At 40.7% G+C, this 130161-nt stretch overlaps 1 protein-coding gene and 1 pseudogene across 4 annotated transcripts; one reads left to right on the top strand and one right to left on the bottom strand.

Annotated features, from left to right (window-relative positions):
* Window positions 1–24251: 24251 nt before the first annotated feature.
* LOC102435514 lies at window positions 24252–28169 on the bottom strand (annotated as a pseudogene).
* Window positions 28170–32919: 4750 nt separating this feature from the next.
* On the top strand, window positions 32920–121479 carry NRF1 (nuclear respiratory factor 1). 4 transcript variants are annotated; one of them, XM_014455484.2, is made up of 11 exons: window positions 32922–33063; window positions 46481–46712; window positions 54704–54818; window positions 57888–58014; window positions 66591–66731; window positions 82482–82640; window positions 83335–83532; window positions 84091–84192; window positions 90073–90230; window positions 96770–96894; window positions 119503–121479. In XM_014455484.2, the coding sequence occupies exons 2-11, from the start codon at window positions 46490–46492 to the stop codon at window positions 119664–119666; spliced, it is 1512 nt and encodes a 503-aa protein (XP_014310970.1). In that variant the 5' UTR covers window positions 32922–33063; window positions 46481–46489; the 3' UTR covers window positions 119667–121479. The 4 variants fall into 4 exon arrangements, with proteins under 4 accessions (XP_023609295.1, XP_023609296.1, XP_023609297.1 ...); XM_023753527.1 differs by lacking the exon at window positions 66591–66731 and having other exon boundaries at window positions 32920–33063; XM_023753528.1 differs by lacking the exon at window positions 83335–83532 and having other exon boundaries at window positions 32921–33063.
* Window positions 121480–130161: the final 8682 nt, after the last annotated feature.

Raw genomic sequence — 130161 nt, 5'->3', positions numbered from 1 at the left:
GAACAGGAGGTGGGCGGACTGCGCGGGACCGGAGCCGCGGCCCTTGGCTCGCCACCGGGGCCCTTCCCTGGGTCTGGGCGCGGGCGGCGCGGCGGGCTGGGCCGAGTCGGGCGCGGGAGCCGCTGTCTCCGGCGGGGAAGGAGGCGGCTCCCGGGGCGGCCTCCGCTGCTTCCCTCCCGCCGGGGCGGCGTGGGCTGGTGGCCCAGGTAGACGGGGGGACGCCGGAACATGGCGCGCTGCCCACCTTCTTGCAAGTTAGAAGGCGGCTCGGGCGGCGGCGGCGGCGGCGGCGGTTCGAGGAGGAGGGCGCAAAGTCCTTTTGTATGCAGACAGAAGGAGCGACATGATGCTTTCCTCCACGGCTGACATGCTGCCCCGGGAGGAACCGCGGCTCTTCTCTGCCGGGGGTGGTGGTCCCCTGGGTGCGGGTGCGGGACCGGGGAGTGGCGCGGCCGTCGGAAGGAAGCGACCCTTTGCCGCTGGACGGACCGGGGCTCCGGACGGTCGTGTGCATGATGCTGACACCATCTTCCCGGCCTTTCGGGGGCCTCCGGGGTTGGTCCCTGCGTGTCACCTACCCCACCGTGCAGCGGTGTCCATCGCCGCTCTCACCTGTTGTGCCGTCGTGGCTGGCCCCGAAGTTTCTGCCGTGCACCTCTCTGTGCTCATCAGAACTTGGAAGTTGTTTAACAATTCTTAATATTTTTTAGGGCTTCCAGCGGTAACTGTGCTCCAGCCAGTTGGAGGAGCTGTTGCCTGGCCTCCATCACTTTTTTCCAAGCATTAGGGTTGAATATATTACTTGCTTGCTTTTAGAGCGAGTGTCGGTTGTGCTTAAGTATTTCTGTGGTCAGAGCAAAATGCGCATTTTCTTAGTGTGTAGAGACAGTGCGTTGGGGAGCTCTTAGGGTGAAAGGTAGTGTGAGCGAACCTGTCAACTTTGTCCCAGGGCGTCATCTGCGGCCACAGGGATCCTTTTCTCATTTCATCTCTGCCTACTCTTTTAAAAAATTCATTTTCCTTTGTCCGTGAACAGTAAGGGACTCAAGGAAAAGGGAGAGAGGATCTTGAAGATGCTGTGTGTGTGTCTGTGTGTTATTCAGTAGTGACCCGACTCCCTGTGATTGTGTTTGAAAGTTCTTGACGTGTTATCCTATAAGGGAGGGAAAATATGACTAGTTCTGTGTCTACATCTGAGTGTAATTTCCTTATTTTATCGAGTGCAAAAGCAAGCGTACAGTTATCACATGTAATGTAGTATACTTACTCTTAACTTGGGCCCTAAATTGTGGGCAGAATTTTTGTGTCAAGGGACTTATTTTTTTCTTCTGACAGCATCCTTATTTAGAGTCCTGTGATTTCATGGCACCTTCCTCCCACAACCCCTATCAAACTCAGCTTCCATGAGGGAAAATGACTTTTTTGCTAGTAGTCAGTGGTCATATTCTCACTTAGGGAAAAATTTTTTTTTCTTATACCCCAAGCCAGGAGTTTTCACGGAAATAGTTTTCTTACTAGGTTTATGGAAATTTAGCTTCTGGACTTAGGAAAGTAACTATAGGAGTAGAAGGTAATGAAGGCCCTTGTTCAGATATAGAAGGGATTAAAGGAGAAAGGATTTCAGGTTTACCTCCCAATTCATGTATATTTCAATGGAACCCAAAAGTGTACAGTTTTTTAATTTAATGATTTTGCTAGGGAGCTGAAGACCAACTTCCCATGAATTTGCATTGCCTGTAGGTTCAATCACACCATTGGGTTGTCTTCAAAAGTATTTTATCTGAAATAATCACAAGTGGGTGACTGTTTTAAGGGAAATTTAAGCTCTGTGGGGCCTGGGATTAATTTTTTATACCTGTTACTTGGGGAATAATAATGATGAACAGTAATTATTGAAGTTAAATTTTTTTTCACAAATATTTGAAAAGGCGTGCTGATATTTTGGTTTCTGGAAGGTCTTTAGAAGCACACCCTCCAGTCCTCTGGAGAACAGGAAATTATTGCATAGTTCAGTTTCTGTAATATCTTTAGGTGAGCCCTGTTCATCCACTCAGTTCACTGTGGGTTGTTGAGTGAGTGTCAGAAGTGTCTACCTGAAGCATTTCCATGTATTCTGTCTGGGGCTGGAAATGTGATACTTGAATTTAGATGTTTGTGTGTAATTCTGCGTGATGCTTATTAATACATATATAAATAGTATTTGGAAAGTCAGCTTTACAAATATCATCTTTGACTTTGTAAAAAACATTTCAGAAAATGTCCTATACTAAAGGACATTTTCTCTGTTCTTTCATGTTTTCCTTGAGAGCTAAGGCTAGTGTTTTTAGTCTGAGCTTATCCAAATATAATTTTCCATGAATGCTTAGTAAAACAGCAGTGGAAAAGAAACCCACTTGTTAAGCTTATTTTAGAAATATTTTATTTAGACTAAGTCCAATCAGTATTTTTTGCTGCTTTGGAGACATGTTAATTTTTGTGCCTTTATGTATCATAGTTCCTTATTTGCTAGGGGTAGATTATCCACTTTCTTGGTTTTTCAGTTAGTATTTTTATCCATCAGTTTTGTACTAAAATGAACAGGCTGGAAGAGAAATAGTAAAAAGAGGTGAAACAAATCAATTTCAGGTGTTTCCAGAAGATTACAACAACATTCAACTATTTGGAAACTTTTAATCCTGGAGTAACAAAAGCTTTGTCTGGTTATTTTGATGTAATATGGACACAGCTTAGCAAATTAATTTTTGACTGCTCAAGGAAAATAAGTGGCTTATATATACCTTGGAATATATACTTTTTTCTGAAGTGCAGTTCAGAATTAGGCTAATTTATTTTCGATCCCACTCATTGCAGTTTAGTTAGCTACCAAAGCTTCAAAAAAGTTTTATTTTTTCCCTTTTCATCATGTCGCCTGTACACCGACAATGTCCTAAAATGTGAATATTAATGTGAACTAAAGAAAAGTCAGAATTGCAACTTTATAGAGATATTTTAGTATATTTTTAAAAGACAAAAAAAGAAAAAACAATTAGGGGACAGTTCAGACAGACTTAAAATATTTGTGTTCCCTTGAGGCAAATCTGTATTGTATGAATGGCAATCACTTAGAAGATAAACTGGCCAAATCTCCAGAATTCCAGATCTCATAACCTGCCTTAAACTGCTCTTGAACCAGATAATATTTCTTAAGGAAGCCGTGTGTGTGTGTGTGTGTGTGTGTGTGTGGAAAGTTTGAGGGGGAAAGAGTAACTGATACTGGCAAAATAATCTAGTTTTATAGATTGGGATGATCACTGGAATTTAGGAGATACATTGGTTTGAAAAGAAGCTCAAGGAGCTACTTTTGTATGGGTCATCAGTTGGTGATGTAGACTATCCACTATAATGTACTTAGTTTGTAAGCGTAATATTTAGATTAATTCATGCATGCTGATTTCTGTGGTTGCAAATGTGAAAAGTTTGGCTGACAGTTTAAGTGAACGTTTTCTTAACTCTTAAGTAGTGCCTGTTGGATAAATTGCCAAGTGTTTTTCAGAATCATGAAGAATGAGCTTTGTATGCATAAGCGTTAAGACCATTTCAAAAAAGAGCTTGTAATTTACTTTTGGTACAGTCTTTGCATTTCAGAACTTGGAGAGTGTTTTGTTGCTGGTACTGAATGCTAATGTGGTTAGTCTGGCAGCTAAACCTACGAAGAACAAGAGGAAGTGAGGAAATGTCCTTATGAAACATTGCTTACAACTAAGCAGTGGACTAGAAATGAGGAGCGGACTAGGGGACTTAATCCTCATTTTATGTTCAAAAGAGGATGAGGTGTACCCGCCATTGAGAAATAACCTTAAGTGTGTCCTTACTTTGGAGTTTTGCCCTTCATTCACCAGACATTGATTAAAGACATGCAATATTCCAGGCATGTGCTAGGTGCTAGAATAACAAATAAACCATGGACCTTGTCTAGTAGGGGAGAAAGATTGAAGGCCCAACTAACTATAATACAATTTGTTGAGAACTGAAAGAGTGGCGTGGATTATTGAGGGAGGGAGGAATTCCCTCTGGGAAGGGATGGGTGTGATGCAGGGAGAATAAGTGAGGTTAGGGAAGACTTTTCATGTAGGGGATGTTGAAGTATGACCTTGAAGGGTGAGTGGCAGTATTACTGATGGAAAAGAGGCTTGAGGAAGGGCATTGATAGTCTGAGAAATAGCAAGTAGATTTTGCAGTACATAGGGAGTAGTGGAAAATGAAGCTGATGAAGTTGTGACTTGATTGGGAAGAGCATGGGGTGAGTTAAAGATTTTAGTTGGTGAATAGATGATGATGCCTTTATTAAAAAAAGAGAGATTTGTATTCATTAGCATAATGCCAGTGTAAATACATACTGCGAAAGAGTGTAATATCAAGAGTGAGGAAAAGACTAAGGGAAACCTTGTGGAGCACCTACATGTAAGGGTCAAGTAGATGAAGAGCCTTTTGAGGGAAGTTGAAGCGGAATGGGTAAAGATAATTGGTGTGCGTTCAAGAAGCTGAGGCTAGAGATTAAAGGAATTTTATTAGGGAATTTAGCAAAGTGAAATTGAGCAGTCTACTACAGAGCTCATTGGGATGAAAACTGGATGTAGTAATCAAGAGTTAAAAGACATTTTCTGAATGTGTGTGTATGTATATATGTATACATACATACATATGTATGGGGTGGGCAGAAGTAGGTTTATGGTTATATATGGAAAAATATATAATACAAGAATGAATAATAATACAAGAATAAACTTTTGCATACTCATAACTGTAAAACTACTTTTGTCCACTCCTGTATGTATATATGTATTTATTGATTTGCCAAGAATCATGATAAACAATATATCTCTAGAGCATCATTGAATATAGGTGTAGGACCTATAAAATCCAATTTAATAGAGGACCCATGCTTAGAAATAAGTCCAGTCCTCTCGTTTCATGGGAATTAGAGGATAAAATCACTGAGAGAGGACTTAAATTCTAACAATTAGAGTTTATATATTTGAGTACATGGTATAGAATGTTTGAGTTTATAGTCTCTTAAAATACAGATTCCTCTTGAAACGTTTTGAGGTTTTATATTATTATTATTAGTTTAATATATTTTTATTGACTTCAGAGAGGAAGGGAGAGGGAGAGAGAGAGAAACATCGATGATGAGAGAGAATTATTGATTGGCTGCCTCTTGCTCCCCCCCTCCTGGGGATAGAGCCCACAATCCTGGCATGTGCCCTTGACCAGAATTGAACCCAGGACCCTTCAGTCCAAAGGCCGACGTTCTTATCTACTGAGTCAAACCAGCTAGGGCAAGGTTTTATATTATTTCCAGTTATGTGCAGGGGTTTTGACCTGGGTTTTATAGTTCTAGGGTTTATGGATATATTTTGGCCCTATGATCCTGATCTCTTGAAATTGTATGAACAGTTTTTGTGTGTGCCTATGTGATTTTTCTGGTTAGTGGGTCCAGAAAGAGATTCTCAAAGGATTCTTCTTTTTAAAAAAATATATTTCCATTGATTTTAGAGAGGAAGGGAGAGGAGAGAGAGATAGAAATATCCATGATGAGAGAGAATCATTGATTTGCTGACTCCTGCACGCCCCAACTGGGGATCGAGCCCCCAACCCGGGCATGTACCCTGACCAGGAATCAAAACTATGACCTCCTGGTTCATAGGTTGACGCTCAACCACTGAGCCACACTGACCGGGCTCAAAAGATTCTTGAGACACACACACATGTCAAGGGCCTTTTCAGTAATGTTAGTGATTAAGTCAAGTGTTGGTTGTGTTAAATCAAGGGAAAGAAATTTTGAGTGGGTGTCTCAGGTGAGGAACTTTGGGAAGGTATGAAGCAGTTCTAGGAGTTAGGAGTAGCAGCATCAGAAGGGAGGTGGAAGGCCAAAGCAAAGCTTAACCAATTTTAGAATTTGGCCAAGTTTTCTGGACTCTTTTTTGTATGTTTTGTTTTGTTTTATTAATACTCCAGGATTCAACTAGTACATGGCTGTCTATTCATGCACTATATACAATAGACCTTGGGGGGATCAAGTTACCATTGTTTTAAAGAGAAAGTGAGTTTTGAAAGAAAGCTAATAGATTGTGCTCAAAAATTCATTTTAGTTGGGAGTTGCTTATACTTTGGAAATTTTAAAAAATGTACAAATGTTTTAATCTAGTGTTCTGGAGCCAGAAATTTATTCTCTCCTTGCTTAATTTTTCTGACCATGAAATGAAAGACCATGGTCTCTGTTATAGGGTCTTTCTGAAATACGACAATTATGGAGTGCTTTGAGATCTAAGATGATTTAATGTTATAACAAATTGCTCACATTTCTTGTCATTAATAAACTCTAGAAATTTAACCAAATTATTTCATAATGTTCCATTCTAGAACTTGATTTCCAGAATATTCCATTCTGAAATTTTGGATAATTGGTCATTTTTACTTGCTTACTCTGATCTCTGGATCTTTGAAATTAAATTAGACAGTTTTGTCAGCTAAGCCCTATATTCTGGGGCAGTGATTTCCAACTTCTGATTGTCACCCTTACAAGTAAAATTTTGAGCACACATTGTGAATCACGTTTATTTATAAATGATGTTAATATACTGCCGTATTTATACATTTATGTGCATTATAAAATATATGGAAAGTAAATTTTAAAAGGTTGAGATAAAATGAAAAAAGCTACGGTATTTTTAAATGTCTTGTTAACTGAGTTAATGGTGGTTTAGTAACTTATTTATGATTTTGTTTTTGTAAATATATTTGCTCATAACCCATGTGTTTTTTTTCTATAATTAATGCCAATTGGTAATGTTTTATATGATACCCTGTAAAAGTATTGGTAATTCAAGAATGATTTGAATAAATATATTGGGTGATCTTAACATAGAAAATGTGTGTTATGTCACTTGTAATTAGCTTGTGTTTGTGGATTATCTTTACATTCACTAAATCTACAAAGAAGATCCCTAAATAGAACTAGAGTATTCTCTTTTCCTTTATTCACTTTATTTTTCTTTTTCCTTTTTGCTGAATTTATTGGGGTGACACTGGTTAACAAAAGTATACAGGTTTCAGACGCATAATTCCCCAAAACATCATCAGTACACTGTATTGTGTGTTCATCACCCCAAGTCAAGTCTCTGTCCATCACCATTTATCCCCCTAAACTCTCTTCCACCTCCTGGTCCTTTGTCTTTCATTAAATGATTACGAAATAAAATTCTTTGTAATAGCTCTTCCTTATAAAAGTAGCCCACAAGTTAAGACGTAACCGAGGTTTGCTAAGTAAAAACACCCTCATAGAACTAGTATCTGGATGTAAAGCTGGCTTCGGGTACTAAGTCTAAAGAAAAAATAATTCTGCCCTGGCCCATATGGTTCAGTTGATTGGGGGTCGTCCTGTGCACCAAAAGATTGCTGGTTGGATTCTGGTCAAGGGCACATGCCTGGGTTGCTGGCTCGACCCCCAGTAGGGGGTAGTAGGGGGGTGTGCGGAGGCAGCTATTGATGTTAAGCTCTCACATCGATGTTTCTGTTCCTCTGTCTGAAAATCAATAAACTATTCTTTAAAAAAAAAAAGTAGAAATAATTCTATCACCAATTATGTGACAGCTTAAAAAAATTTTTGTCTCCCTTAATTTTTGGCTCTATATTTTGAAAGTTTTCCCCACATTGAAAATGTATTATATATTCTTATTATAGTGAAACATTTTAGAAAGAAAACAAACAACCCCTTCAATATTAAAGGTTATCTTTGGTTTATGTGTCTTGGTGATTTTCATTTCTTTCTTGTACCTTTCATTACTTTTCAAATTATTTTTATGAAAACGCATTAACTTTGTAATCAGAAAAATAAGTATGGATAATAGAATTATGACCCTGAGGATTCACTATCAGATTTTGGGCAGGTAAGTCACTTATCCTCGTTGGGTCTGTTTCTCTATATGAAAAATGAAGAGGACAGAAATAGTATTTAAAGCTGCTTGTAAATAAAAATTCCTTCTAAAATTTTGAGTCTGTTGTTATGACATGTTAACAATAAAGATATTCTTAAAAAGGCATGTATATGTGTTCATTGTAGGAAAACAGAAGAAAATTAAAAATAATCATAATTCTTCCATCCAAATAATTAACAATATTTTAATATCCATCCAAATAATTAACTATTTTAATATGTGTGGATTTGGATATTTCCCTAAGTATACATGTATGCACATGTGTGCATACACATGCAGTATATATGCATACTGTATATGCTAATATATATAGTAATACTATGCATACTGTTTTGAAACAGTAAAGTCTAAGGATATTTGATATATCAATTTTGCTCTGAAACTTTTTTAAAAATATATTTTTGATTTCAGAGAGGAAGGGAGAGGGTGAGAAAGATAGAAACATCAATGATGAGAGAGAATCATTGATTTGGCTGCCTCTTGTATGCCCCACACTGGGGATCAAGCAACCTGGGCATGTGCCTCGACTAGGATTCGAACTGTGATCTTTTTCGTAGGTCTATGCTCAACCACTGAACCACTCCTGCTGGCTGGGCTTTCTCTGAAACTTTCTTAATGGGGCAGTGATAAATCCCTTTGTTTTGTGTTGTTTGGGTTTTTTTTTTTTTTTTTTTTTGTTAATCTTCATCCGAGGATATTTTTCCATTGATTTTTAGGAAGAGTGTAAGAGAGAGGGAAAGAGAAACGTTGATGTGAGAGAAACACATCCATTGGTTGCCTCCTGCATGAGCCCTGACCTGGGCCCTGGGCCAGGGAGCCCGCAACCAAGGTACATGCCCTTGACCGGAATCAAACCAGGGACCCTTTGGTCTGCAGTCCAGTGCTCTATCCACTGAGCCAAACCAGCTAGGGCTAAATCTCTTTGTTTTGATAAAATGTAAAAGATGTTTAAAACAAGTTTCTCTCCAAATACAATATTTGTCCAGGAAATGCTTACTGTCTCTTTCATGCTCTGTGTGGTTTTGCTGAAGTAAGTATAACTTGGAGTAAGGGCGGAAGGGCTTGCCTATGAAAGCTTACTTAGTGAAGAATGAAATCTAAATCCTGGGTTAACCTCAATTTCATTCACATGTTAACTTGCATTTTTTTCCCATTCTGCCCTCATATTTCCTGAGGTAAAATTCCTGTTTGCAGGGTAGTTTCTGAAGTGAACCAATATATTATTGGTTTTTTATTTTACCCTGGGACCTTCTGAGTTATATTCCCAATTGAGAGCAAATTAGATATTGGTAACAGCAACAGTATAATATAGAAGTTAAAAAAATACTTATTTGTAGACCCAGAGACAAGGGACAGGGGAGGGGGGTTAGAGATCAACCAAAGGACTTGTATGCATGCATATTAGTATAACCAATGGACACAGACACTGGGGCAGTGGGGGCTTGCCCTCAGGGGTGGGAGTGGTGGGGGGGAATCGATCAGGGAAAAAGGAGACATATGTAATACTTTATACAAATAAAAAAATCTCTTTGACTATAACAAAAAAAATACTTATTTGTTTTTAGCATTAACTATGGGGAGTTCAAAATATTTTCTATACATATAAGTATATCTGTATATATAAAAGCCTAAGGGACTGTCCGACCGGTAGCTATGATGTGCACTGACCACCAGGGGGCAGGAGCTGCCAAGCTATGGTGACTTGGCAGCTGTGGTTCTAAGGATATTAGATATATCCTTAACATATAACCAGAAAGGAGGGAGCCCAATTCCAGGGTGCCTCACCTGAGAACTGCCCTCTCACAATCCAGGACCCCTTGGGGGATGTTGGAGAGCTAGTTTCGGCCCGATCCCTGAAGGCCAGGCCGAGTACAAATCTAAAATGCTATGTAATCTAATTCATGCTTTCCCCTCAATGAGTATGTGATGTATATAATTCTAATTTTATGTAAAGGATAAGTGAATCCTTCTCAAAGTTAACTTTTTTTTAAAATGTATTTTTATTTATTTCTTAGAGAGGAAGGCAGAGAGATAGTTAGGAACATCAATGAGAGAGAAACATCCATTGACTGCCTCCTACACGCCCCCTACTGGGGATTGATGCCGAAAAGGGGCATGTGCCCCAACAGGGAATCAAACCAGTGACATCTTGGTTCATGAGTAGACAGTCAACCATTGAGCCACACCGGCCAGGATCGAAGTTAACTTCTTTGGAGAGTTTATACAGTGGATTCTCTTTAGAATTGTAACCTAGCTTTCCTGCATTTATTTCTATTTTTAATCTCTCTGGTAGCTGGTTTTTTGTTTGTGTTTTAAGGCAAAATGGAAAGCAACTCTAGGGTAAATAGCCCAGCCGTGGGCAAACTACGGCCTGCGGGCCAGATCCGGCCCATTTGAAATGAATAAAACTAAAAAAAAAAAGACCGTACCCTTTTTTTTTTTAAAATATATTTTATTGATTTTTTACAGAGAGGAAGGGAGAGAGATAGAGAGTTAGAAACATCGATGAGAGAGAAACATCGATCAGCTGCCTCCTGCACATCTCCCACTGGGGATGTGCCCGCAACCCAGGTACATGCCCTTGACCGGAATCGAACCTGAGACCTTTCAGTCCGCAGGCCGACGCTCTATCCATTGAGCCAAACCGGTCTCGGCAAGACCGTACCCTTTTATGTAATGATGTTTACTTTGAATTTATATTAGTTCACACAAACACTCCATCCATGCTTTTGTTCCGGCCCTCCGGTCCAGTTTAAGAACCCATTGTGGCCCTCGAGTCAAAAAGTTTGCCCACCCCTGAAATAGCCCCTTAGTTATGCCAATTAATAGCTAAAGTAATCTGGTTATTTTTTAATCTAAGTATAGTATGAAGTCTGTGGAGGTGTATTGGAAGAAAAAAAATCTGATTTGTTTATTCTCTTCCCTTCTACTTTGAAGATTAGGATCTTTTCTAGGAAAAAAAAAATCATTTATACCTGATAATTAAGATGCTTAAATCAGTATCTTCCAAATATAATGGGAGGTGAAAATTTTGGGAATAAAAAGTCTGAACTTTTTGCATCTTAAACTTTGTCTTCAGTTTTCATGTCTGAAAGATGTGAGAAGAGTAGCTAATTCTAACTTGAGAATTTACCATGATGAGCTGTCTTTATTCTGAAGAAATCCATTTTGTAGCCAAATGAATGGTTTATATCTAATGTTCTTTAAAGAGGTAATCTTGTTTAGTATTAACACTCCGGTGTGGGGTGAATTTCCCGCCAAAATATAAGATGGCTCTGTCTTTTGGTTTTGTTCCATCCACCAAAAGGGTGGATTACAAACAAATATTTGGTAATACGCAGTTACAATCGGCCCGAGTTTACACGTTTCCCGCACTCCACCGCAAATCTATATGAACCGAGTTAAAGACGGCTCCCGCGGAGTACGCGCAATTCACGCGAGCCGACTTAACTCGTTTCCCCCACTCCAAGTGTTAATTTAGGGGTTTTGGTACAGTAGTGATTCCTGTCTTTTAGGTTAGCATGATTTTGAAATTACCTTTTTAAAAGAATACTGATGATTTTATGACAAATTATTTCCCTTAAAGATAAAACATTGTGCAGTTGTTCCATGTAAATGCACTTACTCAGATTTGGCCAACCAATAGAGTTCCAGAATTCTATACACAGAGGCCTAATTGACATTTGTTGGATGCCCAAATGCACTACATCCCAAAATGAAAGTTCCTTCTCAAAGTTGGCCCTGTTGCACTCTTGCTTACCTCAGTGAATGGAACCATCATTTCATCATTTCTCAGAACAAAAACCTTATTTTTTCCATATCAGCAGATCCTGTATAACTTTCAAAGTAAGCTCAAATTGTCTTCTTCATTTCCACCAATATCACCTAAAAAAACCACAAAAAACAATCCTATTATACATAGAATTACTTATTTACTTATTTTTTGTTAATCCTCATCAGAGGATATTTATCCATTGATTTTTAGAGAGAGTAGAAGGGAGGGGGGAGACAGAGAGAGAAATATCGATGTGAGAGATACACATCAATTGGTTGCCTCCTGCACACACCCCGACCAGAGCCAGGGATTGAGCTTGCAACCAAGGTACGTGCCCTTGACCTGAAGCAAACTCTTGACCTTCCAGTCTGCAGGCCAACACTCTATCCAATGAGCCAAACCAGCCAGGGCCACCATTACCACTTTTGTCTGAGTTGGCATTGTTTCCTGGACTGTTGCATAACCTTTGGTCCACCTGCATCCACTCTGAGCACTAGTCCATTCTCAGTGCAGCCAGAATGACTTGATCTTTTCTAAAGACATGGGTGTGATCTCATCTCCAATTGAATTTAGGATGATGACAGAGTTCCTTAATGTGGCCACACCTACCTTTGGGTCTCATTTTGTATCAGCCATGTTCCCCTAACCGTAAGGCCTTTCCTATCGCTGTTCCCTCTGCCTCGAAAGCTTTTCCTCTCTTCTTTTTAGCAAAATCTTACACATTTTTTCAGGTCTCTGCTCAAGCATCATTTCCTCAGGGAAGTTTTATAAGGTCTTCCTCATTTTTGTACTTTTCCAGCACTTACCCAGTGATAGGAAATTTACAACTTACCCCAAGTCTGTTTAGTCTTTAAGACATTTAGATAGTTAGAAAGTTTAATTTCAACTGAAAGTTCGTCCTGAAACTTTTACCTGCTGGTCTGTCTTCTGTTCTCTAGGATTTCTAGAAACAAATATATTTCCTGTTTTCTTATAAAGTCCTCTGAATTGTCTCTATTTTATTCTAAATATTTCTAGGACCTTCAGCCTTCTTGGAAAGGTAATGGGATATACTGGAGAGAGAGAGTTGCGGGGGCTGTACTAGTTTCCTAGGACTCTGTGCTTAAATCCAGGATAGCTTTGCAAACTTGAGCATGTTACTTTCTAAGTCTAAATCTCCTTTATTTTAAGACCAGGATAATAATGCCTATGTCATTGATATGTGAAGATTTAAGGAAAATTCATGTGAAGTACTTGATACACGATAGCTAACTCATTAAATGTTGCCTTCCACCAAACTACCCTGACCCTACTGCACTTTGTCAGGGACCCCGGAGTTGTGTGAACCTAGTATAAGATGTGGGACTGTTCTGGTAAGTACAAACTAGAGTGGGTCCAATTTTTCTGGGTCCAATTTTTCTGTATCCTGGGCACCATGTAGCCCAAGTTTGAATTAGATTTTATGTTTGTAGCCACAGCATAAGATTGGCTCCTTAAACTTAGAATTGGTTAAAATCCCCAAGCCTTTTTCATTGGTTAATTATTAAATCTACATATTGTGCAGTTAGTTGTTTAGATCCAAGTGCACATTGTCACATTTACATTGTGTATTACAAGTGTTACATGATCAAGTCATAGGCTTAGTACATAGGAACTAAATCTGAATTTAATGTCGCTGCATGGTTTAAAAGAATCTTTAAACTTAACCTACTTTATTGCTATTCAGAGAATATTTCTTAAAACAAATGCTTTAGTGAATTTAAAAAGGAAAAGAGTTACAATTGAAGTAGCAACTATATCAGTTATGTTGGAGAAGGATGGATTAGTAGATACTCCTGTAATCAGGTAATTAGGTATTCCTTCAGGTAATCAATGCTGATCACTTGCAGGTTGATGGATAGCTTGCTATTGACGCTTTTTGTCAGATATATGAGATGTGTGTCCATTGCTTATTTAACAAATAAGCATTTAATGATATCCATATTTACTATTAATTTACATTTGAGGTAAAAGACTAGAGAAATGAGTAATGTAGAAATGGTGCTTTAAATATTTATTTTTGATTAATTATTACATGTACATAGTTAAAAGATCAAACAGTATAAAAAGAATACAGTAAGAAGTGTTTCCTCACAGTTTCCTTTTGAGAAATAGCCACCACTACCAGATTCTTCTGTTTCCTTCAAAGTAGGATAAGCAAAAATGTGTCGTGTGTGTGTGTGTGTGTGTGTGTGTGTGTGTGTGTGTGTGTGTGTGTGTGTGTGTCTTTAAAACCACAAATGATTGCTTATGTGCATATGGTTTTCCTTTTTTGAATGACATCTTTGATATCTTTTTTGTTGGTTTTTGTTTTAAAAATATGTTTTTATTTATTTTAGAGAGAGAGAGAGAGCAAGGGGAAGAGAGAGATAGAAACATCAATGACAGCCCTAACCGGTTTGGCTCAGTGGATAGAGCGTCGGCCTGTGGACTGAATGGTCCCAGGTTCGATTCTGGTCAAGGGCATGTACCTGGGTTGCGGGCACATCCCCAGTAGGGGGCGTGCAGGAGGCAGCTGATCAATGTTTCTCATCAATGTTTCTAACTCTCTATCCCTCTCCCTTCCTCTCTGTAAAAAATCAATAAAATATATTTAAAAAAATAATAAAAATAAAGGGCCAGAAGGTTGAGAACCACTGCTCTAAATAGTTTTAAAAAAAAAAAAAAGAAACATCAATGACAGAGAAACATCCATTGGCTGCCTCCTGCACATTCCCCACTGGAGATCGAGCCTACAACCCAGGCATGTGCCCTGACCAGGAATCGAACTGGCGACCTCTTGTTGCATGGAACCATGCTCAGTCCACTGAACCACACTGGCCGGGTGACATCTTTGATATCCTGATCTTTAGCACCAATGTAGGATTTCTAGTCCCCTATTTCCCCCCTCCCTGCCATTGTTCAGAGGCAGGGAACCAAGTTCCATAGCTCTCTATTACTAATTTGATTGTGTGAGACGCATTTCCAAGAGTTGTGTATTATGTAGTCCTTTGTGTGAAAGACTTCTCTTTATAGGTTTATTAAGTTTATCCCAGGGAAATAAAACGAATTTTTATTTCTGGCCATTTATTTAGAAAGTGAGTAAAGAAAAACGCATCAATTCAAATTGGTTTAACACATTATCGTGATATTGCTTGAGCCCTCTTCATGCTTTCTAAATGAATTACTCATTTTGATTATATTGACAGCAAGGCTAAATAAATTATTTCAGTAACCTAGTAGGTGTTATAGTTTAGGAAGAGCTGGAATGTCCAAAAGTAGTAGGACTATGGCATCATCACATTCTAATTTGGGTTATTATTTGTGTGTGTGTTTTTCCCCGCTCTTATTACACTGTAAGCCAGTTAGATCCTTTTATACTCTTAAAAATTATTGAGGACTCCAGAGCGTTTGATTATGTGGGTTATAACTTTCGATATTTGTTGCATTAGAAATTGAAACAGAAATTTTGAAAATGTTTGTTAATTAATTTAAAAAATAATAGTACATCCACTAAGTGTTAAAATAGGTGAAATATTTTTGTTAACAAACTGTATTTTCCAAAACAATTTAATGAGAAGAATAGCACTTTTTACAGTTTTTGCAAATCTCTTTAATATCTGGTTTGATAGAAGACAGCTGGATTCTTATATCTGCTTTTTTAAAAAATGTTTTTATTGATTTTTAGAGAGAGAGAAAGGGAGAGGGATAGAGAGATAGAAACATCGATGAGAGAGAAACATCTTTGATCAGGGCTGCCTCCTGCAAGTCCCCCACTGGGGATCGAGCCCACAACCCAGGCATGTGCCCTCGGCCGGAATCGAACCTGGGGCCCTTCAGTCCGCAGGCTGACGCTCTATCCACTGAGCCAAGCTGGTCAGGGCAATAAAATTAATTTTGTTTGTTAATCCTCACATGACATTTTTTCTATTGCTTTTCAGAGAGAGTGGAAGGGAGGAAAGGAAAGGAGGGGGGGTGAGAGGGGGAGAGAGAGAGAGAGAGAGAAAGAGAGAGAGAGAGAGAGAGAAAGAGAGAGAGTGTGACAGAGACACACTGTTTGCCTCCTGAATATGCCCTGACATGGGCCAGGGAGCTAACCAGCAACCCAGGTACTTGCCATTGACCGGGAATTGACACTCTAACTAATAAGACACACTGACTAGAGCTAAAATTAATAATTTTTACTTTTATATCAACACATTCTTAAATAAAATTGGCTCTTTTTAAAAAATAAAAAAAACAACTGTGAGTATACAAAGGTGAAGAATGTAGTGATTACTACTACAGTGTGGTGCCATTGCCTTATATTGTGCTAAGGTGCCCTACCTTTAACTTACCTTTGCTTTTGCATCATAAATGCAGATATAAGCACTGTGAAAAAAGGCAAATAATGTCTTGGTTACTATGAAAATAGTTTTGACCTCATGGATTTCTGGAAAAAGTGTCAGTGGGGACCTCCAGGGTTCTGTGGTTCACTTTGAGAATGTTGTAAGCTGTTTAAGAGTTAAACTAATTATCCAGATCGATCGTCCCTGCCCTCCCTCCTCCTGCAGTTTCTGGTCCAGGATTTTACACAGAAAAGTTGTTGAAAGGATATTTGTTTAATGAGTGTGATATGATGACATTTAAACAGGACAAAACTTGCTGAGTAGAATAATAGGCAGTCTCACAGCCATCCAGGCAGTCCTGATTACACAGCTTTGCCACAGACAATTGTGGAAGAGAATGAACTAGTGGAGTGTCCAACATACTTGTTAAATGCAAACCATGAAATAAAGAAGTGTAAGGTGATACTGAACTAGGAGTTAACTGGGTTCAGAAATGCACAGGAAAAGGATGCACATGTGTAAGTACCTACAGAGCCAACAACTCCAGCCTTTTTAGGCTTCTTCTATTAATGAGGCCTCTACTTTTCAGGTTCTTAATTTTGTAGCAAAGAGGAGCCTCACTAAGGTGGATCTGATCGAAAAAGCAAACCTCTAATTGAAATTTCAGTAGGTCACTGCTTGTGCTTGATCTAGTAAAGTCTTTTCAAAAAGGGTTACAGAGGTGAATGTTAAAAACAAATCACTTTTTTTATGAAGAATACTGAATAAAATTCCTGTGTCCATATAAGCTGCAGATTCAGGTAGATAGTTTTTTGTTTTTGTAATCCTCACCCAGGGATATTTTTCCATTGATTTTTAGAGAGAGTGGAAGAGAGAGGGAAAGACAGAGAGAGATATCAATGTGAGAGAAACACATTGATTGGTTGCCTCCTGCACACTCCAGACCAGAGCCTGGGGCCGGGGAGGAGCCTGCAACCAAGGTACGTGCCCCTGACTGGAATCGAACCCAGGACCCTTGGGCCCGCAGTCTGATGCTCTATCCACTGAGCCAAACCGTCAAGGGCCAGGTAGTTTTAATTGAGTAAATTTCCCCTTTAAGGAAACCTGCCCTATAGAATACCCTAGTGTGGTTATGGACTATACTTTCCCTTTTGGGGGCAAGGAATTGAGTGATTATTATTATTATTTTATGTTTGTATATCCTTTTTGGTTAATCCTCAATTGGGGATATTTTTCCATTGATTTTTAGGGAGCGTAGAAGAGAGAGGGAAAGGTAATGTGAGAGAAACACATCGATCAATTGGTTGCCTCCTGCAGGAGCTTTGATCGGGACCCAGTCCAGGGAGGAGCCTGCAACCAAGGTACATGCCCTTGACCGGAATTGAACCCGGGACCCTTTGGTCCACAGGCCGATGCTCTATCCAAGGAGCCAAACTGGCTAGGGCAGAATTGGGTGATTAGATGGCAGGATATATTCTCTTTTAGTGTGATGTCTCAATCCATCTAGCTACGTTTTGATAATCTTAGAGTTTGCTAAATAGTACATTCCTTCTTTTGTTTTTAGATAATTAGTTTATGACAGTCTTATTTCTGGTTTAGGGCTAGGATGTAGGAAAGGGCAGTAAAATTGAAGGCAGGAATAGGAAGGAACAGTCCTAGTCTTTCCCTGCCCCGTTCCTCATCTCTCCTTTTTAAAAAGTTGTTACTTCTATCTCCAATAAAAATCGTAAAATATTTAATCTTACATAAAATATTCCCTGTGTATATTTACAAGCAAATAACATGACTGTATGATTACAACTATTGTGACATTCTGGAAAAGGCACAGCTATGGAGATAAAAAAATTAGCCCTAGCTGGTTTGGCTCTGGATGGAGCGTGGGCCCACAGACTGAAGGGTTGTGGGTTGTGGGTTTGATTCCAGTCGAGGGCACCTTGTACCTTGATTGCAGGCTCCTCCCTGGCCCAGGCCCTGGTTGGGGCTTGTATAGGAGGCTACCAATCAATGTGTTTCTGTCACATTGATGTTTCTGTCTTTCCCTCTCTCTCCCACTCTCTCTAAAAATCAATGGAAAGTTATCCTCGGGTGAGGATTAACAAAAAAAGAGTAAACCTTAAGGTAAACTATGAACTTTGGGTGATTATGATGTGTCAATGGAAGTTCATTCATGGTTAAAAAAAAAAATAGTACCACTCTAATGAGTGATAGTTATGATGGGATAGCCTGTGCATGTGTGAGGTCAAGAGGGTATATGGGAAATCTCTGTACCTCCCAACTAACTTTGTTGCAAACCTAAAACTGTTCTAAAAAAAATAGTCTTAATAAATAAAAAAGAAGCCTACAATGAGTATTTCTGTACTGTTTAAACCAGAATACTATGTACTGTTTATATTTTTTAACTCAATGTCACTGCAAAGCACCGATTCCTGAATGGTATGGAACTTTTTTTGGCCATAGGAGCCTCTGAATTCAAGTGTACGTTTTAGTTAGACCTTTATTAGCATACCATGCCACTTGGAGGAGGGAGCAAGAAGAGCATGACAGACGATTTGAGTTAAATGTCACTATAGGCTACTGCTGGCAAACAGGAGCTCCACAAACCATTGTTTAAAGTGAAGAAAGAAAAGTCCTAGGCATTTCTCTCATCAGTGACAGTGTTGGGAAAGCTCCACCAGCACCATTATCTCTTCATTAGATGAAGCTGCCTCCCCCACCCCCCACCTGATCTCTTCAGTCTTTTCTCACCACCATGCATTCTATACATTCAAATATATTCAGCATTATGTAACTATTAACTATAAACTATGTACATATATGGACCATATTTTAAAAATAAATATATATGTAAACTATAAAAATATATGTATTGAAAGACTTTTATTAGGAATAGAAATTACAAATATATGGCCCTAATAATAAAAAGTAGGTAAGAAGTTAGGTATGGGAGGGCAGAATTCTGGTCAACAGATGATTTTTCTGATGGGTGTGAAGGAGTGGGTTGTCAGGAAGCAGTGAGTTCTGCCATCATTAGGTTTCTTCATGCGAAGCATAGACAGCCTCCTAGGGAACTAGAGAAGCGAGTCTTGCATGTGTCTTGACAGACTAGCATGCGGAAAGTAAGGAAGCAAAAATCCTCTAAGATTCTGCACAGGGCAAGCATTCCTTTGCATACCTGAGTAATGTGGTTTTTTTGGGGAAAAGCAGAAGTTCTTCTCTAGGTTTAGACATCTGTTTTTCCAACTCTTCCTTATAATATTTGGTCCTTTTCATAGTGAAATATGGGATTTTTCTACATCTTTAAAAACTAAAGTGCCCAGCACTAAATACAGGTGTGATGAGGCTGATGCAGAATTCCCCTTCAGTTGTCCACATTTTACATATGCTGATTGTCACCTGATGCTTATTTCCGTACTAAGTTTAGTGTGAACCAGCACCCCTGAATCTTTTTTTTTTTTTTAATGATGATACAAGTCTTCATCATCCCATGCTTTTCTGAAATGGTGTGTGTTTTTTTTTTAAGACCAAAGTTCAGAATAGTGTGTTTATGCCAATTAAAATTTACCCTTTGAGATTTTTGCTCATTATTTTAGGCTTTTGAAGCCTTTTTGGAATTTGATTTCACCCTCCAAAGGCGGACTTCGTTATCTCTGGCAGCTCCAGTTATCTATCTACTTGACTATCTTTTCTCTTTTTAGTTTCCAAATTGTCCTGTTGCTGCCTTTTTTCTATTTGCTTTTTTCAGTGGCAGATTCCAGCTTGTGTTACTTTGATGGAGATGTATAGCTGCACTTGAACCTCAGACAATAGAAAAGCATACATTTGCAAACCCACTAGAGAATTGTGGTTTACTTAAATCATATTAAATATCAAGAACCTTTGTGCTTCTTTTTCTTTTTTGGACATTTATTAATTTTGATTATTCAGTCTTCTTTTGGTATTTTGGAGCCAATTCATCTGTGTTTTTAGCTTTTTCTAAGCTTTTCTGTATATACTGGAAAAGACACAACCCAAAGACTATTTCTATAATTCCCAGTAGATAGAATGACCTTAGGGGTAATCTGGAAGGCAGAGGACTTAACAGGTGGCTAATTTTCTTGGACCTCAGTTTCCCAACTGCACAATGGAAGACTTTGATTAACCGGGGGTTTCCTCTTGTCTCTGTGGAGTCCTAAGGAGCCTCAGAGCATCCTGCAGGGGGTGAGGGCGATGGATGGCTATAGCTCTCTGTTCTCCAGCTCCTTCAATAATAGAAGCTACACTTTATCTTAAGTTTTGAGGTTCTACATAGGATTCTGTTTAAAGAAAGGGTTCCCAGAGGACATCATGCAGCTTTGATAGTATATATATATATATGTGTCTCTGAACTTGGAGGCCACCCTCAGGTTTTTCATTTGGTAAAGGGGAAGAGAGCCTTATTATGCTGTTTATCTTTTCTTTCCCAGAATAACCACACACACACACACACACACACACACACACCATTATAAAAGTAATTACCTTATTTTAATCTTTTACATTATCATTTTAAAGGGAGAAAAACATAAAATAGAAGTAAAGTATCTAATTCCATTCTGCAGAGGATAGCATTCTTAAGAGTTTCAGTGTACCTTTTTAGTTAATTTGGTTTGCCCATAATTATATCTACCCCCCCCCCCTTTTTTTTTTTTAATGAGGCCACACTCATTCTAGCAGATTTTGTATCCTGTTTTTTTGTTTTCTTTCGATTTCCAACAGTGTATATTGTGGACATTTTTCTGTGTCACTACACATCACTCTATCTCATCCTTTAATACTTCTGTAGTCTTCCTCTGTAGTAATGGTTTGTAACTATACTGAGTCAGAGTGAATATTTCTGGTTGTGCAACACATGGAATCTTTTTTTAAAGTATAACTAGTTTTATTTACATACTAGAGGCCCAGTGCACAAAAGTCATGCACAGGTAGGGTCCCTAGGGGCTGCTGGCTGCCAGCCGGGGCTTCCTTCCCCTCTCCCCACCCCAGCTGCCTGCCACCACCCCCTGGTCAAATTCCTGGTCCAACTCCCCATCGAGGGGACAATTTGCATATTAGGCTTTTATCATTTTTAGATTGCTTCTGGCATACTCTTTCTTTCAATAGTTTACTTTTAATTCATTCTTTTTAAAGGTTATACTATTGGTTGCTTTCACCAGTTGCTTCCCTTTCCTCTGGTTTGATTACAGATCAAAATCTCAGAGATATTATTCCAGTCAAGCTACAAATGCAGATAACTCTTTTCTTTTGGGCAATAGCTTTAATTTAAGGACCACTTTACTAGTTACAAGTCTGTCCTTAACAAAATCTTGGCAGCCAGAATTATACTTGACACTTTTATTCCAGTATATTACTGTTGGTGAGAAAGGCAATTGACTTGTTTTGACCCAAATGAGCTTAGTTCTAAGAGATTAGAAGGTGAGTGACAGCAGCTTTTGGTGGTTTGACAGCCAGCTGCAGGATGTCTATTGTGGCCAAGACCAATGACTGCTGATAAGTATATATGTTAAGTTACATTTAAAGATTCCTTTCCCCTATTGTTATTTAATATTGTATCAAAGATCACATTGAGAAATGTAGTGAGAAAATATTTTTTTATTCTTATAGGTTAGATTATTGTTATTTTTTGTACAGTGCTCTATACTTTTTCAAATACTTAATTCTAAATGGATGCAACATTTGATAATCATGAGAAAAAATTTTGACAGGAAATATAGTATAAATATTATTTAGGGAGGTTTTGTTCTTTTTTAAAAAATATTTTTTTATTGATTTCAGAGAGGAAGGGAAAGGGAGAGAGAGATAGAAACATCAATGATGAGAGAGAATCATTGATTGGCTGCTTCCTGCACGTCCCCTGCTGGGGATTGAGCCCACAACCTGGGCATGTGTCCTTGACCGGAATCGAACCTGGGACCCTTCAGTCCGCAGGCTCTATCCACTGAGCCAAACCAGCTAGGGCAGGAGGTTTTGTACTTTAGAAAGTTGGGATAGCATATCTTCCCCTCACCTTTAAGTTTAGGGATATCTTGTACAGGTTCAACAAATCTATAATAATAAAAGCGTAATATGCTCATTAGACCGAAGGCCAAACAGAGCAACGACTGTCCAGATGACCTGGATGACCTTCCGGACGAAGCCGGGCGCCATGGCTGCAAGGGCCAAGCCCCTTGTATGAATTTCATGCATTGAGCTTCTAGTTCTAAAATGAAATGTTACTCTTACTAGTAGTTTTAAATGAAGTCATTTTAATTTTGTTTTCAACCACTTTACAAATTTTATTTATTTCAGTCTTGAAACGTACTTTTTTATTTTTCTCTTACTTTCTTTCCTTATCTAGGATTCTAAGATGATTTTTCCTACTTAATCCTATGTCTGTAACTTTGAATATATGTTATCCTAAATTTAACTTGGTATGTAGTTCAAGATACAGTTTATTTTACAGATTGCTCACAAAGTAATTATGGGGATTTTAATTTTTGAGTGGGTACTATTCAGAATTTAAATGTTTGACACTTTTGAAGTGTTTATGGGTAGGGATAATTATTATGCAATTTAGAAAGGAGTTTTTTTTTAATTTGTTATTTATATTACAAAATCTCTGGGTACTACTTATCTTTGTCTTAAAATGTATTTCATGCATTCTTTCTGACTAATTTAGGGAGTTCCAATTTCTCATTTATTCAGCAAATGAATTTGAGTGATTATTGTGAGCCTTAAACAGTTCTAGGTTCTGGGGGTAAAGCATTGAATAAAACAGAAAAATCTTTGCCCTGATGAACTTTATGTGGGGTTGAGAAAACAGATAAACAGAAAAACAAATACTACATAAGGAGGTAATGAGTGTTATGGGAAAATACTGTTAGTTTGAGATTATCTCCATATTGTTCAGAAAATTAATCCTCAAAAATACTAAGGCTGTGCCCTAACCAGTTTGGCTCAGTGGATAGAGTGTTGGCCCTTGGACTGAAGGGTCCCAGGTTCATTTCCGGTCAAGGGCACGTACCTCGATCCTTAGCCCTGGTCTGGCTGGTGTGGGAGGCAACTAGTTGATATTTCTCTCTCTCTGTCTTCCCCCTCCCTTCTACTCTTTCTAAAAATCAATGGAAAAATATCATTGGGTGAGGATTTAAGAACAGAAAATACTAAGGCAGCAAATGGAAACCTGGATTGGATATATAATGGACTTCTGATTATTGATTGATGTGTAATTTAAATATAATAGTATTTATTGTTAATTCCCTTTCATACTCCTTTCAATTTCACAGTTGTGTTAATAATTCTTATTGTGGTTCTATTTATTGTTGCTTAAAATAATACTTTCCATAGTGCTTTACAGTTAAAAAAAACCATTTTCACATCACATTTTTTAAGTGGCCATAACATAATAGTTATGGTTGAATCATATGAAGTTGCTGATATTTGACTATTTTGAACCTACAAAAAGCAATTTCATATTGCTCAGTCTAAATACTATTCTCTACCTACTTTTAAAATTAAAATGTGAACATGTTTTGTAAATTATAAAGCACTGTGCACATTGCCAAGATTTAAATCTTGTTTCTGAAAGCCTCTATTTGTGATTTCCTCATATAGTAAGGCTAATAATAAATAATGCCTCATTGAGCTGTGAGGTTACATGAGATTATACATATAGAAGTGTTTAGAAAAGCACCCAGCACTACCTGTTCGTTTTTACTAGCGTTATCATTCGCAGTTTTGCAGATGACGAAATTGAAGCTTGTAGAAATTTTATGATCCCCTCTCCCAAGATTATGCAACTAGAAAACTAGGCATTTCTGATTCCAAGTCTGGCTTTTTTCTGCTTATACTTCACCTATCTCTTAGGAAAAGATGCAAAGAAAAGAAAAAAAGAAGAAAGACTATTCGTATAGTAATTTACAGAGCTCATTCTTGAATCTCTCTAACATTGTTACTTTAATTGATGTAGTTAACCTTGTTTTCCTACACTGTTTTGACATTAATAAAGAAAAATGTTTGACAGAAATTTGTAAACTGAGATATGATAGGTAATTGTGACTTACTGTACATTATTTCCTTAGAAAAGGTACTAGTGGTACTTTTATAACTGATTTGTTGAGAAATTAATGTACCTAAATAATAAATATTAACCTCAGTATTTCTAAGAATATAAGTACAGGGTTTTTTTTTCACGTGTCAGTACTTTTAAAGTTGTATACATAAAATTATAGTAAAAAGACGACTATAAACAAGATGTAGCCCCTCCATTTCCATGGTCAGCTCACTGCATTACAGTAAACCAAGTTTATATTCCACCATCAAGTGTGGTTCTCCCATTAGTTCACTTTGTGATGGGTCATTAAGAATATTTTCAAATCCAATAGTCTCATCATTACCCCTCAAAATATCCAGTGAAAGGTTTGAGCTTGGAAGAAATGGAAGACGCTGAACCTGTTGCACTGTCTTGAATTCCATTTGCAATTTTAGTGGAGCAAATAGACCCTGGATGTTTCTCAGGGTGGAAAAAGTCATTTTACCTTGGTTGAGCTGGAAATTTTTTTCTGATAATTCAGAGGATGACTGGGCAAAAGTTCATTTTTCACACAAGAAAAACCTTTTCGAAGAAGATCATGACTTTCAAAAGGTCCACTTGCTGATAGCTCAGTAACGGGAATACTGTCCTTTAGCTGAGATCCAAGTCCTCTGGTATTCACCTTTAGCTCACTCTGCAAACAGCCTCTCAAGCCCGGTATAAGTACAGTTTTTAAAAATATATATAGTTTTATTGATTTCAGAGGGAAAAGAGAGGGAGAGAGAGAGAAACATCAATGATGAGAGAGAATCATTGATCAACTGCCTCCAGCACCCCCCCCCCCCACTGGGGGATTGAGCCTGCAACCCCAGGCATGTGCCCTGATCAGGAATCGTGACCTCCTGGTTCATAGGTCAATGCTCAACCACTGAGCCACGCTGGCCAGGCAATGTAAGCAGTTTTTAATTATGTTCTTTAAAAAGAGTAAAAATAAATGTTAAAAGCTATTAAAAATAGTTTTAAAAAGCAGTTTTTAAAAAAATATATATTTTACTGATTTTTTACAGAGAGGAAGGGAGAGGGAGAAGAATACAGAGTTAGAAACATCGATGAGAGAGAAACATCTATTCAGGTGCCTCTTGCACGCCCCCTACTGGGGATGTGCCCGCAACCCAGGTACATGCCCTTGACCAGAATCGAACCTGGGACCCTTCAGTCCACAGGCCGACGCTCTATCTGCTGAACCAAACCGGTTAGGGCTAAAAAGCAGTTTTAAAGCATCTAAAAGCAGTTAAAAAATAACACTTAAGCCACCAATTCACAATCTCCTACTCAACATTTCTACATGGCTATCTATAGGCATCTCAATTGTTCCTCTGACATTCATTCCCATTTCAGTAAATAGCTGTTATGTTCTTCCAATTGCTCAAATCAGAAACATTGGAGTCCTCCGGCTGGCGTGGCTCAGTGGTAGAGAGTCGACTCATGAACCAGGAGGTCACAGTTTGACTCTCTCTTCCTCTCTGACATAAATAAAAATATATTGCAAAAAAACACACAAAACACCTTGGAGTCATTCTTTTTTTTAAAAAAAATATATTTTTATTAATTTCATAGAGGAAGGAAGAGGGAGAGAGAGATAGACACATCAACAATGAGAATCATTGATTGGCTGCCTCCTGGGGATCAAGCCCGCAACCCGGGCATGTGCCCTTGACCAGGACCAAACCTGGGACCCTTTAGTCCGCAGGTTGACGCTCTATCCACTGAGCCAAACCGGCTAGGGCTGGAGTCATTCTTGACTCCTCTCTTTCATTGTACCACCCTGCATCCAAATCATCAGGAAATCCTGGCAGCTCTACCCTCAACACATGCAAAATCTAACTTCTCACCATCTATCTCCACTTATGCTACTCTGGTCCAGGCCATGCTCATCTTTCAGTAATTGATTTTCCTGTTTCCACCCTTTTTCTCCCTTCAGCCTGCCTTTCAAAATGTAAGTCAGAAAATTCTATATTTCTCCCCTGCTCAAAAATATTCAAAGACTTCCCTTCTCATTCAGAGTAAAATCCAAGGATCTTAATGTAGCCTTCAAGGTCCTACAAGCTTGATCCTGACTAACCACTCTGACCTCATCTGCCTTCGCTCCCCTAGCTTAGGGTGCTTCAGGTCCTGGGGACATTTTGCCAATCCTTGGTCACACCAAGCAGGTTCCTGCCTCGGTATCTTTGCATTTGCTGTTCCTGGTGCCTGGATACTCTTCCTTCCCCCAAGTATTTTGTGTGTCTCCCTCACTTCCTGCAGATCTAAGATCAACTTGTCAGAAAGGCATTCCTTGACCAACCTCCCCTTCTCTATTCCCCCTTCCTTCTTCCTAACATATTATATATATACTAGAGGCCCGATGCACAAAATTTGTGCAAGAGTAGGCCTGCCTTCTCCCAGCTGCAGGCACCGGCTTCCCTCGCAGCCCTGGTCTAATTAGCATATTATGCTTTTTATATATACGTATATTTGCTTATTGTTTATCTCTCTCTGATAAGATGTAAAATCCAAGAAGGCAGGGACTTTTTGTTTACTGTTGTCTCTTCTGTATCAATATTTGACACACAGAAAGTGATTATTATGTATGTTGAATGAATGTGAATGTGGTGGCTCTTTTGGCAAGGCATCTCAACTCCTTTCACTGCATTTAATATTGTTGATTTCTACAATACCATGTAGAAATGGCACTACTATCTCCTGCTTTCTTTCACTTTTCCTTCTAATGTCCTCTCAGTCTTTCTCACATGTTTTGTTTTGTTTTTCTCTCCTATATATATACTAGAGGCCCGTTGCAGGAAGATTTCTGCAAGAATAGGGCTTCCTGCGGCTGGAGCAAAGGGAGGCGGGTTTGCCCTCCCGCTCCCAGCCGCTGCGGCTGGGTTCCGCCTCCCGCCTCCCGCCTCCCGCCTCCCGCCTCCCGCCTCCCGCCTCCGCAGCCTTGGCTCCGTTCCTGTCTCCACCGCCTCTACTTTGCTCCCTTCTGTAGCGCTTCACTTCCATGCTGTCTTCAGTCTTCGCTCCCAGCTGGTATATGCAAATTAACCGCCATCTTCATTGGCGGTTAATTTGCATATCGTGCTGATTAGCCAATGGGAGGTGTAGTGAAGGTACGGTCAATTACCATGTTTGTCTATTATTAGATAGGATATCCCTTTGAATATCCCCAAGTTTCCTGCTTCTTTACATATTACTCCAGGTCAATTTTATTCATGCTCTGTGATTTCATTACCATCCCTTGTTGACAATTTCCAAATTTACACTTGCACCACAACTCCAGATCTAGGTATCTGTTGAGACAGCTAGCATGAGTATTGTCACACACTGTCTTTCTCTGCACATCTGCTCTTTTACTATTCCTTGATTTGATTAATGACCCACTCACTAACCCAAGCAGAAACATGGGAATCATCTTGGAGTTACCTTCCCCTCACTGTTCACATCCAATTGTTTACTAAGTTCTTTCCATTTCACCTAAATATTTCACATACGCTTTTCCCATCCTCACTGTTTTAGTTGGGGCCACATTGGTGCTCCCTCATGGACCATTGAATTAGTTACCTGACTGGGTAGACTCAGTCCTTCCCAGGCCATTCGTCTAGAATGTTTGCAGAATGCTACTCATCACCTTTAGCAATGCTTCCATCCTGTAGCCCAGAATGGGAAGGGTGGCCTAGAGTTGTACAGAGGGCTTTTGTGATCTATGGGTTATCTGTCGGCTGAGTAGATATACTATCTCTCAAAAGTATTGCTTACTAGTTAAAAAAAACAACACAAAACCAACACACAAAACACCAATTTATTACATACCCTTTTATTATCTGTTTTTCTGAATAAATTCAACTGTCATGGAATAGAGGTTTATTTTTTGTGTTTTTTACTTGTTTTGGTTGTTATAAAGGGATCTTCATAATATTAAGTATCACTGAGCTAGAAGATAAAATAAAAATAACTGCATAGCATATAAGACCCCACCATCTCACCTCCTGCATGCAGAACCTCTGGTGCACTCCATGCTTGATCATAATGCCACTCTGTTTCCTCTGTTCCTAATACTTCCACTCCACCCCTAGCAACAGCTCTCAAATAGCTACTCTATAAAATATTTCCTGACCAGAATAAAATCCAAACTCCTTTCCAAGGCCTACATGTAGAGGCCTTACATGATTTTTCCAATGTTGTCTCCTTCCCACCTCCCTCTTTTCACCAGGCTCTTCCCATGGCTGCCTTCTCATCCACTCAAATCACAAATCAAATGTTTCACCAGAAACCATTCCCCCTTCCTGCCACTTTTTTATTATATGGCCTTATTTTATCTTCTGCATAGTACATGTCACTTCCTGAAATGTCTTTCTTATGGTTCCTGCCACCAGAATGGAAGTTCTTTAAGGTTAAGGACTCTGCCTTATTGCTCATCACTGGGTATCTTGTTCTAGAACCTGGCCTCCAGTAAGGCTCATTGACTGACTGGATTACTTACCCTCTCCCTATAATTATCTTCCTTAGCCTTTATACATTGCATTGCAGTCTTTGTTGCTATTAGAATTTGCAACCTGTGGTGCTAGACCAAGCAAGCATTGTAAGTGAGTGAGGCAGTCCAGGAGTGGACATCCTAAAGAGAACTTGTTCTGCTTCCCCTAACCAGTCAGTTGTTGCCAACCTGAAATGATAATAATGATTAGCATTTATTGGGGAGGGGCACTCTGCTAAGTGTTTTACTTAATGTTTCGTTTCATTTAATCCTCATATCAGCACTATGAGGAAGGTATTAATACATTACCGCTAGTTGATAAATGGGAAACAGATAGAGAGAAGTTAAGTAACATGAAACTAGCAAAATGGCAGAACTGGCTCTGGAGCCCCAAGCTCTTAACAGTACTTACTGCTTCCTGGTGTTCCCACATCTTTCTGACTTTTCAAGAGAAGTCAGAAATCTAGAACTTTTATGCTAAATGTCAGTAGTTCACATTTAAAAACCAAACACATAAAAAACTGTGGACCAAACAACAGGTATGAGGGGCTGCTTTGGTTTACATGGTTTTTCTCTGACCAGACGTTCTACCCTTATAATCTGGCACTCAAGTGCTGGATGGATGGTTGCGTGAACAAATGCAACTAATCATTTCAACTAATCATTTCCTCTTCTGCCTCACTTTCTTGCTCTACAATAAATAAAATAATGCCTTGTTTCTGGAGCATGTTGCAGTTATACAGTGCTTTCATATGCATTGTTTAACTTCTTTAAACGCCTCAAAAAATAAAATACCCTCAACATTCTGCTACCACCACACTGTATGCGTGTGTTCTTTTGCTCTTAGTTTCACAGTGGATCAGAGGGAGTAAGACACAGGAGGTAAACCACAGAATGATGAGTGTTAGGCTCACGTCTCATCTGTATTACTGTTGCTGTTGCCACTGATCTTCTTATGCCCCACTCCTTGTGTGAGAAAGCATGCTTTTAAACAGTCAGTCTTACTTTAAATTAATAAATACACTATCCATATATTTTGCAAAATTTGTGGAAAATAGAGCACTGTGAATACTGAGGTTTTGGTTGTTAGATCTTGACTCTTCTGCATATACTTGATTTCCAGTGATTGGTCTGGCCTTCATTTTTGTGTGTTTTTTATTTCTAAGTTTATATAAATAATAATTTATGTAAGTAACTTATAAATACTAGGGACTTTCATACTATTTAAAATAATTTTTATAAAATAGTATAATGATTGCAATCATAAAAGTTGTGTGCACAATTCTCTATTTTCCTCAAAAGTCAGCTCCTTGTCTTTTTTGTTGTTGTTAATCCTCACCTGAAAAAAATTTTTTTCCCGTTGATTTTTTTTTTTTTTTTGAGAGAGTAGAAGTGATGGGGGAGAGGCAGAGAGAGAGAGAGAGACATTGATTGGTTGCCTCCTGCACAGGCCCTGTCTAGGGATCAAGCCTGCAGTAGAGGTGTTCTTGACCTTGACCGGAGTCGAACCTGAGACCCTTCAGTCTATGGGACAACACTCTAACTACTGAGAAAAACCGGCTAGGGCAATGGTTCTCAACCTTCCTAATGCCGTGACCCCTTTTAAAAAAATATATATTTTATTGATATTTTACAGAGAGGAAGGGAGAGGGATAGAGAGTTAGCATTGATGAGAGAGAAATATCGATCAGCTGCCCTTGACCAAGGTATATGCCCTTGACCAGTATTGAAGCTGGGACCTTTCAGTCCACAGGCCGACGCTCTTTTCGCTGAGCCAAACCAATTAGGGCTAATGCCACGACCCTTTAATACAGTTCCTCATGTTGTGGTGACCCCCAACCATGAAATTATTTTTGTTGCTACTTCATAACTGTAATTTTGCTACTGTTATGAATCGTAATGTAAATAACTGATATGCAGGATGTATTTTCATTGTTACAAATTGAACATAATTAAAGCATAGTGATTAATCACAAAAAAAATATGTAATTACATATGTGTTTTCCGATGGTCTTAGGCGACCCCTGTGAAAGGGTCGTTCGACCCCCAAAGGGGTCGCGACCCACAGGTTGAGAACCGCTTGGCTAGGGCATCCTTGGCCTTTTTTTTGTTATTGTTGTTAAACAATTTTGTTCCCTTTGTATCTACTGAAAGTGGGAGTGGATAATTAGCTAAACTATTTGCTATGGATGAAGAAAAACATGAAATCAATTGACTGCCCTGATGTTCACAGAAGACTGTAGCTTCAAAAGACGTTGCTTTGGGAATTTCATGAATTGCATTTGTTCCTATAGTGGGGAAGCATGCTGTCAGGACCCTCAGTTTGTAGGAACCAGTCCTCACAGTAGCTATGTCCTCTAAGGCTGTGATGGTCGGGGGAGCAGGAGACATGTACTAGGGACTAGGATGGGTGACTGCAGGTGCAGTTTGAAAAATCAATTCAATATGCATATTATTTATAATCCTAACTCACTGGACCCTCAGTAAAACCCAAATTTTGGCTTAAAGACATGCACATGATAGTGTTAGTATAGCAATTAAGGAGTCTAAGCCAATAATGGTTAGAGACTGTGCTTTAGGACAGAGTGGGTGGGTCTGTGATGGAGAAGATGGAGTACTTGATTGGAAGGCACCAGATGTGGGCTCGAATTTTGGTTTTGCCACAACTAGAGATGTTACGTTGGTTAACTCAGACTTTCTAGGTATCAACTTAATCTGTAAAATGAAATCAGACTATATAGTCTCCAAGGTCTTAGGTATTTTAAATTTGCCTCTTGTTAAAGTAAAGATCTATAGGCAGTTGGGTCTGACTAGTTTTCAGGATAAGAGGATATAGTTAGGGAAGCCAAAGTGAATAGTTACAGATTTTTCAGGCAGCCTTCATCAGGATATTATTTGTGCTTTTTAACAAATCAAAAAGAAGAGAGCCTTTGATGAAAAAAACTTATTTCCTGCCTCATCTCTTTCCTTCCCATCCTTAGCCTCTACAGTTCAGAGTCAACCTTTAAAAACTATTTTACTATTTCTGTCTTTAGCTTCTCGTGGAGTTACTTCCATGAGACTTCATAATTAATATGTGTAAACTTCTGTTCCTTATTTATCAACTTTAGATCAACAGTATCTGAATTTTTTATATGAAGAATAAGAATTTAACTGACATTTTCTACCCTCTCCTTTCTCCATCTCCCTTTTTTGATATTTATATTCTTTTTTAATAGTCTTTTATGACGTTCCTTTATAATTTTAAATGGTAAACTGTTACTTAAAATTTTTTAGAATTTTTATAAGCCTTTATTTGAGCCAAACTGAGAACAGTGTTGGGGAGCAAGATCTCAGGTGCTCCTAAACTTTTTTTTTGTTCCATCAACATTCAATACGGTCTCAACTTGTAATTTTGTAAAATGGGGTTATAAGTGCTCCTGTACTTCCCTCTTTCTGTATTTCACTTTCTAGGAACTATCCTTTTATTGTCAAGGTTAAGACTTTCATTCTGCCCTCTGTCCACCACCAAGTATTATGTCCTTGTCTTTATGTTTAGATTGCTGTTTTTACTGCATTACCTTTCTATGCTTGCCATAATAGCAAGTCCAGAATCATAACTGTATGATTACTCAAAGTTTTATGGCCTTTTAATGCTAAGAAAATAACGGGTATGTGTAAATAAAGACTTAGTTTAGTAAACCATTCATTTACTCATTTAGGTGACAGATGTTTATTAAATAACAGAATTACTTCAGTGCTGTTTATAATAGTGAAAAATTGAAAACAATCTAAATGAGTGACTTTTGGGAATTAGTAAAATAAGTACTGTATACTTTTACAGGGAATGCTCTGTAAACATTTAAAAATGATGTGAAATTTTAATTATTTATCACATTAAAATATTTATAAAATAGTATATACACTGTAGCCTCACTTTTGTTATAAAAAACAACCACTATATAAGAAACTTGGTGGGAAGAGGGGGAGGCTAGACCCATACTGTATACACCAAATTGTTAACTTTGTAATGTGGCCATCTTGGGTGGTGATTTATGTTTCTTTTTTGTTGTTTTTTATTACTTGTATTTTATCAGTTATTCAAAAAGAACATGTGTCACTTCTATGATAATAAAAATTTTAAACTAAAGATAAAAACATTACAGTTGCCAGTCAGTTTTTCTTGGGATGTTAGTGTTAAAATAAACTATTAGTACCTGATAAGAATTCAGTAAATATTTGTGGAATGAGAGGAACATAGAATCATAGCGATCTATAGATTAGTAGTATTGACTCTTATACCTTCATAATTTTATCCAGAGACAATTTCAGTTATCTCAGAAGAAAATTCATGCATTGAACGGTCTGCAGAATCTAAGAAACAGCCTTAACTGAACGTTGGTTTTTAATGACAGATGCAGCAGGATTGAGGCCCACTATAGAAGCAGGCAGCAATGCTATATTTCACAGTAAGCAGATCTGAATGAAAGTGTCCTTTGTGCTTGTCTGAGACTGAGGGGTGGGACTTGTGGCAATTTATGTTATTTCTTCTTAATGGAAATTGAGGCAGCCTCTAATCCTGCTATCACATGACAACTACTTATTTGATTTTTGGTAATTTGGGGAGCAGCTGTGGACAAATGATTTTTCTGCAAAAAGAGCCAGCTGCATTCTGGTCCATTTGCAAATTAATGCATGGGTTTACTAAACTTCCTATCCATCATGTTTTAATACAGGGATGGCTTCAGCAACTCACCTGCTTTTTATTGATAGTTGTAGCTGTTAATAAGTATCTGAATATTTGAGGATGCACTTTCTAATCCTTTTTATCATTGCCATTAACATTAACTAGGTACCTTCTCAATTCAGGGTACTGAGCCAGATACCAGATTTGTAAGCTGTACGGTATTGTACAGTGTGGATAGAGTAGTTTTCTCTTTAACAGTCGGGTCAACATTAGCCTATTGTCAGCTGATTAGATTGCAGTGCAAAGAAAGAATCTGCCCTGGCTAGTGTGGCTCATTTGGTTGAGCATCATCCCATGCACCAAAAGGTCAGTGGTTAGATTCCTGGTCCGGGCACATGTTTCAGGCTCAGTCCCCAGTAGGGGGTGTGCAAGAGGCAGCCAATTGATGTTTCTCTTTTACATCGATGTTTCTCTCTCCCCCACCCCCCACCCCCTTCGTGTCCCACAGGTGTAATAAAAACATGAAAAAAGAAAAAAGAAAGAAAATGATCTGGTGTAGAGGTAGCCAAGGGCTGTGTTCCTTTGGTTCCCAGACTTCTGAGTCTGCTCTCTGGGTGTTCTTGATGCCCCCTTACTAAGCTATGTGCTTTTATAAGCCGTTGCCTCTGCTTATGTTTTCTTCTTCTATTCTGGCACCTGGCTGAAGACTCTGCTTCTCCTTTATGCTATCTACTCGATGTCTTTCCCTCTTAGTTCTCCCTTAGCCTTGGTGATTATCACTAGAATATGTGTGTGTGTTTTCTTTTTTTAAATGGCAAAAGCTTTCTTATTTAACTTTATTAATTTGTACTTATTTTTTAAAATATTTTTATTGATTTCAGAGAGAAAGGGAGAGAGAGAGAAATATCAATGATGTGAGAGAATCATTGATTGACTGCCTCCTGCACGCCTCACACTGGGGATCAAGCTTGCAACCCAGACATGTACCCTGACTGGGAATCGAACCGTGACCTCCTGGTTCATAGGTCAATGCTCAACCACTGAGCCACACCAGCTGGGCTGCACTTATTTTTTAAAGCTCATATAATCCAGAGACTTAAGAAACACAGGGAATTGGGTTGGTAGGGTCTTCTACAATGAGTAAAAGAAAGCTTTCCCTTTCTTTGATTGTGAACACTAGTGGGGCAAGGGAGAGATAGTGACAGTCCTTCTATCCTTGCAATGTTGAATTTTCACAAGGGACAGATAGATCTGAGTTATTGTGTGAACCTACCCTATTGGAAACTTCTTTAGCAATGATATATAATAGCCTGTGATTAGAAGCAAGTCATTTCAAAACTTAAAAATAAAATGTAGAACTACACTGTTCACTGTGGGAGCCACAACCATATGTGACCATTTAAATTAAAATGAACTAAAACTAGCCCTAGCCAGTTTGGCTCAATGGATAGAGTGTGGGCCCACAGACTGAAGGGTCCAAGTCCAGTTCTGGTCAAGGGCTTGATCCCCAGCTCTGGTTGGGGCGCATGAGATGTGTCTCTTTCACATCTATGTTTCTCTGTCTCTCTCCCTCCCTTTCACTCTCTAAAAATCAATGGAAAAATATCTTCGGATGAGGATTAACAAAAAAAACAAACAAACAACAACATATAAAATTAACTAAAACTAAATAAGATTAAATGTTTTATTCCTTTAGTCATAGTTGTCACATTTCATGTGGTCAGTAGCCACATGTGGTTATTGGCTATTGTTTTGGGCAGTATAAATTTAGAACATGTCTGTTATCACAGAAATTTAGATCAGTGCTGATCTAAAACCTATAGAAGAATTGATGTATTGTAAAGCACTTGGTGAAGTAGATTCACTAACTATTTTATATGGAAGGATGTTTGTTCCAGTTGAATTTGAGTAACCTGAAATTCCCTGTGCTTTCTTTATATTTTATGTTGTTGTGGCACCCTCTTGTGTTTCATCTGTGGTATAGCTATATCATCATGAAATAATCTTTTTATGATTTGAGTCTAAACATTGAAATATTTTGGAAAATTTTGTAGGTATATGCCTTTTTCTAGGTAGGGGATCTGTAGCTTTCATGTATCCTCAAAAGGGTTCATAATTTGGAAAAGGTCAAGAACTACCCTTTGATAGAGATCCTAATATGGTCAAAACTCCTAGTTTGTGATCTTATTAACTTTTTTTTTTTTGCCCAATGTAAAACTAAATCATGTAACTTTCCTTTGGGCATTTCTATGCTTTACCTATCCTTTTATGTAGAATAATAATAACAACAACAGGTTACACTTAGTCAGATACTTATTATATACCATGTTTCATTTTAAGCCCTTGTACATACATGATCCTCACAATAATTCTTTTTTTTTTTAAATATACTTTATTGATTTTTTACAGAGAGGAAGGGAGAGGGATAGAGAGTTAGAAACATCGATGAGAGAGAAACATCAATCAGCTGCCTCCTGCACACTCCCTACTGGGAATGTGCCCACAACCAAGGTACATGCCATTGACCAGAATTGAACCTGGGACCCTTGAGTCCGCAGGCTGATGCTCTATCCACTGAGCCAAACCGGTTAGAGCACAATAATTCTTAAGTAGGTTCTGTTATTCTTTCCATTTGCGTAATAATAAAACTAAGGCATAGAAAAGTGAAACTTGTCTGAGGTGCTAGTGAGTGGCAGGGCAAGGATATAAACCCAATACTCTGACTCCCTGCTGTAGAAATAAGAATAACCTTTAAGCAGGTATGAGGTGAAATGGAGAGGAGACTTTACATACCCTTGTACACGTTGGATCCAGTTATATAATAAGAAAAAATAATAACTCTAAAATGCTGCAAACCACACTGGAAATTAGAATTAATACCCATTATTGAATTTCAAGTAGATGTGCCTAGATCTGCATAGTCTGCCAAGAACGTAGAGCGATAGCCCTGGTGAGGTGCTTCAGTTGGTTGGAACATCATTCTATACACGAAAAGATTGCGGGTTTGATCCCCAGTTGGGGTGCAACTTGGAGTCTACCAATCGATGTTTCCCTCTCTCTCAAAATCAATAAACATATCCTCAGAAGAGGATTTAAAATTTTAAGAATATACATATATACTTTATTTTAAAAAAATATTTTTATTGATTTCAGAGAGGAAGGGAGAGGGAGAGAGAAACATCAATGATGAGAGAGAATCATTGATCAGCTGCCTCCTGCATGCTCCCTACCGGGGTTCAAGCCCACAACCCAGGCATGTGCCCCTGACCGGAATCGAACCCGGGACCCTTCAGTCCACAGGCGAACAACGCTCTAACCACTGAGCCAAAACAGCTAGGGCATATATTTTAAAAAAGAAGTTAGAATGATAGATCAACACTGCCATTGCTACCACGTATTCTTTAGTTTGTCCAAACACCTAATCTAGTCCATTCATTGAAGTATATGACAAATATTTTTGTGACTGTTTGTTATTGTTATTTCTGTAAAAAGACATTTATTGTATTACTGTGATGTCAAGTTTAAGGTTTACTGGAATGTTAGACTTATTAAGTACTTTACTTAAAGCATAGGTAAGATAGACTCAAAGAGATAGTCTGTGTTTATTGTCTGTACCTTCTCACTTCTAAGTGTCCCATTCCCCACCCCCCCAATAAATTTGTCTTTTTTTTAAAATATATTTTTTCATTGGTTTCAGAAAGGAAGGGAGAGAGATAGAAGCATCAATGATAAGAGAGAAATTCCTTGTGCTTTCCTACACTCCCCCTATTGAGGATCAAGCCCACAACCTGGGCATGTGCCCTGACCAGGAATTGAACCATGACCTCCTGGTTCATAGGTCAACACTCAACCACTGAGACACACTGACCGGGCCCATTTCTCTCTTCATGAGGCATTTTATACTCTAACAGTCTCATTTTAATGATTCATCAAACTCAGGATTTTGAATTCAACTTCCATCAGTGTATGGAAACAGAAACCCTAGTGATGGTCTTATAAAAATGCCCTTAGAGTCACTTTATTGACATACACAAATCAATATAAAATTTTACTGCTTACCAGCACTGAGCAATATCTGATGAGGGTGCATTTTTTTCTTCCCTTTATATCAGTCAGAGCCTAGTAAACCATAGGAGGTATTTCCAAGAATGTAATTGTGGGAATTGGTTATACAGGTTGAAAACTGAAAAAGCAAAAAGTAGACACTGATATAATCTGAATACTAATAACTTGAAACAGCTACCAGGCCTGGGGGAACAGAGAAGAATCTGGGAACTCAGAGGCGGCCCCCACTCCGCTGGTAATCTGACCTCTGAGTGGGATGCCATGCAGCTGTTGCTCAGCTACCAGGGGAGAGAGGGGCACAGCTGGAGCAACACTGAAGAATGAAAACGGCAGGGAAATCCCTTCTCCCTCCCCTTTTCATCTCACAATGTTGCCTCCCCTTGCTAAAGCGTAGCTGGAAGCTGGCAGGCAAGTTTGACAAACAAGGTTAGCTGACCAAGCCCAGAGCTGGGTGTAGAGCAGTTCAGATCAAGTAAAGAAAGAGACGAGATGAATAGCCAGCACAACCTTGTAGGGGAAGAAATTGTTATTGCCTGGATTTTAGCTTTAGTAATGAAAATTGCAACCAAGTACCTCCAAGCATTTAGCAAAGAGCAAATTATGATAGCACTGTTATTAGAGACTTGATGGACACAAGCCCTGCCTTCAGTGAGCTTACAATATTGTTTTCACAAAACCTCCACTCTTCCTTAAGTCATATGAAGTTGTGTGGTTAAGCTTGTTTTTCTCACATATTATGTAAAAGTATAATTATTAACTGGATTCTCGGGCTGTTACTAATGTTAATGAATATTTATAAATGTCATCAACATATTTAAATGAAAACTGTTATGTGATTGCAGCCTTACAAAATTTTGTTATTTTCAGATGCTCCAAATTAGTAAATTATTCTTACTCAGGGCAAAACTATTTCTTTTCTTTTAACCAATTCTTTTGGTGGTGATGGGGGGGTGATATGTTAATCTTTTTTGTTGTTGTTGTTAATCTTTTTTATTATCGTTTGCATTCAGTATTATTTTGTATTAGTTTCAGGTATACAGCACACTTCACAAAGTGCTCCCCCGGATATTTCCAGTACCCACCTGGTACCACACATAGTTATTACGATATTATTGACTATATTCCCTATGCTGTACTTTGCATCCCCTTGACTGTCCCTTCACTATTTTCATCCAGTCCCCCTCCCCTCTGGCAACCATCAGTCTGTTCTCTGTGTCTGATTCTGTTTCAGTTTTGTTTGTTCATTTATTTAAGGAAAAACTATTTCTAAACTTGAGCAGTGCTATTCTCTTGGTTCTTAGCATAAGAAAGGGACTTGATTTTTCTAATGACAATTTGCTCTAACATCATTAGTTTTAAGTTTCAAAAGGATATTATAATTATTGGCTTTTAAAGTTCATTTTGTTAAAAGTCAAAGTAATAAATTCATATGATAAAAGATCAAATAGAAGCGTTTAGAATAAAAATCAGTCTTTTGCCATATTCTTCCACTACCCCCTTCCCACTTTTTAAGAGACAATTTCTTTAACTGTTTTTTATTATAGTTTATTTTGTTTATAGTGGTATCAAACAACTTCTGCATAACTCCAAGTAATATCTATACCATCTTTTCTTGGTTTATCAAACTTGGGTATTTTTCACTTCCTTGTAAATAAGGATTACCTTCCTGTCTCCTCTATTTTTGATAGTTATATTGTAATAATACTAAGTTCTTCCATCTCTTCTTGATAGTATCCCTGACTCCCATCACTGTGTAAAGATAGGGTGGTAGTGCTCCTCACCATTGTCCACCACTCCACCCCTCTCCTACATCATTTCTTTCAGCCTTATCTGCTTCTACATTGTCATAGTTCATAACTTTTACATTCTTTTTTATATTCTGTTTGATTTTCCATATTTTTATCTATAGTTGGAGTCTGAAAATGGAAAACAATAAACTGCATACATGACTATATGGCTTTTGCTCTGTAGAGAGAGCCCAGTGGTGTGGGAGGAGGATATATTTTTCTCTGCAAGGCCATTTGAAAGAGAATATTCCTAGGATGGTCAGATGGTTTCTTCTTATTTTGAGTCGAATTAAGCCACACTTTACCTTGCTTCTGTTTTCACTTTGACTTTCTTGTGCAATTGTTTTCTATTTTTCCTGCTTTGGTGAGATTTTGACCCATTACCCTATGTCCCCCCAAAATTAAATCCTATTTTTAGCTCTTTTGAGAAAGCCTGTTCTGCTTAGTAAAATTTCTGTCTTAGTTAAAAAGTTTAGATTCTGGACATGTCTGGGAATGTAAGTTGAGCCTCTGGGTTTTTCTGTTTCTGTTTGGACTGTAGATACAGTCTTACTCTGAGACTTTGCCTTAGGCAGTTCTTGCAGCTTTTCTTTTGATATGATAATGTCATTGATTAGACTAATGCTTTCTTTTACATTTCGTTATACCTTGATTAGATTTCCTGGCCTGCCTTTTCCTACTTTGATTTTTAAATTACTCTCTATACTTAATCTCATCTATTATGTGTGGATTAGACTAAATTTAACTCTCTTGGACATTTTATCCAAATTCCCGTAGCTCCCCTGGTATTATGAACTTCAATACCAGGGTGCTGAGACAAGAAAACCTGATTTTTCTGTGCTCTCTTCCATTATCTTTCAGTCCCACTCTTATTGCCCTGGAATGGCAAAAGCAGAGACTTCTCTGTACCACAATGCACCCCCCTTTATAGTTCATATAATAAAGAAGAACCTTCAGATAAAGCACATGTTACATCCCCAGGTGATGATCCAGGCTAAGAAAGAGATTTTAGTGAACTTCTTACCATGTTACATTATCGTTGACTAATCTGCTGACCGTCACTGGCTCCAGGTGATAGACAGATATGCCTTTTTAATTTGGTGTGGCGTTTAGAATTCTGTGTTGCTGGTGCTTTTATTTTGTTTTTCACATCTGTTCAGAAGAATCACTGTCAGGTCTATGTTCTCCATTTTGTGCACTGTCAGGAAATGATGCTAGAGATGGTTGCCTGTAGTTTCTTTGTTTTACGTCTGGGAGAACTGTATCTTAGTTGTTAGAGTTAATATAATAAAGGGCTTTTTACCAAGACATGGAAACAACTTGTGTCCTTTGACCAATGACTGGATAAAAATGCGGTACATATATGCAGTGGAATACTACTCAGCCACAAAAAGATGAAATACTGCCATTTGGGACAACATTGATGGATCTTGAAAGTATGCTGAGTGAAATAAGTCAGGAAGAAAAGGATAAGAGCCATATGATTTCACTTATATGTGGGATATAAAACAAAAAGCAACAGCAGCCCAGCTGGTGTGACTCAGTGGTTGAGTGTTATCTATCCCATGAATCAAGAGGTTCGATTTCCCGTCAGGGCACGTGCTCGGGTTGCAGGCTCGATCCCCAGTAGGGGCATGCGGAGGCAGCTGATCCAATGTTTCTCTCTCATGGATATTTCTATCTCTCTCTCCCTCTCCCTTCCTCTCTCTCTAACATCAATTAAAAAGACATATTTGCCCAGCTGGCGTGGCTCAATGGTTGAGCATCACAGTTTGATTCCCAGTCAGGGCACATGCCCAGGTTGTGGGCTTGATCCCCAATGTGGGGCCTGCAGGAGGCAGCTGTTTAATGATTCTCTCTCATCATTGATGTTTCTATCTCTCCCTCTCCCTTCCTCTTCAAAATCAATAAAAATATATTTTAAAAAAGCAACAAACAAAAAATTTATAAACACAGACAACATTATGGTGGCTACCAGAGTGGGAAGGGGGGAAGATGAATAGGGTAAAGGTGGGTCAAATATATGGTGATGGAAGGAAACAGGACTTTGTGTGGTGAGCATACAATTGAATATACAAATGTATCATACAGTTGTATACCTGTAACTTATATAATCTTATTAACCAATGTTACTTCGGTAAATTAAAAAAAAGAAAGAAAGAGGGCATTTTAGATGCCTGACTCAAAATTAAAAACAAAACAAAACAAAACAAAACACAGAGATGGAGGTCTAATTTAAAGGTGAAGAAATTGAGGCCCAGCCCTTGTGAGAATAGTCAGAGAATAAGTCAAGAAGGATAGAATAATAAAAACATAGTAATTCTGGCATAATAATAATATTAAGCATATGTGCTGGGCACTGTGTATCTGGATGGTCTCATTTAATCCTCATGTCCTTTTGAGTAAAGGAATTACCTTTTTCTTTTCATTAAAAAGAGTTGAAATTGAGACTTAGAGGTTAGATAACATCTAGGGGTTCTGGATATGGAGTAATAGTCTGTCCTGTGGTTTTGTGTGTGTTTTTTTTAAATCATATTATCTAATATGTTTTCAACCATTAGCCATTCCTATCAGTTTTGCTATCCAGAGAATCTGACTCCATGGATGAGTGCTAAAAGGCATCACTGGAAATGCCTTGGGGAGGGTGGGCATGATGCTCTCCAGCAGTGTGTATATGTCAGTCATATCAGGCTTTAGGCAACCTATTTTATACATTATTTTTTGAAAACATTGAAAGCATCATTGACAAGTATCCCACTCTGCTTCAAAGAAGTTTGAAATACCTTTGCCTTTGCTTTTTCACAGAGTGTGCTGCATAAAAATGGTTAGAGAGGCTGAAGGATGGGAGGGGAGTGAGGTAGAAAGATGAGGCACTGGACAAAAGTGACAAGCCTGTGAAGCAGACAGCTATTGATTAATGCAGTAATTGCATTCTGAGAAAATAATTGAAATCCATTATGCCAAGTGCATAGTGTACAAATCCCTTTGAAAAGCAGTTAGATGCCATCTAATCCCAAATCATTTAAAAACAATTTTGAAGTACCCAGAATTCTAAAATGCCCTAAGCAGTTCATCTCTTAGTCTAGAAGAACAGTGAAATGGAAAATAGTATTTTAATGTTGTCTTTCCCTCATATGTTATTTTTAATTGTGTGACTTAAATAGTATTAAATTGCATTTTAGATATGGACAAATCTGGGAGGTAGGATATATTCCCTTGAATATTCTGAAACACACCAAACATAGGATATGGAAAAAACCTCTCTTTATTTTTTTTTATTTTGACATAATTTCAGGCTTTTAGAAAAGTTGCAAAAGTAGTATAAAAAACTATCATTACCCAGATTTCCCAAATGTTAATATTTTACCATGTTTTCTTTCTTTTTTTCTCTCTCTATTAAATGCTTATTATTGTACCAAGTACCTGTTCAAAGCTCCATTTGAAGAAATGAGGGTGTGAGTTTATCTATGAAGGTATTATGCCACACAGAACTACAAAACTGGGAGATGATCTCAGGCACAAAAGAAAGTATAGAAAGGGGTTTCAAAAGATAGACAATTATTAGATCTTTTTGGATTTGTGGCATCCTTTTTGTAATTACATTGAATTTTATTTTGAACTACAGAATACTCCCTGAGATAATCAAATAATTCCAAGGACTTATCCTTGAGTCACAAGGATGAGTTATGATATGTATGTGATGTGAGAGTGAAAAGACATAATTAAAAGTTAGAGCCCCCCCCCCCCCCCAAAAAAAAAGAAATTGGAAACAGCACCAGAATATAAAACAGAAATCAAGGACCTTAGAAAAGTAAAAAGTTAGGCAGCTACATGGAAATAGTTGACCTAAAGAAGAAAGATATCAGGATGAGGCTTAAGAAAGCAATTACACAGAGGAACAAAGGATTTTAAAAGTCCTCAAAGAAGGAAAAGGAAACCTTAATAATAGAGTAGAATAAATTGAGAAAAGAATTTCGCATGAATAATTATATTTTTACTTATAGCCACAAAGGTCATATTTCTATATCTATATGGCTGCCTTTTTGTGGGGTAAACTCTAAATATGCATGCATTCTCTTTCATAGAGAGTGTCTTTCATAGAGCAGAAGTTTCTCATTTTAATGACGTCCAGCTTTGTCAGTTATTTCTTTTCATGGATCATGCCTTTGGTGTTGTATCTAAAACACTATTGCCATACCCATGGTCATCTAGATTGTCTCATGTTATCTAGGCGTTTTGTATTTTACACTTAGGTGTATGATCTGTTTTGAGTTACTTTTGAGGGTCAAGTCTATGTCTAGATTCACTTTTTGGCATGTGGATGTCCAGTTATTTTATCCCCATTTGTTAGAGACTGCCTTTGGCCCATTGTATGTATTACCTTTGCTCCTTTGTCAAAGATCAGTTGACTGTATTTATAGAGGCTTGTACCTTTACTTTTTATTCTGTTCCATTGATCTGTTTGTTCTTAATACCACACTACTTTGATTACTGTAGCTTTAAGTCTTAAAGTCAAGTAGTGTCAGTCTTTCGACTTTGTTCTTCTCTTTCAGCATTGTGTTAGCTATTCTTGGTCTTTTGCCTCTCCTTATAAACTTTAGAATCAGTTTATCAATATCCATAAAATAACTTGCTGGGATTTTTTATTGGGATTGCATTGAATCTGTAGATCAAACTAGAACATCTTGATAATAGTATTGAGTCTTCCTACCGTGATGCTTATTTCTACTTTGATTTCTTTTTTGTTGTTGCTAATCCTTACCTGAGGATATTTTTTCCATTGATTTTTAGAGAGAGTGGAAGGGAGGGAGGGGGGGAGGGAGAGAGAGAGAGAGAGAGAGAGAGAGAGAGGGAGAGAGAGAGAAGGAGGAGGAGGAGGGGGAGGGGGAGGGTAGGGGGAGGGGGAGGAGGAATAGAACCTGCAACCCACATACATGCCCTTGACCTGGAATTGAACCTGCAACCCTTCCGTGCCTGGGCCAACACTCTAACCACTTAGCAACAGTGGTTGGGGCCTCTTTGATTTCTTTTTATCAGAGTTTTATAGTCCCCCCCCCCCCCCAAATAGATCTTATTCATATTTTGTTAGTATTTCATTTTTTGGTTACTAATGTAAATAGTGTTGAAATTCTATTTGTTCATTGCTGTTATATAAGAATTGATTTTGTGTATGAACTTTGTGATTACTGTAGCATTGCCGTTACTAGTTTCAGAGTTTTGTTGTTGATTCTTTTGGATTTCCTACATAGACAATCATGTCATCTTGAACAGAGGAAGTTTTTTACCCCCTTCCCAATCAGTATTCTCTCTCTCTTCCTCTTTCTTTCCGCATTAGCTAGGACTTTCAGTACAGTGTGGAAAGGAGTGATAAGTGGGGGCATGCTTGCATTATTCCTGATGTTAGCAGGAAAGCTTCTATAGTAGTCCCTGCTTATCCACAGTTTCATTTCCAGCAGTTTCGTATATCCACAGTCAATTGTCATGGTCAGTGATTAAGGATCACCCAAAATATGATGATACATCAGAAGGTCAATAGTAGCCTGACGCTGGTTCACAAGGTCTACATCATTCATCTCGCTTCATCTCATCCTGTAGGCATTTTATCATCTCACATTATCACAAGAAGGAAGGATGAGTACTGTACAATAAGATAATTTGAGGGAGAGAGAGAGAGAGACCACATTCACATAACTTTATTATAGTATATTGTTATAATTTTTCTATTATTTTTGTTAATCTCTTACTGTGCCTAATTTATAAATTATAGGAAAAATCATAGTATATATGTGTGTGTGTGTGTGTGTGTGTGTGTGTGTGTATAGGGTTCAGTACTACCTATGGCTTGAGGGATCCACGGAGGGTCTTGAGATGTATCCTCCACAGATAAGGCGGGACTATAGTAATTCTCACCGTTAGGTTTGATGTTATCTGTAGATTTTTATTTTTATTATTTTTTAAAATATATATTTTATTGATTTTTTACAGAGAAAAAGGGAGAGGGATAGAGAGTTAGAAACATCAATGAGAGAAACATCAATCAGCTGCCTCCTGCACACTCTTTACTGAGGATGTGCCTGCAACCAAGATACATGCCCTTGACCGGAATCGAACCCGGGACCCCTGAGTCCGAAGGCCGATGCTCTATCCATTGAGCCAAACCGATTAGGGCATATCTGTAGATTTTTAAAATCAGGTTGAGGAAGTTTCCTTCTATTTCTAGTTTGTATTTCTTCTTTTTAAAAGTTGAATAGTATTGCATTGTATAAATATTCACATTTTGTTATCCATTCACCCATCAGTGGATAGTTGGGTTGCTTCTACCTTTTGGCTATTGTGAGTTTTGCTGTTATGAACATGGATATGTATAAATAACCCTTTGAGACTGCTTTCGTGTTTTCTGGATATAGACCCAGAGTGAAATTGCTGGGTCATATAGTAATTCTTTTAAGTTTTTTTGAGGAACCAATATGCAAAGTTTTATATACAGGTATGTTTATTGCACTTATGTTTATAATAAAGATTTTGGAAGCAGCAGCCTTGCCATGTATCAGTAGGTGATTGGTTGCATAATTATGGCACATCCTACAATGCAGTATTCTGCAGCTATTTAGAAAGGTCTGGTAGATCTGAATGTTTTGACATATCAGATGTCCAGGTATATTGTAATAAGAAAAAAAGCAAACTATAGAATAATATGTGTAATATGAATGTTTTTATTTTAAATCATATGTATGTATGTATGCTTTTAAAAAGTTTTTTTTAAAGATAATGCACTTCTCTGTAGTTGTTGGGGAAAGAGGGAACAGATTATAAGTGCAGTAGAAGAGCAAACCTTTATCTTTATAAATTACTGCATCATTTTAGGGTTTACAAGAAGCACAGTTTTATAAGCAGAAAATCCAGTTTGAATGATTGCAGTTTTTGGGGGGCGGGAATTTAACTCCAATTTGTCTATGAAATACAAAGAAAATGTTAAATATTTCATTTACTTATTAAGTGTTTTCATGTCTATAGTGTCAAATGTCAAGTCACTGGGATCTTTCAAATATCTTTTTTTGTTATATTTAATTGTCTTTTACTGTTATGTGTAATATCGGAGTATTTATTGTTTTGTGACCTCAGGTATAAAATTAGCACAGTGAATTTCCGTCAAAAGGTATAATATAAGGAAAATATTCTATCATTTTTGGGTCATATTTGAATGGTGCCTCCCTTTTCCCATGACTTGGTATGGTGAGGTATGTAGTGAAATCAAAGGTTTCTCCTGCTCTTAGGGAAAATATCACTTAGTTTAAGTATTGTGTTACATTATATACTGAATTCTGTTCTTTGCCTTTTTCCTGACAGTAGATCTACATGGAGGAGCACGGAGTGACCCAAACTGAACACATGGCTACCATAGAAGCCCATGCAGTGGCCCAACAAGTACAGCAGGTCCATGTGGCTACCTACACTGAACACAGTATGCTGAGTGCTGATGAAGACTCGCCTTCCTCACCAGAGGACACCTCTTACGATGATTCCGACATACTCAACTCCACAGCTGCCGACGAGGTAACAGCCCATCTGGCTGCTGCAGGTAATGTTTGTATTGGAAGTTCTTTATTTTTTGTTTAACTCTGGTACCCTGCATATCTGGAAGAGCCTAGGATGTAGGCACTCTCACATTTATCTTCATATTGTTTTAAGCCTTGGATTTTGTGCCAGTGCTATATCGAGACTTAAGTCCTAGAATCATATACTATTGGTGATATGGCTTGTTTTTTATTTTTTTATTTTTTTCAGCCATCTTAACGATCTTTTGACTTTGAACTGAAGCATTTAGTCCATTTATACTAAATGTAATCACTGATATATTTAAGTTCAAATTGATGGTGTTTACTGTATGCTTTCTCTTTATCTCACTTGTTCTGTGTTTTCTTTTCCTTTTAGAGTGATTGAAAGTTTTTATTTTTCTCTTGTTAGTTTGGAGGTTATATATACTTTTGCTATTAGGGGTACTCCTAGAAATTATAACATACATACTTTACTTATGTCCAAGTATTATATAATTGATACTTGTGTCCTCTTTAGGGATAATGGAAGTTTCTTAGAACACTTGAACTTCTTTCTTTTACATTTTTATTGAACTTATTGGGGTGACATTGGTTAATGAAATTACATAAGTTTCAGGTGTATAGTTCTATATTTCATCATCTGTATATTGTATTGTGTGTTCATCACCCAACGTCAAGTCTCCTTTGTCACCATTTATTCCCCCTTTATCCTCTTCTACCTCCCCCCACCCCACCCCTCTTTCCTTCTGTTCTCTGTGTGTAGGTGTTTTGTTTTTTTCCTTTTTTAAGCAATTGTGGATGGGATTGTTTTCTTAGTTTCCCTTTCTGATAGTTCATTATTGGTGTATAAAAATGTAACTGATTTTGTATCCTGTTACTTTACTGAATTCATTATCAATTCTAGTAGTTTTTTTGTAGAGTCTTTAGGGTTCTCTATATACAGTATTATGTCATCTGCAAATAATGACAGTTTTTCTTCATCCTTTCCAATTGGACTGTCTTTTATTTCTTCTTCTTGTCTGATCGCTATGGCTAGGACTTCCAGTACTATGTTGAATAAGAGTGGTGAAAGCAGACATCCCTGTCTTGTTCTGATCTTAAGGGAAATGCCTGTAGTTTTTGCCCATTGAATATGTTAGCTGTGGGTTTGTCATATATGGCCTTTATTACGTTGAGGCATGTTCCCTCTATTTCCACTTTGCTGAGAGTTTTTATTGTAATTGGGTGGTAGGTTTTATCAAATGCTTTTTCTACATCTATTGATATGATCATGTGATTTTTATCCTTTATTTTGTTTGATGTGATATATCAAGTTTTTTGATTTGTGGTTTTTATACCAATCTTGCATCCTTGGAATACATCCAACCTAATCATGATGTATGATCTCTTTAATGTGTTGCTGAATCTGGTTTGGTAATTTAGTTGAGGATTTTAGCATCTATGTTCATCAGGAATATTGGCCTATAATTTTCTTTCTTTGTAGTATCCTTATCTGGTTTTGGGATTAGCATAATATTGGCCTCATAAAATGAGCTTGAGAGTCTTCCCTCCTCTTGAATTTTTTGGAATACAGTAAACATGATTTTGTGGACCTAGATTTATTGGACTTTGGATTTAACAGACAAAATTTCCAGTCCATATAGCATGTGTGAACATTAATACCCTATTAATTTTAAAATGCTTTTTAACCAAAATTTGCTTATAAACAAATAGGTTATTTTGTTGTTGTTCGTGAATAGGCCATATGTTGGAAAAAACACTAGTAATTTCGCCAACATAAATAAATATTGCATATCTACACCTATAGTCTACATATTTAAATCCAAGAGTCACTGCACATAGACAGTGTTCGGCCAATGATTATCACTTGATCACACCACATTGAGTGCCAATATTTGTTGCTTGTTGATCTGTCATTATTTTTTCTTTTTCTTTTTTTAAAAAAATATATTTTATTGATTTTTTTACAGAGAGGAAGGGAGAGGGATAGAGAGTTAGAAACATCAATGAGAGAGAAACATCGATCAGCTGCCTCCTGCACACTCCCTACTGGGTATGTGCCCGCAACCAAGGTACATGCCCTTGGTCGGAATCGAACCTGGGACCCTTGAGTCCGCAGGCTGATGCTCTATCCACTGAGCCAAACCGGTTAGGGCTATCTGTCATTATTTTTTCAAATAGGTTTTCAATTTCTTGCTTTCTCTCTTCTCCTACCGGCACCCCAATGATGTTAATGTTGGTATCCTCGAAGTTGACCCAGAGGCTCCTTACACTATCCTCATTCTTTTGGATTCTTTTTTCTTTTTTGCTGTTCTGATTGGGTGTTTTTTGCTTCCTTATATTTCAAATCGCTGATTTGATTCTCTGTTTTATCTGCTCTCCTGTTGATTTCCTGTAAATTATTCATTTCAGTTAGTGTATCCTTCATTTCTGACTGGTACTTTGTTATACTGTTGAGGTTATCACTAAGTTTATTAAGCATCTTTATAACCATTGTTTTCAATTCTGCATCTAATAGATTGCTTGTCTCCATTTTGTTTAGTTCTTTTCTGGAGTTTTGTTCTGTTCCTTCATTTGGGACATGTTTCTTTGTCTCTTATTTGGCAGCCTCCTTGCATTTGTTTCTATGTATTAGAGTTGCTACATCTCCCAGGCTTGGTAGAGGGGCCTAATGTAAGTATTCTGTAGGGTCCAGTGGCACAGCCTCCCCTATCACCCAAGCTGGGTACGCAAGGTGTGCTCCCCCCACTCCCAACCCCTGTGTGGGCTGTGTACACCCTCCTCTTGTAGTTGAGCCTTGAATGCTCTTGGCATGTCAGTGGGAGGGATCTACCCCGTGGCTGTTCAGCTGCAGTTGGCATGTCAGTGGGAGGGATCTACCCCGTGGCTGTTCAGCTGCAAGGACTGGATGTGACCACTGACCTCATACTTCAGTGGGCTCTGGTGCCTGCTGAGCCCACCCCTTGAGTGTGTCACTTATGGAGGTCTTTGGGTGGTTGTGCTTCGAAGTGGCTGAAGATATCCACTGGGTGTGCTGGCTCTGGGGCCTCTCAGGAGGTGCAGCTGCCACCTGTGTTCTGCCCGGGGCCACCTGGCATGAGCTACAAAGCGATCTGCAGATGACTGCTACTTGTGCTGGGCTTGGTGGTGCCCAGACAAGGCCAGTCTGTGAACTGCTGCCTGGTGCTGAGCCTACGGCCACTTAGTGAGAGGTATGGGGCATGCTGAAGCCAGATCCTGCGTGTTTAGGAAAATCTGAAGCCTTGTCTGGAAAAGCTACGGGAAACAGCTTGGGTGGGCCCAAAAGTTGGGTGGGGTGGAGCCTCAGAGAATCACCAGGGCGGGGCAAACTCTGCGAGCCAGGTTATTGGAGTCTCAGATACAGCGCCTGCCTGCTTGCAATGTGGACGAAGGGCTCAGTAAAGAAACAATGGCCTCTGCCAGTACTTATGTCTGGGAGAAAGCTGCCCTGATATCAGACAGTTCAGTTCCTCCTCATAGGTCTCATGTCTTTCAAGCTGACACACCAAGGCTGGAGCTCAGAGAGAATGAATCTGAGTAAGTCTGTGCAAGGGCCCTTTAAGAGGAACTGGGTGGGACTCCAGCAGCCTTCCAGCGCCCTCAGCCTCATTCCCCACTGGTTTTTACAGCCAGAAGTTATGGGGACTTCTCTTCCTTGCTCTGGAACCCTGGGTTGGGGGCCTGGTGTGGGGCTGGGACCCCTCACTCCTCAAGAGGGACCTCTGCAATTGAGATAGCCCTCCCAGTTTTTATCTGCCACACGTGGGTGTGGGACCAGCCCATTCCCCTCCTACCAGTCTTGCTGTGGCTTCTTTAATTCCCTAGTTGTAGGACTTCCAGTTAGCCAGATTTCTGGCAGTTCTGAATTCTGAATGATAATGGTTATTCTGTAGTTTAGTTGTAATTTTGATGTAGTTGTGGGAGGAGGCGAGTATGCTGCCATTTTGACCAGAACTGCCCACTGGTTATATTTGAATGAATGCTAGATGCTGTGTTTGGAAGATGAATTTTATTTATTTATTTATTTACTTACTTACCTTTATTATTTTTTAATCCTCACCTAAAGATATTTTTCCATTGATTTTTAGAGAGAGTGGACGAGAGAGGGAAAGACAGAGAGAGAGATTGATGTGAGAAAAACACATCGATTGGTTGTCTCCTGCACAAGCCCCGACCAGGGCCCAGGCCGGGGAGGAGCCTTCAACCGCGGTACATGCCCTTGACTGGAATCGAATCCGGGACCCTTCGGTCCACAGGCCCAGGCTCTATCCACTGAGCCAAAACGGCTAGGGCAGGAAGATGAGTTTTAGAAGTAATTTGGGTAATAACTATGTATGGTGTCAGATGGGTATGAGATTTATTGGGATGATTGCTGAATTATATAATGTCTAATCACTGGCTTGTACACCTGAAACTAATAATATTGTATGTCAACTGTAATTGAAAAATTAAAGTAAAAATAAGAAGTAATTTGATATCTAGAATAATATTATCCTCCTCGAGAGGATTTTTATTTGCTTCTGCCAGATGTCTGAGGGCACTAGCAATCCTGGATCATCTTAATCCAATTTAAGGTTTTAAGACTTTTTCTGGGCCACTAAATTACTTAAAGCTGAGCTATATTTTGTACCATTCTCTTTGTTATTTACATTGTATATTTAGCATTATGTGGAAGATTCTTAAACCATACTTGGGTGGATCTGATACTGTATTGGGCTTAGATGTTTAGGAAAAACTGGACAGGAGATCAATGATCAGGAATAGCCAAAATACAACATCTTTTTAATATATGCTGTATTTAAGGGGAGGAAGATAGATGTAATGAAGAAGAATCTTTTTACCATAAGTTATTGTCCATTGTATATTTCTGGAATGGTGAATTTAAAAATAAAGCTTCGTAGCAGCAAATCACATGAAATATTTGTAAAATACATTTTTGAAGTTCTTATACGTCCCAGAAGAGGGCATCCTAACATCGTGAATCCAGGTCAGTTTCTTTCCTAGGATGCTTTTGAGACAGTTTTGCTGTATTACTGTACTGTATTGTCATAGTGGTAAGATTAGGAAAGGACTTTAGCTTAACTCTTTTGTGTGGCAGATATGCAAACTGAGGCCCAGCTGGTAGAAATGATTTACTATACAATCATTCAACAATTACTTACTATAGACTCTATTTCTATATATAGGTACTATGAATAAGACAAGCAAGAGCTTGCTACTAAAGGTGTTTACAGACCAGTGGTGAGAGAAGGTATATATAATAAAGTAAGATATTTTCAGAAAGTACTGAGCGCTCTGAAGAAAGTAATGAAGTAAGGTCAATGAAGAGGAAGGGGTAATAGGGAGCTGCTTTTTCTTATCCTATTTCCCTCCCTTCACTGAGGTAACCTGTTCTGTTCTGAATGTGGTCTTTATCTTTCTCTTCCGTTTCTTTTATGTTTTTGCTGTATATCAGTAAATAATACTTAGCATTGCTTTGCATGTTTTAAGTTTTATATGAATGGTATTACTCTGATGTTATCAATTTATAACATTATGTTTATTCATTTGGTATTCTTTTTCTGAGATTCATGTTGATAATATGACTATATGTTTTCATTTTAACTGTTGTTTGGTAGTCCATTATCTGGCTGTTTCATATATTGGTAGAATACTTAGGTTGTTTATAATATTTTGCAATTATAATTGCTGCAAATTAAAATCATCTTAAATATTTTCTTGTGCATATTGTGAGGGTTTCTCTTGGCATTGGTTTTCAAACTCTTCTGACAATATTGCACAGTAATACATTTTACATTGTTATCTCAAATGCACATAAAATGAAATAACAGTTTTTCATGAAGTAATACTTACCCCCTACTGCAGGGAACACAATATCTGATATGTTCTATTCTCTTTCACTTTATTGCATTTTATTAAAAACAAAACAAACCAAAAAATTATTTATGAGACACCATAGGGTGGAAACCTGCAGTTTGGAAACCATTGCTTGAGGATATACCCAGGAAGGAGAGGGAATTGGAAGGCAAGGATCAGCACATTTTCAGTTTTACTAGATACAGTGGGGCCTTGACTTATGAGTGTCCTGACTAACAAGTTTTTCGAGATACGAGCCGTCTCTCAGCCAATTTTTTGCTTTGAGTTGCGAGCTAAAATTCGGGTTACGAGCCAGCTTCAGATACCCCGCCGCTAGTTGGCGCAGCGAACATCACAGTGAAGGCACAACATCAGTCCAGCATCACGTGTCTCACTCGTTCACTGTTGATTTGACATACGAGTAATTTGAGTTACGAGCTCCGTCACGGAACGAATTAAACTTGTAAGTCAAGGCCCCACTGTATTCCAAATGTCTTTTCACACTGTTGCATTAATTTACATTCCCATAAGCAGTGTACTAGAGTGCCTGCTGCTTCTAGTCCTCACCTTATTTGGTATTATCAATCAGTTTTTGTTTTGGCAGTTTGGTGGGTATGAAATAGTATCTTACTATTGGTTTAATTTGCTTGGCTCTGAGGTAGAGGTTTCAGCCAGTGCAGGAAGACAAGATACAGCACCATTTCAGATCTTTATTGACTGTTCATTTTCCTCTTTTGCATATTTTGCAGAGTTAAGTTCTAGGGATTTGCTGTACAACATTGTGCCTGTATTTAACAATACTGTATTATACACTTAAAATTTTGTTAAGATGGTAGATCTCATGTTAAGTGCTCTTACCACAATTAAAAAAATAAAATGTTGAAAAAAATGTATCATTAAGATTTTTCCCCTCTCCCAGCTGTTTATGATGAAAGGTGGATAAAAAATCATTCATTTTACTTGCTTTGGATCTCTTTTAGAAGGGTTTATTTAAGTCAGACTTATACTACTAAACAGCATTAGAGCAGCAGAAGATTTCAGGAAGGCTTATTTTAATTGAGCCACTTAGAACATATATAACATTTATGCCAGTATAAATGTGAAGGATTAAACTTAATTTTTATTTAAGCCTTTTATGGATTCACAAATAAGTATACCGGTGGGTCATCTGTTAAAAATAAATATATAAAAAAGGCCCAGTCAGCATGGCTCAGTGGTTCAGCATTCACCTATGGAACTAGGAGGTCACAGTTAAATTCCTGGTTAGGGTACATGCTCAATTCCCAGTGTGGGGCGTGCAGGAGGCAGCCAATCAATGATTCTCTCTCCTCATTGCTTTTTCTGTCTCTCCCTCTCCCTTCCTCTCTGAAAACAATAACAATATTTTTTTAAAAAAGGAATGTCTTTGATATGTTTGAGATTTCGTGAATCAGAGACTCCAATAGTTCTCAATGGCCTACTTTTACTCTAGTCATTAGTTTCAGGGCAAAACAGACCAGTTTTTATTACCATTTTTTCCCTAGAGTGGGATGGGTTTTCATCTCTTTCCTACCAGGAAGCTTTCATCATTTTGACCTTGTGGTCAACAACTCCATTTGGAGCACAATTTTCTGATATATAAGAGAAAGTTTTCTAATTCAGTTGATACTTGTCCAGATACTCCTCTTATAGGTATTGTTGTTAGAATTCCAAGTATGAGTGATTATGTCTGACTTCCTTAATTTGGCTGTCACAGGAATGTAAATGAAATTTGAAATCTGTAATTTTTTTTTGTTGTTGTTCTGGCAAGCTTCCTCTCAATGTTGCAATATCATCTAGCACCTGTGAGAATATTTCCTTTGCAGTATCAGTATACTGGCAAAACAAAACAAAAATCATTATATAAAATTCAAGCTGGTATGTGGTGGGGAGGCATGCCATTCACTTTTTTAAAAGATTCATTTTTTAAGTTTTATTGGTAGATTGAAATATAATTCATGTTGAATAATAGTGAAATATATTGATAATATCAGGAATATTTTATATTTATTGATAACATATTAGGAAATAGTGCTACCTTTTTTGTAGCTTTAATTGTGTTCTGTCTTGTATAGTTAATAGGCTCTGCATAATCTCAGCACATACATTATTATTTCAGGTCCTGTGGGAATGGCTGCTGCTGCTGCTGTGGCAACAGGAAAGAAACGGAAACGGCCTCATGTGTTTGAGTCTAATCCATCTATCCGGAAGAGACAGCAAACACGTTTGCTTCGGTGAGGGCGTTTTTATCCATATTGTTATTTCTCAAATATTTCATGGGGTGGATGACACAATTAGAACATACATTATTAGGTTCACCAAAGATACCAAGTTAGATCCCTTGATGACAAAATTAGACCTCAAAGTACTCTTACAAAACTAAATAAATGCTACTAGAAATATGATTAACCAATGTATAATATTACATTAATTAATTCAGGAAATTTATATGCCTGCTATATGCCAGGCATTGTTCTAGGCTTTGGGAATATAATAGTGGACAAAACATTCCATTAAAGAGTTTATATTCTAGTGAAGGGGGAAAAAAGTGAACAAATATGTAATATGTCAGATGATGATAAGTGCTATGGAGGAAAATGAAGTGGAGTAAGGAAAAATAAAGGTTAGGAGGAATATGTAGTTTCTCTTTTTTTAGTAGGGTTTGGTCTGGGAAATGCTCATAAGACAACCTTTGAACAGAGACCTGAAGTAAGTGAAAAGGCAACCGTGTTAATGGGGAAGGAAGAGCTTTTCCCCTGGGGAAATGGGGAATAGAAAGGGGAAAGGTTCTGAAGCGGGAAAGGAACATGATAGTCATGTTTGAGGAATAGCTGGAGAGAAAATGAGAGAAGGTATGGTCAGTAGTGGAGAGTCACATCATGAGGTCCTTTGGTCCAATACTGGGGCTTTGATCCTTGCTCTGAGTGAGGTGGGAAGTCAGTGAAGGCTTTTGACCAAAGCAATGATATGGTCTGACGTATGTTTTAAAAGGGCCATTTAGGCTACTGTATTGACAATAGCCTCTAGGAGTATAAGAATGGAAACAAGGAAACCAATTAAGAGGCTAATGTAGTAGTCCAAGCCAGAAGTAATACCACCTTTAAACCAATGTAGCAGCAGCAAAGGTGGAAAGAGGTAGTCAGGTTTTGATTGTATTTCAGATCAGCTCCAGCATGATTCATTGATGGATTGGATGTGGGATGTGAGAGGGGGAAAAGGCTGAAGGGTGACCTCAAGTTTTTTGGTCTGATTACTGGAAGGATTGAGTTGACACTTACCAGAAGAGGAGCAGGTATGGGATTGAGGGCAGAATCAGGAATTTGGTTTTGGTTAAGTTTATGATACCTCTTAACCATTAAATAGAGATATAGAATAAGCAGTTGGAAATATGAATCTGGAATTCAAAAGAGAGATCTTAGCCCTGGCTGGTGTGGTTCAGTTGATTAGGCGTCGCCCTGTGCACCTAAAGCTTGTTGGTTCGATTCCCAGTCAGGGTATGTGTCTGGGTTGTGGGCTCAATCCCTGGTAGGGGGAGTACAGGAGACAGTAGATTGATGTTCTGTTCTCATATCGATGTTTCTCTTTCTCCTTCTCCCTTCCTCTCTCTAAAAGTCAATAAAATATATATATATATTTTAAAAAGAGATCTTGGTTGAAGATATAAACACTATAGGTAGTATTTAAAACTATGTGTCTGAAAGAGACCACCTAGGGAGTGAGTGTAGACTTAAGCCTGAAGTACTGTACCCTTTAAATATTTTTGTTATTTTTATTTTAGACAGAGGAAGGGAAAGGGATAGTGAGATAGAAACATCAATGAGAGAGAGCCTCCTGCACTCCCCCTGCTGGGTATTGAGCCTGAAACCCAGGCATGTGCCCTAATCAGGAATTGAACTGTGACCTCCTGATTCATGGGCTGATGCTCAGACACTGAGCTACATGGGCTGGGCATACCCTTTAGAGTTTGGAGAGATGAAAGGAACTAGCAAAGGATTCTAAAAAGCAACCAGTGCACCAGGAGGAAAACCAAGAGAGTGGTACCCTGGAAACCAAGTGCAAAAAGTGTTTCAAGGAAGAGGGCATGTGATGAGCTCTAGCAAATGCTGCTGACAGTCAAATAAGATGCAAATTGACCTTTAGATTTAGCTACATGGGGGTCATGATTGAACTTAACCAGGACATTTTCAAAAGAGTGGCAACAACAAAAGGATTGGTGTGTCTTCAAGAGAGAATGGAAGGGAGGAATTAGAGACAGTGAGTATAATACAGACCATTCCTTCAAGGAATGCCACCAAATTTCTTGTTTGGTATGTTGTCTTTTGCTCATTTTTATTTCCTCGGAAGAGTTTGTAGGTAGCAAAGAAAGATTAGTATGTAGGTGTGATACATGAAGGACTTAATATGTTGATTGCATAACCTATATTCATATACTAGAGGCCCAATGCATGAAAATTCATGCAAGAGTAGGCCTTCTTTCCCCGGCTGCCAGCACCGGCTTCCCTCCTCTGGTGGCCGGCAGGCACCCAGGACCCGGGCTGCTTCCCTCTTCCGGCTGCCAGCAGTCACCTGGGACCTGGGCTGGCTTCTCTTGGCCGCCCACAGGCACCCAGGACCCGGACTGTCCGCAGGCACCTGGGACCAGGCACCTGGGACCCGGGCTGGCTTCCCTCCACCCCGGCTTCGTCAGGAAGGACATCCGGAATGACATCCGGTCTAATTAGCATATTACCCTTTTATTATTATAGTTGATAAGAAACTTATAAAATGTTCTAGAACTTTTTTCTTATAGTATTTTAAATACTACATCCAAATTTTCTAGTATTTATTGGAATGTTGATTCCTAATGGAGTGCCAGCCCATGTGAATGATATTTGATAAAAGCTAGAAAACAGTCTACATTAAGCACATAAGAAGATTATACGAAACTAAAGGAAAGCTTGAAAAGTACTAACAGTAGCTTCAGCAAACATACAGGTTATATACCACTAGATGGGCAATTCTTCTCATTTCCTTTAATGATAGTACAGGCAGGAGGAATTAGAATGTATTATTTATAGACATATATTTGCTATGAGGAACATAGATAAAACAGTACATGGTTTTGAGAAAGATGGAAAACTTTATTTTAGATATGTTGGCTTCACTTCATTTGAATTGGCATGACTCACTAGTCCTTAAAAGGATAGACTAATGTTTCTAGTCAGAATAAATTGTCTCAAGTCAAAGTAAATTTTGTGTCTGTCGTCACTATAATTTTTCTTTTTAAACTGATTTATAACTTCTCTTTTCATTCTCTGATTCAGGAAACTTCGAGCCACATTAGATGAATATACTACTCGAGTGGGACAGCAAGCTATTGTCCTCTGTATCTCACCCTCCAAACCCAACCCGGTCTTTAAAGTATTTGGTGCAGCACCATTGGAGAATGTGGTAAGAGAACTGAGCTGTGTTCTCAGATACCCTTTACTTTCTGTGAGTTGTTCACATTCTTATGATCTTCTGTGTAGCATACTAATTATTACTTCTAACCTCCTCTCATCCAGGAAGGGAGTGGGAAATGGGGTTTTCAAACCACTTTATGCAAATAAAAATGATTATGTCTCTTTCTACTTCCAATGACAAGGTATTTTACCTCACCAGATGCAATGGGAAAAAATGGTATTCTGTTTGTTAAGAAATCAATGTAGGATTTTGTAAGAAAGTTGCTGATTTATGTCAGAAACAAAATGGTAGATAATTCCAAGATATAAACTTCATGAGGCAAAGCTGGGAGCACTTTATTCATTGCTGATATTCGAGTTGCATATTTAAAATCTCTTACATTTATTCAAGATTTGACTTAACATTGCTTTAATTTTGATATATACTTAAATATTTTGATCGTATACCTGTCCATAGATAACTTTATGAAAATACTATTTACTTATGTGAACTACTTTTTCTCTGGCTGAAATAACTTTGAATTATTAGTAGAATAAAGATCTGTCCAGATTTAAATTGAATTTTGTTTTTATTAGGATAAAATCTATTCCCTCAAAATTACATTTGTCAGTTTTCTCCCATATTGAATGTGGACATTTCAAGGATTCAGAATTACTAGTCACTTGAGATTTTATTAGTTGTACTATGTGTTTTTCCACACACACAGTTGTTGTGGTTCTTCCTTAATGTTTTTAAGTTTTGTTTTGAGGTTTCCCCAGAATTCCTGAGACCCTAGAATAGGATGTGTATTAGGACCTTTCCTTAGAGGAATATGGTAGAAAGCTTCTAGTTCACAATGGTGCCTGACAAGCAGTCCTTAGTATCATACTGTTGATAGACCTGAAATCTGGGCATGTCTTCTCTTCTGCAGTATTAAAAATTTTAAATATTGTTCTACTAATGTAATCTGTGAAAAAGACTCAGCTAAAAGCCCTGCCGAGTTTGGTTTAATGCAGTGGTTCTCAACCTTCTGGCCCTTTAAATACAGTTCCTCATGTTGTGACCCAACCATAAAATTATTTTCGTTGCTACTTCATAACTGTAATGTTGCTACTGTTATGAATCGTCATGTAAATATCTGATATGCAGGATGGTCTTAGGCGACCCCTGTGAAAGGGTTGTTCGACCGCCAAAGGGGTCGCGACCCACAGGTTGAGAACCTCTGGTTTAGTGGATAGAGCATCGGCCCGCAGACTGAAGGGTCACAGGTTTGATTCTGGTCGAGGGCATGTACCTTGGTTGCAGACTCTATCTCCGGTCAGGGTGCTTTTGGGAGGCAACCAGTGGATGTGTTTCTCTCACATGGATGTTTCTTTCTCTCTCTCTCTCTCTCTCCCCCTCCCTTCCACTCTCTCTAAAAATCAATGGAAAAATATCCTTGGGTGAGGATTAACAACAACAACAAAAAAGACTTACCTAGAAGACTCAGAAAAATACTTCTGAAAATTCCTCACTGAAAAATCCAAAAGAAAGCTTTAGGAAACTGTTGGAATTGTCCATATAATACAAAAAGAAATATAGATTTTATGAAACAAGAACAAACAGTCGTTTGATAGACTAGAATAAGGTAAAAAGAAGTAGATATTTTCCCATTGACTGACATTTAATAAGTATGGCTAAAGAATAAATACCAATAGAATAAGAAGCAAAATATTTCTTCCCAGAACACTAAAGAGGAAAGAAAACCAAGGCTATATACAAAAGATAGAAAACAGGGAAGGAATTCAAAACAAAACACAAGGCATAGAACAAGCTAATATTAGTGAAACTACTTAATTATGTTATAAACCATAAATATAAATGGGTTAAACTCCCTTGTTAAGACAAAGATTTCTTTCAGATTGGAATAACAACCCAAATAAAAACCGAACTCTTTAATTTATGTGGCATACTTACAGTTTCAAATGTTCAAAGTAGCTACAAATGATAATATTAAGAAAGTGAAAAGGTGACTTTTGTTATACCTTCAAGGTACAGAATATTCCTTAAACTTATATACACTGAATTACAGGCAAGTATTAAAGAATTAGACCCCATTGTTTACCATAATCAATTATGCACTATATTGCACATATTCTCACATTAATAACAGTTAAAAATAATTTAGATTTTATAGTAATGTGTAACATTTATTGAGTGCTTACTATGTTCTAGGTATAGTTATAAGCACTTGGCATGTATTATCTCATTTAATAATTTAAAAACTGTGACATTTGCATTTTCTATTTCCTGAAGCCATCATTATTCTTCCTTTTTGCTCTTCTAGCTGGAGCTGCTGAGAACTCTGGAAAAATTAAAATTCAATAGGACTGTGCATCTTTGGATGTGGATTTCTTATTATTTTAAGAGTTTGTTGATGGGTGATTTAAAAATGTACTGGACTTATAATAGATTGAAATATTTCTTATATTGTCCAGGGTTTTGTTTAATTCTTCATACTGTGTTCTACCCAAATTACCTCATGTTGACAAACATGAAAAAGATGTATAACTTGCCCTAGCATGGCTCAGAAGTTGAGCATCAAACTATGAACCAGAAAGTCACGGTTTGATTCCCAGTCAGGGCACATGCCCAGGTTGTGGGCTCAATTCCCAGTAGGGGGTGTGCATGAGGCAGCCGATCAATGATTCTCTCTCATCATTGATGTTTTTATCCCTCTTTCCTTCTCCCTTCCTCTCTGAAATCGATAAAAAAATATATTTTTTAATACATATAAATTGACATGTCAAACAGGCAGATTATTGGTGTAATTTCCTGGAGGACAGATGGGCAACTGGTATAAAAAGTGCCCCAAAGCCTTGGTGGTGTGACTCAATTGGTTCAGCGTCGTCCCGTGCACCAAAAGGTTGCTGGTTCAATTCCCAGTCAAGGGCACATACCCAGGTTGTTCCCCTATAGGGGCATGCAAGGGGCAGCTGATTGATGTTACACTCTCACATCAATGTTTCTCTCTCCCTCTCCCTTACTCTCTCTGTAAAAATCAATAAACTGTTTTTTAAAGTTATAAAAAGTACCCCCAAATGTATACTTTTTAACCCAGTTTCCTTTTAAAATTTTATTCTTAAGAAATAATTGCTTAGGCCTGGCCGGCGTGGCTCAGTGGTTGAGCGTAGACCTATGAACTGGGAGGTCGTGGTTTGATTCCTGGTCAGGGCACATGCCCAGGTTGGGAGCTTGATCCCCAGTGTGGGGTGTTCAGGGAGGAGCCAATTGATGGTTCTCTCTCATCATTGATATTTCTCTCTCTCCCTCTCCCTTCCTTTCTGAAATCAATAACAAAAAATATTTTTAAAAAGAAATAATTGGTTAAATGAGCAAAGATGTATGTGTAAGGGTATTAGTCACACTATCTTTATAGTATCTTTATAGTATTTTTAAAAATTGAGAGTAACCTCAAACTTCAAAGATAAGGGATTTGTTAGATAAATTAATGGCTCATTTATAGATAGGACAATTACACTGCCATTAAACATGATGACCCAGATCTTTCTATTAACATTTTTCAGATGGTGAAAATGTATTAAATGAGAAAAGTAGGTTATAGAACCATATATAGAGTTTGGTTCTACTTTAAAAGTAAATCTGCATTTTCTACATGCTTATGGAATTGTTGAGTGCAGAGGATTGTTGTAACTAATGCTTGTTTAGTATAGCAGACTTACAAAGCTTTAAAGTATACATATTCTCAATTCTGGCAATAACACTGAAGTGTAGGTATATTAATATTTCATTTTGTAAATGAGAGTATTAGTTCAGAGAGGTTAAGTGATTTGCCCAAGTTTCCCAACTTCTGAATAATAAAGCCAGGTTAAGTCACTCTAGGATTTGCATTGAAGGTGATAGAGAACCACATCTTCCATAGATTTGTCCAGGGTATTAATATGAAGTTTCAAATTCAGCCTCATTTTCTTAGTCTTTGCCTTCTCTTCTAAAGGGGAACAAATAGAGCTAGCTCCCAGTTCTCTACAGTCCTGTGAAAGGTCAGGATGGTTGTTTATAAGCAAACACTCACTGTAGCTACTACTAGCTCTTTCTGGGGGAGGAAAGAAGCCATTTAAAGGCATTATTCTGGTGCTGTTGAACATCAAAAGTCACCTCCCTTGTTCCCCGTCTTGATCAGACCTACAGAACTAAGAGAAGAGGTTAATCAGAGCACCTGGAGGGGGAGGGGGGGTGTGAGTGATGGATTGATGGGGAAGTAGAAAATAAGAGTAAGAAACTTCATTTATATGTGCATATGTTTATATGTTTTTAAAGAAGAAAGAAAAGTTATTTATATGTATATTGAAAATACAAATAACACAAAACAGACATAAAAATACTTCCAGCCCTGGCCCGTGTGGTTCAGTTGTTTGAGTGTTGTCCCATGCACCAAAAGGTCTCCAGTTCGATTCCCAGTCGGTGCATACAGGAGGCAACTGATGTTTCTCTCTCTCTCCTTTCTCTCTCTCAAGTCAATAAAAACATTGAAAAAACAAATAAATAACTTCCAAACGATTGTGGCCATACCAATCAAACAGCATGGTATTGGCATAAAAACAGACAGAGATCAATGGAATAGGATAGAGATCCCAGGAATAAACCCATGCTTACATGGTCCATTAATATTTCACAAAGGGGGCAAGAATATACAATGACACAAAGATAGCCTTTTCAATAAATGCATTGGGGAAATTGAACACATACATGCAGAAAAATGAAATGAAACCACTTTCTTACACCACATACAAGAATAAACTCAAAAGAGATTGAAGACTTAAATGTAAGACGAAACCATAAAACTCTTAGAAGAAACATGGGCAGTAAATACTCAGACATTTCCAATAGCAATATTTTTTCTGATGTGTCTCCTCAGCCAAGTGAAGCAAAAGGGAAAATAAACAATAGGGACTACATCAAACTAAAAAGTTTTTGCACAGCAAAGGAAACCATAGACAAAATGAAAAGACAACCTACTGAATGGGACAAGATACTCAGAAATGATACATCCAATTAGGGGTTAATATCCAAACTTTATAAAGAACTCATACAACTCAACGGTAAAAACAAACCAACAACCCAATCTGGTTAAAAAATGAGAAAAGGACCTGAATAGACACTTCTCCAAAGAGGACATATACAGATGGCCAATAGACATATGAAAAGATGCTCAATGTCACTAATCATCAGAGAAATACATATCTATAATGGAATATTACTTAGCCATAAAAAAGAATGTGATCTTACCACTTGCGACAGCCTAGATCAGCCGTGGGCAAACTACGGCCCGTTTGAAATGAATAAAACTAAAAAAAAAAAAAAAGACTGTACCCTTTTATGTAATGATGTTTACTTTGAATTTATATTAGTTCACACAAACACTCCATCCATGCTTTTGTTCCGGCCCTCCGGTCCAGTTTAAGAACCCATTGTGGCCCTCGAGTCAAAAAGTTTGCCCACCCCTGGCCTAGATGGACCTAGAGGGTATTATCCTAAGTGAAATAAGTCAGACAGAGAAAGTCAAATCCATATAATTTCATTTTATACAGAATCTAAAGAGAAAAATAAGTGAACAAACAAAGCAGAAATAGACTCATGGATACAGAAAACAGACTGATGGTTGCCAGAGGGGGGAGGGGTTGAGGAACTGGGTGAAAAAGGTGAAGGGATTAAGAAGTACAAATTGGTAGTCACAAAATAGTCATGGGGATATAAAGTACAGTATAGGGAATTTACATATATAAAAGCCTTAGTGACCAGTCGACTGGCTGGTAGCTATGACATGCACTAACTACCAGGGGGCAGACGCTCAACGCAGGAGTGGAAACCACTGGCATGGAAACATGGAACAAACTGATGAATTTCAGAGGGAAGTGGGGAGGGTGGGATGAGATTAACCAAAGTTCTTATATGCATACTAGAGGCCCGATGCACGGATTTGTGCCCCAGTGGAGTCCCTCGGCCTGGCCTGCAGGGATTGGGCTGAAACCAGCTCTCCGACATCCCCTGAGGGGTCCTGGATTGTGAGAGGGTGCAGGCCAGGCCAGGGGACCCCCACCGGTGCATGAATCCATGCACTGGGCCTCTAGTATAGTCAATAATACTGTAATACCTATGTATGGTGTCAGGAGGTACTTAAGTATTGGGGAACCACTTTGTAAAGTATATATGATTATCTAGCTACTGTGCTGTGCACCTGAAACTAATACAAAATGATATTGAATGTAAACTGTAATCGAAAAAAAATTAATTAAAAAATACTGTGGTCATAACCTGAAGTTTTTTTGTAAATTTCTCTGAGGGATGCCCTACCATCATGTTTTGTTTTGTTTTTAATCTCAAGATATTTTTAAGGAATTACCTAGCACTGATAAGTTTAGCTAAATGCTTGAATATGAATTCCTGTAGTTTACTAACCCATAAAAATGGATGAAATAGTTTGAAACTAGCTAATTACATAGTAATAATCTAATGATTTGCCATCTTCAAATGCCAGGTGTTCCCAGCACAATGAAATTAATTTTTATATGTTGTCATTAACTCTTACTATATGATCCTACTACTAATATAATGATTTAACCTGATACATTAAAATTCAAAGACTGGAACCTAGCCTGGTAGCTCAGTGGTTGAGTGCCCACTCATGAACCAGGAGGTAATGGTTTGATTCCCGGTCAGAGCACATGCCCAGGTTGTGGGCTCAATCCCCAGTAGGGAGTATGCAGGAGGCAGCCAGTTAATGAATTCTCATCATTGATGTTTCTATCTCTCCCTTATCCTTCCTCTCTGAAAAGCAATACAAATATATTTTAAAAAAGACTAGAACCTAGGTTTATAAGGTTCCGTTTTTCTGTGGGTTGGTAGTATAAAAACTCTACCTGGGATACAGAAACCTAGAAAGCAGAAAATGTAAATCCTTAAAGTTGCCATGGCAGCACCAGCTGCTTATATTACAATAAATAAGTTAGTAAATTTTTTGAAATTTTCTTTTTTATTAGAAACCAGGATAAAACTGAATTTTTAGAGTGATAATGATTCTACATGTTTGCACTATTTTTCTTTTATCCATTTCATTGTTGACCTATTTGGAAAGTTCTATAACTGCAAAAGTTGTACTTTGTGGCCAACAATAATTTTTACTTTTTCACATGCTGGAGGTGGAGTATTGGGAATCTTTGTTTTTTTAATCCTTATAATGAGATATTTATAAGGAAGTATGTCCTGATTGAGAGTCCAGTCCACTTAGCAGAAAACCTAGGACTCAAACATTGTTGTAACTTCTGAGCAAATCTCGTTTTATCTTTCCTTTTTTCCTAAGTTAATGGCTTGAGATCTGAATGCAAGTTAATTGTCTATCCCATGTTGTCACATTTTCATAATTCCATGGCTTCTTTGTTATCCCCAAAGGCTTTCTCATCCCCCTTGTGCATTCTTGTAAGTGAATGAACCTATTATTGTTGCTTGTAGGATCCAGTGTCTCTCTACCGTTTCTGCTCACCATAGAAGAATGTGTGCACGTACAAATGTGCTGCTGTTAAGTTCTCTGTCTTTTGAGAGACCTTTCAGTAGCAGTGGAAAGAGTGGACTCAGAACAATACTGGTTCAGACCAGTGCTTGTCAAAACCACAAAGGCATCATGGGTTTGAAGTTCACCTCTGTCATCAGGAAGTACCAGAAAGGAGGAGGACCTGACCTGTGGGGCTCTCTCTGGCCTTGGGCCTTACTAACAGTGGCACCTTTGCCACCCAGCTACAATATTCACCTCTGTTTTTTTTTTTTCTGATGTCAGCTTCTTGTGCACTTGAATCTCCAATCTGTTTGGTAGTCTGGCTTTGCAGGAAAGTAACAAAAGTTTTAGAGACAAGCTTTTGGTCATCTTGAAAATGATTTTGGCATTTAACTGCCACAGTTAGGTTTTATCAAATGGCCCGGGAAATGCCATATAATAAAAGCCATTCCTAATAGACCTGGAACAAGTGATGGAGCCAGCATTGACAGAAAACATGATTTTAACTGAGAAGCAGTATTTCTGTAAAAACTTTTTTCCTTTTTACTGTTGTTACCTGTAAATTTTGTTTGTTTGTTGTTTTCTTTGTAAATCCTTACCCAAGGATGTTTTTTCCATTGGTTGATTTTTAGAGAGAGTGGCGGGAGGGGGAGAAACAGAGAGAGAGAAACATCGACGTAAGAGGGACACATCGATTGGTTGCCTCCCCCACCCATCCTGACCAGGCCCGGGGAGCAAACCTGCATCCGAGGTACGTGCCCTTGACCAGATTCGAACCCACAACTCTTCAGTCCATGAGCTGATGCTCTAACCACTGAGAAAACTGGATAGGGCTCCCTGTAATTTCTTTTCATTTAATTCTGTACATTGTGCTGTCTTTGGGGCCAGTGGGTGTTTTTATCTGCTAGTTGTAGAAGTGTTTGTTCTTAGGGTTCTGTACTGGCTGAGGGAGACCAGCCCCACCCACTCGCTAATTGCTTTGCACCTTCCCTCTCTGGTTGTTGGGCATCTTGTTTACTTCTGCCCTAATTCCCTGCAGGTGCGTAAGTACAAGAGCATGATCCTGGAAGACCTGGAGTCCGCCTTAGCGGAACACGCCCCTGTGCCACAGGAAGTTAACTCAGAGTTGCCGCCTCTCACCATCGATGGAATTCCAGTCTCTGTGGATAAAATGACCCAGGTAAGGGGTGGGAAGTGAGGAGACACAAAGACAGTGGCACCGATGTGGGTGGGCCTCAGGTGACTTTACTTGGTTTTGTCCTCAGTGATACCACTAGAGTGAGATTCAGCCTGGAGCTTATAGTGAAATAGGAGAAGCCTTGGAAAAGAAAATGTTGTGCCAGAAGAAGGCTCCCCACCAGGGGCATGGATGTAGCCTCCTCCTTCTGTTGGCAGTTGTTTACTGCCTCTTGGGTCCTTGGGTTAGCTAAAGAAACTTAGCTTGGAGTTGGTTTGGAAAGGAGACTGTTAGGACTTGGATGAATCACAGTAAAGTGGAGCAAGTAAACTTTTCGCCTCTTTTGGGCTGAGCTGCTCCTCTGTCTGTGTACATTCTGGGTCCCACCACACTACTGCCAAGGAAGGCTCCCTCTCCAGGGAATGAGGATGGAAAGCTCAGAAGGACACCTTACTCGTTGCTCCCCTCCTCTTCCTTTCAGACGGGAAGTCAGAATGTACTGAGCCTGATACGTCAGGAATGTTGCTGAGATTGTTTCTTTAAAAATTTTTAACTTTAAAAGTGACAGCTTAAACAAAGCTAAATGCCTTTTTCTAACATATTTTCTCACTTTTATTAATACACGTTGCTAAATCCAGTTGTGAGTTTTCTTTCCTTTCCTGTCTTCTAGCAGCATTTAACACAGTTGATTACTTCTTTCTTCTTAACACAGTTTCTGTGACCCCACATTCTCCTGAATGCTCTCCTACTCGGCGGATTCTCCCTTTTCTGCTGGCTTTTCTTCCTCTTCTTACCTGGTCTATGTTGGCATGTTCCAGAGCTCTATCTTTATTTCTCTCCAAGTGATCTAATCCTGTCCTGTGGACTTTGTATCCCATCTATATTCTGTTTATACCCCAGCTTATACCACCACTGTTAGATCCTTAATACCAGATGCCCAAAACAGAACCTATGAATGCCCCCACCCACTGCACTCTCCAAATCTCTTCCTCCCCTATACCCATGTCAGTTAATGGTGCCATTGTCCATCTGGTTGCTCATATCCCATCATAGAAGTAAATCCTTGATTTCCCTGTTTTGCCCTCATCCCCCTACCAACCACATCTAATTATTAGCAAGATATGTCAATTCACCTCTGAAATATACCTTGAATCTGATTATTCTTCTCAGTTCCCATCACACCCTAGCCCAAGCCTTCAGCATCTCTCACATAGACTATTTCAGTTGATCAATTTTGTTGATCTCCTTGCTGCCACTCTTGCTCTGCTGCAGGCCATGCTCAACAGAACCACCTGAGATTTAAAAAAACAACAACAAACAAACAACAAATGAGGTCATGTCACTCTTGTTTAAGCCCTTTAGTGGATTTCCACTATTTCTCGGTTCAAAATCAGATTTTGCCATGGCCTCTGAGTCCCTATGTAATCTGGCCTCTTTCAACCTCATGGTCCATTCTTCCCCTCAGTTAGTGTGCTACGGCCAAACTAGCCCTCTTTCTTTTTGTTAGACACCCAAGCTCATTCTTTTACTTTTGCTATTCCCTCTGCCTACAACATTTTTCTCCCAGAACATTGTGTGATGGAGCTTACCTCATTCAAAGTGTAGCTCAGATATCACCTTTCTTGTCTCATCTAATGAAGTTTTCTTCTCCCATCAAGTCACTACCTAATACATCCTGTATTTTATTGTCTTTGTAACATAAATTCTCACTTAACATTTTTGATAGGTTCTGCAACTTTAAGCGAAATGACATACAAGGAAACCAGTTTTACCATAGGCTAATTGATATAAACAAGAGTTAAGTGCCCATAGCATCTCATCAATGTTATAATGAGATGGCATTCTTTGAGAACCTGCTGTACTTATCTGTGGCCTGTCTCTCCAGTAGGGTCTTAGTTCCTGTTTTTCATTACTGTCCAGTACAGCTGCCCAACACCTAAATAACATCTGTATTCTAAATAATACTTGGTCAGTATCTGTCTAGTGGATGATGTAGGGGTCAGAGCAGAAATGAATCCAGCGTAGTGGGTAACTGAATTGTGAGGTTCCTGAATGGGATTCGCTCAGTACAGACATTGCTGCTGCTGCTGCTGCTGCTGCTGCTAGGGAGGGACACTTTTCTTCCTACTAAGTCCGAACTAGAGACTTGGTCTGAAGTAATACAACATTTTATAAATATAAAGCTAAATTGAGATCTTCCTGTGGATACTTGAATGATCTCTAAATAATGGTTCAAAAAGGAAGGCATTATGTAAACTTTTTCTGCCATTTCATACCTGCTATTATTCTGTTCCTAGGGCCATTCTGACTGGTTAAGAAAAAAACATGAGGTGATTTTTTTTAGTCTAATTGATGTAAAGAATTTATTCTGTATCTCAGGTATAAAGTACATCTAAAGCCGAATAAGCTTCTAATTGAGAATGCAGTTAGGTAGAGTCCTGTCCTGTGATGGGCATTTTTCCCCTCTTGTCACAGTTGAGGTTCTAGGTTGAAATAATCCTGGATACTGATAATCACGAGAATTGGCTGATGGCCACAAAAGTCAGAGCAAATAGTTTAATTATCGTGTTAGAGATAAAAAATTTGAAACTGTTGTTTCCAGTCCTCAACAAAATATTAGCAAAGAGGATCCAACAATACATTAAAAAGATCATATACCATGATCAAGTTGGATTTATTCCTGGGGATGCAGGGTTGGTCCAACATTCTCAAACAATAAATGTGATACACCACATAAAAATGAAAGATAAAAACCACATGATCATATCAATAGATGCAGAAAAAGCATTTGATAAAATCTACCATCTATTTATGATAAAAACTCTCAGCAAAGTGGAAATAGAAGGAACATACGTCAGTGTAATAGAGGCCATGTATGACAGACCCACAGCTAACATCATACTCAATGGGCAGAAACTACAAGCTTTTCCCTAAAGATCAGAAAAAGACAGGGATGTCCGCTTTCACCACTCTTATTCAACATAGTACTGGAAGTCCTAGCCATAGCAATCAGACAAGAAGAAGAAATAAAAGTCATTCCAATTGGAAAGGAAGAAGAAAAATTGTCATTATTTGCAGATGACATGATACTGTTAGAGAACCCTAAAGATTCCACCAAAAAAACTACTAGAACTGATAATGAATTCAGTAAAGTAACAGGATATAAAATAAATATCAAGAAATCAGTTGTATTTGTGTACACCAGTAATGAACTATCAGAAAGGGAAACTAAGAAAACATCCCTTCCAAAATTACTTAAAAACAAAAAAACAACCATAGGAATAAACTTAACCAGGAATGTAAAAGACTTGTACTTGGAAAATAAGTCTGACGAAAGAAATTGAAGAAGATACAAATCAATAAATAAATGGAAGCACATACCATGTTCATGGATAGCAAAAATTAACATCATTAAAATGTCCATACTACTGCCTAGCTGGCATGGCTCAGTGGTATATGAACCAGGAAGTCAAAGTCAGGGCACATGTCCGGGTTGCAGGCTCGGTCCCCAGTGTGGGGCGTGCAAGAGACAGCTGATCAATGATTCTATCTCATCATTGATGTTTCTATCTCTCCCTCTCCCTTTCTCTCTGAAATCAATAAAAATATATTAAAATAAATAATAAATATAATGTCCACACTACCCAAAGCAATCTATAGATTCAGTGCAATGCCTATCAGGATACCAATGTTGTGTTTCACAGAACTAGAATAATTATTCCAAAAATTTATATGGAACCACGAAAGACCCAAATAGCCACAACAATCTTGAGAAAGAACAAAGTTCAAGGTATCACACTACCGGATATCAACTACTAGTATACTATAGGCCAGTGATGGCGAACCTATGACATGCATGTCAGAGGTGACACGCGAACTCATTTTTTTGGTTGATTTTTCTTTGTTAAATGGCATTTAAATATATAAAATAAATATCAAAAATATAAGTCTTTGTTGTACTATGGTTGCAAATATCAAAAAATTTCTATATGTGAAACGGCACCAAAGTTAAGTTAGGGTTTTTCAAAATGCTGACACGCCGAGCTCAAAAGGTTCGCCATCACTGCTATAGGCCATAGTAATCAAAACAGCATGGTACTAACATAAAGACAGACATTTAGAACAATGAAACAGACTAGAGAGCCCAGAAATAAATCCAAGCCTTTATTGTCGATATTTGACAAAGAATGGTATTTGGAAAATTAGACAGATATGTGCAAAATAACTAAATTAGACCACCTTCATACACCATACATAAGAACAAACTCAAAATGGAATAAAGACTTAAATGTTAGACTTGAAACCATAAAACTCCTAGAAGAAAACATAGGAGTCAGTTAAATCTTGGACTTTTCTCATAGCAGTATTTTTTCTGATATATCTCCTCAGGCAAGGGAAACAAAAAAATAAACAAGAGGGACTACATACATCAAACTAAAAAGTTTCTGTACAGCAGAGGAAATTATCAACAAAATGAAAAGTCAACCTACTGAAAAGGAGAACATATTCACTAATGATATACCTGATAATATTAATATCCAAAATTTATAAAGAACTTATGAAACTTAAACTAAAAAAACAAACAATCCAATTAAGAAATGGAAAAGAGGACCTGAATAGACACTTCTCCAAAGAGGACATACAGATGGCTAATAGACATGAAAAAAATGCTCAATATCACTAATCATAAGAGAAATGCAAATTAAAACCACAATGAGGTATCACCTCACGCCTGTCAGAATGGCTATCATCAATAAATCAACAAACAAGCATTGGCGAGGATGTGGAGAGAAGGGAACCCTCATGTGCCATTGTTAGGAATGCAGATTGGTGTAGCCACTGTGGAAAGTAGTATGGAGTTACCTCAAAAAATTAAAAATGGAACTGCCTTATACCCAGAGATTTTATTTCTGGGAATTTATCCCACAAACCCAAAACACTAATTATAAAGAATATATGGAGTCATTAAATTTTTCTAATTTGCGGTGGGCGTGGGGGAGGGGCGGGGTGGATATATCCACCGCCCTGGCTAGGTGACTCTATTGGTTGGAGCATCCTATACACAAAAAGGCCTGTCAGGGTACATACCATGATTGCAGTTGTCGGCCGATTGATGTTTCTCACATCAATGTTTTTTTCTCTCTCAAAATTAATGGAAGTATATCATTGGATGAGGGTTATAAAATATATATATTCATGTATACTTATATATATTTATATGATATATGCACCTCTATGTTCATTCCAGCTATCATTTACAACAGCCAAGATTTGGAAGTAGCCCAAGTGTCCCAATAGTAGAAAAAGTTGTGGTGCATTTACTCAGCCTTAAAGAAATGGGGGAGGGGAATCTTGCCCTTTGTGACAGCATGGATGGACCTGGGGAGCATTATGCTAAGTGAAATAAGCCAATCAAAGACAAGAACCATATGATTTCACTCATATCTGGAATCTAATGAATAAAACTAACAAAACCAGAGACAGACTCAGAGAGAGCAGGCTGACAGCTCTCTATTCATCAATAGGGATGTACATTAATATGAGTTTTTCAAAGGGCAGGTTGGCATGCATGTCACAATTTAAAATGCTTACATGTTCACGGCATTATTTAAAGCTAGAAGCCCGGTGCACGAATTCATGCATGGGTGGGGTCCCTTGTTCTGGCCAGCGATTGGGGCTGATCAGGGGGGCCGGCCTGCCAGGGGGAGGGACTGCAGGAGGTTGACTAGCTGAGGGGAGGGACCGCGGGAAGGTTGGCCAGCCAGCCGCAGGGGTTGGCTATGGGAGTGCACTGACCACCAGGGGACAGCTCCTGCATTGAGTGTATGCCCCATGGTAGTCAGTGTACGTCATAGCAACCAGTCGACCGGTCATTTGGTCACTTAGGCTTTTATATATATGTATATATAGACTAGGGGCCCAGTGCACGAATTTGTGCATCTTGAAAAGAACTGTGGGCTGCAAGGCTGTGGTAGGCACAGGTGCGGATTTCGGCCCATCCACTTGGCCCCTCCAGCCGCGGCCCCCAGTCCCCTGTCTGCTGGCAGCCCTGCTCCCGCCACCGCTCCCACTTGCTGACGGCGCTGGCCCCACTTGCACCTAATGACGGCACGGAGCGATTGGGGCCAGCACCATCAGCAGGTGCAAGTGGCGGCTGCTGCCTCGATCGCCCCTCAGGAGCAGGGGGAGGTGGAGAAGCCCTCAGGGGCAATCAGGGCTGGCAGCCATGACTGGTATCGGCTCAGTGGGTACGAGCAGCAGCTACGACACCGGCTGCGGGTGCGAGTGTGGCTGGCGCTGGCAGCAGATATGAACACCGGGTAGGACCGTTTGCGCGCAGGAGCAAAGAATTTTCAGTAACCAGCATTGGCTCACCCTGATGACAGCGACTGGCGCCCTGCCTTGGTCTGGCGCCCCAGCTCACCTGCTCCACCATCCCAGCATGGCCAGCGCCTGCCATGCTCCTCACACCACCACCACCACCCCCCCCCGTGGTCAGCGCATGTCATAGTGGCTAGTTGTTCAATTGTTCCACCATTCGGTCTATTTGCATATTTGCCTTTTATTATATAGGATAGGAAAATCTGGGGACAGTGTAATTGAATAAATGATATTAGCTGTCCTTAGAATTTACACGGAAAGAAGAGCAACATGCCTTGCTGGCGTGGCTTAGTGGTTGAGCGTCAACCTATGAACTAGGAGGTCACAGTTCAATTACTGGTCAGAGCACATGCCAGAGTTGCTGGCTTGATCCCCAGTGTTGGGCGTGCAGGAGGCAACCAATCAATGATTCTCTCTCATCATTGATGTTTCTATCTCTTTCTCCCTCTCCTTTCCTCTCTGAAATCAATAAAAATATATTTAAAGAATAAATAAATAAAAATAAAAGTATAATTCTATATTAGTAAATAGAATGTTTACCTGAAAAGCTTCTGTTCTTATATTTTTAATGTATATTGATCCTGATAAAATACTTTTTTTTAAAAAAGGGTTTTTTTAAATTGATTTCAGAGAGGAAGGGAGAAGAATAGAGTTCTGATAAAGTCCTTTAATGTGTAAAAAAACACATAGCTCTGTTGTATTTTTAATGACATAATGAAAACTAGGCAACTTGAAGCATGCTGGCTAGATAGAACTCCCATATCTGTCTGCCTCCTTGCATAAGAAGTGAAGGAGGTTGAGGAAGACTTAGAAGAAATTTTAGTTTGGTGTCCATTCCCCAACCCCAGAATTCATTTACAATGAAATAATAAAGTCCTCTTTTTCAGGGATTTTGAAAGCCTGGTTAGCAACATTTTCTAGAATACTTCAGACCAGAGACATGTTTCTCAAACTCAGAGTGCATAGGAACTCCCGAGAGTCTGTTTAAATGCAGACGGAATCAGTAGGTGTGGGGTGGGACCTGAGGTTCTGCCTCGAAGCAAGCGCCCAGGTGATGCCTAAGTGCTGATTCCCAGACTACACTTTGACTCTAAGGAGTTTTTTTAAAAGAGTCTTTAAGTAATAATTACGATTTTGCTAGTGGAACATCAGTTCTGCTTTTACCACACTTGAGTCCTATAGGATTCTCTTGTTCTTAGGTGGTTGTGAATATTTTTAGAATTTGTGTTAGAAGAGATTCAGGCAAACATAATTACAGAAGAAATATCTCTGGAAAGACCAGTTTATATTATTGGTTGAAATCCACTCTTTTTTCCCTTCTCTGCTCCCTCTCCCCACCTTGAACTTACTGTCCTCTCTTACTCTCACTGGGGCAGTCTCTGTTGCTTTAATATTCCCTTGGAGTGATGATGCAACAGGATAGTAATTCTTCACCAGTTTTCAGGGAAACCTTCAGAAACATTCAGCACAGTGATTGCTTCATCAGGAAGAAGTTATTCACAGGGCTTGACATGTTTTACTTAGAAAACATTAGTTTTCAATTTAGGTTTTTTGAGTGTTGTTTTGTTTTGAAAAAGCATAGGTCTGGCCTCTTCTACTCAAAGAGTAGAAGCATTATGCTACGTGAAACAAGCCAAACACAAAGGACAGATATCGTGTGATTCCACTTACATGAGTTACTGGTATCTAGAATGGGCAAATTCAGAGAGACAGAAAGTAGAGTAGAGGTTACCAGGGGCTGTGGAAAGTAGAAATGGGAGTTACTGTTTAATGGGGTGATGATGAATAAGTTCTGGAAATACATAGTGGTGATGGTTGTACATATTATGATTGTACTTAATGCCACTAAATTATATATATTAAGTGGTAAATTTTGTGTATATTTTACCCCAATATATAAAAGTTTTTGAAGCAGGGCTGGATAAAAAGTATTTTATTTTAGTGGTCCTCTAACTTGGCTGCACAATAGAATCACCTGGGAAACTTAAATCCTAGTGCCAGGTCACACTTCAGACCAATTAAATCGGAATCTCTGGGGATGAGATTCAGGCATCTGTAGGTTTAATGTCCCAAGGCGATTCCAGTGTGCAACCAACTTTGAGAACCACTATTGTGGATAACAGTTTGAAACTGCTGCTTCTTACTATAGTCAGAATCTATATGCAAAGTAGGTTTTCCTTACTGTCTAAAATTATTTTTTAAAAAGTGTTTATGTATATGGTACCATTCCACATTTTGTAAATATTAGATAGGCAAGATGAGGTTAAGAGAATATAAAGGTAACAAAAAATTGGATGTGCTTTTAAATAGGACATAGCTTATTGTGACTAGAGTAAAAAAAATAAGGGTATATTTAGGAATACTAGGGGAAGGGAATAGGCACATAAATCTCATATTCAAGATATAACTAGACTAGGGGAAAATACTTATAAATTATATGACAAAGAATTAATGTCCAGAACAGATTGATATTTTCTTCAAATTAAGAAAAAGATAACTAGAAAAATAAGCAAAGCATTCTAACCAGTTCACAAAAGAAAAGACAATCGATAAACATAAAAAAGATTCTCAACCTCATTAGTAATGACAATTAAAATAAACAACTTCGCCCAGCCAGCAAGGCTCAGTGATTGAGTTTTGACCTATGAACCAGGAGGTCACGGTTCGATTTTCTGTCAGGGCACATGACCAGGTTGCAGGCTCAATCCCCAGTAGGGGGTGTGCAGGAGGCAGCCAATCAGTGGTTCTCTCTCATCATTGATGTTTCTATCTCCCTCTCCCTCTCCCTTCCACTCTGAAATCAATAAAAATATATTTAAGAAATAAATAAAATAAACAATTTCTTCCACATCCGATGAGCCAAAAAAAGAAAGCTTGGTGATAATAAAATGTGAGGGAAGGTATGAAAAAATGAGGATCGACATGCGTTGTATTGGGATTGGCAAAGTCTTTTTGAAGGACAGTTGGGCAGTATCTATTAAAATGTTAAGTGCTTATACCCTTGTTAACCAGCAATTCCACTTTCTGCTAGAGAAATACATTCTGCACACCTGTGTGCACAAAGAAGCATGTACATGCACTACAGACAACCTAAATATTTATCAATAGAACTGTTAAGTAAAATGGAAAAATCTACACCTTGAATACGAGGCAATTATTTTTTAATGAGATTATTTTAACTGTACTACCTAATGAGAAGATCTCTATGTTGAAATGTTGAGTGGGAAAAGTGAGTTGTAGTAGAATGTGTACAGTATGGTACCATTTGTGTTTTCTCTCATCACATCAAACTGTGTCTCTCCAGTATATATTTATGTAAATGCATAGAATTTGGCTGATAAGGAAGGATGTTTATCAAACTAATGCCTCTGGACAGGTGACTGGTTTGGAGTGGGGTGAATCAAAAAGAGGACTTTGACTTTATTTAAATTTTTGTACAAAAGAGTACATTCAGTATAAGCTAGCAGAAAATGACCAACGTGAGACTCGAAGAGAAGGCAGAGTGTTAAGGGCATTTTGATTAATGAGAGTGACCATTTGCTAGTTGGCTGGGTATGGATGTAGAGGAGCAGAAGTGTTGGCTTGAAAGAGGAGTCTCTAAATGAGTATCTTCACTGGCTGTCCCTTGCATTCTCTAAACTTATCTTTCCCTCCAGAGTTCTTCCCCTGTTGCTATAGGAATGTGTTTTATGGGAAAATGAGATTGAGAGGCCAGTGTTTCTGCTAGCACTGCTAGGGAATGGCGTTTCTAATAAGGAAAGCCACTTTCATTATTTCTCTGAACAGAGATCAGTGGTAAAGATAATCCCAAATAGTGAGCAAAAAAAAAATCATTTTGCTTTTCTTCCTCTGCCCTTTAAGTGTTTATTTGAATATGATTGGGTCTGTCAAACTGGAAGTTCATAATTTAAATGAAAATAATGAAGCTACAGTCTGAAAATTCTCCAGTTATCCTTCCCTGCCACATTCCTGTTTTCCTGTAAGCTATAGTAAACGTCACCTTTCAACATGATTTGATTTCAGCAACCTTCTCTGTAAATTCATTACATATTCTTTGACCTCTTCAGTAGAGGGGAGTTGGCTGATATTTTGTTTTGAAAAGCCTTTTCTTGGGAACTGAAAATAAATGGACATCAGGAACCTCAAAATCCCTAGACTAGGGTACATGCAGAACAAAGGAGGAATGAGAAAAGAGGATTTGGGAATATATAAAGATAATGCAATGTTGGACAGCAAAGAATTAACTGAATTTACAAGTGGAAAACTAGGAGAGTAAGAATCATTATGTCATTTTAGCCAGATTAAACTTTTTAGAGTTTTAGAAAATCTTTTTTTTTTTTTTAAACCATCGGTGGTTTCCACATAATCTTTCCTTTTGACTGCCACTGGCATGAATTTGATACCTTTTTTCTTTGCTGAATGTGCCCTGGATGGAGTGGTATTTTCTACTCTTTGCTGGTTTGAGGTGGGTTTACTGAGAAAGCTGGACACTTTAAGCCCATCTAGAGGTCAAAAATTAGAATAAGGGCCAGGAAAGCTTTTGCTGCCCAATTAGAGGACAGCCTGAGAGGGCAGGCTTTACCTTCGCTGATCCTGTTGATTGTCTCCCCTGCGGATTAAAGACAAACCTTCTTTAATAAGCACATTGAATAGCTTGGGTTTCCAAAACTCTCCAGCACCAGTAATTAATCCAACTGGTAATGAGAGCACAGTGCTGAATTCTGGAAAGAATCATTTAACTCTTTGTCTGCTGGACAGCTCATTTCCCTTATTGGTGGCTCCTGTAGCCTTAGCACTATTCATGTGGGGTAATATAAAGATAGACTGGTAGAAAATTGCCTTTTCCAGTTAAATCTTACTATCTCTGTGTACTTAATGTCCTTTATCCCCAAAGTATACAGACTTGAAAAGTCAACTTTTATATTAGAAGGTGCTTTTTTACCTCTTGTTTTGACATAGAAGTTTTGTGCAGTTGATAATTAGTACTTTTAAAAAGCTAAGATCTGCTTCTGAATAGGAACTTGTATACCAGCAGTTAATTTCACTATGATTCTATTTTTTAACTTAATGGGGGGGGGGGGGTGCCTGTGGACGTACCCTTCCCTTTGTGCTGCTTCTGTTTTTCCTGTCTCTCTCTTCTTCCTACGAGTTTGAAACATTTCCATCCAGAGATTTCTAGCACACAAAACATCTTTGAGATGTTTCCTAGTTCCTTCTCTCTTTTCTGTAATTATGGAGTCCCATTTTCCGATGATTTCCATTAGTAATCTGCTTGTACACTTTTTTTTTCTTGTACACCTTTTTTTAATGCTCAGAGATACAGCAGAATAAATCACCTGAAGTACCTGTGCATTGGAGTGGGTTGGTAATAGCTTGCTTCCTCAAGGCAAGGAATTGTCCTAATGATCATTTTGTTCCTTCCTGATTCTAGCATTTTTATTTCTCCCTCAATCATGTTTACATGGACGGATACATATCAGCTTATTCTTAGGCCTCCTTTTGCATTTTTCCACTAAACCTGCTTTGAAAAACTAAGGATAAATGTCTTTGTGCATATCACAGTGTGTTTAGTATTAGAAAACCATTTTCAGAATGGTGGCTATTTCTTTGAATTTGAAAAGATGGCTGATGATTGAAATAATAATAATAAAATAGCTTTTAATACCAAGTCACTATGTATTATTAGCTACCTCAGATTCTCAATTAATCCTGTATGTTTGCCATTATCATTATCTTTTTGCAGTTGACAAAATTAAGATTCAGAGAGAGTTGAGGTTCATAGCTGTTTGAGTATAGAACTCGTGTTCTTATTGATGTATGCAAAAAGCTGACTCAAAAAGTAGTCAAGATATATTTCACAAAGGATGTAGGACTTGCTGGGCAATAGGAATGGACAGTGGCACTGGAATAGTAACATGAGAAAGTAGTCCAGTAAGGAGAACATATCAAAAGGCATAGAAACATGAATGGATTCAGCAGTCCATAAGATAGTGCAGAGACATGTGTAATGAGGAACAAGGCTGCCTGCTGGGAATTACTGGGAACTGGAGGTCGTAGGAGGCCAAATTGAGGGGGGACCCAAAAAAAGCTGGACAGAGGAGTCTAGTTTGGTTGTTTATAGCAAAAGGCCATTTGAAGGGTTTTGAGCATTGGAGCTATGTAATATTTAAGGAACTGCTCTGTCAAGGATATGTGTGATGAGGAAGAGAGGGGAGCCCAGCAGGTGTGGCTCAGTAGTTGAGCGTCAGTCTATGAATCAGAAGGTCACAGTTTGATTCCCTGTTGGGGTACATGCCCAGTTGTGGGCTCGGTCCCCAGTAGAGGGTGTGCATCGTTGTTTCTAACTCTCCCTCTGGGGGGAAAATATATATATATATATCTCCTATATAAGAAAAGCCTAATATGCTAAGTGTCTGGTCAGCTAGTCAGCCGTTCAACCAATCAAAGCGTAATATGCTAATGATAAGGCCGCTCAACCGCTCACTATGACGTGCACTGACCACCAGGGGACAGACTCTCTGACCGGTAGGTTAGCTTGCTGCTGGGGTCCCGCAGATTGGGACTGAGTAGATGGGCTGGACACGCCCTGGAGCCCTCCCGCAGTCCCTCCCCCGCAGGCCAACCTCCCGAGTCCCTCCCTGGCCCCTTTATATTTAAAAAAAGAGAGAGGGGAGTTCCCCAAGAAAGTCAAGTAGAAGCATACACTAACCTTGGGCTGTGAAGGTGGGACTGGAAAAGAAGAGATTGACTATCACAGACATTTCAAAGAAGAAAGAATTGAACTTGCAATGAATGGCTAGATGGGTGTTGCGGTTTTGAGCTTGGATGTCTACTGGCAAAGACAAAGGCCTTGAGAAGACAAGTAGTTGGAGAGAGGGGAACGGAGGGTTTAAGTGAGTAGGCTGGTGCTGTGTTCACTCTTTGAGTAACCAGTGAATTCTTGAAAACCACTGGTAGGCCTGGCGTGAGAGAGTCGAAGCCATGTGCCAAGGTGACCTAGAACTGAGGAGCAGGGGAAACTGTTGGTGCAAATGGCTGGGGTCAGAAACTGAGGAAACGATCAGAATTGGAGACTATATGGGACTCCAAGTAAGATTTGAGCGACTGTCAACCAGGCGTTTTCAGCTGTGAGTTCTTTCTGGAAGCTTTAGTCTTTCATTAGTTTAGAAATGTTTAGCCGCCTTATTTCATTATCTCCAAACTCTACTTAGTATGGATGTAAAGAATTCCCCTTCTAGAGACTTAATGGGATTAAAAGAAGGGGAGGGGGAGTCTTATAAAAGTCTGTGGTATCAGTTTATTTTATTTATGCATCTGAGAAAACCATTGTTTTTTTATATGAAGAAATGTAAATGTTGAGTGTGAGGATTAAGCCCTTTCCTTCTCTGTGTATCTATATGAGGCTAGAAAAGGACACACTCCTAGGAAACCAGGATAAAGGGAAAAATGACTTTGAGATGCACTTTCTTAAAATAACTGAAGGAGTGACCTCATGAGCCAGCCGATAGCCTGGGTTTGCAAATGGATACATTTCTATTAGCCTGCTGCTTGATGCTGCAGAGCCAAATATAACGGAGTGTATTATATCATATCCTGTAGACAGGAGACTGTCTGGGAGAGGTGGGGCTTAGAAAGAGAGGTGAAATGGCAGACTCAGCACAAGAATTAGGAATGTAAATACTATCAACCATAGCTTCCTTTATTAGGTAAACATTGCTGATTTGGGCTCATGATTCCCTATTATGTGGTAATTTGTGTCATCTTCTGGTAGAATAATATTTAAATAGGAACACCTGATCTTTAAATAGGCTCTTCAGTATAAAAGTGTTGCTGCATTCATCTCTCATTAATACTTTAGCATTCCCATTTCTGTTTTGTTTTTTTTTTCTTTTTCTGTTTGACAACTACAGGCTTGTGTCCTTGGGTCTGACTCATTGCTAAATTTGTCCTCTCCTTTGGTCTTAAGCTATAGAGGCAATATGGATGTGTCCTTAGCTGGAAGATAGGGTTTATCTCTGGAGTGTTGTAGACCATCAGGTTATAAGGAAAGCAGAATGTCTGGGAAGGAAGATTATAGCTTGATAAACTGCTTCTTTTGCCAGAAATCATTGTCAGCAATTAAGAACATTCACAAAGTAGGCTTCCATTCTCCCCCCAACATACACACAGTGTAATAACTGCCAGGAGATAAAGAACAGCAGTTGTGCCCAACCAATATGGCTCAGCAGTTGAGCATAGATCCAGGAACCAAGAGGTCACAGGTTTGATTCCTGATCAGGGCACATGCCTGGGTTGTGGGCTCGATCTCCAATAGGAGGGGGAGGTGGGGCAGCAGGCAGCCAATCAGTGATGTTTCTCTCTCATCAGTGTTTCAACTCTCCCTTCCTCTCTCTCTAAAAAAATTAATAAAAACATATTTTTAAAAAAAGAAGAATGGCAGTTGTCTCTTTGGTTTAATACCTGTTTGGTCTGGATTCAATTTGTAAAATAAATCTAAATGAAGTCCATAATGTTTTTAAGATCACACATACTTCACTGTCTCTATACGTCAGACTCATAGACATTGGTCTAGCTTACTCAAAGCTTCCTAGAAGAATTTTAGGGTATTTTCCCTTTTTATTAAGTAAAGCCTATTTATTTATTTATTTAAATGTTTTTTTTTATTTATTTCAGAGAGAGGAAGAGAGAAATAGAAACATCAGTGATGAGAGAGAATCATCAGTTGGTTGCCTCCTGCATGCTCCTTACTGGGGATCTAGCCCAAAACCTGGGCTTGTGCTGACCAGGAATCAAACTGTGAGCTCCTGGTTCATGGGTCGACACTCAACCACTGCCACACTGGCCGGACAAGCCTATTTATTTTCATATATTTTGTAACCAACCACCTTACTGAATTCTCTTATGTTTATAGTAGAATTTCATTTGATTCTCTTGGATTTTCCATATATACAGTCATTTCATCTATAGATTTACCTGCTCCTCACCTCCTATTTCTCTCTACCTCCAGAACAATGTTGAAAATATGGTGATTTTGTTTGACACCTTAAATTCGTGGAAGCTGTAGAAAGGAAATAAGCTGTAGCATCAGTAGTATCTTGGGAGGCAGAAATCAAACTTGGGGGCAGGTATTCTTGATCTTATAGGAACAAATCTATGCAATACAGCTTAAGGTTTTCTCATGTTTCTATAGTTCTCAATCACTTATGGAGCTATAGTAACACGTGGAAAACAGTGGGCTCATCAGTCACATATTGAAGCTCCCTCAGCCCTCCAGGAAGGCTCTCTGTGTGATAACCATAGAATTTGGTGGGAGACACAAACACATCCCAGATATCTTTCATGACTACCGCTGACCACACCCTTGTCTTCCAGGCCCAGCTTCGGGCATTTATTCCAGAGATGCTCAAGTACTCCACAGGTCGGGGAAAACCAGGCTGGGGCAAAGAAAGCTGCAAGCCCATCTGGTGGCCTGAAGATATCCCGTGGGCGAATGTCCGGAGCGATGTCCGCACAGAAGAGCAAAAGCAGAGGGTGAGTCCTCTGGCCTGAGTTGCTTGTTGCTTTTCCATTTTGAATCAACCCCCTCAATTTTTGTCTTTCTACTTCTTATGCTAAGGAGTCTAGAAACATTTGTGTTATAGTCAAGCCTGTCCCCCCAAAGAAGTTAGTCCTGATTTGTATAGCCTTTTCCATGAATTTACACCTCTCTCTGCATAGGCCTTTCAGAGCAGTTTTAATTTTATGAGGTGCGTGGAAAAACTGAAGAAACTTGTAATAAAATTATTAACCCCTTTAAAACTTAGAAATGTTTTTAGTTCTGGTTAGCAAGAATCACTGTTGAAAAATATAAATGTGGAATTAGAGAGATGTGAAGTTCGCCATGTCTGCAGATAGAAAAGAAGAAAGACTAAACTAAATGTCATCCTTTTTCTGCATATTTGTTTTCAGTTAGTTTGGAAATTGAGAATCTTAATGTAAAATTATTGAGAAAAGAGTAATCTTCTGTCAGAAGTTTTAAGAGTTGGCCACAGGTTAGAATAAAGTAATTAAAATCCAAAAGTGGGAAATTGTTGGTACTTGGTATTGAGTTTCTTTAGGAAAAAGGGAGTTTACTCTGTCCGAGGTTTGTTTTGTCTTGATAAATGGTCAACTGCTTATTCCACAGTGGGACTGAATAACCACCATTTTTGTGACTTAATGTGCTTTTCTGGTCTTTTGGTGACAGGTTTCATGGACCCAAGCACTACGGACCATAGTTAAAAATTGTTATAAACAGCATGGGCGGGAGGACCTTTTGTATGCTTTTGAAGATCAGCAAACACAAACACAGGCCACAACCACACACAGTATAGCCCATCTTGTTCCATCACAGACCGTAGTCCAGACCTTTAGTAACCCTGATGGCACTGTCTCACTTATCCAGGTGAGTAAACCTTATGGTTCCAGATTGTGGCTTCTGGGCAGATCAGTGAGCACCTCACCTCCGAGTGGAGAAAGTTTCCTTTCTGCAAACTCCTGTATGAATTTTATACAGCTCCCCAAGATCTTCCTACTGAAAATTCATTTTTGAATAATATTCTAAATTGTTTGCATTTTGCTAAAAACAGCTTTAAATAGCTTTTCTTGACACTTCCAAATTTTTTTTTAATTGCTTCACTTTGTCAATAACCAGGAAATATTCCTTCTGCATTACCTCTAAGAATTGTTAATAGATAGGGAACCTCTAAAATTCAGGTTGGGGTAAGAGTAAAAAGTTGATTGACTGACATTGGGCACGCGTAGTAAAATGTGATAGCTTCTAAAAAAGTAAAACTCTGAAACTCAGTGTCTGAGATATAATTTTGTAACTCATTTCATATTATTACAAAGCCTATTGTTATTTATGCTGAATTGAGGATTAAATGAATATTAACTTCTGAGTAGAGGAGAAGTAGAAGGATTCATCCACTGACACTTAATTGCTTTCCATACATTTCTTTAGGTTGGTACAGGGGCAACAGTAGCCACATTGGCTGATGCTTCAGAATTGCCAACCACAGTCACTGTTGCCCAAGTGAATTATTCTGCTGTGGCAGATGGCGAGGTAAGAAAGAGGATACTGTCTGCATCTGCTTAAATACTTGAATATAACCAGTGTCACCCCAATAAAGTCAATAAGAAGTAAAAATAAGTACTTGGATATATAGGTGAGGGAGAAGTGAAGAGATGAAGAGATGAAAGCTGCCTACATATCTGTCGCAATATTTTATTCAAACCTTTTACAAAGGATCTTATGCCATGTATATTAATTATAACAGTTGAAATTTGTGGATTTTTATGATTAGACCTAACAGGAATTTACAATTTTATATTTATAATATATCATTTTGTTTAACATACTATAAAAGGGGATTATCCATTTAATACTTTTATGCTGTGAATCTCAAAGAATTTAAATTTTAGGTTTTATTTTTAAAATTAGATCATTAAAACTGGAGCTGACAAAAGCATTCTTTGAAAGGGTAAATATATTTGTAAATCAGTAGACATGATTTATTACATTTTAAATGTGCATTTGAAAAGGCTTCACAGGAAAATCCTTTCCTACCAAAATCAAGGTAATTGTGGAATGTTAACCTAAAGATAGAAGTACTTTATGAAGTACTTGGTAGAGTAAGCACTCAGCCCTATGAAGCATAAACTCTGTTATCACCTTTACTTTATAGATGAGAAAACTGTAACATGGAGAGGTTAGGAGACTTGCCCAGAGTCCAGAATAAGTGTTAAAAGCTCATTAATACATTGTCTAGACTCTGGGCTGTGAGCTATCAGTGAAGTTTAGGAAAGAGTTCACTAAGTCACTATGAGCTTTTTCCCTAAAACATGGTATATGCCTGAAATTTGAAAAATAGCCCACAAATGTCAAAGAGAAGTATTAGAAATAAAGTTAAAATTATCTTACCCTTGTTCAAAACAAGGAGCATTTCTACTCAGAACAGCACAAAGTCACTTTCATTTGTACATCTCAGGAAGGGGAGAGAACTGATAAGGTTCTCATGGCTAGTGAGATGAAGGGAAGCCAGCATTTATTGAGCCCCTGCCATGTGCAATTGATGTGTTGACTTAGGAACTCTGCTTTAAAGGCGCTCCTGTCTGGTGGGGCTGAGAAGTGTCTGCATAAATGAACTATGGTCCAGGCTGTAAGCAATGCTGCACAGTGATCTATGCCTTCAGGAGAGAATGTTAACAGTTAGGGAGTCTGGGGAGATTTGGGGCAGGAGCTAGCATTTGGTTTTCCAGTGTAGAAAGGTGAAGGAAAACAAGATACTTTTATAAATTTGTAAACATTATGAAAGAGTATGGATTAGCTAAGGGGAAAATTCATCAGTCCCCAACTCTAAAACTAGAGGACACTCCTTGCAGTCTGAAAGAGGTAGAGAAGACCGCTAAGTTCATTTCCAGATTGAAAGGAGCTTTGTGTTTCTTACACACACTTCTCTAGAGTCTTTGAAACCCATTTTACTAAATAACTTCACATATTCAAAGATCATTAATGCCAAAATTTCACAGAAAGCTTGAAGGATAAACAATCTCAGTCAAATATCTATGGCTTTTTCAGCAAACTGACATTATTTTTAAGTCATTTGTTGTGGGAATGGATGAGTGACCTGTAAGTAGCCTGTTGATTAATCCCCAGTCAGTCAGATAAAAAAATCTCTTTCCTCCCTTACAGTAAAACAAAAAGGAGATAAAGAGAAGCAGCATAGGTTATCTCAGAAAGTGGCAAACCTTTTTAGATTTTGTAGTATGATTCTGTTTGGCTTCTGATTTCTCTTAGACACTGACATGGATGTTAGCATCTTAGTTTTGAGCCATAAGAACGGTAATTAGTCGAAATATCTCACTGACTTGAGGCAGATAAGACCACATCAAGCCAGTGAAACATTACCTCAGGTGACTCAGTAAAAACATTCTGCTGCCTTGTGTTTAGCATTTTTCCTCCCAAAAAACCAAAAGTACTTGACAAAAGTAAACATTACCCATACTTTTAGAAGTTGTAAGGTCACTTATTATCCCAACCTTGCCGGTGAGAGCTCCGCTCGTTAGAGCACACTGCCTTTAATATCTGGTTAGTTACATTTGGTTACATTTAGTCCAAATGGAAGAATTATTTGGGGGCCTGTCTGTTCTGGTAATATATGGTCTCCCAAATCTGTTTGAGTACTCTGTGTGCTGGAATATCCAGTAACAAAAGTCTCTAACCTTAGGCAGCTTATAACTAATTAGGGACACACAAAAAGGTAGGTAGACATTTAGAAATGAACAAGAATAGAATTTCCAAATAATATGAGATAAATATGTTGATTTCAAAATATTTATACAATTTCAATTTTGATGGCATATTTACAAATACAAATGGATTTGAGAATTTATTCTGTGTATGATTAGACCACCAATAGGTGTTGGTGATATTAATTGTATTATGTATCAGAAAAGTCAAAATTTGAAATAATAGAAATCTGATAATAATGGTATATATGATCATGTTAAAAGGAAAAAAAACCTTAGAGGCATAAATTTTAAATTGAACCACCAACACATGTAACAGTTTTGAAGTAGCACAACTTATTTTAGGTGGGTTTTTTAGTGAATATTATTTACCTGAAATACAGGTTAAAAAAAAGTAGGAAAATATGAATGAAGGAGTATGTTCTTCATTCATCCCTTCAGCAAACATATTCATTGTCAGGCACTATAGATACTAAAAGACTGCTCTTGCTCTTAAGGAGCACACAGGTAGGTGGTAAAAAAATCACCACAAAACAATGGCAATGAGAGAAGGATCCTATCGAAGCAAGCCCAGAGTGCTGTGCAACACAGAGGAGAGGCCCTGAATCTTGGACTGTAGGGGAGTGCAGTTGTCTCACTCCTGCAGTCTCCTCTGAGCTCAGACTAGAAGGGTGGACAGGAAGACAGGCTGGAAGGATGGGAGTTGTATTCCTGTCAAAGGGAGCGGCACATGCTGTATGGCATTTGAAAGTGTGGGAGAGCCACAGGTGGTTAACTGTGACTAGAGGGGGGATATGAGTAGCCACAGTTTGAAGGGCCTCACTGTAGTGGGTCTTTTTCAGCAAAGCATAGAAGCTAACTGTACATCTTCTGAATATCTTTCCTCCTAGGGCTTGTGGCCCTTTCTCTGGGACATGGTGACATCCAGGAATAGATAACCACACAGATGGAAAGGGAGAGCAACAAGAGCTCAAGCAAATACAACTAAAGCACTGAGACTCAAAAATAGGAATTCCAAAGAAGTGTTCATACCTAAGCTGATTTATCACCTGCCTTTTTTTTTTTAATAGAAATCCCTGTCTGCTTCTTTTCTACTTCCTCTCCACCCTTTACCAACATCCATTAATCTTTCATGCCTATAATTTAACTTCCTTAAATTATACTGTATATGGCGACATTTTAATGTCATTTTCACTACAGATGTAGTTGTAACTAAATGTATGTATATCAGGCCCTGGCTGGGTAGCTCAGTTGGTTAGAACATCGCCCTGATACACCAGTGTTGTGGGTTTGCTCCCCGGTCAGGGCACATATAAGAAGCAACCAATGAATGCATCAATAAGTGGAACAATAAATTGATGTTTTTCTTACCCCCCCTTCTCTCTCTCTCCAAAAATCAATAAATACATTTAAAAAATTAAATGTCTATATATTAAGTTACTGCCATTGGAGTATAAATGCTTGGGAGAGCTGTACCAGGCCAGCTCAGTAGTGGGATGGGCAAAAATACTGAGGGGCAGATCTGGAAAAAGGAAGACTGTTTAATGGCAAAAGGTGACAAGGCTGGCCAACTCCCACTGATGTTTTGAGTGGAATCTTTGAGCATCTACGACTTGGCAGTGTAACTTGCCATCTAAAGTGGCATTGTTTGCAGTGATGCTCATCGGAGTAATGAGATCAAAGAGGTAACACCTGGGAAAGTCAGAGTTTTGTGAGTTTCTGAGTGGGCAACTTTGCAGCTCCAAGGGAAGGAACTAGGATGTCTCCGCCTTAGTGATGGGCCCTGAAGGCTTGTGACACAGTCCATTGCCTATGAGAACCCAGGACACATACTAAGGTAGCTCGAAGGAATATCTCATTCTCTGGGGGCTTTTGACAAACATTCTGAGAAGCAGTGTCATAATCTGAGTATGGTAAAAGAACCAAAGCAGAATTTATGGAACTTTCTTTGGGACACAGTAACATGTGGGCACAAGTTATGTGAAGCGGGAACAGCAAGAGATCCAGTCAGCACAGCTAATGTCCTGAGGACTCAAGTCCATAGAAATATCTACCTCAGCTGATTGATTTATCACCTCCTATATTTTGCCCTGCTGCTTTTTGTTTTTGAGGGAGAATAATTAATCAACTGGTGATTATTGAGCAAAATGGACTGAAGTGGTTAGATTTAGATATCCAGAGCTGAGAAGTCTCTAAATGCAAGGCATTGTACTAAAATCAGTAGTTCTCAATCACGAGTACCCCCAACAAACCCCTCAGAGGGAACATTTGGCAATGTGTGAAGATAATATTTTTGATTGACATAACGGGAGGTGCTTTAGCATCTAACCAGGTAGAAGCCAGGGATGCTGCTAAACATCCACAATGCACAGGACAGCCTCTGACAATAAAGAATTACCTGGTCCAAATGTTAATAGTACACAGTTGATAAAACCTGTGCTAGGTCTAGCAAAGCTGAATTCTCTTCTACTCTGTGACTGGTAGTGTGTTGTTCTGTTTCTTCATCATTCCTCCCCAATAAAAGCAAAGCAGGTTTTGCTACATTAAATTACTGAATTTGCAATTTCCATCAAAAATAAAAATGCAAAATGACTTTGATATACAATTCCATCTCTAGGAATTTATAAATAAACTCAAAATGTACAAAGTAGTATTTGAGGCTATTCATCACAGTACTGTTTATAATAGCAAAAGACTGGAAACTATAAATGCCCATTAAATGATGGCTGGTTAAATAAATCATAGTGTATCTGTATAATACAATGCTGTGCAGCCATTATTATGAATCCTGAATGAATGAAGTAGTTTTATATGTCTCAACATAGTCATTTCGTAGATGTATTATTTGTGAAAAAAGCAAGGTCCAAAGGATATGTTGAATATACTGCCACTTTTTATTTTTTAAAAGAAAGGAGGAGCCCTGGCTGGTTTGGCTCAGAGCGTCAGCCTGCAGAATGAAGGGTCCCAGGTTCAATTCCAGTCAAGGGCACATGCCTGGGTTGCGGGCTCGATCCCCCGTGGAGGGCATGCAGGTGGCAGCTGATCAATGATTCTCATCATAGGTGTTTCTATCTCTCCCTCTCCTTTCCTCTCTGAAATCAATAAAAATATATTTAAAAAAAAAAAAGGAGGAGTATGTGTATGTAAATATTCTTGCACATAGAAAGAATATCCCTGCAAAGATATACAAGAAATAGGTAACAGTAATGGCCTTTGGACAAAGAGTCTAGAGTTCTGGCATATTCCCTTTGGTATAGTATGAATATATTTTAATTACATTTATGCTCTAAATTAAAATTTTTGAATAGGTAACTGATAAGACTAAGATATTTCAAAAATTATTTAAAAATGTACAGTGGAAAATCTTGCTTTCTGACTCCTATTCAAGTTATTACCTCAACCCCACCCTACCTCAGCTCACAAACTAAGGAAAATATTTTCAGTGGTTTCTTTGGTATCCTTCCAGAATTTTTTATGCAAATATAAGCAAGTTCAAATATATATTCTAATTCCGCACCCCCTTTTGCACAACAGATAGCATACTTAAAACCGTGTTCTGTACATTGTAGGTCATGTTCATTTAAAAGCATAAATCTATTTGGCTGAGCACATAACAATTTATTAGAAAAATGACTTAAAAATCATAATCCTTTTGTGACTTTGATTCTTTACTATCATGTCTTTTCTGCTTCAGGTGGAACAAAATTGGGCCACGTTACAAGGAGGTGAGATGACCATCCAGACGACGCAAGCTTCGGAGGCCACACAGGCAGTGGCATCATTGGCGGAGGCCGCAGTGGCAGCTTCTCAGGAGATGCAACAGGGAGCTACAGTCACCATGGCGCTCAACAGGTGGAGGCAGGGGTGGGGAGAATAAATGAGCATGGCGAATCTGTCCCTCCATACCGGTTGTAGAGAAATGGACCTCAGTTTGTCACAATTGGCCGTTGGAGTTTAATGCTCTTAGCCCTTAGGATATTGTAAGTTGACTTCTAATCAGCCCTCATCCACACTCAATGCATTTGAGACCCTTATCAGCTCCTGGCACAAGGTAACACCACCATACAGCAGCTGTTAGTCTTTGGTGGTCATTGAACTCTTGTGACATCCCAGCACTCTATTAGGTGAGGTTGTAAATGAAGCGTGCTCTAAAATGTAATGTCTCCTTTAATGAAACCATTGGGAAGATTGGTTTAAGTAATACATTTAGCAAGCAGTATTACTCGGAGTGTAATCGACTCTTGAATTGTGTAGTATAGGCTGGATATCATAGAAATTCAGAGGAGTGGGATCACTCTCCAAAATATGAAAATCAGCTAAAGTTTAGGTCGGTTGTGATAGAGATTAGAAAGCCTTGCTAGGATTACGTACAGTGCTTTCCAGAGGCTGTAGAGGAGGTTAGGTGGTCATATAGATTCAGGTTTGAATCCTAGCTCTGCCACTTACTAGCCATTTGATCTTGAGAAATTTAACTCCTAACCTGGGTCTTCTCATAGTTATAAGAAGGATGATTTTCATCATGTAGAATAAAAAGGATTCAATAAGATAATGTATATAAGACTCTCAGCAAAGTATCCAGCCCATAGTTAGCACTTCAGGAATTATAGTTATTTAAATAGTTTATAGTGAGAAGAGATTAGAAATAGAATACCAGATTGGAAGAAGCAATCCAGGTGTGATTTGTCAAAGGCCTGAAAACTAAAGTCGTAACAATGGAGATGACGTGACTGGTTTTGAAGGAAGTATGGCCAGGACGTGGGGGTTGATTAGGCACAGAAAACTGAACCACACACAGTTGTCCTCCCAGAGTCACCCACTGAGTCCCTGAGTGACCTGCAGTTGAAACTATTTTCTTAGCCCATTGAACCATGTTGCTGTTCAATAATGTGAAAGTGTTACTTTATTTCTCACACTTTGGCCCAATCCCACTCTTTGCTTTGAGAGGCTTCCCGAAAGCCTTGGCCAGAATGAGAATCCCCCTCCCTTTACCCACCATTAAGACCAGCAAAACTTTATTTCATTGAGTCAGTGCTTTCCAGTGAAGAGTATCCTGGAAACCCTGCACACTGTGGAAACTATGAGGCACATCCTACGGACCAGGGCTTATTTCTAAAGGCAAGGAGGGTATTGGTTTCCCAGGAGAGCTTGTTAACAGACTCAAATGCAGCTGAAGTGGCTATAGTGTTTACTCCAAAGGAAGGAGAATGTGGTTCGCTGTGGCATGTGGGAGGAGTAAAGAGATGTTGAAATCTGTTTGCAATCAAGTAGTTCAACGCCCTAATGAGTGCTGGGGGATGGTGTGTTGCAGCCTTTGCTGTGGGTGAAGAAACCACACCTGACAGCGAAGACTAGGCTGTAGCAGGCTGTTAGGGGAACATCAGGGGTTTTCTGATTCCAAGAGAAGTAACCCACTGTCTAATGGCAGGAGGATTGGACTGAAGACATACGTCCTTGGAGTTTGCTTCCCTAAGGGATGAGATGCACTCTGGAAGTCATCTTAGTGAAAATACACTAAGAAATCTGGTCTTTGTTCCTATGGTAACAAAGTGAGTTCATAGAGCTGCTCCCGCCTAGCAGTCTGTGTCAGGTGCAGATGGGACAAGCATAGTTCTCTAATAATCACCTGCACCTCTGCTGCACTGTAAACAGCAGATGTGGGCACAGAGTGAGAAGAGGCAAGCTGCATGGGATGCCAGGTGGGGAAGAAGAAGGCAGAGGGCGCCTTCATCCGTTCGAGGGGGAAGGGGATCAGGACAGATGCAGGACGGACCTGTTTTTCAGCCATGCTGCCAGAAGACTTTTGTATAGCAAGTCAGAACACGGGCCCTGGACTCAGACAGCCTTTAGCCCACCCTGGCATTATTATAAGCCAAAGAGGCTATGGATAAACTGTCATGAAAATGTCTGGAAAGTAGTTAATTTTAATTATTTTCCAATAATAAATCAACACTTTTAGGAAGGAGATGAGGAGAGAATCAAAGTGAAGAACAGAGCATCACAGCTCCAAAAGAAAGTAGAGCTATTCAGCCTGAACAGCTAGAGGAAAGGAGGTGGAATCATTTGGCTGTTGCAATGTAGTGATTACTTTTAGGTTCAGTTTGTTGGTTAAGCTGCCCTAGATTTATATTTCCTCTTAAACAAGTCAGTCTGCATACATGATAAATACTTGTAGGCTGAATCTACAGTTGCCTTAGTAGAAATTCAGTGTGTTGACACCAAGACAATTTTTACTGTCTGCCGTGTGTAGTGCTGTCACTCAGTGCTATGAGGAAACAAATGCTTAAGTCGATTCCTCTTCTCAAGGAATTTAGAGTTGCTGTTCTTTTGCTGTGAAGGAACTGCTTAAAAAAGAAGTGTCAAATTTCCAAAGAAAAAATTGCTCTTGCCTTTTTTTATAAAGAAAATACTGTTGAGTTAAAAATAGAGATATTATTAAAATAAATGTGGCTTTCATATATGGACTGCTATTTATTTGCCAGTAAAATGGGATGGACAAACTAGATCAGAAATTGTCTCTGGAAATGGAAGGCAGGGACTGTGTAACTACTTTTTTCTTGTAAAGAAGGTTGGACACTTGCAAATAAAAAGTTAGGAAATTACTTTTGTCAAAAAAATGTGAAGTGGTAGCTTAGAGACATTTTAATGCCTATTCACCTTTTAAGTAAAGGTAATCTATTTCCAGCAGTAGCGTTTGGTCACTTTTTATGAAATCTAGTGTAAATGGTTAGAATAAGTTTGGAACTGGATTTGCTGACCACTGGAGTCACCCCGTCTTGATGCCTCGTGTAAAACCTCCATCCATTGCTGCTTTGCCTGTGGCTCCTGACGGGATGAAAAACTAACCTCACTGACCTGTGGACCTGTCCTCTCCACTGGACCCTTCCTCCCTGGCAGCCCAGATTGCTTCGGTGGTTGTGGTCCCCGGCTTTTCTTCTACTGTGACATTTTATTTATTTATTCTTTTATTTATTTGTTTACTTATTTTGAGAGTACGTTTATTAAAGCTGGGGACAGTGAAAAAAGAAAGGCTTAGGATAGAGGAAGCTACAAGAGAGATATTGCGGGGCTGCTGTGGCTCTCTAGAGACCTCATAGAAAAGAAGTGAGCCAAGGTGGGCTGCTGTTGGCTCACTGGGAAGTGAAAGTCACGGTGAAGCCCAGCCGGTGTGGTTCAGTGGTTGAGCATTGACCTATGAACCAGGAGGTCATGGTTCAATTCGCATGCTCAGGTTACAGGCTCGATCCCCAGTAGGGGGCGTGCAGGAGGCAGCCAATCAATGATTCTCTCTCATCCTTGATGTTTCTATCTCTTTCTCCCTCTCCCTTCCTCTCTGAAATTAATAAAAAATATATTAAAAAGAAAAAAGAAAGTCACAGTAAAGAAATAAGCCAAGATGGGGCTGCTGAAAAGTCAGGAAAGGGGGCCTTCGAGACAAGTTCAGAGGGTTCGCCTGGGATGGGCTGCCACTGCCCATTACTCCCTGGTTGCAAGTCTCGTGGGGACCCTTAGAGTTTAGGAGAGGAAAGTAAAGGTGCATGCCTGAGAGGGAAGAAAGGCATGGGCATGCTCCCGAAAGGGAGAGCGCACTTACCTTAACATTTTAGAAAGGCATTAAAGAAAATGACTTTAAATATTTAGAGCTTTTGGCAAAATAAAATAGGAGTAATTGGCTACAGGTAAACTTTCATGTGAGGACTTGGGTAGCTGCCCTCCCCATCACTGCCTGTGAAACTCCACACTAAAAGCATGTGTCCGGAGTGCACAAGAGTGGCAGGGCATCACCTTTGATGGTCATGGAAATAAGATTGTTGTAAACTGTGATTAAAAACTGGGAATGAGCAGCGGCCGAGGTAACCTGTAAACAAAAATCCTGTTTCCACATAAACAGTTCTCATCTGCAGCTTCCTTCTCCACACAGCTGCAGCTTTTAGCTTCCCATGAAGTCTCGGGTCAGAGTGTTAACACTGTAAAATAGGATGTTGGTATTATTTGACACAAGTTTTTTAGAAAAATATTAACAATGAAGAATCTAGGCACTAAATAGTACTTCATTTCACTATCTCTGATACTTACGAAGCACTTTGAAATTGAAATTTGCCATGTGGTTTGTACAGAATAGCCTTAGTAGTAATTCCGGATCAAGGCTCCCCTGCGGCTCTAAATTCATGTTACAGATACTATGGAGTGACTGGCTGGGGAGTATCAGTTCACCAAGAACTGTGTTTCGGCATAAAGGATTGTCTTAGCTTTTACATGGGCTGCATGTAAACTCTGTATTTTGTTCAGCTTTTTGCTCAACCTCAATTATATCCCAAAATTGTTTATGAAGGAAATAAATTTAGTTCAAGGTCATGATTATATATTTCAAGTCAAAGGAAGAAGCCTCCAAATTAAAGGTTGCCACAGCTATGTAACTTTAAAAGGGAAAAGTCAGCACTTTGGAATTTAATTTATTAATTTTAATAAATGTCAAAGAATATGTGGGGTCAATACAATGTTAGGTGAAAAAAGCAGGCTATAAAACTGTATACAGTATGATTCTGATTATTATCTGTTTAAAGTTGTGTTTAAGATGAGAAGGAAATACTATTATCTCTGTATAGTTTAAATTTTTTTATACTTAATGAAACTTTTACAAGTTTTTACATGTATTTTATTATTATTTTGTTAATCCTCACGCAAGGATATTTTTCCATTGAATTTTAGAGAGAGTAGAAAGGGGGGGGGAGAGATAGAGAGAGAAAAACATCAATGTGAGAGAGACACATTGATTGGTTGCCTCCTGCACACACCCAGGGCCAAGGAACAAGCCTGCAACCAATGTACATGCCCTTGACCAGAATTGAACCCATGACCCTTCAGTCCAAGGGCGGACACTCTATTCACTGAACCAAACCAGCTAGGGCTTACATGTATTTTATTATTAGAAAAAAAATAACTTTTAAACATAAAGACATAAAAGTTTAAAAAAATAACAAGAAGAGAATTTTCTTTTTAATGAGACTTTTCTGTTCATTCAGTTTCTTTTACCGCTTCCTAGAATCCTTTTAGTGACCCAGAAGTCTTCCCCAGGGAGGATGTTACGGCAGTTGCTGTCTGCTGACTTTCTTAGACAAAAGTGACATTATGATACATGTTGCTTTGCCCACAGTCATCATGTTTACCTTAACCAGTCCACAGCCCCTTGCCCATCCCCACCTCCAGCTTGTAATTGTGACTGTCATAGTTCCAGCAAAGTCTGCAGCCTCAGAACAAAGCTGAGTCAACTGTCTCATTTGGTGTCAAACCCAGGACTTTGTCCACCTCTGCTAAACTAAATGACACCACCTCCTCTTAATATGCCTACTTCCCATACTTCCTCAGTAACGTGCGAAGTGGTACCTGATACCTTCCCAGGAGAGGTGCAAAATTTACCCCCCCCCCCACACACACACACATTTTAACATCTCTGAAATATGGATGATAAATTATAGTCTTACTTTTACAATTGTCAGGAATTTATCTTTTCTTTCTTAATGACACATAAAATAATAACACATTATATAGTTTATAGCATCATAGAATAAGTAAAAGTGGGTATTTATGCATAGAGTAAAAGCATATAGCAAGGAAAAGAAAAATGGGACACACTGCTAGAATAGAGCTCACTATAAACATAGTTAATATCTATTGTACAGAGTGTTTGTTTTGCAATGAAGGGAGGTTTATTATTTTATTGTGTTTCTAGAGTCAAGGAGTTTGGGCTTATAGTGATCATTTAAAATTTTAAGTCTTAATTTAGCACTGCCTGCATGTACAGTGAGACAAAGGGAAGAGTTGAACTTTGCAGAATAGTAGTTAACTATTACTTTGTATTTAAAATCATGGATATAAGCCAAATTGTTATTATTTAATATTAATTGAATAGCAAATCCAGATTGCTGACTCCTCGGATTAATATTTTTTCTTGGCTACAAAAGGGCAGTTTCAGGTGATTATCTGTCTTGTGTTACTGTAAAGAGAGAAGAAAAAAAGGAAACCTTGTGATTGACAACCAAAATGGTTTTTCCATTGTGAATATGGATCGGAGCTCCGCTTGGCTCACAAGCACTCAGTCACTGTCGATAAAGAGGAGACTTACAATGCGTGCTTTCTGTCCTCAAACACCCATTTCCTAGGTTTAAGGAAACTCACAGTAGCTTTAGAAATACTGTAGGTAAGACTTGGTGTTTCTCTGGCTCTTTATTATCATTTAAAAATTACTCTGGCTCTGTCCAGTAGCAGTGGAATCGTGTGCTTGCTGGTAGGCTCACAACACGGCGTCGTGGAGAGTCCAAGGAAGGGTGGTTTCTCTAGCTGCAGTGCTGTGCCTTTATTCACCTCACACCCCCTCTCCTGTTCTGTACCCGCAGTGAAGCTGCCGCCCATGCTGTCGCCACACTGGCCGAAGCCACCTTGCAAGGGGGGGGACAGATCGTCCTGTCGGGGGAAACCGCAGCAGCCGTTGGAGCACTTACTGGCGTCCAAGATGCTAATGGTGAGAGAGCATAAATATTTCATTCAATTTCTTCCTTGTTTCCACTTAAACCTTCAGGATATGAGTGACAAACCCTTCAGAAAGAGGTTGAGCTTTGATTTGAGCTTTTCTCTAGTGGTAGCCATTGATGCCTCAGAAAAGTCTAGGAGCCCCTGATTGTTTTCACCAGTGGGAGACTTGGGGTTTCCTGGGGCAGGGTGGTGGGGAGCCATGGTAATGGTTACCTAACTGAATTGCTTATTTGAGAAGTGACTGTTTTGCTATGACAGGACTTGCTGAGAGGTACTTTAAAATCTGCTGTCCTGTGGGAGAGATCAGTGGCCTTTACTATAGCAGAGACTCTCCATGGCGGGTGCATCGTGGCTGGTGCAATGCTCTATCTGAGAAAGGTGCCACCATCTCACGGCGGCAGCAGTAGGCTATGCTGGAGGTGCCTTTCCGGGTGGTGCTGAGGTTCTGCCTCCTGTTAACGTGGCCTCACCAAGGACCTGGATTTAGCCAATAGCATCCTGCCACCCTGCCCTTCTTTCCCAGCTCTTTGACTTCCTGGATATTGATTATTTCCTGAATAAATGAAAGGGATAACGTTCATAGAAATATGGCAGCAAAAATTTACAACTCCAGCCCAGCTCTTGGGATCCACTTTCGCAGGCTCTGGGCGTCAGTTACCAAGATGGGCTGCCCAGGGAAGTGCCTCAGGAGTCTGGGTCTAAGAGGAGGACCAGCCCTGTTGTGTGAGACAATATGTGATTGTTTATTAGGCTTTTGTTTTAAATTCTATATAATCAGGTTAAGCGGGTCAGATTAGGTGCCCTGTGGTGCTTTTTCAGTTGCAGTTGGCAGACAATATTATGTTAATTTCGAACAGAGTGATTAGACATGTCTATAAGATGCTCTGTGGTTTTGTATATTTGTTGTTAAAGTCCTGGAAAGAGGATAGATAATAACATACATTTGTTTAGGCAGAAAGTTCCTTTTTTTTATTTTTTATTGGTTTAGTCACCTCCACAAAGACAGTAATACTGCTGTGGAAGACCAAATGGGGAGAAAACCCAATATATTTATTTACAATTCCCAGGCAGAAAGTTCCTTAATGGCATTAGTGGCTGAAAAATGTCCCTGGCACTTTTTTTTTTTAGGGTAGTCCCTAAGAATTGAATAAGATTTTAGTTGGAAAAGTCTTGAAGGAAGAATGATTCTGTGTCCTCCTTTGGAAGTGGGAAGAAGAAAGTACTTCTGTCCCCCAGAGAAGAATAGCATAGGAGTCCTGGCCGATGTGGCTCAGTGGGTTGAGCGTTGTTCCGTTATTCCGTGCACCAAGAGGTCACGGTTAGATTCCCGCATTGGGCATTGTGGGGCCCCACCCCCTGTAGGGGGCTTGCAGGAAGCAGCCATCAATGTTTTTTTCTCTCTCTCTCTCTCTCCCCCCCCCCCTCTCTAAAATCAATAAAAACAGTCGTGGCCAATATTTGTCAGTGGTTAGTGCTCAGCCCACACATTGAAGGATCCAGGTTCAATTCTTAGTCAAGGGCAGGGTACCTGGGTTGCCAGAGGCAACTGGTGTATCATCAATGTGTCTCTATCCCATCGATGTTTCTTTTTTTTCCTCTCTCTCTCTCTTTCTGTCCTCCCTCCCTCCCTCCCTCCCTCCCCCGTGCCTCACTCTCTCTAAAAGTCAATAGACAAAATATCTTCAGGTGAGAACTAACAAATAAATAACTAAAAACATATTTTTAAAAAAGAATAACATAGGAAATATAAACAGCCATTGTGGCTTCTAAGAATCATTTATTTAAAAAACAAAGAAATATCAAATGCTAAGTTACAGCCTGCTTTTTCCATAGGGCTGGGGGCTTCCCTGAACTAACCCAAATAGAGACAGATGACCTTAGTGAGAACCTGCAGGGTAAAGGGCATCTCATAGCCACGTATGTGTAGGGTGAAAAGGAGTACAGATAGAATGAAGGCAAACCTGCTTTAACCAGAATCCTGCTTGCTTTTCTCTGTTCCTCATCTGAGTCCAAACCCACCTTAAATGAAAGGGAAGACGTCTAGCTGTGTAACATTCTTTTGAAGTGCAGATGCTGTTATTCCCTATGGAACTGCTAAGACGACTACTCTGTGTGGGTTTGATAGGAGACTTTGTTATCCCTTCTAATGTAATGGTGTTGACCTGTGTGGGTGAGGAGAACAGACTGCTTTATAGTTCTGACCTCCTCCCAGCCTCACCTTTCGATGGACCCTCTGAGTCTCTCTCTAGTCAAGTAGACCTGTTCAGCCATGCAGTGAGGTTGAACCACACCCACTACTATTGATTCCTGGAAGCTGCCTCTTCAGTAGCTTTGGGTTGTGTGAATCAGTTGTGTTGATTTTCTGTTGTTGGCTACATTTGTGATAAGAGAAAATTCTGGTCTAATCCTAAAAGCCAGTGGTTCCCCAAAGCAGGCCATCCCCAGTTTGTGACTGCCCACATGTGCTGAACTCAGACTTGGCAGTTGGAATTATTATCTTCTCCAAGCAGCTTTTTTATATCAAACGAGACCATTGAGCTGTGCCTCATCCCAGCAATTTTAAGTGAAGATTGATTATTTCATTTTTCCTTTGGGTATCCAAAGAATGACTCATATTGGATATGATCCAAATAATTCTGATGCTCCTCCGTCTGCTAACATTTTTACCCATCGTGCTGCAGCATTTACCCTGGGACTGGAACTATAGAAGCTCTCTTTTCATTATTCTTTCAGATTGTGTCCTGTTACCAACATTTGTCACTTCTGTGATGACAAGCTTAAGGAGTCTTCCAGTAGACCAAGGGTACTATCAGGGAGAGTTTATTAACAGGAAGCACCAGAACAAGGTGCTGTTTGAAACAGATACCACTGGGGAGCAATACACCTCAGGTTCCCGAATAGGGCTTAAGTAAAAATCCTACTAGCAGATGACTCTTCTAAGGGCAATTTGGATATTGTTCAGGCCCGAGACAAAAATTTTTCAGCATCTTCTCGGATGGAACTAGAGGGGATGGAGGACCATTACTAGAATGTGTGGAACTTGATGGAGTACAATACCCAGTGAGAAATGGCTGGGGCAGTGTGCGGATATGAAAGCAGTGTCCTGTAGGACAGTGGTTTTCAAGTTAAAGATCTGACCCATGCATAGCAGAAGTTTAAATTCCAGGTCACTGGGACAGAGCTCACAGAAACCTTGCGCCCTGAAGACCTCCCCTTTTTTTCTGGACCCTACCCCATCCCAACTCTAAAGGGGCTACTCAGGCACTGGTATTACTTTATTTCATTTATGTTCTCCCTTTTTTAGTTGCAGTAAATGGGTCTTTGATCTCTCAGGATGGAGTTTCATGGTAGGTTCAATTTAAAGATTTTCACAGGTGCCTTTCTTTTTGTTGAGATGCAGATGGAATTACCTTTGGCTGGGAAAGGACTCTGGATGAGTTCCTTCCTTTATTATTTTTTTTAACACAGTTATTTCTTCCTTTTCCCTCCCTAACACACCTTAATATAAGAAGTCATACAACTTTTAAATTGCCCATTGGTTTCCCCTCACTCTACTCCTCTGTAGCCTAGAACCCCTGTGCTGCTGTACTCCAGGACCACACAGGTGTGCTCACACAGGGTTGAAGAGCTCTGTGAGTGATATTCACCTTCCACCCAGCCTTGCTATCCACTGTTCGCAATCCTCAGGGAACCAGATCCTGTTATTTTCTCTTCCTATTTTAGCAAAAATAATGAAAAATAAGAATTATACTGGCACTCCACCTCAGAAGTACTCTTCTGTCTAAGATCTTATGGCAGATTCATGCAGCTATCCTTCATTCCTAAAAGCTAGGGGAGGGGGGGGGGGGGGGGCGGTAAAAACAGATAACTGAAGTTCTTAGTTAATCAACAAAATTAATGGCAGTCATCTGCTTCAACTATTGTCCCATCAGCCTCTTACCAGAGCTGCTAAGAAAGTTCAGCATTTTTTTTTAATGGCCAACACTTTCTCTAAAGTTGCCACAAGAAAAAGGGGGGGCATAGCATTTGTTTGTTTAGGGGGTTGTTTTTATTTTTATTTTTGGCCCTGATTATAAAAATCATCTATAATCCCACTATAGAGAATAGCATTTTGAGTTTTCAAAATATGGCCTTCCCCCACCCCCATTCATAAAAAATTTTAACCTAATTAGGATCATGTTGGTACTCATTTTGAAAATATTTTGTTGTTGTTTTTGTTAATCCTCACTGGAGGCTATTTTTCCATTGATTTTTGGATAGAATGGAAGGGAGGGGAGAGACAGAGAAATATCGATGTGAGAGAGACACATTGATTTGTTGCCTCCTACACCTGCCCCAACCAGGGCCAGGGATGAGCCTGCAACCAAGGTACGTGCCCTTGATCAGAATTGAACCTGGGACCCTTCAGTCTGCAGGCCGACGCTCTATCCACTGAACCAGACAAGCTAGGGCAAAATCTTTCCTTTTTTGGTGGTTGATGTTTATTTTACTTATTTTTAAATTATCTTTCAATTACAGTTGACATACAATATTATATTAATTTGAGGTATACACCCCAGTGATTAGACTTTATGTAACACTAGAGGCCCAGCACACGATTAAATCGTGCAGGTAGGGTCCCTAGGCCTAGCCTCCTGCGATCAGGGTCATCTTCTGCCTGTTCGCCAGTCCCCAGGCCGAACGCCGCCTCTGCCGCCCGCCGGCTGTCAGGCCTTTGGGATCACCAGCTCATCCCCAGCTGTCCTGGGACTCAGGCCTGCGGGAAAGCGGGCGCCTGGAGACTTTACCTCCATGCGCGTGCGCTGGGCTGGCCGCTGATGGAATGCGCTGCCTGCTCGGCTGGGGCTGCTCATGCGGCTGCTGCAGCCGCTGCCACTGCTGCTGGGGCTTGAGGCGCTGACAGAGGCTGTGGGGCACACCCATGACCTACCCGTCCCAGCGTGACGCCTCTTGGCCTTTTATTTTTATGATACTAAGTGATCATCCTGATAAATCTCCTCCTCCTCCCTGATCATCCTGATAAATCTCCTCCTCCTCCCTCCTCCTCCTTTTCTCTTTAACATTTCATGTAATACTGGTTTTGTAGTGGTGAACTCCTAGCTGGATACTCTAAAAGCTGCACCACCACCAAACTGTGATCTTGGGCAAGCAAATTAACCTCCTTGAGCATTAACTGTAAAATTAGGTTGATAGTTCCATGCTCATAAGATAATTGTGAACATTAAACAAAATGATTCCTGTAAAGTGCTTAGCATAGTGCTGGGCACATAGACACAGGTAAACATGACATTATTATCACCTGTCAGCACAAATTTCTTCTCCATCGTTCTCCCAAATGAGTTAAGTTGAACAGGGCACACAGCACTGTTGCAAACCCTGCTTTCCTGTCTTTAGGACAGATGCAAATACTTTATGCAAGTGAAGCATTTGTGCTCAGAGGTGAATACTGTAAAAATGGGAATAGATCAGAAGCCCTTTCTGTAACCTTGAGTGAAAGAACCTTGATTGAAGGTGACATTGTTTTTGTTTTGTTTGTTTTTAAATATATTTTTATTGATTTCAGAGAGGAAGGGAGAGAGAAAGAGAGAGAGAGAAACATCAATGATGAGAGAATCATTGGTCGGCTGCCTCTTGCACACCCCCTACTGGGGATCGGGCCGCAACCTGGGCATGTGTCTTGATTGGAATTGAATCCAGGACCCCTCAGTCCGCAGGCCGACGCTCTGTCCACTGAGCCAAACCAGCTAGGGCAGAAGGTGACATTGTCTAATGGCTCCTGGATTTGATTATATCACACTTCTTGGGCAAGGACTGCTGTTCCCTTCCAGTACATAGTTTGCAGTAGTTAGTATATAGCCTTTGTTACTACTAATGGCATAATCTCTCTACAGATCTTAAAACTGCGTTGTATTTTAACTTCCATCATGACAGGTGACTTTCTTCATTTTCCCCTTATCACCTCCACCATCATCCATTATTACTTACTACATGTTTTCCTCTTCTAGCTCCTCTTTAAAAATAAGAGATGAAATGCCAATCCTCATCTTGATACACTGTAAAATACACCTCTCATTCTTTCTTTTTCTGTGTTCTTCATTCTCTGGACACATTAGTATATGGACTTGTTTCTAGAAGGGCCAGTGGAAATGTAAATGTTAAATTAAATTTAGGAAATATGTCGATGTTGCTCCCCAAAAGGGTACATTAAATCACTTTGTGCCTCAGTATTTTAATTAAAGTTTAAATAAAGATTTATTGTAAGTGCATTTTCAGTCATTGTAAGCATAATAATAGCTTTAAAAGATGGTGTACTCTTTGATACTGTGTTGCTATTTGTACCTTTAATCCAAAAAAAAACCAAACGATGAGTTCATTGCCTCCAGGATTTGAAGCAGGCAGGCCCCTAAATATCAGTGTTTTGTGTGAGCAGTGAGTCTCAGGCTGCAGGTCTCCTGAAAGTCCCCAAAGAGCAGTGCTATGGCAGGTCTGGGTTTTTGGGCCACCCTCTGTAAGTTAAGTGCCCTCTTTTCCACTGATAGGGAGGCCTTACGGGAAGCTAAGACTCTAGGATGATGTCACCCATGCTGAGGCCTTGCCTGGTCCGTAAGAAAAGGCAAATGAAGATTCCTCTGTCTTACAACTGATTCCCCTTTGGAATCATACGTCTTTTTATTTATTTTTATTGATTTATTTTGGAGAGAGAGAGAGAAACATCGATCGGCTGCCTCCCACACTTGCCCTGACGGAATCAAATCTGCAACCTGGGCATGTGCCCTGACTGGAATCTAACCCACCACCTTTTGGTGTACGGGCCAATGCTCCAGCCAACTGAGCCACACTGGCCAGGCAGGAAACACGCCTTCTTTGCAGACAGGGTTTTCCCACTTAAGTCAGCTAACTGTTCTCTTAAGATGAAGAGTTTTCATTCTGGGAAACATATTGGTGGAAGTCATACCAGGAAATAACTTCAATTTCGCTCTATTTTTGCCTTTTGACTGTAAGTGTTGTACATAATTATTTTTCTATTATCATCTCTTTCCATTCTTTTCCTTTCTTTTTCTACTTCCAATACTACTACCACCACTAAGCAAGCTCTCTCGGCATTATTTCACCTTCCCGCAGTAAGGTGAGTGGGACAGAGCTTATGAGAAGTCAGTGTCATGATAAATCTTACAGGAGCAAATAAATGGCATCAAAACCCAAGATCTAAAGGTGTGCTGTCCAGTGTGGTAGCTACTTACTATGTGTGGTTGTTTACATTTAAAAGCAGGTTAATTAAAATTCAGTTACATTAGCCACATTTCAAGTGCTCAGTAACCCTGAGGTACGGATTTTTTTTTTTTTTTTAAATTTTAACTTATTCACATTTAAACTTAAATAGGCACATGTAGCTGGCTAGTGGGCACTGAAAAGGATGCAGAACATCTCCATCATTGCAGGAAGTTCTGTTGGATGGGCTGAACTAAAGGCTGTAGCACAAATACTGCTGCCTCCTGGCAAGTTGTGCCCCTTCTGCACAGGAGAGGACAGCACAACGCTTCCTGAGCCTTGCTTCCCTGTCACCTCAGGTCATGGACAGCATGGCTTTGCTTTAAAAACAAAACAAAAAAAAACCTACCACGTGACTGCAATAATCCGAAGCCAGTAAATAGCTGGGCAGCAGGGTTGCAAGAAGCACTGCCCTGTTTGTGCACTACAGTCCCCAGCAAAAGAACCTGCGGCAGGAGGCAGTGGCGATGCCTACACCCACTTCCCCGGCCACTTGCACATTTCAACTTAGATGCCTCACAAGTACAGGTTTCTCTTCCTGGTTACAGGCATCTTCAAGCACGCACTCTAATGGATTTATAGTGACCCCCACCCCCACCCCACCCCAAAAAAAATCAAACATCCAGAGCCTGGTGGGTCATAGGCTGAAGGAAGTTATTGCTACTGGGTGAATTCCAAACTGCACGATGAAGCATGCTGCTTCTAAGGAATGGTGATGTGGAGATGGGCGATGGGACTCTCAATTCTAGAATATCCAAAGGGGGTTTACAGTTCTGTGCCCCTGGGTGTTACTCACCCAGCCCTTTCGTAGCACTGAAGCTTGTCCTCCTTCCCTACTGCCTTCATAATGATCTCCTGAAGTCCAAAATGCCTAACAGAGTAGCTCTTGGAGGGAAGAGGCAGTTTTTCTGACTCCCCAGTCTCCCCGTCGAGGGAGATATGTTGATGTCACTAATTTTGGGGACAGCAGATAAGTCCTACTCTCGTTAGTGCCTGGGTCATCATGAGCATGCAGTAACTGTTATGCCACTGTTGGTATTATTCAACACCACTGATGGGAAGGGAATCAATCTTCAGAGGATTTGCTTTTAGCACTTCTGGAACACATTCTTAGGCTCTGGTCCACTAGGCCTCCATTGGAGGGAGCAGGTAGTGACTCCCACACTGAGAACCCCTCTTCAGAAAGCCTGTCACTGATGGAAGCATTGTCCCTCAGGCATGCTGCGGAGACAAAGCAGATTCAATTCTCCGAATTACCAGGCCTTTCCTGGCACTCATCAGACATCGCCCCAGCTGGAGGGGTTTCCAGTTGTCAGGGTTCTTGGGTGCCTTTGTCTCCTGCAAAGATGCTGCCCTGTGGATACCCTCAGAAGGAGCAGGCCTCTGGAAGGTGTTATGGGTTTAGAGTCATCTCTCCCCTTGCCCAGTCTGCAAGTCCAGAGGGGAGGTGTCCCCTCCCTCTACCATTATGAACGGGGTGGCCTCGGGCATTCGTGATATGTGCACCAGGAATTGCTCACCGAGGCTCTGCTATTTGAAGACTTAAAGACTAGAAAAGAAGAGGGCCTTTTACAATGAAATGTTTGGCCACTATTCATTGGTCTCTATTCTTAGGACTCATCTGAGCCATGGCCATGGCCCTCAGATGAAGCTTCTAGATGCATGTTAAAAGCTGAGTGCTTCCAGAGTTGGCTCCTTGAAGCCCAGTGGGAATTAGCAGATTATCAAGCCACAGTGGCCTACCTTGATCTGCTCCTTGGTCTGACTGTGCCAGGTATTCTCAGCTTGAGGAAACTGATGCGCCAGGGACATTCTGGGCAGAGATTCCCAAGAACATGCCTGCCGTCTGGCAGATGGACACCACTGACCATGGTCTCCTCCATCCCCAGTGTCCTGAAGGTCAAGTTACATGTTTCGTTATCTCATTCTCCTTCCCTTTAGGTCCCCAGATCTTTCTGAGTCTTTGTATTCGAAAGACAGATTCTGGTCTTAGATGATTCCAGCTCCTTGTAACCAAGACAGAATCTTGGTGCCTCATTGCAGGTAATACTCTGTAAAGGGATTTGTGTGTGTGTGTAGCATACCAAATTCAGAGCCATAATCGAACAAGTTTCATTGCAGTCATTTCTATTCAATACGTGGATTGAAAAGTGGGTTTTAATTGAGCATGTAAAAATGGGATCAGTCACTGTTCGCATAAGAACAAGAATTTCTTGACATGAAAAATTCTTCAGAATGAAGTGTTTTAGGTTCTTGGGAAAGGGGACTTTCCTCTTTTTATTTATGTTTCCACTAGGATTTTGAAGGAATGTCAGTGTACTGTTATTAACTCTGATAGCTTGCACATCGCAGCCAGTATGGTTTGGGGCCCTCTGGCTCTCAGGTTACCTGTGTAAATACAGGGATTCACTTCCCAGATCTGCCATTTGCTTAATAAAGAGCAAGTGTGCAGAACCCAGCAGCAGCAGCCTGGCAGAGCAGTAATCTGAACAGGATAAACACGCTTCCTTTTTGTGTGATGCTCTCTCCCATCCTCCTGCCAAGAGCAGGATATCAAATGAAGGGGAGGTTGTGGTTGGAGTCAGTAAAGTGAATGTCTAAGTGGCACCTGCTTCATTCAACAGATCTGCTTTCCCAGGGCCTCCCACTGCACATCTGCTCCTGACAAAGCCTCTTTTCTCCTGTTGGTCAGACCGAGAGCAAAGGCCCAGCAAGGAGACATATAGATTTGGCTTTGTCAGCACAATTGCCTGTGACTTTATAATTACACCAAATCTTCATTATTAGCAAGGCCCCAATTTAGAGATTTACAGAGCCGAAATAGGGTTTTTGAAGTTAAATTGATAAAAACATCTTTTCGGTGGTAAAGCCAGCAATTGGACCTGAGAATCATGGAAGGGGTCTATATATGGAAACTGAGACACTGCTCTGAGCGAGACTACAAAGACCCTGCTATCAGATTGGCTCATAGAGAGGCGTCCAGCAATTCTCCTGACTGCCCAGCCCAGCCTCTCCTTACTGCTTGAAGCTTTATAGTGCACAGCCAAACTGTATTGTTCTCAAATGCTGATAAAGTTTCTCACCATGGGGGTGGGGGTGGGGATGGGGTAGAGCAGCAAAGGAAAAAAGCCTGTCATATAAATAAGGGAAATGCCAGGAAAATATATTTTAGGTGAATGTAGAGCATCCGATTTCAGATTGAGTTTCCATATAAACAAAGGCAGCTCTTGACCATGTTCTGCAGTTTATGTATGACTGAAGCACATGTATGATGTGGACTTGGCTCACCGGAAAACAGTGGTACATCTGTACAGTGAAATACTGGAAAGCTTTCAGAGCTGTGCACTGGCTCTTTAAATGTAAATTAATTAAAATCAAAGGTTCAGTTCCTCAGTCACACTAGCCACATTGCGGTGCTCTGTAGCCACCATATTGGTCAGCACATGGGGAACATACATATCTGTCTTCACAGTGAGTTCTAATGGGCAGCATGGCTTCCGAGATTAAATGTCTTGACTGCTTAAGTAGTAAGCCTTGGTGTTTCTATGTCAGCCTTGTTGGAGGAGGAAAAGGAAATTTGCTTGAATGTTTTTGGAGCAGCTCCTTCCAGCCATGTTACTAAGACTATGAACTTTATCTTTTTACGTTTAAAATATTTTCCTTCAGGAATCTCATGTCCTTTCCCACCCATTTCATAATCTTAGGAATGTCTGCTTTCTGCTGCCCTGCTCCCTGGCCTTGCCTTGCTTAAGCTTTCACAGCCCTACTGTTGGACTAGAGAGTTCTGTTTTTTCTTCTTCCTTTTTTTTTTTTAATCTTTATTTTTGAAAGTATTACATATGTCCCCTTTTTTCCCCATTGACTCTCCCAGCCCACCCCCGCCCACACCCCAGGCCTGCACCCCCTATGGTCTGTGTCCATGGGTTATGCATATATGCATACAAGGTCATTGGTTGATCTCTTCCCACCTGCCGACCATCCCCTGCCTTCCTTCTGAGGTTTGACTGGCTTATTTCGCTCAGCATTATGCTCTCCAGGTCCGTCCATACTGTTGCAAATGGTAGGAGTTCTTTTTTTTTCACACCTGCGTAGTATTTCATTGTATAGGTGTATCACTGTTTTTAATCCACTTATCTGCTGATGGACACTTACACTGTTTCTAAATCTTGGCTATTGTAAATTGCGCTACTATGAACATAGGGGTGCATATATTCTTTCTGATTGGTGTTTCTGATTTCTTGGGATATATTCCTAGAAATGGGATCTCTGGGTCAAATGGGAGTTCCATTTTTAATTTTTGAGGAAACTCCATACTGTTCTCCACAGTGGCTGCACCAGTCTGCATTCCCACCAGCATCGCACGAGGGTTCCTTTTCTCTACATCCTCGCCATCACATCCCGTTTGTTGATGATAGCTATTCCGACAGGTGTGAGGTGGAACCTCATTGTCGTGGGGTGTTTTGTTTTGTTTAATATATTTTATTGATTTCAGAGAGGAAGGGAGAGGGGAGAATTCTTTTCTCATTCAGCAGTGCTTCTGACTAACAAGAGGGCATGTGAACACTCAGGGCCAAGAGCGTGTGTGAATTGTTCATTCTGCGTGCAGCGTGGAGAGTGGGCAACACGCCTGGGGTGGAACACTGAGCTGTGGCACAGCTTCCACTCTCAGCAGCTCTGGGGATCTTGCTTCTCCATTTGTCTGCCCCTGGTAGCTGCTACATGGCTGCTCTGATGCCTGAGAAAGAACCTAGATGAAACAATACTCCCTCAAGTTTAGGGAGTGTCTTTCATCTCAGGAACTTCAATCATGTAAATAAAATGTTACTTCTTCTCATAGCAGCCCCAAGAGACAGAAGTGGCCTGTTGGTTTTATAAATAGAATTATATTCAACTCTTATATGCCACATACAGATGGTCTGTCATGCAGGTTACTCGTGACACATTTTAAGTCCTTATACAATTTCTCTAAGCAAGTCAGAGGAAGCCTGGACCATCTCCTCCACCTCCACAGCGGCTGAGTGCTTCAGGGATACAAATTAGTATTCATATTAGCTGAAGGAAGACATAATTAGGAAAGTAAGTCTGCTGCAAGAAAATACGTCACAAATTCCAGTGTAGAGAGAAATGAACCCCCTCCCTTCAGCTCAGGAAGAGCTGACCGTAAGGTCTACTTTAAGAGCATGCCCACAGCGCTCGGTGTGCTGGCACATTTGCCGGAGGATTTGTGAAACTTCCCGGGTGGATGTCACTCTTGCCATTGCTTTTTCCAAGTTCTGTGTTGTCAGGCATCTGTAGAGCAGGTTGTGCCCATTGCGAGTGGGTGCTGACTGAGGCTTCCTTCTTTTTAGAGAAAGAAGGAAGCAGCTGGAGGTGGGGTAACTGAGAGGCTGCCCCTCCGGGTGCTACACCCTGCGGGTCACCAGTGGTCTCAGTAGCCATTAATGATTCCTATAGGTCCATTATATCGGTAAGAGTGATAAAGTGGCGATTCTCTGGTGTTATTCCGTCTGCCTTTTTTAGCTAGAATTCTCCGAGGGTGGAGCAACTCTGCCTTCATGGTTCCCAACCTGGGGTGACCCGAGGCCAGGAAGGGTTATCTAGCTGGCAGTCAACCCAGAAGGGCCACCGTGTGCAGAGGGCAGCCCAGTAAGTTAGAGGAGGGATTAATGACACGGACCCAGAGGCATGGGTTCAGGGCTCTGTTATGTCAGGCTGCCCAGTTGATTCTACATCCTGATTGTGAGACCCTTCTTTCCTCTTCATACCTAGTCCTTTCTGTTCTCACCTGAATTCCTGTGGCATCCCTCTGATGTCTGATTACCGCAAGTCTTATCACCTTTATTTAAATCCATGCACCGCTTTGCAGGCACGGTGACATAGTTCTTTGGACTAGTTTCAGTGGTGTCAGATGTGTAAGTTCTGGGGACCTAATACGCAGCATGGACACTGGTTAAAAACTGTGCTCTGTACTTGAAACTTGCTAAAAGGGTCGCTCTTCATTGTTCTCACCACACACAAAGAAGGAGAAATAGAAATGCTAACTATGTGAGGTGATGAATATGTTAATTAGCTTGGATGTACTGATCATTTCACAATATATACATATATCAAAACAGTTTTACCCAATTCCTATTTGTCAGTTATGCTTTAATAAAGCTGGGAAAGCTCTGGGAAATAAATAAAAAAAGAACTTGTCCCCATTAACAATGTGCTTATGCTAAATACAGTCCAGATAGGAAAGCAAGATAAATACCTAAACAGAATGCAGTTTTTTGAGATCCATTTCTTTCTCTGTGAAGACCAAACCCTGGAACTGTCCGTTTATTTCCACCTTCCAGTCAGCTGTCTGCAGGGTCTCACTGCCTAAGCAAGTTGAATTCTGCCCTAAGTGCTCTTAGAAAGCCTGGTGTTTGTTTTCTAAACGGTACTCTACAGGTTGTGCTGTGTGAAGGGGTGGAAAATCAGAACATCTCTGGAAGTTGCTTTGCCTCAGTCTAACCCTGTTTAGAAGAGGCAAGGGCTAGATGGTGGGCACTGGGGGTAGGGTGCGGGGTGTTTCTTGTACTAGTCTCTCCTTTTGTGCCTATTTGAAATTCTCTACAGTAAAAAATTTTGAAAATAATAACAGAAAATGAATCTCTGCTCCTAACTCTGGATAATTCCCGGTATTCATTTCTATACCTGACTATTGTAAACTCAGATGGCTTTACGTTGTAAACCTCACATATTGTAAACTCAGATGGGTTTATTGTAAACCTCACATATTGCCCATACCCTATCCACTGGTACATAGACTTTGGAGCCCTTGAGTGTTGTTCTCACCCTTCTTCCCAATGGTTTCTCCTGGGAATTTACTAAGCACCTCCTGCCCTTCTCTGTACAGTCGGATCAGATGTCCCTCCGAGCACATGCATGTTCCACCAGCCTTCGGGGAACGTTCCTCTCTCCTGCCACTTCAGGTTATAGCCCTCGTGGTCGGGTCCTCAGCAGGCCTTGGGGTCAGCTGGGTCAGCCCCACATTAGGAGCTCAGTCCGCAGGATAAGGAACCACAGTGGTTCTGAACACCAAAGCCCCCAACCTCGATTCCATTAATGTTCCTAGGCACGTGATAATTTCAAGAGGAAATAATTTCTATCTCTAAAATATGTTTTGTAATAAAAGTAAATTCATTTTTAACATTTGGCTCATGGGGTGGGGGCAAGAGGAGTTTGCTGGTGGCCTGCAAAATCAGGCAAAGGATACAGTGACACTGTCCTACCCAGACAAAGTCACTGCTACAAAAGTTCTTCCAGAAAGTAGTTTTTCCCAGTGAGGCTTCCTATTGTCTAGCAAATGCAGAGAAAACGTGGATGCTGAGAAGTGCTTGTTGACCAAGGCACCTGTGAGGCTGCTGTTGGCTTCATGAGGATATGCAGTACTTGCCAGGTGTAATACATATTTTAATCCATAAATCCCTTAAATGCACCCAGAAGCCATAGACTTAGGAAACACGGAAAAGGAAGATTAAATGTCCCAGAAGCAGCTAATATAACAGAAACAGAACCACTGGGAGAGCAATGCTTTCTCTGTTTCCCCTGGTCTTACCATCCTGAGGGTTACCTGGATCTCCTTTTCATTCGATACGGACATTCTTTTCATGACCTTTTTCTTGCCCTGTGTCTGTCCTCTCTCCATCTGGTTCTTGTTTGTTACTCTCAGCCTCTTCACCTGCCGCCTGCCTCCTGGACTACTTCTTTACCTGATGTTCTCCCATTTCTGTACCAGCACGTACCATGCCTGTGTTTTCCTGTAACAGTGGTTGCCCTTAGATGTCAGTCACTGATGTGAAATTTTTTCAAGCCTGTAAATAAACTTTTTTATTTTTATTTTTTTTAAAATATTTTTTATTGATTTTAGAGAGGAAGGGAGAGGGAGAGAGAGATAGAAACATCAATGATGAGAGAGAATCATTGATTGGCTGTTTCCTGCACGCTCCCTACTGGGGATCAAGCCCACAACCCAGGCATGTGCCCTTTGCCGGAATCAAACCTGGGACCCTTCAGTCCGCAGGCTGACACTCTATCCATTGAGCCAAACCAGCTAGGGCACAAATAAACTTTTTTAAAGGACTTCCCTCCTGCCTGCCACCCCTAGATACATCTGTTGATACCCTTCATGGCTCTTTAAAAATTCCAGAAGTTACTTAGGTAACACATGGTTTCATTTCTTATTTATTCCCATTCTTTCCAGTCACAGTCTTCTGGTTCCCCATTTAAGCCAATGTGTACCTGAGACATATACTTAGCTTTCATGCCCATAGACCACAGAAGGCATTCCATTATAAATTTTAAAGCCTTTAGATTATAAGAATTACTTCTCTTCTACCAACTGGTGTGTTTCGTTGATAATTTATTTGTTTAGCTCTCTAATTTTTCTCTCACAACCATCAATATTTTTCTTCTAACTAAAGATATTTCCATGACCAACTTGGAAGGCCTTTGGGATGGAAGATTCAGTTACAGCAAACAACAATTCCCAAAGGCTTCCTGGATTGTGAGGGCAAATGAAAGGCCCATTCTTCCTCGGGCCGTCTGTCCTGCTCTATCTTGTCGGGGGCGGAGGAGGGGGCAGTCTGTGGTTCCGGGTGACCCTGACCAGGCCTGCAGCTCTGTGCTCTGCTGGGCTTGAGCCTGTTATGAGTTTCTGAAGGGCTTTAGAAATTTATCAGAGTGACGGCATCGTCATACTGGCCCTGATCATATATTTCATATTCTTAACATTGATTAGTGGTTTAGTCCGGATTACTTATTCACCAGGGCACTGGATCGGCAGCTACCTCATGTGTCCCGGTGCCGTGTCAGTGCCAGTTCTGACCATCACTGCATTTCAGAGAGGACGCTGCCCGCCAGTCCATCTGCCCTGATTTCATGCCTTTTATCTCTAATCTTTACATCTTTGAAGGCCTCGGGGAGTGATGTGCTTCCTGGCAGGAGCACGTTGCTGCCGAAAGGAGATCTGTGGGTCTCTGCTGTGCTTCCTGGCAGGAGCACGTTGTCTAACATCTGTGCCCCCAGCCAGACTTCCTCAAACCCCTACTCCAAGTCATCTTTGAAAAGCAGCTGACATTTACCAGGTACCTACTGGGTGCCAGGCACTGTCCCGGACTTTAGGTCGGCACATCCAGTTCCCAGCAAGCCTGTGAAATGAGTAATTACTGTTTTCCACATGAGGAAAGTGAGGCTCGGAGCCTGTCTGTGGCCGGGCCAGGATGCACATGGAGGTCTTTCTGACTGGGAAGCCTTTAATGGCAATAGGAGAGCCTATTTTACCTCCCACAAAATGCACCTGGACAACCGAACCGCATTTGGCTGCAGTACCTGAAGAATATTGTGGAGAAATCCCACTTCATTCAGGAGCAGAGGGAAAAGCTTCAGGATCTTCAATCTGTGGAGGCCAAAGCTAATAAGAATGTAATTAAGTTTCTGAAAATCATGACAAACATGATCAGTTGTCATACTTAATTATTAAGCATCTATTATGTTCAAGTTGCTCAGTATTCAAAGATAGTGTCTCGCCAACAACCTTAAGTAAGCAGATTTATACAGAAAATAAACAATAACTACTTGGAAACAGGTTAGCACAGAGCTGATGCCAAATGAATGGTGAAGGCATTGAATCACGGGAAAGAGGGAGCCCAGTGGGCTGTTATGTTTGAGGTAACCCCATGAAAGAGGTGGGACTTGTTAGAGCAGGACTTACATTGGCGCGGGATGACTCTGGGCTGAGGGACCTGTCTGAGCAAACACGTGGTGGTGAGGGTTCACTGAGGCGACAGATACGGTTGTAATGAAGGGATATGCAGGGTATTTGTGGGAAAGGCGGTGTAATCCCTCAACTGTTAGCTATTTGGACTTTATTTTTCCCTTAGTGGAGAGCCACCAAAAGTGTGTGTGTGTGTGTGTATGTGTGTGTGTGCCGTTATACAACAGGTACGTGATGAAGCGCATTACCTCGGGAGAGGGCAGGAATAGAGTAGGTCACTTCATGAGTATGCAAGGCTGTGACCTTAAAAGTTACTCCTCGGCGCCCAGGGTGCACCACAGTCTCCCCGGCGGTGCCACCAGCAGAGACAGACCACACAAAACCCGTGGCCTCCTGTTGGCAGATTACAGAGCAAAGCCACTTAACATGAGTAAATGGTCTGAATTTTCAGAACATGACCCCATATCCATGACCTCGTGTGGGAATTTTAGGCCATCTCTCTGACCGCTGTGGGGAATAGACTGCAGTGGAGCAAGAGCTGAAGCAGGATGACAAGGAAGCTGAGCGTAGCCCAGGCAAGAGGTGGTAGGAGTTGGCCTAGGGTGGCAGCAATCGAAGTGGTTGGATTCTTGTCTGTGTTTGAAGGAAGTGGACAGGATTTGCTGATGCATGGCATTTCGTGAAGTCAGAGATGACTTGCCTTCAAGGTTTTTGGCCAGAGCACCTGGAAAGATGTCATTGCCACTTGCTGAGGTAGGAGAAGAGTGAGGGGAGTATGTTTGACCACTGGGCTCAACAATGATACCCAATTGGTAGAAAACTAGAGCAGGTCTCATCGTCTTTTACAGGGAAATGCGATCCCCAAGCCTGCAGTTCCTCCAGGGATTTTGTTCTGACTGCTGTTTGACAAGGACATCCTTGTGCTGGGTGGGACTTGAAGTTCCTGAGTCACCTTTGGCCTCTTGTTCCGTTTGGCCAGTTGTATAAACCTTACCTAGAAGCCTGAGAGGAGAGGCAGCGTTGAGCCCTGCTGGCCCCAGTGCGCCATGCTTGGGCATTCTGTCGCATGGAGAGACTCCCAAGAGAAATAACCACTCGGCCTCTCTCGGTCTATGTGTTTTTGCTTTAAACCTTTTATCTGTTTACTTTTGCATTTAAAGAAAAAGAAAGGGGACTGGATTTACTAGACTGAGTGAACTCAGGTTTCTTATAGCTTTGAAGATTTGGGTACTAGAGATTGGGAGACTTGAAGTACAGGCCTTTGTGTAGGTCCATGGGTCTGCCAGAGGAGCTCGCCTGTCATCTGTGAGAGGGCAGAACACCTGCCTGCTTCTGCAGGGTCTCAGCAGAAATCAGATGATGTGCAGTGGGTGTCAGAAAGCTTTGAAAAGTGCTCTACAAATGTCAAGAGTCTTATTACTCAGATTGTACAGGGTCTCTCTGAAAAACAAAAGGAAGGACTTCAAGCCCTTAAAGTAGAATGTGAAGGGTTTCCTGTTGCTTGATTAATTGAAATGACCCAGAATGCAAGCTTAGATTAACACACGCCTTCTAGATTAGGGCTAATCAGGGCCAGACTGAGCAGATGCTGGGACAGTCCCAGCCGGATGACTGTACCTCAGCATTTAATCATCTCTTCCAAGGGCAGCCGGCGATTTAGTACCTGCTGGGTTTCCAAGCTTCCAGTCCCCTCCCCCTCCCTCGCCATGGACATAAAGGCTGCTAGGTCAGAGACACTGAGACGATTTAATCTAATCCATGTCACAATGGCTTTGGGGAGGGGAGTGTGAGGGAGGAGAGAGACTGATTCTAAAATCCCCACAATGAGGTGGTAATGCATTTATTTAAAATAGCGATGGACTGAAACTGCCTGTAGAAGATAATGGAATTGCGATTTCAAGACATTTGAGGTTATGAAATTACCTTATATATGGCATTTCTCCCTCTGAAAAGCTTTTCAGATATGTAGTTGCCTTTACCAGTTATTCCCTCTCGAGATAGCTCTGTATGCAAGTCATTTCATCACCCAGGTGTAGAGGCCAAATTTATTTCTTCCCTGATTGTGGGGTAAAGTACAGGAGATGAAATCTTTAAAAGTGGTTCTATTTGGATGGGTGCTGAATATGGTAGTTTTTATATTGCTGTTTCTGGGCTGGGAGCTCCCATTTTAAAACAGCCTGGTCACCCCAAGACTCATCCAGTTCGATCGCTCAGTCCCGAGGACAGACACCTGTGACCCCTCAGAAGGCAGGTTTCATCGTGAGTGTTGGAAACATTTACTGCTCTCCTGCCGATCGCTAGAGACTCACAGATGGAGGCTCCATCCCTCCCGCAGGAATTGAGAAGCTCCTGGGAGACAAGACATGCAAACAGCAATAATGAACAGGACCATTGCCTCCATGGAGTCCAGTACAGAGCGCTGTGGGAGCCCGGAGAAGAGGCGCCCAGGCGGAGAACTGGCTGTTGAAGGAAGAATAGGAGCCCATTCACAGAACAAGCAGAGGGTAGCCAGTTGAGGCAGCAGTGACGGTGCTCCTGTGTGGAGGTGTGTGTGGAGATCCATAATCAAGTAGTTCACCTGGCTGGGTGTAAAGGCTGGTGATCACCAGGCGGACTGGACCACTGGGGCTGACATGAGGGTTCAAATGCCTGCATCGGGATTTGGACTTTATATCCCATGGGCCACTGAAGAATTGTGAAAGAGGACAACAAGATCATGTTGTGTTCAAAAGATCATCTGGGTATAGCAGTACCTGTAATTCTACGTTTGAACCTTTCTCCGTTTTATTCTAGGGCAAATCTTCCATGATACTCAACCTGTGTTAACATGTTGGACATGGACCCACATCAGAGGAAACCCAAATATGTCATAAACCAGGGTGAAAGGGGGGAAAAAAAACAGGGTGAAAGAGATTTAACTGCCCTAACCGGTTTGGCTCAGTGGACAGAGCGTTGGTCTGTGGACTGAAGGGTCCCGGGTTCGATTCTGGTCAAGGGCATGTACCTTGGCTGCGGGCACATCCCCAGTGAGGGGTGTGCAAGAGGCAGCTGATTGATGTTTCTCTCTCATCAATGTTTCTAACTCTCTATCCCTCTCCCTTCCTCTCTGTAAAAAATCAATAAAATATAAAAATAAAAAAAAGGGGAAAAAAAAGAAAGAAAGAAAGAGATTTAACTGACAATTCTGTACGTTCTCTCCACCCCAGCCCAGACCCTGGTTGCTCACGGTTAGAAGGAACCCCCAGCTCACAGTAGTCACTGTGTTTGTAAAGTGTGTGACTTAGTCCCCAAGTTTGAAGTTTTTAACTGAATCGAGCCTGGCAGCAAGAGCAATGAAATGAAAGTGATCTTTCCTTCTGGTGCGGTTGCTATTTGCCAGTGTGGGTTCTTCGGAGGATTGCACACTGGCCTCACTACTGCATGTTTTGGGTTATTTCATTAACTTTGCCTATTTTGACCAGAAGAGAAGATGAAAGCAATGGCGTGATACAGTGGGGTGGATGTGTGGTCATGCCATTTCCCCCTCTGTTCTCTCAAATTTGCTGCATAGCCCTCCCCCTGGGTCCCTCATCCTGCCCCAGAGCTCACTACAATTTGTGGGTTCTCTGTTTCCTAGATCCCGTGGCCACTCCTTAGTTTTCTGTGCATCCTTGAGAGCATCCCAAGAAGGTGTGCAGGTGGCCAGTTTTTAGAGCCCTTACACGTCTGAGGATGTCTTCATTCTGCCCCATCCGTCATTAACATAGTTACCATTCTTCATGAACTGGCTATAGGATTCTGGACTAAGAACCTTTTCCTCTCCGACATCCGGAGGCATTCTTGGCCCGCTTCTGAGAAGTCCCACAATAGTATGTTCCCAGATCTTTGTAGATGACTCCTTTTTCTTTCTGCCATCTTTGGGAATCTTTGCATCAGTGGGCGTGGTCAGGCTGGAACTCGTGTTTCAGTTACAGGTATTTACTTACATACTGTCTGATCATTTCTTACCTTCTGTTTTTTTCTAGTCTCTCTGGAACTCTGTTATCAGAGATTGACCCTCTTAAGTCTCATATTTTCTCTCCTACTTTCCATCTTTTAATCTTTTCTACTCTCTGGAAGATTTCCTTGACTTGATCTTCATATAATTTTTTGGAATCTATATCATCTATTTGGTTTTTTTACTTAAAAATTTTCCCATATTCCTTTTTAATAAAAGCATCTCATTTTTATGATACAAACGTCTTCTCTCTTTGAAGATATTAGATTTGGGGGATTGTTTTCTGCTGCTCCCCACACTGTCCCTGCGCTCTCTGTGTTCCTTAAGAGTGAGACGCTGAGAGGCTGATTGTCAGGGTGTGCAGGGCAGAGCCAGGGGCCAGGAGTCCTTGGGGTAAGTATTACCGCGGCAGCCAGGTTTGTCATTGTCTCCTCTCCTCCCCCGTCCGCCTACCCACCGGTCCACCTGCCAGACATCACACCAAGTCTTTTCTTGGGCCTCTCCGGGTCATTTCCTCAGTGCACGTGAACTCCGATGTCCTGTCAACAGCAGGGCTGGGGTGGTGTGGCCTACTGGTCTGGTTGGTTGAATGCAAACTTTCCGCTATTCCCTGTTTTTGCCTCTTCCCCTATTTCTGCAGGAGCTGGGTCCCTGTCCTGAGCCCTCCGTGGACACTGGAGTTGCAGTTTTCACTTCTCTGATGAGGCAGAATCACTTGATATTTGCTTTGAGTCTTCCAACCATATGTTGACCTCCCTCATTTCTATCCTTTGCCCCCCTTCACTATAATTTTAGTTTTAGGAGGAAGAGGAGTTTGATGCATGCATTTATTCTGCTTTGTTTAATGGAAATCCTTTTTTTAATGTCATATAAAATGACCAGCTTTCCCTTCTTAGGAAGGACTGCCCTCTTCTGAGAGCACATGCTTCTTCCTTTCTTTCTGCTGTGAAGTAATGGAATATGAGGAGGTAGTTAGGGGTCTTTTTTTTTTTTAAGTTGACCCCAAAATGTATTTTAATATTTTACTGGTCTGTGAAATCTAAAATCAGAAAACTTATGACCTAGGCTTTTTTTTTTTCCTGCTTTTCTTTTAAATAAGCTGACTCTAAGTGGAGTGACAGTGGCCAGAGCCAGGATAGGATTGAGGGAAATGTTTTGTCAAGCTGAGAGAAATTTGAACATAGGCAGAAAGAGGGCTGACGAAGTTAGTGTAGCAGAATATCAGACAACGAATAGAGGCCTTTCCTAGAGGACCACTAAGGCAGCAGAGGGATGGGCTTGTGGGAAGGGATTTATTCACTTGCCACAGGCAGGTGACTGCCCTTAAAGCTCCCGGGCAGGGACAGGGATGGGCTACGCTTCCTAAAGTTGGAGGCAGGGGCGTCATCTCTTGGCTAGTTGGGGAGGCCATGCTCTGAGACATGTTTCCACAATTTCTCCTAACTTTTCTTTCCTGGTTATCTGTTTTAAAGAATTAAAATGGGGTAAAGAGGGGGTGTAATTGTGTGTGGAAGTGGATATGCGATTCCCTGAGGAATGGAGCTGGTTGCCCGTCCAGCCAGCATCTGAAGCTGAGCCCGATCACCAACAGTCTCCCCTTCTCTCCCCAGGACTGGTCCAGATCCCGGTGAGCATGTACCAGACTGTGGTAACTAGCCTCGCCCAAGGCAACGGGCCGGTGCAGGTGGCCATGGCCCCTGTGACCACCAGGATAGCAGACAGCACAGTCACCATGGACGGCCAGGCTGTGGAAGTGGTGACGTTGGAACAGTGACATGCGGCCAGATCGTGGCATCGTTTTCTAGTCTACTTCAGAAATTTTTACACATTGCAGAGGTGCAATCAAATGGAATTAAGTCTCTCGACTTTGGAAGAAAAGTGTTGTTAACCCTTTTTTAAAAAAGGAAGAAAGGCAGCGGATTTTGGAATTGCATTTTTTAAAGCACCACTCGATTTTCTGGGATTGGTGGAGGAAGACACTGCGCTGTCAGTTCACTGTCCCTAAAAAGCCAAATTGTGGCAGGACTTCTTTCTGCAAAAACATGTGTGTATACTTACGTGTGTGTATGTGCGAATGTGAATATATGTATATGTGTACATATGGATATACACATTTACATATATATAAAGTATATATGTGTACATATATATATACATATATATATATATATATGAAACCCGCATGGAATTATCTGTATGAAATTAAGGTGCGCTGTGGAAGAAAATAATTCACCCAGTTTAGTGGGTGTAGGGTACGTGGCCGGACACAGTCACTGATTTTTGTTCATACCAGGGTCATGCGTTGAGCTACTGACAAACTCAGGTGGAGGTGACCATGGCCTTCACCAAAGCTGCCTCCCAGTGGCCCCCCAGAACTCTCCCTGCTGGACTCACCTGAGGAAGGAAGTTCCAGAACTGGGGGGTTCCAGAAAGTGTGCTTGCAAGGTCCAGGGGCCCCATGGCCTGGCAGCTGAGACGCTCCTCGGGCTGGCCCAGGTGCTGACCTTGCCACAGGCAGGGAATGTCCTTCAAGCTCCCGGGCAGGGACAAGGTTTCCTCCACCTCCCCTCACCTCTTCGCAGGAAACCTCTTGATCTCATGACTGTTAAAATACTGCTCTGGGTTTAAGGTCAGTCCTGAAGTGGTCATGTATATGAACTGAAGGTAACAGAAGTATTAAGGGTTTGAGGAGTGTGTGCGCATTGTGTGTGTGGGTGTGTGGAGGGGGAGAGAACGGGAGGGCGAGTGGGAGGGTTGGAAGGGAAAGGAAGGAGGGAGAGAAAAACACAGGGTTCACCAATGGAAGCAGTTTTCTACTTCCTCTCACTCGGTAGCTCTGCAGAGAGGAGGTGGGAGCTGGCGGGCACCTGCAGGGAAGGCCGGCCATCACGCCGGGCTGGGGCAGAAGAAGAGAAAAGAAAGGACGGGTGTTTCCTGAGCTCCGGGATCAGGCCCTCAGAAGGGACCTCGCGTCCTGGTGGGCCCAGGCCCCGCACAGCTGCCTCCTCGCGGTGCCCCTGGGTCTGGGCTTCTCTAACTCTTCGAGTCGGGTTTCTCAGCTGCAAGCCCTGCATCGCCAGGGGCTACATTCACCTGACTTTTCGACAGGCCAAATCTCCGCTCCTCGAGTACAGGGACAACTCTTCCCCCTCCTCCCGGGCCCCCCACGTGTGATAGTGTATTTAATGTGTTTTTTTAACGCAACATTAAAAAATTATTCCTGTCTTGCTCAGCCTTTGAGAAAAGTTTCAGATTCTTGTATTTGCTTGTTTTATATAAAATTATCCAATGTTCTTTGTATGTTTTTTTCTGTACGTAATGGGGGGAGGGAAGGGAAATTTACATATAAACAGTCTAGTTCTATAATTTGTTATTTTTATAATTATTATTTTTTACCGCCATTGTGAAGCTGTCCAGGGACTTTAAAGTCCATGATCCTTTGTGGTGAAATAACCTCCTACTAGTTTGAGAAATTGCCAAGAAGAAGAAAAGCAAAACCCAAGTAGCAGAGCATGGATTCTGTGTTGTTTTCCATTCTGTCTATTACTGCCTCATTCAATAAATAGTCAAAAATGTGGCAACAGGAAGTGGGACTGTTCATCTCTATAGGAGCACTTAGTCTCTAGGAGCTCTTGGGGTGGCTCGTTCTGCTTTGTAAAAGGTGCGTGTGGAGCTCTGTAAGGAGCGTGCCAGGATCTCCTGCCCGTTTACGTCACCAGAGCAGCTCCATTAACTCAGTTCTATGAAATGCTGACCTGGGCAGGAGCATCTCGTTTGAAGAATCCTAAAGGCGGTTTGAAAAACTCTATGCTGGAGTCCTTTGTCTAGGGGTTTACTGCATTCCACATTAAACGTCAGGATGGGTGCAGCCCTGGCTGGGTAGTTCAGTTGGTTAGAGCATCATCCTCATACACCAAGGTTGCAGGTTCGATGCCTGGTCAGGGCACGTACAAGAATCAACTAATGAATGCATAAATAAGTGGAGCAAACCTCTCTTTCAAAAATTAATAAAACATTTTTAAAATATATTTTACTGGTTTTTTTACAGAGAGGAAGGGAGAGGGATAGAGAGTGAGAAACACCAATCAGCTGCCTCCTGCACACCTCCTACTGGGTATGTGCCCGCAACCAAGGTACATGCCCTTGACCAGAATCGAACCTGGGACCCTTCAATCCGCAGGCCGATGCTCTATCCACTGAGCCAAACCGATCAGGGCAATAAAACATTTTTTAAGTCAGGATGGGTGACGGTGCCTGTGCACGTGGGCTCTCCCCACATGAGTGGTCAGTGTTGCGGTGGGTATCCTGGGTTCTCTCACAGTCACCTCCTGCCACATCCCCAGCTTCAGGCCCTTCCTGCCTCCCTTCCCCCCAGGGTGGTTTTGCACTTCCAAGCTTGTGCCACTCTATGCCTCAGCCTGGAATGATGCCTCCTGGCCGCCTCCACCACCCTTTCTTTTTGGTGTTGGATATTTGGGTCAGTGTCCAGGTCATGATTATTGGAATATTTGAATGGGGAAGTCACCAGGTGTTTTCCTGGATGACAGTGGCTTGATAAAGCCAGTACCACCCTTCCCCTTGCACAAGTGGCACATCGTCACCTATTTTCAACCAGGAGGACGGACCAGAGAACGAGGATTGATTATAGCCAGACCAACCAAACATCACTGCCATTGGCCACCCATGAACAGCTGGGTTGCCTGAAGTACCTCCTTGTGGGAACGCCTTCTCAGAGGGGCCTTACGATACACCATACATCCCGTTGGCCTGGCAAGACCCAGACGCCTTTTCAACAAGCATGTGTGGAGCCTGGTGAGCCTGGTGGAGACCTTGGCTTCCATTACTGCCCGTTACCAAAGGAACTGCTAACTGTGCTGCCCACAGGGACCAGGTAGGTGAAATCAGTGCATGAAGTGGAAGTGGTTCAGGTGTGAGAGGAAAGGGCATGATGGAGACAGGCAGGTGGGGAGCATGTGTCCAAAGAGGACAGCCTCCTGAGTGCGGGAGGAATACGGACCCAGGAGCCCCATCTCCAACATTTTCCAGAGAAGCCAAGGAGTCCAGACTTAGGAATGAATCTCCTAATTGCAACAATGAAAAATCCTTTAGCTATTCTGCAAGCAAAATAAAGCCCAGCTGTAAACCAGGTCTGGCCCGTGGGTCAGTTTGGTTTATCCCGGATGCTGCCATGTGCCAAGTGGAGAAAGCATGGCCATTGCCCTTGAGAAACAAGATGAGAAGGGGAGACATTGCTGTGAACAGATCCCTGCAGCCCTGTGTGGTGAGACCCCATCTGAACCAAGTGCTGTAGAGGACGAGTTGTTATCTCATATTAGGGGTCTTCGTTAAGTGCAGCATCTGGGCCAAGGACAAGGATCTGGTTTTCATAGAAACCAAGACACTGGGCTACAGACTTTTAGCTCTAAGTCCCACATCTGAGAAACCCATTGGCGATGCTGGTGACTGCTAGAGTGACCCGAATTCAGTGGGCGAGCCGAGGACAGCCGGAAAGTCAAGGAAGACGGGGAGCTCGCCTGTAGCTCAGGCTGCCGGGGTGCCCACCCCTCACTCAGACCCCAGTGAGGCTCGTGTCCAGCGTTTCTAATGTGGAAGCGGGCCTGCACCTCGGGATTCACCTTCCTGCCTGTCCGCAGCCATTCCCCTCCCCTCCTCATTAATGCCGCTGAAGCCTCAGCTGAGGGTGTGGCGGAGTTGTACCAAGACTGGTGGGTCCCTTTGGTGTCGGCACCAAAATTCAACAGGGAAGACACAATGATTTGGAGCAGAGGCTGCATGGGGTGAGGAAGAAGGGCTCACATTTCTCCTCTCCCCTCAATCTCAAAGGGCTGTGGCCTCAGCACGGCTGATGCTCAGATGCCAGTCAGGGGCCCCGCCGTGCTTTCCCGCTGGCCTCTGCCACTTGCTCCAGGTTGGCAGCTCCCGGGGAAGATCTGCTCCGGGTGGTGGAGGGTGGTAGAGGCAGTCCCGGGGGAGATGTGACTGAAGGACTTGACTCTGAAATAGCTGGAGAAAGGCCTTTCCACCTGCCATTCCACTCCTGGGCTGCTGGGCCCTGAGTGCATCCTCAACCCACTTTGCACTTGAGTTTCTCCCTCTTGAGAACCGCTGGGCCATTAGCAAACATTTGTCAAACTGCCTTGGAGTGTGTTTCTGCTGAGTTGAGGGGGTAGAGGGTAGGGGAAGGGGCAGGGATAGTATCAGCAGAGGGCAAACCTGCATCCCCTGAGCCTGGGGCTTGCCCAGAGCAGCCTGGCAGGCACAGGCCTGCAGCCCCAGCCCTGTCCAGAGGCTTCACTGGCTTATTTACTACTTAGTGGAAAAGGCTAGAATCTGCCCTGCCCCCAAATGTAATGCATGTGTGAATAAAATTGTTGGTGCAAATTAACCCAACTGGGTGTCAACTCAAATTTGTTTTGAATTTACCTACCCTTTAGGAAACGAATAGTTATGAATAATTACCAATTACTAAATGGCTGCTCTGCAAAATACTTTATTTCTAATCTTCTCCACAGCCCTGTTAGATTCCATTTTATTGGTGTGGGAACTGGCAGTCTTCCCAGGTGAATGTGGAACTCGTGAAAGGAGGGCTGGGGTCGAACTCTGCTATGTCTGTCTCTGGAAGCTCTGCTCTCTGTGCCAACCACGCAAGGGGCAGGCAACAGAAAACAAGCTGTGCGTCTAGAGCAGCCGTGGGCAAACTACGGCCCTCGGGTTGGATCCAGCCCGTTTGAAATGAATAAAACTAAGAAAAAAAAAAAAAAAAAAAAAGACCGTACCCTTTTATGTAATGATGTTTACTTTGAATTTATATTAGTTCACACAAACACTCCATCCATGCTTTTGTTCCGGCCCTCCCGTCCAGTTTAAGAACCCATTGTGGCCCTCGAGTCAAAAAGTTTGCCCACCCCTGGTCTAGAGTCTCATTTTTAAAACTAGAGGCCCAGTGCATGAAATTCGTGCATGGGGAGTGTCCCTCAGCCCAGCCTGCACCCTAATCTGGGACCCCTTGGGGGATGTCCGACTGCCAGTGGAGGCCCGATCCCTATGGGACTACTGGCTCCTACCCACTCACCTGCCTGCCAGCCTGATCGCCCCCTAACCGCTCCCCTGCCGGCCTGATCGCCTGATCACCCCCAAATGCCCTCCCCCGGCAGGCCTGGTCACCCCAACTGCCCTCCCCTGCCAACTATCTTGTGGTGGCCATCTTGTGATGATGTGATGGTGGCCATCTTGTGATGACGTCGCACATGACGCCACCTAGGCTTTTATTATATAGGATAACCTCCAGGTGAGCGCTGAGCAGCATGTGCAGCCTCTCCCAGTGGTAAGTGTGGTGCCATCCATGGTCCTTGCGAAGGACTTGCCATACCCAGAGCAGCTTCCCAGTGGCTGGGCCTTTTTGTCATATGCACGCACACAAACACACACAGGAACTTGCATACAGCGGGCTCTCAATACATCTCATCAGATGAGTGACCCTAGTTTCCCAGAAAATTTGGAGAACGCAAAACATCCACTCCACACATTCTTATTACTAAAAAATTCCTGCAAAAGTTCAATGTTAATATTGTTAAATAATTAGATGTGAAAATGTTAATTTTATTCCTAAGAAAAATCTGAGATCCTACCAAGGGTGAAGGCTAGTGAAGATGCTGGTGCCTGAACACATTCTTGGGCATGAGCAGCTACATTATGTTTTTTCCTTTAAAAGTCCCAAGGCCCACTCTAGGTGGTTTGGCTCAGTGGGAAGAGCGTCGGCCTGCGACTGAAGGTTCGATTCTGGTCAAGGGCATATGCCCAGGTTGCGGGCTCAATCCCCAGTACTGGAGGCAGCCAATCGATTCTCTCTTATCATTGATGTTTCTCTCTCTCCCTTCCTCTCTGAAATCTTTAAAAAAAAATTTTTTTTAATGAGTAGGTATACTTAAAAAAAAAAGCCCAAGGCCCAAACACGAGAGAGAGAGAGAGAGAGAGAGAGAGAGAGAGAGAGATCCGTTAATGTTAAAGCCCAAGAAGTTCCCTGCAAGGAGGCCAAGACAAACCTTGGCTAACCAGGGGTCCTCAAACTACGGCCCGCGGGCCACATGCAAATACAAATATTGTATTTGTTCCCGTTTTATTTTTTTACTTCAAAATAAGATATGTGCAGTGTGCATAGGAATTTGTTCATAGGTTTTTTTTTTTAAACTATAGTCCGGCCCTCCAACGGTCTGAGGGCCAGTGAACTGGCCCCCTGTTTAAAAAGTTAGAGGACCCCTGAGTTAGACTCTTAGTTGGTTCTATGCCCCATTCTGTGCTCCCTGGTGCCTTTGTGCAGAAGAGAACTTTAAAGCTGCGAGGGAAGGACGGTAGCCACCACACCTGGTTTAGGCCTGGAGAAGCCCAGTGCCACCCGCTGGTGTCATTGCACCCAGACTGCTGACTCTTGGTGGGCTCCTCTCTCCCCCTCAGCCCCCCATACACACACACACACACACACACACACACACACACTGCATTCTGCTCTCTGAGCTCCTCCTGCCCTGGCTTTACCATCCAGATTCTCAAAACCTAAAAGTTTTCATCTATACCTTATGTAGAAATTCACCTATAATTCTGGAATTTACCAATTTTTTTTGCAGAAAAGAGCCATAAAGGCATAGTTTGGCAGCCCATCTGCCCCTTCCCACCATCCCCAATAGCCTCAAGGCTTTTAGAAACAGCTTTATTGAGATAATTTACTTACTATTAAGCCCATCAATGGTCTTTAGTGTTTACAAAGTTGTGCAACCATCACCATAATCTTAATTTTAGAACATTTTCCTAACCACCCCTCCCCCCCAACCAGCCAAAAGGAAAGGTGTTGTTTTTAAAACTTTCCCCCGCCCTAGCCAGTTCAGCTCAGAGGAAAGAAGGAAAGAGTGTTGGCCTGGGGACTGAAGGGTCTCGGGTTCGATTGCGGTCAAGGGCACGCACGTAGGTTGCAGGCTTGACCCCCAGCCCTGGCTGGGGCGTATGCGAAGGCAACCAATCCATGTGTCACATCAATGTTTTTCTCTCTGTGTCTCTCTCTCCCCCTTCCACTCTCTTTAAAAACCAATGGAAAAATATCCTCAGGTGAGAATTTTTTTTAAAATGTTCCCCCCAAAATAATTTGAAGCATAGAAGATGTATACAATGAAGTAAGAGAATAGGAATGAGAAATCAAGACCAAATAAAAGGAGGCCACGCATTTGCCAATGATGGGGTCAGGCACTGTTGATAGGATGAAGGTTCCCAGTTAGCTCTGCTCTTGGTAAAGAGGGTCCTGTTAGGAGAAGGAAAGAACAAGCCATCAATTACTCAAAAGAAACAAAGCACCAAATACTTGTTTGTTTTTTAATTTAAAGGAACTCCAACTTATTTTACATTCAGCATCTTCCACTGCATGTTTATAGCCGAGCACTCGCTGATGACTTCTTCAGGCTTTTAACGCCTTGAGCATTACTTGAAAGCACTGCAGTTGTGGAGGTATTCTGGAAGGGAGCAAAGGGCTGTAGCATGTAAGTGCTTATCCACAGACCACTGCCCGTCTCAGGAAAGGGTGAGCCTGAGACAAGTATGGTGAGCCACCTGAGATGGCTGTAGCAGGTCCTGTGGGACTTTTCCCATTCCCTGGAATTGCCTAGCAGGAAATACAACTGAGGACAAAGCCCCCCCACCCCCACCCCATTATCTAGAGAATGGCCAACGGTAGGAGCCTCCCTCCTCCGCCAGGGCTTACTAAGAGGCAACACCAGCCCTGCCACCTGTCCCAGCCACCACCCTAACTGGTCCCTTCTCAGTCCATATAAGATCTTCAGGGAATTGACAGAGAAGCTGTTAAGGTCACTGATCTTGAGGAAAGTACTTAGCTATTATGATTGCTGCTTTTTTCTTCCCATCTTCCCTGCCCATCTACCTCCAACCCCCAATCCTGGAGGACCTGGACCAAGTGGAGAGAGCGGAGGTGCCTGTCTACACGGCAGACCACACTGCACCCAAACCCGGTGGGTCCTGTCTTCCCTGGGGGCGAGGAAGAGGGTGGAGTTGAACTCAAGTTTGAGATTGAAGCTACCAATTAGTCTGGAGTTGATGGGCCATGTTTACAAAGTTATGGAATTCACTCAAAATGTCATTAAGAAATAAGAGAGTCAACAGGACATGGTCAAGGCAGTAACTGCAGTCACAAAAGCACCACTGTTCGCCGTGGCCAGTATTGCTAAGTGGTCAGAGCATTGGGCTGCACACCAAAGGGTCTCGGGTTCAACTCCCAGGTCAAGGGCGCGTACCTCAGTTGTGGGTGCAGGAGGCAACCAATTTATGTGTCTCTCTCACACCCATGTTTCTCTCTCTCTCCCTCCTTTCCACTCTCTCTGAAAAGCAAAGGAAAAAATATCCTGTGATGAGAATGAACAAAAAAAACAGCACTATGTTCACACTCACCAAGGCAAGAAGCCTTTGGTTCCATAAAGGGAAGACACTTGAGACACGGGTTCCTCGGTGGCAACAAAGGCTTCTATTTGCCCAGGAGGGGCTGCGCTAGTCTGCATCTTAGCTCCCCTATACCGTTCACAGGAAGCTGTCCTTGCTCTTCTCATCCTGAAGGCTACAGCCCACCCTGCCCCCATGAGGCCTTGCCAGGAGAGCTGCGACAGCAGGAGACTGGTGCCCAGAAGCTAGGGACCTCCGGGGTGGGGCAGGGAAGGTGCCAGCGGGAAGCGGGGGAAGATTCTCCGGAAGTGTCTGTTGACGGAGTTGGGCAGAGGGTCCTGTCGGGGAAGAGGGGGCCTTCATTGCTGCCTCCATCCCCATCCCCAAGGCCTGCTGCCTCCTTTTCTGGCTGACCTCTCACCCTGAGAAGCCCTAATGGAGCCCCTGCAGGGGGAGGCCTCCATTCCTGGAAGGTCAGGGTCAGGCTTTTGCCACACTTGTGACCGAGCTTCAAGAACCTGGTTTGGCTCAGTGGATAGATGCAGGGGTGGGCAAACTTTTTGACTCGAGGGCCACAATGGGTTCTTAAACTGGACCGAAGGGCCGGAACAAAAGCATGGATGGAGTGTTTGTGTGAACTAATATAAATTCAAAGTAAACATCATTACATAAAAGGGTACGGTCTTTTTTTTTTTAGTTTTATTCATTTCAAACGGGCCGGATCCGGCCCGCGGGCCGTAGTTTGCCCACAGCTGGGATAGAGCATCAGCCTGCGGACTGAAAGGTCCCAGGTCCCATTCCGGTCAAGGGCATGTACCTTGGTTGCGGGCACATCCCCAGTAGGAGATGTGCAGGAGGCAGCTGATCGATGTTTCTCTCTCATCGATGTTTCTCTCTATCCCTCTCCCTTCCTCTCTGTAAAAAATCAATAAAATATATTTAAGAACCTGTCTATGGGTCTGATCACCAACACCCCGGAGCCCCCATCCCTACCACGACGGCGATTGGCTTCCCAGTGTCTGCTGTTTGAGAAGATACATCCACTCTGAATGCAAAAACCCTTCCATTAGCTTGCAGTGTGTGCATCACAACAGCACTTACATTTAAAGCCTGTGTAAGTGTGGGCTGCACGCTGCCCAGATGACAGCCGGGGGCTTAGGGAGATGCAAGTGACCCCACATGGGTGAGGAACCAGCCTAATCATCAGCTGGCATTTGACAGTGACAGGGCATCTGGTCCAGCCTCCCCCCACCCCCTCCCCCCGGCTGCCACTCACCACAGCACCCAGTGCCGGTGCTGGGACAGCTCAGAGCAGACCTCAGCGGCCAGACACGGCCCCATCTGCCAGCTCGGAGTTCTCCTCCGAGAACCTGCTCATCACGTCTGCCCACTGCTCACTGCCTTCGGAGTGAGAGACTGTAAAGTCTCCAGTCCTCCGAATACTTGCAAATAGCTTTCACATTCCCACCCAAACCTTTTCATCGCTCGTCTCCAAATCCAACTTCTCCTGGAGATCCGTGAGCCGTTTCTAGTTCTAAGGTAGACTAGGAAAATTAATTAATATAAAAAAATAATAAGGTGGGCTAGCTCTCCTGCATGACTCTCCCAGTGAAAATGAAAAAGGCTGGATTAAAAAAAAAATTTTTTTTTTAATATTTTTATTGATTTCAGAGAGGAAGGGATAGAAACATCAATGAGAGAGAATCATTGATCGGCTGCCTCCTGTACTCCCCTACTGGGGATTGAGCCCGCAACCCGGGCATGGGTCCTGAAAGGGAATTGAACTGTGACCTCCTGGTTCATAGGTCGACATCAGC

The sequence above is a fragment of the Myotis lucifugus genome, unplaced genomic scaffold (assembly GCF_000147115.1).
Source record: "Myotis lucifugus unplaced genomic scaffold, Myoluc2.0 scaffold_46, whole genome shotgun sequence".
In the NCBI taxonomy this organism is placed as follows: Eukaryota; Metazoa; Chordata; class Mammalia; order Chiroptera; family Vespertilionidae; genus Myotis; species Myotis lucifugus.
The sequence above is the reverse complement of the archived record's forward strand: the minus strand, read 5'-3'. Positions and strand labels throughout refer to the sequence as shown.

Excerpts from the sequence above, each read along its gene's own strand:
- NRF1 (XM_014455484.2), top strand. The coding sequence starts at position 46,490 with ATGGAGGAGCACGGAGTGACCCAAACTGAACACATGGCTACCATAGAA. Across the intron at positions 46,713-54,703 it reads AGCCCATCTGGCTGCTGCAG|GTCCTGTGGGAATGGCTGCT; the intron begins GTAATGTTTGTA and ends TTATTATTTCAG. Across the intron at positions 96,895-119,502 it reads TGGCGTCCAAGATGCTAATG|GACTGGTCCAGATCCCGGTG; the intron begins GTGAGAGAGCAT and ends TTCTCTCCCCAG.